The sequence below is a fragment of the Pimephales promelas genome, chromosome 15 (assembly GCF_988280905.1).
Source record: "Pimephales promelas chromosome 15, fPimPro1.hap1.1, whole genome shotgun sequence".
Classification (NCBI taxonomy): Eukaryota; Metazoa; Chordata; class Actinopteri; order Cypriniformes; family Leuciscidae; genus Pimephales; species Pimephales promelas.
The window spans coordinates 14,855,043-14,999,221 of NC_142783.1; the positions used below are offsets into that span (position 1 = coordinate 14,855,043).

The following is a 144,179-nucleotide window of genomic DNA, read 5'->3' on the forward strand; positions in this document are numbered from 1 at the left end:
CCCAAAACCGAAGTCAAATCCTGACAAGTGTCGTCTTTGGATTAAACTGTGTGGACGTCCTCAGTCAGTGCAAGCTAAACCCCTCAAACATCAAAAAGCACATCTTTTTTGCTTTTAACCTTACTGTGAAGGTATACTAGTTAGTTAGACCATTTATAATGTTTTAGGTTATGATTTCGGTTCTCATACCGGTTGTTGATATGCTAGCACACGCTGCTAATAAATACAACGTTATACTCGTGTAGTCCGTTTGCTTTGTAATAACGATTATAGAAGTGAATAAAGATCTACCCAGCTTTGCATGAACAGTGTTGCTCCCTGATATTGTTAGTCCCAGCCTCCGTCTCGATTAGGATCTGCAGTGGTTCATTTTTTGACTGTGACCATTAACGTTATGCTTTTGGATGTCTTGTTGTTTCTTGCGTTGCGTTTCACCTGTATGTCTTGAATATAGCCTCCGAACGCCTATTGCAGCCCCTTTTGCCCACTTCTATCGGACACTTTATTTGCTGCTTCATAAAATTTTGGTAACATTTCAGCAGGAAGAGCTGTCACAGCATAAGCTATGCAGAGCGCAGATGAAGTTTGACGGATGTAGCAACAGTAACTAAGGGGGGCGGGGCTTAGCCAAAGGTGAATTCCAAGGAATCCAAGGAATCGATTCACTGAGTACCGGTTCTCGGTTCTCATCCCTATTATAGTAATTAACACCCACAGCTTCACTATTAGTAGAGAGATGCTTGAAGGTAGAATTAATTCACATTCACTGTCTCACATTCAAACTAATTTAATTCGCTCCCTCAATTATGCATTAAATGCAATCTTTACCTTGCTAGTTTATTTTTTTATTTTTTTATCTATCTGATTTAAAACAAGCCGAAATCTGTAAGACATACATAATGGCCCAAAGACAAAAGAACTGTTAAAAATAAGCCATTGTGTAGGAGCAATAGCCTTGTGAGCACCGCTGTCTGAGTCATATATGCCATGTGCACAAGAAAACCCGCATCCTAGTCCCAGCTCGAGATAGTTGACGTCGATTTGATTTCCATCACATAAATGTCAAACCGGATGTCGTTCAACCCCTAATGGACATACTCTCTTGTAGTACTTCTTATCAAATACATTACATATAGGAGATTAGTATGTTTCTGCAGGCTCTAAAGAATATCTTTTGTTTATGCAATGGGTTTCAGTGTTGTTTCTTATATATATATATATATATATATATGCGTGTGTGTGTGTGTGTGCTCTGCAAAAGAAAGAAAGTCATTTTTGGAAAGTCAACATGAGGGTAGTAACGAGAATTATTTTTCTTTTTTCATTTTTTGGGGGGACTTTTCTCTTTAATCACACATTTTCTTTGAAAATCGTTGCTATATGAAAGAGTTTGGCCGATAAAGGGCACTGTATGATCATTTCAGATTAGAACTGCTGGACTCTCTGCAGAAGTCAGCATGAACATTCCTATGTCTCAAGCGATCTATGTGAGTCCGACTGATCGCTTTTGTGACTCACGTTTTTTTTTTCTGTCCTTTCCTCCGGCGTTGCTCCTTCTCTTTCCTGTCATTCTTGATTGGTGGTGCCCATGTAGCCAGTCTCCAAAATGCTTCTCTTAAGAACCTAACATTATCTGAGCAGAAAGGCTGCTAATAGAAAACCTCTCTCTCTATCACCCCTGTGATGTGCAGCACAATGAAGCAGTGGAGGAACATGAATATTTATGAATTTTCACTGCCATTTCTAAAAGTGTCAGGGGGAAGTAGAGCATTTCATGAGCTATATCAGCCACTGCTTTACCCCAAAACAGCCTGGAACAGAGTAAGCGTGAGAAAGAGAGAGAGAGTGAGGTAGAAAGAGAGCGAGGTGAAAAGTGAGGACGCAGTCATGTCACGGTTCCTAAGAGATCTCAAATTTAATCAGACACACTAAGAAAAGCTCCCAAGAATGAGAGTATCACACCACAATCACAGAATAATAACATTCTCCTTCTGGAAACTGCAACTCTCAGGACATGTTTGACATTTCTGAAGTTTTTTGATACGTTCAATAGGAGCACTGAAAATAAATTGGATTCTGGCTTGTCACTAGTGGGATTTATTTTGTACATTGTGTTGTTATGTACTGTAATCCATTAAATGCCGTTAACATAATACCAACACCTTCAAGTCCATTTGGTTTTGTTGGAATGGAAGTGTGCCCCTCAGACAAAGCTTTAAGACATCTTCTTTAAAGAAGTATCAATCAAGCATGAACTCCATCCCAGAGGAGCCGATATGGCCAGAGAGAGAGGTAAGATGAATGGAAGCTGACATTGAGCTCTAACTGAGCATTATGTGAACACCATGATACATTCCCATACAGCTTATGCTTGCTTGCAGCTTTCTTATGCCCTTCTAAATCCCTGTCAATATTTTTATTCTAGGTAATCTGAAGTGGGGGGGACACATTCTAACCCTTTTAAATCTGACTCATGAATATTATTAAGATGTATCTTGCACAGCAAAGTGATTTGCTGAAAGGCATGGGTGCTAGTCATATTGCGTATTCTTTCTTGCATTCAAAGACGGTTAGATGCAGTGCAGTCATGTTTTAAGCGGCTTTTAACCTGTTTTCTAAAACATTTGCATATATTCAATTAGCAGACATCTGTCATATGTGTGTCAAAATCTTTTGTTAGTGCTTGCTGTAAATCACAGTGCTGTATATTACTATATTTACTTCAGATTTGATATGGAATTTGCACAATAAAACAGTGAGGCACATCACAATGGTTAGGTGTGTCTATGTAGTGCAGTAATTCACAAGCTTGTATACTCCAAGGTTGTCTATTGCCCAAGACAATATGAGGTTTGAGTGCACATTTTAAAACCAGAAACATGATGTCAGTGTTTACATTTGTTCATTTAGCAGATGCCTTGTCCAAAGAAACAAATGTGGAACACAACAAGCAATTCAAATAACAATAATAAGAAAATAAGAGACAATAACATTAGAAGTGCTAGCAATACAAAGATTCAAACACTGTCCAGTTTAGCTAGAAGTTTATGTTATGTTCATAGTACAGTACATTTTAGTTATTACCTGGTTTTGTTTATCTTTAATTTCTTCAATAAATTGTACTTGGGTTCTCATCTCTTCTCACCATCAGTGGATATTGTTAAAGTTACAAAGCAAAAAGCCCACTCAAAAGGTATAAATCAATGAGCACTGTTTCTGAACCCCCCTGAAATAGTCTTGCATTTTCTTCTGGGAACCTACATTTCACAATATTCCTCATTAAATTATTTCCACTCAAAGCATACACAAAAAAAGGGAACGAGTTGTGGTCGAAGCATGTTGTCACTGTGTCTAAGAAATGCTGTTTTTTCCACCCCGGGTCTAGGTGTACCATTTCTGAAACACGTTCGCAATGGTTGTTGTTGCAAAGTGACGGACGAGCAAAAAATTAGAATATAATGGAGAAATGTTATGAAACCGGCAGAGTACCAGCCTCCTGCGGTCCTGCCGCTGCCTCCAGAAGATTCAGTTGACCAGCACAGAGGCAATACTGATTTATGAGATCGGGAGCTGATTGAGACGCACCCATAGAAACCAAACCAGATATTCCAGAACACTAAAGAATGCCGGACCCTTTTACAGTCCTGTTACCCATGTACATACTATGTCCTTATTACAATTACTGGGTAATAACAAGGTACTAACCTTGAACCTACCCCTAACCCATGTACTTCCCTTATATTAGCCAATACTTTCTAGGTAAGTACACGTAAGTACTGTACTGTAAAAGGAAGCGTTACCAGAACAGCATGGTCACACAAATCAGATCTGAACAGTTGCAATACACATTTTGGACATCAACCATTTTAGATCAGTATCCAATCAGATGCACAAATAATCATATTGGGAATGACAGTGTGAACGTAGCCATAGAGACAGAAAAACTAAACAGAGCATTACTGACAGACTGAGAAGAGAGGTGCCTAAATAATGTAAAATATTTGGTCTAGAAGACCCCCAAAAAAACAAAATCAAGAGGATATAATATGGCCCTTTATAAAACAGTGCAGATGGGCAAAATCTGCTCAAATTGCATTTGAAATCTGAATTAAATATAGTAGTATGTAATGTAACAATGTAATATAAACAAGTTTTTTCCATAAGGACCTTATTTGCGTAAAGTTGCGCATTTTGCTTTTTTTTTTTCGCAACCAAAGCATCAGTTTGATATTGAAGTTTATGCAGCCATCATTTTCTTTTCACATTGGTAAAGCAAAACAAAGCTCTTAAATTATAATGATTATATCCCCCAAATATTATGTCCCCAAGGTTAAAATGGTTGCTACTCCCCTCTTTTCATCCATTTGCAAGCAGTACCCTTTAGCACTGTACTGTCTATTATATCCTGGGTGATTATTTTGAGGTTTCTGTGAAGGGCAGGTGAATGATTACAATCAAAAGCGCTTGTCAAGGACTATGTGTGCCGATAAAGCCTGAAGTACAAATTATTTATTATTAATGCCTAACCTTTTTAAAGATGCACAGAGCACACAAACCCATGAATGTGATTGTTTGCGTGCCTTTAACCTGTTATGGAAGCCAGCTCAAAGCGGTGGAAGAAATGACCTTGTTTTTTTTGTTCACATTTGTGTTGGTCGGGTGATATTTGAGGACGGCATGTTGTAACTTATGTTTGAAATAAACACAAATATGTGGGTAAGCAAATGAAGACACTAGCTCTACAAGTGCAAGACACTGTCAGCACAAGATGTGATCAAAGATGTGTTACTAGCATATCGGAAGAGTTTCAACAGAATTATTGTGCATGTACCAGAGAAAATTTGTGAAATGTGCTCTTAACAAGCCTGCCTTGAAGGCCACATGTCTTTATTATTTCATTTCATGGCTTGCGGTTCACACGTATTGTTACCAGCAGATGCTGATGGGAGTTGAGAGGATGCAGTAAGGACCTTCAGGTTTAATTTTATGAATGTCTGCAGAATTGTTTTGAAGATGAAATTGGAAGGAGAAAAAAAAACAAAAAAACAACAACAACAACAAATGCAGCATTTCCATGAGGAAGCTGCATGTCTCTGCTCACTTTTCAAATTATGCATGGTTTATATAAAGACAATAAAAATAGGAAAATGAATTTCCATTATGGTCTAAGCTAGTTTATTCTGGTCTAGTTTATGTTGTACTGTTGATTACAAAAATGTCTTGCTGGCTAATCCACTGATGAAGCCTTATACTGTAGGTACACCAGTCATCTTCTAAAGACAAATGATGAAATTTAAAGTCTTTCAGAAGATAAATATTTTTTATGCTATTGTTATGCTGATTTTGTGCTGTTAGACAGGCCCACATCTCCTTTAATTTAATTATATTCTAAAATCAGTCATTAAGAAAAATAATGTTTTGTCTCATACATAAGGCAGAATGAAAGTCATAAGGGTTTAAAATGACATTAGGGTGAGTAAATAATTAGTTTTAAGTAATGCAATAATTTTTTTAGAAAGGCTTTTTAGTAATCTATTACTAAACTGTGGAAGAGATTGTAATTGATTAATTTTTAGAGTAACTTAACCAAGACTGCGTATACCAGTGATGTGTGGCTTGATCTGCGGTCACCCGTGGGTTACGTGTCATCCAAAAATAGTTTTAATGATATTCAAGTCGCGGTCAGTCGGGTTGTTTGAAATAAAGATGCCAATTAAACCTTTGTAAATTATATAGTACTAGACATCATTTTCTATGAAATACATAGGCCTACACTTTATTGTGTTAAAAATGCAAGAGGTCAGAGGAGAATGGGCCGACTGATTCAAGCTCATAGAAGAGCAACTTTGACTGAAATAACCACTCGTTACAACCGAGGTATGCAGCAAAGCATTTGTAAAGCCACAAAACACACAACCTTGAGGCGATTGGGCTACAACAGCAGAAGACCCCACCGGGCACCACTCATCTCCATTACAAATAGGAAATTTGACAAACAATTGACCAAAATTGGACAGTTGAAGACTGGGAAAATGTTGCCTGGTCTGATGAGTCTCGATTTCTGTTGAGACATTCAGATGGTAGAGTCAGAATTTGGCGTAAACAGAATGAGAACATGGATCTATGCATTGTTACCACTGTGCAGGCTGGTGGTGGTGGTGTAATGGTGTGGGGGATGTTTTCTTGGGACACTTTAAGCCCCTTAGTGCCAATTGGGCATCGTTTAAATGCCATAATAATAATCCTTAATAGTTCCTAATAATCCTTTAGGTGAGTCTTTAGGTTCCTGTGTTAGTTTTATGGATATATTTATGTAGGCTAAACAATGCAACCCTACTTTATTTATGTTTTTTCCCAACAAGTGGCACCCTTTAGCCTCCTTTTTAAGCCCAGGTTAAGTTTACTGTGTGTTTCAATTTTCAGTTTTACTGTTTTTTTTTTTTTGTTTGTTTTTTTTTTGTCATAAATTTGTTAATTAAGACTTTATTGACATTTTCTATGCCTGCATTTTGTGATTGAAAAAGGCTTCACTTGGGCATCCATATGGCAAAATAGCCTAAGCCTACTAATACAAGTGGGAAATCCTTATTTACCTGTTGAATGTTGAGCGTTATTAACTTTTGTATAAACGCTGACAAAATGCCCCATTTCCCAACAAGTTGAACTCAGCAATGCAATTGTACCATTTTAATAGACTCCTTTTAAACACATATAGTTCAGTAATGTCAGTTTTATGTATTTTCTGAGAGGGGGCAGGATTTTTGTTGGGAAAGTCGGGGGAGAGACGCACACTTCGATTAGACTGGATAAACACATGCATCATCTTAATTGTAAAGAAAATGAAATGAAATAAATTAATAAATCAAGCCTTTACTCCATAACTCTAGGCTATATCATACAGCATTCAGAAAAAGAACAGTTTTTCAGGCTCTCACACTTTTCCAAAAGTGGGCCTTCTCTCAGTTGACTTGCTGATTAATTCTTCAAGCAGGGTCGAAACATACAGTAAACATTGCATTCATCAATAATATGCATCTAGACAGCTGAAATGGAAAACGATGGGCCACCTCAAAATCTGCCTTCTCTCGCCGCTGCACCTCTGAGCGCAGCACGTCAGGGCCTGAAACATTTTTCTCCTTCACAGGCTGGATTAATGGATATTATAGACCAGGGATATTATGGGCCACAACACCCCCCGCACCCCTAGTTCCTACGTTTATGGCCCAATGACGCTACGGTGAGCATTTACTACTTTTAAAAAATGCGGGTCAGGAAGCAGGTCGGGTACAATCATTTTTATTTTATTTTTTTATTTTTGCGGTCCAAGTTGCAGGCGGATTAGTTGAAAATGTCGGTCAGGTGCAGGTTGTTAATAGATTGACCCACACATCACTGGTGTATACTACCGACATTGTAACAAAAAAACATGACAAAGCTGAAAATCAGCAAACTTATCATTTAAAATAACATTTCACCTGTCACCTATCATTTCAAATCTGTCATTTTGCATCTTCCAATGGATTTGTATTGACAAAAACACACATAACGCACTTAACATAGCACCAGAGACTACACTCTAAAAAATGCTGGGTTGTTTCAACCCAATTTTGGGTAAAATATGGACATACCCAGCCATTGGGTTAATTTTTTTAATTAAATTTTTAACCCAACATTTGGGTTTGTCCATATTTTACCCAAAATTGGGTTGAAACAACCCAGCATTTTTTAGAGTGTATAGATCGAACTTCCGCATTTTTATTCTCACTCACAGACAGCCAAAACCCTTTTTTACTCTATGTAACATGTAGCACAATTATATTTTAAACGTTCATCTTGTGAGCAGAAAATCAGAACCGTCTATTCTTATTTCAATGTAATATTGCAGTATGTATTATAAATGATTCATTATTTTTCTTAACTTATGTGCCCTTGTAATTTTTAATCTAAATAACTTTTCCCTCACATGAGATCCCAGCAATTGAAAATGGCAACAATCTAATCAAATTCCGATTAACAAAATAAAGTCCCGTCCTACATTTTTTAATGTTCGAGAAGCCATTATCCGTCAACCACCTTTAACAGAAAGACAAAGTTGGAGAACAGCTAGCATCACACAAGCACCAAAACATAGTCTTTTTAGTATAATGTAAACCCAGCTCTGCCAAAAAATGGCAAATTACTTTACCCAGTTATCAAAGTCAGATGTTTATTCCAGCATTTAACAAACCAACATAACTGACACAGATTGTGTAATTTCTGTCCTATTATATGTGCTAAAATGAGAGTCAGGCTGCACTAACTCTTCACCATGACCCCATTATTTGATATTTAGAGGTCTGCAAACCCCATATTCACATATGTATGCCTATCCACTCATGCATCCTCAGCCAGTTCCGTTCTCTCTATTCCAGACAGAGTGTGATACTCATATCAGCATCATTGCCATGCAGCTCGAGTTTGTCCTCATCCTTGCTGGTGTCAGACTTCTGCCTCTGACACCTGGAATGCACTGGAGGATTTTCCTCTCAACTGAGCCCATGCGAGTGAGTATTTCATGGAAGGGACATGGACTGTAGCTTCCTTTGTACCATCCTCTCTCTCTGTTTCTCTTTTTTTCTCACTCCCTCACATTCTCTGGCTGTGCAAACATGAGTCCAGGAGAGACAGGACATTAATCCTAAAAACAAACAGAGTATGTCTGCATTGCAGCTTCTCCTCTCTCTCACATGCCCAACACGTGGCCTCTGTGCATCCCTGGAGTGCCAACTAGCCCTGGCATTTCAATTTTCACATGCCCAATAGAGAGAGAGAGAGAGAGAGAGAGAGAGAGAGAGAGAGAGTCTGGTCTTGGCAGAGCTTCCACCACCCGCCTTGATGTCCATGGAAAGCTGGGTTAACTACTGTTCACATTAACTTTTTTTTTTTTTTTTTTTTTTTTTTGCTTAAAGGTATAGCGGAGGATTTTCTTTTTCCGGGTGGGTAGTCTATACTATTGGTCCACCTAAGTGTCAATCATTCTGGTGATATGTTTACGTAAGGCCGTCGTAGGCTACGTGCTCATCCCTATGTGGTTTTCACTTTCAGGTGTATTATGTCGGAGTTACGGTTTCAGCCATTCCTTTGAAAATGGCTGAGGGTCGAAAGAGAAAAAAATGTTTACGAAGTGTATGATAAGAAGAGAAAGGCCGCAGAATATAGAAACAAGACCAGAGTGATTTTGGGTGAATATCACACACTGGCGTGCACTAAAAGCACAGGTTGGGCTTCTCACTGATGCCGCAGTCGCGAAGATTCTACAAGACAGGTAAAGTTTGTCACGCTATTTGGAGAAATCCATTTAAAATCACTAGTAAAAGTTAATGCAAGCTACAATGCTAGCCCTGGCACGAGTCATGCACCGCATAGACACGGTAAACATCTCAATTTGTCTAAAGTAGCCTTTTGACCAAAATGGTAAATGGTATCACGCTGAAATATTCTAAAATCTTGTGTGTTCATATTCTAAAACCTTGTGTGTTTATTATTACACAAATGCAACAAGCTACTTCTCCATCTGCAACTATGTATAAAAATAACGTATTAACAATGAGAGATATTAGGTTAAGGACCAACGTAATAGCCCTGCTTATATGTTGCTATGTAACGTAATTGCTATTTGCAAAATAGTTTCCTCAGAACGTATTTCGTGTGATACAGGGTTGCACATATCATGTCTTGAGTCCTCGGTCACTCAATCGATCAGTATAATAAGTAAATAAAACACGGAAGGGCATTTGACATGTTGTCTTTTTTATGAATATTTTTGAGTTAGTTTAGAATTTGCAACATAATTGTGCAAGGCGTAATAGACGTTCCCTCTCGGGAGCAAGAGTGTTGTGTTTGTGCATGTGCATTTTTTTAAAAAATTGGAGAGGGCGGGTCTTCTCTAAAATTCGGAAAGATCCTCCGCTATACCTTTAATGTAAATTAATCGATCAAACCGATTTACAATTTCAAATCCCCATGCTCTACATTTTATGTCTGTTTTTAAAGCGAACATTTTGTTCTTTACTTTTTATAGAAATATTTTGTGTGCATTTATTTAAGTTTACTGCTGTGACTCTGATTCTGATTTGTTCATAAGCCTGTAACACCCCTCCAAATCATCATCATATTATAAGGCTGGAATAAATCTGATATTTTCTAAATGTTTCGAATCGATTTTAAGCTAATTTCTAACAGCAAATGGACACTGTGTGCTTTAGAAACACCGTACTCTGCTTGTTCCATGCCTTACACACCACTTCAACCTTCTATAAAATAATCATTCATAAAGTTCGAAAAGATTGAAGCGAATTACAAGGGTGTTTGCAATGGGCTGTTTACATTAATCTCGCGTCAAAACAGCATTCTGAGATGAAAGTACATTCTCAGACTCAGCTAAACACACGATCACAGTGCAGTTTAGAGACCTTAACCCGATAGAACACCTTTGGGATGAATTAAAGTGGAGACTATGAGCCGAGCCTTCTCGTCCAACATCATTGTCTGACCTGACAAATGCACTTCCCAGAAATTCCCAGAAACACACTCATAAACCTTGTGGAAATTTCATAGTAGAGTTGAAGCTGTTATAGCTTCATTTATAGATAGATCGATCTATCTATAAATCGATCGAGCGATCGATCACACCACTGTATACAAGAAGAATCATTTGAACCAGTAACCAGCAACCAATTTGAAATAACTTCCTTCTGTGGACTGATGTGGCTTCTTATCACAGAATGAGTTTAAAAAATTGTATTATTTTATAGTATTCTATAGTGATAAAGGCTATGTCGATTGGCATTGCATTATAAATATGCATAGGTTCTGTTGCAGTGAAAATAAAATGTTTTGTCCCAACCAAAATGGCTGAGTGGTTAAGTTGTTGGACTTAAAATCCAGTGAACAAATATCCTTGTGGGTTCAAATCCCACTCTTGGTAACACAAATGAGGTTTTCACAAATGTAGATGTTTAAGCACAAACAAAAATGTGAGTGGCTGTTACTTAAGATAAGGGTATGAAACTGCAGAAACCACAGCTTTGAAATTTCACGAGGGCCCGTAAATAATAATGACAGAATTTTCCATTTCTTTTACCAGTGAGACAATTTCCTTTTAATCTGAGCTTGTCGTTATCTTTAGTATAAAAGTATAAAATAATCTATGTCATATACGATACTGTATGGAGAGGACTATTTACACTATATAGAGTGCAAAATATAAAAGAAGGATCAAAGCAAAACAACAACTTAAGACTGACTTTTCCATGTAACCTAGACTGCTAGTTGTAGACAAAAAAAGGCTGTGTTGCTGTCAGAAGTCATTACAGATAGCTTTCTTCTGAAACATATGAGCACACTGTTTGACATGAGCAACAGACATTTCAATCTCTGTTTTTTCTCACTCTCTCATAATTTTATGTGGATTTGATCATTTTGAGGCTCTTGGAGGATAGGATTGAAGGTAGCATGCTTGTTATACAAAGCCTCATGCTGACTTTGTTCTAGGTTTTTGTTGTTGTTGTTGCTGTTGTTGTTATTTAACCATACGTTGTAAGCATCTATAGTTTTACATGTTTTCATGGAAATAAAATACGTACCACTACATTCACAATCTTGACCAAACATTGTGATTTTCATCTATCATCTTGAAAACTAGTGTTATTTTTTTTCAAGGACTTTGTAACAGTTGATTTATGCATTCCAATATGTGGTGTACCCGCAGAAAACCTCTGGAACTACAGAATAGTCTTTCATTTTTGAAATACTTCAATAATATCCAGTATACACAATAACCTTTGTGAGTATTAAGGGGTGACATGAAAATGCTGTTTTTTTTTTTTAACTCACCTTCATGTCAATCTGAACCCATATGCAATTACTTTTGTTTTTCATGGATCACAAAAAGAGATTTTACTGTTTTAGAACTGTCCATTTTATAATTATTTAATTGTTAAGTGTTTTGTTTTCATCTTCAATGATATCTAATGTGAAGCAGCAGTTTTTTGCCAGACTAATTTGTTATGGATATTTTTAGCTTTTTGATGGGCTTTTTATGTCCATTAAGTTCCAAACAAAATTCTCAAATGAAGTAAAGTAAATTATTTAATGGCTGAAATTTGCATGTGCCTAGTCTTTATATGTGCTTCATATCAGTATATTTCAAAAGTTTGGTGTTTGGTAAGGTTCTCTTACGAGAGGTTCTCTCGTATTGCGTAAGCTAGCTTACGCTACGGGAAAGATTCATCTTTGCTGAGAAGTTGAAGCCAAAAAATTATTCCATAATTTTGTAATCATTGTCAACGCAGTCTCTTCTGAGGCAGACCATGAGCGGGCTAGCTAGCGGCTCATTGGTTCGCTCAGAGAGAATGCACGAACCTATGGGAGAGCGGCGCTGAGTCCGCGGCCAATGAGCGGACGGCGCTCGCTTACTGCGTCACAGCCCGCCAAAAGGGGCGTGGCTACAGTGTATAAAGGTCGCTCTCCCAGCTCGTTCGTCGATTCTTTTTCATTCAGCGAGCTACACGCTTCCGCTGTCCTGGGAAGAAGCCGCCGTCGTTGAGAAGGCACCGTCTAGCGAGCTCCGGAGTCTGAGGAAGCCGGCCGTCTGCCACCTTCAGCCGCCCAGCAAGCTAGCGCCATCCGACGCGTATCCTTTTACTATTCCATTCTAAAAGAGCACGAGCGTCTTTTTAAAGATGCCTCGTAATTCCTGCGGCTCATGCCGCTCTCCGCTCGAGGATGGAGACCGCCACCCCATCTGCGCTCTCTGTCTCGGAGTGGAGCACGCAGAACTCGCCCTCGCCAACGGAGGATGCGACCACTGCGAGGACCTGCCGCTGTCAACCCTGCGGGCTCGACTACAGGCGGTCAAAACCGCTCCAGCGCCGCCTCTCACTTCGCCGCGGAAGAAAAAACGCCGCTCCCAGAGGCCGCCGGAGCCCCCTGCGGATCCATGTGGGCCGCCGCCGCCGCCCACCGACCGCTCTCCCTCTCCGCCCCTGCCGGACTTACAGTTGCCGCCGAGTGGCCGCTCTGTCGCCTCCGATGACACCGCGGATGAGAAGGACTCTTGTTCGCTGCACGCTTCGGACAGCGAGGATTGGTCGTCGATCGGCTCATCGACGAGAGAGTCTGCGGGGACCCGCGCCGGCATCGAAGAGGAACTAACGCGCCTCCTTTCACAGGCCGTTAGCCGCCTGGGTCTCGAGTGGTCTCCTCCCCCTGAGCAACCACCGAACCGCATGGATGGGAAGTTCCTGCACCGGCGTCCGGCCCCCGCCTGCAGCCGGGCTGCACCTTTCCTGCCTGAGCTTCACAGCGAGCTCACGAAATCCTGGAATGCTCCTCTCTCGGCTCGTAATCGCTCTGATGTGTCCGCTTCGCTGCGCTCAGTGGACGGAGCCGCCGAGAAGGGTTATACTGCCATGCCGCCCGTCGAGGACTCGGTCGCCGCTCATCTCTGCCCGCCCTCTGCTAGATGGCGGTCTTCTCATACGCTTCCCTCTAAAGCGTGCAGAGCGACCTCTAACTTCCATGCCCGCGCCTATTCCGCCGCCGGTCAGGCCGCTTCAGCGCTGCATTCGATGTCTGTCCTCCAGGTGCTCCAGAGCGACATCTTGTGCGAAATGGCGAGCAGCGGGAGGCAACCGCCCGTCCTTTCGGATCTGAGAAGCGCTACGGATCTTTCCCTTCGCGCCACTAAAGCCGCCGCACAAGCTCTAGGGAGATGCATGGCCGCCCTCTGTGTCGCCGAGAGACACTTATGGCTCACGCTTACCGACATGGGAGAGTCAGAACGTGCCGCGTTCCTCAACGCGCCTATTTCTCCTACCGGGCTCTTCGGATCTGCCGTCACGGGCATCGTTGACCGCTTCTCCGAGGTACAAAAAGCGACTCAGGCCATGAACTTGTTCCTGCCCCGCCGCTCGAGCTCTTCGACGGGCCGCTCTCACGAGCCGCCTGCCAGAACCCCACAGCAGCGCCCGCCTCAGCAAGCTCAGCAGCCCCAGCGTAGACAGGGCGGCCGCCCTCGCTCTCGCTCAGACAGCCGCCGCAGACAGCCTCCTCCCCGGGGGCCTCGACCCAAGATCGCGCTGAAGCCCGATCAACAGAAGTCTGCCTAGCACAGCTGAGAAAAAGACGGTTTTCTCCCGCTGCGGCCGGACCACCGTCAAAGCTTCGCCCACTGTTAGTCCCCGTCTCACCGCTGACTACAGTAGTGTTTACCGCCACAAACAAGCCGGTTTCCCTGCCCGCTTGCGAGCGACTAAAAGCCGTTTTCACGGCTACCCAGAGAGTTCACAAAAAGAGCATAAAAGCCTCAAGTGTAAAAAATGTGCCCACAACCATGTGCTCACGTACACACACAAGCACTTTATGCCCAGGGTCTCTCGCAGAGCCCATTCTCACGGAGCGTGCACTATCCGCTCCAGTAGCAGAGAACATAAGCACGCCCACGAGCCCGTGCGCGTGTCCCCCCTCTGCCCGCTCTGTCTCACGGCCCATAAACTCCTCTCTGAGTGTAAGTCCCGTTGCCTTCCACATTATAAGCGTGCCCACACCCAGTGTCCAGCCCGCGATGTGCAGCAATCAGGGCGAAATCGCCATTCAACCACTAGCCGCATGCTACGAAGCGTGGGAAGCCATCCCCGGCATCTCCCCGTGGGTTTTAAGCATAATAAAGAATGGGTATCGATTACAGTTTCGTCGCCGCCCGCCACGCTCGCGCGTGCGGCTCGAATCCACTGTCAGCCCGGCTGCTATGAACACGCTTCGCTTAGAAATAGCCAAGCTACTGCAGAAGGGCGCTATAGAGAGAGTCCCGCCTTCTATGACCGAGTCAGGGTTTTACGGCCGTTATTTTCTGGTTCCCAAGAAAGACGGCGGCCTCAGGCCGATCTTAGATCTCAGGGCTTTGAACAAAGCGCTCATGAAGAGACCGTTCAAAATGCTCACAGTCAGGAAACTCCTCGCGCACGTCCGCCAGGGGGACTGGTTCATCTCTCTAGACCTGAAAGACGCCTATTTTCAGATCCAGATAAGCCCTCATCACAGGCCATTCCTACGTTTCGCCTTCGAGGGACAAGTTTACCAGTATGCCGTTCTCCCGTTCGGCCTATCCTTAGCACCCCGTACGTTCACGAAGTGCATGGATACAGCGCTCGCCCCCCTGCGAAGTCAGGGGCTGCGCATACTGAATTATCTGGACGACTGGCTGATTCTAGCAGATTCCCAGACGGAGCTGCTGTCGCACCGCACAGTTCTCCTCAACCATCTGGAAGCGCTGGGACTCTCTGTCAACTGGACAAAGAGCTCTCTCCAGCCCAGTCAAACTATTTCGTTCCTTGGAATAGATTTGAACTCTATCACGATGACGGCTCGCTTATCCACACAGCGCGCGCGCCGTGTTCAGCGCCTAGCCGCCTCGTTTCAGATGGGTACCCATACATCCCTGAAATCGCTTCAGAGGATGCTGGGTCATATGGCTTCAGCCTCCGCTGTGCTACAGCTGGGTCTTCTGCACATGCGCCCCCTTCAACTCTGGTTAAAGAGCCGCGTATCCCACCACGAGTGGACGACGGGCCGCCAGATGATCAGGATTACTCAGACATGTATCACTGCACTGCAGCCATGGGCAGTAAGCGAGTGGTTTCAGAGGGGCGTTACCATGGGAACCTTCTCTCGCCGGAAAGTTATCTCGACAGACGCATCCAACTCGGGTTGGGGAGCGGTTTGCGAGGGCTCACCGGCCGCCGGCCAGTGGTCGAGCCACGAGAGTTCCTTACACATAAACTGTCTGGAAATGATCGCGGTTGAGAACGCGCTGCTGTGCTTCCTCCCGCGCATAAACGGTCACCACGTCCTGATTCGCTCCGACAATATGGCCGTGGTATCATACATCAACCGTCAGGGCGGCGTCAGATCCAAGAATCTCTTTCATCTGACACGCCGCATCCTATTGTGGTCCCAGAGTCACCTGCTATCGCTCAGAGCGACGCACGTGCCGGGCCATCTGAACGACGGTCCAGACAGGCTGTCCAGGAACCTGGTCTCCCCCGGAGAATGGTCCCTGCACACTCAAACAGTCCAAACACTGTGGCGCCTATTCGGCAGAGCGGAGATAGATCTTTTCGCGTCAGAAGAGAACGCTCACTGCCCAATATTCTTTTCAAAGAGCGAGGACGCGCTAGCCCAGGATTGGCCCCGCCGCCCGCTCTATGCTTTTCCCCCGATTTCTCTGCTACCGCAGGTCATTCAGAGAATCAGGGACTCACGCCACTCGGTGCTCCTCATAGCCCCGCGCTGGGAGAATCAGATTTGGTTCCCGGAGCTAACGCGGCTGTCACAGACAGCCCCGTGGCCCATTCCAATCAGAGCAGATCTCCTCACTCAAGCCCGCGGCTCGATCTGGCATCCCCATCCACAGCGCTGGGCGCTTCATGCATGGGTGACCAACGACTACGCGTCGAATTGCCAGAAGGGGTTTTGAACACGATCAAACACGCCAGAGCGGATTCTACCAGAAAGCTCTATGCTGCAAAATGGTCTGTGTTCTCCAAATGGTGCACCGACAAGAATTTGGACCCACGGACGTGCGAGGTTTCGTCTTTGCTAGTGTTCCTTCAGGAGATGCTGGATAAGGGCAGGTCCCCATCCACTCTTAAGGTTTACGTGGCAGCCGTCGTGGCGTTCGTTGAACCCCGGCGCGCCCAGTCTCTGGGCAAAGACGAGCTAATCATCCGCTTCCTCAGGGGAGCCAGAAGGATGAACCCCCCTCGCCCCCCTACGGTGCCGGTCTGGGATCTTTCTATAGTTCTAGAAGCTCTGAAAGCTCCACCGTTTGAACCACTTGAGTCCGTGGAGCTAAAATACCTCTCGTTAAAAACCGTTCTTCTGACGGCTCTCGCCTCAGTAAAACGTGTGGGGGACATTCACGCGCTGTCTTCGAGCGCCGCGTGCCTAGAGTTTGGACCGAGTGACTCCATAGTCATTCTAAAGCCTAGACACGGTTATGTTCCAAAAGCGATTGGTACCCCTTTCAGGGCGCAAGTGATCTCTCTATCGGCGCTGCCTGCATCCGATAGCGAACGTGACGCTGACCGCCTCTGCCCGGTTCGGGCTCTCAGAGTGTATACTACACGCGTTGCCGCGTTCAGACGCTCAGAGCAGCTGTTTGTGTCGTTCGGTGGCCGCACCAAGGGATTAGCCGCCTCGAAACAGACTCTATCCAGGTGGATAGTAGACGCGATTGCCTCTGCTTATGCCGCTAAAGACCTGCCTTGCCCTCTGGGCATCAGGGCTCATTCCACCAGAGGCATGGCCTCATCGTGGGCATGGTCCTGCGGGATTTCCATCCACGACATTTGTGTGGCTGCGGGATGGGCCTCCCCCTCCACTTTTGTCAGATTTTATAACTTGGAAGTTCCAGCCTTACAGGCTAAAATTCTGGCGGTCTAGTACTCACAGCCCTCCTATAGAAGCCGCACTATCGGGAGTTCCATCACAACCGGCTCACCCCTTGTGTCCCCCTTTGTGCTTATGCATTAGCCTACACATCACGGCCCGCCTTCGCCGGCCGCCCTGGGCGTTTTTGCACTAGATAGTAACGGCCGCTATGCTGGCCGCCGTATTATCTTCATCCACTTATAGATTCCCCCGGTGTTTCCCCTGGGATGCTTAGTGGTTACTTAGCGCGCACGGTGTTGACCAGGTGTTCCCGTAGCGTAAGCTAGCTTACGCAATACGAGAGAACCTCTCGTAAGAGAACGAATCGGTTACCTAACGTAACCTCGGTTCTCTCTAGATGAGGGAACGAGTATTGCGTTCACGGCCGTGCTTGCGCCACTAGCGTTTCGCTTCATGCTACAGAATCAACGAACGAGCTGGGAGAGCGACCTTTATACACTGTAGCCACGCCCCTTTTGGCGGGCTGTGACGCAGTAAGCGAGCGCCGTCCGCTCATTGGCCGCGGACTCAGCGCCGCTCTCCCATAGGTTCGTGCATTCTCTCTGAGCGAACCAATGAGCCGCTAGCTAGCCCGCTCATGGTCTGCCTCAGAAGAGACTGCGTTGACAATGATTACAAAATTATGGAATAATTTTTTGGCTTCAACTTCTCAGCAAAGATGAATCTTTCCCGTAGCGTAAGCTAGCTTACGCAATACTCGTTCCCTCATCTAGAGAGAACCGAGGTTACGTTAGGTAACCGATTCGTTTTTTAAACATGCATGGAAAAAAAAGTCTTTATTTAATAAATGTAATTTATTCCTGTTATGGCAAAGCTGAATTACATGAGTCTTCAGTGTCACATGTTCCTTCAGAAATCATTCTAATGTTGCTCAAGAAACATTATTATCAATGTTGAAAACAGTTGAGCAGCGTAATATTTTTTGTGGAAACTGTGATACACTTCTGTTGCCATGTTTTCCAGGAGGCCTCAGGGGAAGGAGAGCTATGGATCAGACTATGGTGGGCATCCACTGTCCATGCGCTGGCCACGAGATTCCCTCTGGACAGTAGATTATCTTTGGGCAGTGTTTGGTGTGGATGGGGTAAGGTCAGCGTTGCATGGAAGATTACAGTATGTGACAGGAACAGATGCTGCAGAGAAGAGCAGCCTGTGGCCACAGCTGAACACAGAGCAAGCAGATTTACTGGAAACCCTCAAACAACCAATGAGTTGTGTCCTTTCAGACAAAACACACACACACACACACACTGTTTAGCTATCTTTGTAGGGACTCTCCATCGACATAATGATTATCATACTGTACAACTGTTTATTATGTCCCCTTACACTAACACTAAACCTATACCCACACTTTCCGCATTTTTACATTTTCAAATAACAGCCATTAATATGAATGTAGTATGATCTTTTTTTTTTTTTTTTATTATTATATATTTTTTTCTCATGGGGACAAGAAAATCCCCACAAGTACAGGTAAGCATTTTTGTGGTGATTTTGTCCCAATAATATAGGGTTTACCAAGACCATTACCCAAAAGGGTATTCAAGAGACAGAAAATAGTAAGTTTTGTGATGTTTCATCAAAGGTTTCATCAATTTCATGATGACCTAAAGACAAGTAAAAAAAAATAAAATGTTCTACCTAAATTCTGGGTTGAGCCTTTGGGTTTTTTTTTTTTTTTTTTTTTTTTTTAGTATTTGGCTAGTTTTTGTGTTATCCAGCTCCTTGCTCAGACGTAACAACCCAGTGTATGGATTGTGTTTTTGTGTTTCCCAGATTTTGGGTCAGATATACTGTAAAAACCCAGGGATTGATGTTATTTATTGTGAGCTTTTTTGTTACCTTTTCAGGACAGTACAGTGAAGCTCCGTCAAATTGGTGCATGTTCTCGGTAAAATAGAGATTTGTATTCTAATTTTATTTTTTTTCTACAGTATAAATTCATAACTGTGCTGTACATCGTTTAATTAAGTCACCAATTGTTTAATTGAGTCACCAATTGAGTCACCCTAATGTTGCCTGACTCGCATCAGTCTTTTCACGTGATAGAAATGCCTGATGCCTTGCATAAAATTGTATGATTTTATTAAAACAAGATACAGAATATGTGTGGTGTTAAAATATGTTCTCAGAACTGTGCACTGATTGTTTATTGACATGTTATGGAGTCAGTCACCGCATAATTCGCAGCGCTCTGACACGAGATCCAATTACACTTTAATAACTTTTCATTTTTTTCAACGTTTCATTTTTACATCTAATTTGTATTAAAAGAACTTAAATGTTGGCATTAGAAATGATAGAAAATATACTACTGTAAAATATGATTGAAAATAAAGGAATGGTCATGCAAGGTTGTATCAAGTATTTTTAAAAAGTTTAGAAGATTTAAGTTAAATGTCTGTAGACATTAATTCATGTATGCCAGTATTACAATAAAAAAAATTATCAACTATGTTGGGTTAAATCAACGCATTATGCTGGTTTAAATAAAGAATCCAATTTGCTAGGTAAAATTAACCCAATATGTGTTCTGTCCTATATTTACCAAGCCCTTAGGTTGAAAACAACACAAATATGGTTGTTTTTAACCCAGTGTGCGTATTTCCATTTATTAAGTTTTATTTGTGAACATTCATGTGAGTCAAATCATGTTGATTTGTGCCATTCTGGATTCTGTAAGCAATAAGCCATCTGCTGCAATGTTTTTCCATGGTTAAGGGGGAGGAAATCCGCATCATACAGTCCCTAACAACAGCTTAACAGAGGTAAATCACTGTCTCTCATGCTTTATTGCTTTTATAGCATCCAGAAAGTCACAAATCAACAACTCTTGTCTAACAAAGTCTTGGAAGTCATATGTGAGGGTGCAGAGAGTTGCTAAGGTCAAAGGATAGGATGTGAAAATAAACCAAGCTGCAGTATATAAAGAACACTTGTTTGTATCATGAGCCTTAAAATCCTTTTGTGATTGGCAGATTCTCTTCAAGTCTAAGAAAGCTTTTTATCACAGCTATCCCTGAAAAACCTGCCACCTCAACCCTGTCACCTTTAAATACATGTTTTCAGTCTCCTGGAAGACAAATTGTTAAAGCTAAAATAGAGTGTTGATTTGTTCTGTTATTAGCACTAATCCAAATCTAGAGATCTGCCTTCTAAGGTAGCGTCACAAAGTCATTAGTGACCAACTTGGAATGTTTTACAAATCTACAACATAATTGTAGAATGTCCACGAAATTTGGGATTATAATGGAAATGGAATAATAATGGAAATTATAATGGATGTTTCTTTCACTTCAACTGCAAATCTGGATTTTTTTCCCCCCTTTGTTTTATTGTGAGAGAGTTCTTAGCAATGCATTATGAGATTGCCTTTGCCCTATCATTTAATGTATAATGTTTCCAGACCACAAATAAGTCTGTATACATACAGTACATACACTCACGTAAAGTATAAGGATCGCCTTCAGAACTGCCTTAATTCTAAGTGGCATTGATTTAACAAGGGGCTGAAAGCATTATTTAGAAATGTTGGCCCATATTGATAGGATAGCATCTTGCAGTTGATGGAGATTTGTGGGATGCACTTCCAGGGCACGAAGCTCCTGTTCCACCACATCCCAAAGATGCTCAATTGGGTTGAGATCTGGTGACTGTGGGGGCCATTTTAGTACAGTGAACTTATTGTCATGTTCAAGAAACCAATTTGAAATGATTCAAACTTCATGAAATGGTGCATTATCCTGCTGGAAGTAGCCATCAAAGGATGGGAACATGGTGGCCATAAAGGGATGGACATGGTCAGAAACAATGCTCAGGTAGGCTGTGGCATTGAAATGACCCAATTGGCACTAAGGGGCCTAAAGTGTGGCAAGAAAACATCCCCACCATTACACCACCACCACCAGCCTGCACAGGGGTAGCAAGGCATGATGGATCCATGTTCTCATTCTGTTTACGCCAAATTCCAACTCTATATCTGAATCTCAACAAAAATCGAGACTCGTCAGATCAGGCAACATTTTTCCAGTCTTCAACTGTCCAATTTCCGTGAGCTCTTGGAAATTGTAGCCTCTTTTTTTTGCCTCTCTTCATTTGTAGTGGAGATGAGTGGTATCCGGTGGGGTCTTCTGCTGTTGTAACAAGTGGTTATTTCAGTCAAAGTTGCTCTTCTATCAGCTTGAATTCTCCTCTGACCTCTAGCATCAACAAGGCATTTTCGCCCACAGGACTGCCGCATACTGGATGCTTTTTTGTGTGTAAAAATCCCAGTAACTGAGCAGATTGTGAAATACTCAGACAGGCCCGTCTGGCACCAACCACCATGTCACACTCAAAATTTGTCAAATCACCTTTCTTTCCCATTCTGACATTCAGTTTGGAGTCCAGGAGACCAGGACCACACCCCTAAATCCATTGAAGCAACTGCCATGTGATTGGTTGATTAGATAATTAATGAGAAATTGAACAGGTGTTCCTAATAATCCTTTTAATTTTTATTAAATTATTATTTAATATCATTATTATTTGTATTCTTATTTTCTACCATTTAAAAGTTTAGGCTCAGTACGATCTTCTTTCACAAAATATAAAGCAGCACAACTGTCTTATTATGCATTGATAAATAATATTATAATAATAGCAAAGGTCTGATGAAAATTCAGCTTTGCCATCACAGGAATTTTTATTGTATTTTAATCAATATTTTATATTGAAATATTCATAAACATTTCTTTTTAAATAAATGCAGCCTTGGTGATCAATATAATGTAATCATGTTATGTAACCATTCAAGTTCACCGTTGTGAGATTTACAGTAATGTGACTGTTAAATCAGACTGTTTTTTTCATATGATTATTATTTTTATTGTTTAAATTTGAGTCAGAAATTTGAGTGAGAACAATTTGTGGTTTTTTTTTATTATTTTTTTCCTGACATAAACTGGGCCTTGCATGTGTGGAAAAACAATATTAAGCAATCCCGTTCTAGCCTACTTTTCACGATCCAATCCAATCAAAAAAACAAAAAACAAAAAAACAAATACGAAGCATATAATTTTCTCTTTCACTCATCACATTATACGTAAAGGTTAAAGCAATGTGAATGCTCTTCATGTTGTCTTTGAAGATTAAATATCTTTATCTGCTCTCAGTAAATCCTGTTTTGCATTATAGGCCAATTTCAAACTGTTTACAAATACTAAAGGTCATAAGTTTATGGTAATATGTAGAGGCAGTTTTCACATGCGCTTAATTGTCAGTAATAATGCATTAGGAGGTGAGCAGACATGGCATTATGCATTGCTGATTCATATCTCTGATTGATTGAACACCAATAATGACTGAATCTCTAATTGCAGACATTGAATTGCACATGTATATTTTTTCTGACTCATGCTTGTTCACTCACTGAAACCTGGCCATAAACCTTAAGATGTCCTGATGTCTAGAATGCACCTGCACATTAACTTAAACGGCCGAGAGAGCCAATCCGTGTTTTGGCAGCTAAATGGCCTGGTCGCAGCACCCAGTTTTAGTTATCCGGTGAACAGGAAAACAAGGCACTCTCTACCTCTGCACTTGCCAGGGTCATTCGTCAGCACCCGGAATGGAGAACGAGCGAGATTATACCTTGTAAATGGTAGGAAACATGAAACGGTGAACACTGCTTCCCTGCTCTCCCGTTTTGGGATTTACAATCTTCCAAAGTGGGCTGTAAAATTCCCCTCTCTGTCTGACACGAGCACTCAGGCTTCCTCTGCTCTCTGGTTGTTCATCTTAAATTTCCTTTAATCCCCATAGGATGCCATATTACACAATCCCATAATTGCACAGTCGACGGGCAGTGTTTAGGGCATGCCGTCTCAAGCATGATAGGCTTGGACAGAAAAAACAAAAAAAAAAAGCTCCAAAAGCAATCATTGAGATGAATCTTAAATACGATTTAAGATGGTACCATTCATATTATACAACCTGAGCATTGCATGTCATTCTTAAGTACATTGTAATCAGCCAAATGCAAGAACAATATACACAGTATAAAGACACATAAAGGACATATGTCATGCAAAACACGATTTCACTTGTTATTTTGAAATGAAAGAGTTCAATCAAGAATTTAGATTTAGATATTTACAACGAAAAGTCCTGGATGTAATCCATCAAGATTGGATATGGGAACCTAAGCAACAAAAAAGGGGTCATTTATAATGTTATGTCATGACTGTCATATTATACATGACTGTATAATATGACAATATTTAATATTGCTATATTATTTTATGATATTACATAATATATGTAATATATTTAAGTATATTAATTATTTTTAGTTATATGTTTGTTTATCTATTTTTTTTTTTTTTTTTGAGATTTGTATTATGTCCCAAAAAATTAAAACCTTGGAAAACAATATTACTGTAATATATGATATCCCACATTGACATAAACACCTGTTTAGTATTTAGAAATTTGACAGATGCCTCATTCTACAGGCATATATGCAAGTCAGTCATAAGGTAAGAATATATATATATATATATATATATATATATATATATATATATATATATATATATGATGAAAATATATATATGATGACGACAAAGCTGAACTTTCTCTGTTTTGGTACTCAAGAACTACAGTATTTCTTCTTCTTATTATGTTGAAAACAGTGTTGTGTGCTACCTAATATTTTTGTGGAAACCGTGATATTTTTTTCAGAATTATTTGATGAATATATATATATATATATATATATATATATATATATATATATATATATATATATAACAGCATTTATTTGAATAGTATTTTGGTTTTGTACCAATGCAAATGTCTTTGCTGTCGCATTCCCTCAATTTAATGAATCCTAAATAAAAGTATTAATTTATTTAAATGAAGAGAGGGGGGCGGGTGAAATAATAGTTGTGTAGAACTCAATAATTACTTGCAAATGCAAGAAACATTGCCTAATATTATAAAAGGGCCTATAGTTATGTATATTTCTATAATAATTGTTGTTGAATGCTGGTGGAAATCATATCCGTGACTCCCTGAAGTGCTTGCAGGGACGGGTCACAGGGACGGTTATTTATGGGACGGTTATTCTGTAGGATAAAGAAAAACTGCTGGTATCTCTGTGCTCCCCTGTTGTGCGTTTTACCGTCACACAAGGGCATGTATTAGTTTTTTTTTTTCTTCTTATCTGCTAGGTTTCACAAGTATATGAGTGCCAGAGTCTCTCAGCAGGTGAGAAGACAGCTGTTTCTCACCTCAATCTGCCAAAAACACATTGTGTTGGAGCAATACTCACATCATCATAACCTTCTGAGACTCAAAAAGCACAGCTGTAAGCATAGCTGGCCTTCCTGCTGGAGTCAATACGGTTATCTAACATACCATTTCTAATTGATACTATACAGCTGGTAAGATGAGAGAAAAATGAGTATAATTATAATAATAATCAGTATAATAATCATTTAACTGTAAGGCTCTCAAAATGAATGATTTTATTGAATGCCACTATATGTTCATGAGCTGCATTAGGATTCTTCAAAAGTAGCCAACTCATTTTGTTCTCTGTAGACAAGATAACAGCAGACAGGTTCCAAACATCATTAGGGTGAATAAATAATGGCAACATTTTCTTTTTTGGATGAACTGTCCTCGCAAACAATCACTGCGGTGTCGTGGCTGCGAATGTCCCAGGGTGAGAGGGATCACAGGGGGGTTGGGACTGTCACTGCTGTTCAGTCAGTGTGTTTATCAGGCTACAAGAGCATGACAGCTTGTATGCTTCATTACGGCTTCAACCGCAGCATCGAGTGGCAGGTGGCTGTGTGTGTGCGTGTGTGTGCTTCCTGCCCGCTCTCTCATTCACACATACGTGACAGTACTCATACACAGTCCGTCTCTATTTCTGACTCGCTTTCCATCTCTCCTGTCACCTGTGCTGCTCATTAGCAGGAGGTCTTTTGTTTTCCCCCAGAGGTGAGCGAGTGAGCACTGGTGGCAAGAGCTCTGCCATTCAATGAGTGCCAGACTGTGTCATCCCGAGATAACCTGCTACACGCTCTGATTCCTGCTCATTTTGTACAGTGGTCATGTTCCTTCACCTTTGAATGAAATTTCACATACATTCGGAATGGTTGGAACTAAGAGGTCATCTACATTGTTCTTGTGCTACTTTTACACCTTGAAACAAAATATGGATTAAGAACTTGTTCATTGTAAAAATTAGATAGATGAACTAAAGGCAAAGTTGAATGGATGTGTTACGTGCGAGTGTATTTACTTTGTGTTGTTGGGGAATATATATATATATATATATATATATATATATATATATATATATATATTCAGGCTTCTCAAGTGTCACACATTGAATGCATTCGGTCTTTTGTATTTCTCACGTGGAAAAACAAAACTGTTCATAATACATTTAATATATACCGCAGCACTCAAAATGTCTCTGGCCGCGCCGCTCTCACTGTGGAACCAGCAGGAATCAAGCGTGCCTCCCCTGGAGTTCTTAGTCGAGCCACTTATCAGCTAATCAAAAAAAAAAAAAAAAGAACGGGACTACACAATAGCCAATCAGAAAATGGCACTATTGTAAATTTAACGCAACAACAAATGAAAAAAAAAAAAAAAAAGCATATCCTGGAATCGTTCAAGTGATCCTATCACTCTTGCCTGTTTTCGAAACTTGAGAGCCCTAATATATATATATATATATATATATATTCGTGGTCCAGTTTTCCTGGGGTGCGTTTCCCGAAAGCATCGTTAGCCAACTATGGTCGCAAGTTCTGTCATTATCAGCATAGTTCAATGAGTCTGTGTTTCCCGAAACCATCGTTCCAACGGACATTCGCAAACAGCATCTTAAAGTTGGGTTTTGAAGTACCGATTTTGAAGAGTACGCATGTGCTCTACTATGTAAGAACGAGCCAAATATTGAGTCTGGTAATAAAGCAGAACAACTGAGAACAATTAGAAATAGTCCTCAGATGACATGTCTGTAATTTATATAAAACAAATCTAGCGTTAATTGGATCTCAAACAGTTTCATTAAAAGTAGTTAGTACTCCACCACGTGCGAAACCAACGTGGTTGAATGATACTTTGCGACAGTGGGTTTCGGGAAACAGTCGTGACTACCTAGTTGATTTTTCTAACGATGCATTGTAGGCTACTATGGTAGTGAAACAGTGAAGTATGTCGTTTTACGGGAAATCTCTCTTTCTTGCTCACTTGTTTACTCTCTAACTGTAATGAGTCACAGGTGGAGCTGCTAACGAGTGACCTGATTGCTAACAGGAGTGATTGTGATTGAAGTCTTCAGAACAATTGATCTACAGCTCACCGCTCTCATGGTTTCCTTGATGGACAGAAGCGTTCATTCTTTATGCTGTACTGTGTACATAGTGATTGTTAAAGAACTGGTACATGAGACATTTGATGTAAACACCAGCTTTTGGGAAGTTGTGAATCATTGTTATGTTAAACCTATCCTTCTTCCTAATCCCTCCTAAAGCATGTTAGGTGCTCCATGGGCGCCTCTTGAATTTTTTATTCGTTTTCTTTTGTTTATGATATAGGGAGGGAAGCTTTTGTACTTTATAGTTTCTTATCTGATTTCTATGTTAGTATCCTCAAATATTTTAGGTTTGTTTTATTATTTGTATTGGCTTTGCCCTCCTGAAGTTTGTGTTGCTCCTTATTTCCTTACGTTTAATACATTCATTTTTTGCACTTTAAAGAGTGTTTTTGAAGTGTTTTGGAGGGAGTCCAGGGATCTTGTTCATCGGATCCCTGTTAATTGTTATGGATGGTTTAATTGTCTTTGAGTAGAGTTTTTTTTTCTTTTACTTAATTTGTAATGGATGGGTGGATAATGGATATATTGACGGATTATTGAATGGATGAATAGATAGATAGATGGATAATGGTTAGATCGATGGATATAGATGAACGAATGGATATCTAGATTGATTTGTTGATTGACGAAAGAATGGATGGATGGATTGCTTGACAAATAGATGGATGGATTGATGGACAGATAGACTGATGGATGATGGATTGATAGATACACAGATAGATATGAATAGGCTTAGGTTGTTCTTTTTTCTCTCTCTCTTTTCAATAGTGTCGTTCACATTTAAAACTGTGTGCTCGTAGATGGTCCGGTTTTGATCCAGATAAATCCTTCTGTGAAACTGCCACACACTGGCTTAGCATAAGGAGCATTATGTGCATAAATATCCTTATTTTCACATGGAGATGAAACCGGTAAAAGTGTCTGGTTTATGAACCATGGGGAGGATGTTTGCAAAAACAAGAAAAAAGAAAATCAACAGGGGAAAAAAGAAAGCTGTTGACTGAACTCATTAGGAGATATGCTTAGGTGAAAGCTAATAGTTGGCGGTTCGGTCCTATTTGCGTTTGAGGATAAGTTTGTGTGTGTCTGTTTACTGGCGTTGTGCTGGAATCCAATGTGCTGAAATGATCACTGGATTAATCAGGCACTTATTCCAAGGAAAATAGTAAACGGATATGTTCTGTAAACACTTTAGGCAAGTGTCAAAGAGGCAGGTTAAGCCATGCCTGACAGATTGGGCATGTCAAGGCCCCATCACACACAGTCTTTACTAGCCTTGGCCTAATAATGAATGTGCCCATCACATGAATCCCCTTTCCACCGTGCTGCATTATCAGATGGTCTCCATCTGCTATATGTTGGCTCAGCCATTTAAATAATCAACATGATCTCATTAATATTTATAGATATAAAGTGTAGCTCTAGCGCACATACATTATTTTTCACAACTGGATAGACACCAATTGCACTGATTTATTAGATGGATGGATGGATGGATAGATAGATTTTATTGTATTTTTAATAAATTAATTTTCAGAGCTTTGATAACTAAATTCAAAAACAAAGAGTGAAAATGTCTTTATGTTTAATAATCTCATTCGTATCAAATACATCTGCCATTTTCTTGGACAATGTATCCATTTTATTGACATGAGAGTCCTGTATTTTTTCATGTAATTTTCAATGGTGAAGGTTCCAGAATCCAGATATGACAAGATTCAGATTAATAAAAATTTGTACATCTCAACAGTTGCACCTAGAGTTAACTTTTAATGTGCCCATATTGTACATTTTAGTGTGTGTGCGTGTGCCTGCGTTGTGTACATTATGTACAAATCAGGATGACACCACCCTGGAATAATGCTGCTACCTTTGACTGAGTCATTGCCAGTGTGCTCTAATGCTCATATATATATATATATATATATATATATATATATATATTTGGTATCTAAACTCTGCTACAAAGCTGAACTGACCTGCTGTGCCCGCTTATCCATGATATCGTTGCATCACAAAACCTCTTTACTATTACGCCCCCTACTAATGCTTTATTCCCCACTCCAGACCTCATACGGCACCAAGCCAAAATCCCTCATCAGATCCGTCTCATGGAGATTCAGGAAGGTTACCTTCACAATTTAATCCTTGACTCCATTCTTCACAAAGGGGGTTAGATGTTTAGAGAGTGGGAAAAAGGCCACACTTTGAGCTACTCTTCTCAGACCCCCTCCGATTCAATGCCATAATGTTATTTTTCACTGAGAAACTGAATGTTCTCTTTTTCTCTTCCTATTTCCAGAGTGTAGCTGCGAGATCTGCTCCATAAGCTCTTAGAAACATTATCTTCCATTATCCATCGCAGAACGATTACTAACCACTGAGGTCTATATAATACCTGGAGAAAGCTATTCGCTATAATCTTAGCTGGCATGGAAGGTATGCTGTTTGACATTTTTCATTTTTTGTTCCAGTTAATTCGTCTACTTAAATAATCACTGGAATGGCGGACATCCAACTTGACTGACATCAAATGACACTTCTCACTGAAGTTGGTGTTCTCCCCCCACCCCCCTCTTGAGTCTACAGCATGCAGCATGACTGGCATTTTTTGATGTCAGAAATGTGCAATTTCAACTAGTTGAAATGATCTTGGCCTTTGCCGTTTACCAGCTGAGTGAATCACTTCAGCTGTACATTAGACATAGTAGAATCCAATCCAAACCTACTAACCATCAGCACTGTGTTTGAAACATGTATGGTGCGCTAGTCAAAGTAATTATTCTTTTTCGTTGGATGAACTGGGGCATTGGCTGGGGCTCTTGAAACCACAAAAAAAAAACAAACAAAAAAAAAAACTGTTGTGGCTTTTTATAGTGAATGTGACAGCTTGATATATTGTTTTTGTTTATTCATATAAACAGAACAGCAGAAAGATGCAGTCGTGACCTTAAAAACCACCACAGATGCATTCTCCTGCAATGCCGTGCATCAATAGATTGCTGCCTGACTTATCTAAGAGGGCTCAGTAGGCACGCTCATTGCCTTTGTTAGATGGATGGTTTTAGAACAGAGGCTTACGTTTCTTAACCAAATACCTATACATATATTCTGTGGTTCGAATCCAATATAAGGTTTAGTTTAAGCTTTTTCAAGATTGTGACGCTAAAGGGAATTGGAAGTTTCCACAAAAACTGTGCCAGCATCAGCTATTGTAAATCAGACACGCACTATGGGGCTGTGAAATTTTGTGCAGCTGTACTCTCTTTAGAATTAAATCTGGGACTTTTGAAAATGTCATTATGTATTGAAACTCATGTTCATCTAGAACTAGGTCTAGTCTGCAATGCAGCGTATATAAAATACACTGTACATTATGCTGTACATAAAATACACACGAAGATACCGTGTGACTGACTATGGGTATGTTTACACAACCCCATTTTCAACTAAATATGGAAAATTTTTTATGTGTTTTGGCTTTTCATTTTCACAACAATGGTTTGGGTGCCTGAAAACAAACTTTTGATAAACAGGTTTCAAAGTACAAGGTTTTGAAAATTACACCTTTAACGTCTACATGTAAACAATAAAAACCTGAATTTGTGAAAATGGTGACATCATGCACTGCATTCTCACAGCCTCGTTCTGCTTGCCACGCATACCCTCAGTTTGTTCTGTTTGTAAGTGGTGTTTAGGGTGCGATTATCTGAAATGGATTCAGAATTGAATTGAAAATGCACTTTAAATTCCAATTCGGTTCCTGAATTTGAATTAGATTCTAATTCTAAAATGGGAATTCCCATTGCAGTTTGAATATAAAGATTTAATTGAAGTTCACATAAATTCGACTGTAATTGTTTAAAAATAAAGTTTGACAAAATGTAAATGCTGGCGTGATATGACTTTGTTTAAAAGTTAAACATGCTTGTTTGAAATATCATAGAAATGTGTATTTAGTTAATTTATTTTACCATAATTAAAAAGAAACAAACAAACAAACAAAAAAACACCTCCTTTCCCAGAATTCATTATATGTTTTACATTTCTTTGAATTACAGTTCAGTATTGTAGATAAATAAATACTGAAAAATACTGTTTCCCCCTATTATTGTTGAACCACGGAAACTACACCAGTTACTTTTGCCAAGTGATTTATATTTATTATGTATCATGTGTCGTGTCAAACAGAGAGAAACACAGGCATATAAGAATAAGGCTACATGAGAGGAGGTCATCTTCTCATCCCATCATGCTAGCTGTAAATGGTTTCTCCTTCCTCTCACCCCATCATGCCTCTATGTTTCTCTAATGTACTACAGTAAGATTGAGCTTATATACACCACAGAGAGACTTTCAACTTCCTTGTAAGGTAGAAAAACATGTTGCTTATGTTTAAAAATAGAAGTTATGTAGTTATATATCACATTTAAGAAACTATTTCTCAATGTATACATTAGAGGTATACACTACAAATGGGAAATTTGCATAAGTTGAAACATTCATTTTCTTGCAAAGTGCATATCAACTGTACACATTTGAAGTATAATCATCATTGGAACATCTCTTCTAAGTGAACATTGCACTTTACTTATCCCTTTAAGCAAAATATAACTCTACTAGCTCTCTGCTCAACACACATACAAACATAGTCTGACTTCACAAAATCCATTATGAAATTATTATGTAAACAGTAAATGTAAGTCTTCAAGTACATTTAAAGTAATTAGAACTTCCTGACAATCCACTTCATATTATACTTCATTCCAATTCTATATTTTTTAACTAGAAAATGTTATTTTACCATTTTTAATAAAATAACTTTTGCAGATTAGGATCAGGAAACACTAAATTTCAATTCAGCAAAGCATCATGGTATCAATCGGAGGGCTTTTGAATGTGTTTTGTTTCCAAACAGACAAAAGCACTGTGCCATTCCCTCAAGTTTTGTAAAGCCAACCAATCAGATTAGAGCTTACTAAATTGAGAAAGCGATTGCCAGTTTTGTTAGCAGCATGCATCATGGTTGTCTGTCTGAGGCTGAGACTAACGTCCACCTATACCTCAACATAAACAATCCCAGAAGAACCTGTCCAGACAGTAGAGACACTATGTAAGTACATGATCCTTCAAACCCCACGGGAATCATTCTACCACAACCAGATGTATGTCTCTTTATTTCTGAAGAACTACTGAGCTTGCTCTCTTTCTACAAATCCCTCCAGTATACCCCACAAGGGAAGACACGAGAAATACGAGTGAGAAAGAACATCTCATTTTTCTCTTGTACTTTTCAAGCAGTAAATTCTTTTACATTTTTTCACAAAGCTCATACAAAATAATGGTTGCAGGGGGAGAAAGTTACAGAGCAAGATCCAATTATAAAGGGGCGGTGAACAACCCTAGACATGACACGCGGTGAACAGAAAATAGGGAGGAGAAGCAGGAATCTCAAGCAGGTGTTGGGACTGCGCTTTGACTGAGGGCGAACAGATTGCCTCCATCCTGCCAGCACTCATCTGCATGGTAATATAAGCTGCCCCCAACTAACCAGACAAAATGATAAGACCTTCTGCCACAAGCAGTCCTGGGAATTGTGCGAAGAAATGCAACACATAGTTCTGATGGTTGATCATGGAAATACAGCGCTTATCGCTTGACAGGCATCTTAGTAACAACCCTGGGCAGCTTCTGATCTCCCAAATTGTTTGAAAAGATTGTGCTGTTCCTGTTAATGTGCACGTGAGTTCTACCAGCAAGACTCGGGAGATAGAATGATGTAACAAAGCATTCATTTATTGACAGCCCAGCAAGCAATTATTTATAAAGTTCTTTGGCGTAGGCCTCGTCCATAGTGCATAAGGGTTGTGGATCTGCACTTCCTGCCTGAAGACGAAGCCAGGGGCGCAGCCGACCTGTTCAATTTGCAGAGGTCAGTACACTAGTGAAGTCTGAGGTACTAGGGGTGTAACGATACCCTCATGTCACGATTCAATGCATATCACGACACTGAACTCACGATACGATATTATTGCGATACTCTAAGACATATGATAAAAGGTAAAACAAAAAATACTGTTGTATAAAAATGCTACTAGGGGTGTAACGATACCCTCATGTCAAGATTCAATGCATATCACAATACGATATTATTGCGATACTCTAAGACATATGATAAAAGGTAAAAAAAAAAATACTGTTGTATAAAAATGCTACTAGGGGTGTAACGATACCCTCATGTCACGATTCAATGCATATCACGACACTGAACTCACGATACGATATTATTGCGATACTCTAAGACATATGATAAAAGGTAAAAAAAATACTGTTGTATAAAAATGCTACTAGGCGTGTAACGATACCCTCATGTCACGATTCAATGCATATCACGATACTGAACTCACGATATGATATTATTGCGATACTCTAAGACATATGATAAAAGGTAAAAAAAAAATACTGTTGTATAAAAATGCTACTAGGGGTGTAACGATACCCTCATGTCAAGATTCAATGCATATCACGATACTGAACTCACAATACGATATTATCGCGATACTCTAAGACATATGATAAAAGGTTAAAAAAAAATACTGTCGTATAAAAATGCTACTAGGGGTGTAACGATACCCTCATGTCACGATTCAATGCATATCACGATACCGAACTCACGATATGATATTATTGGGATACTCTAAGACATATGATAAAAGGTAAAAAAAAATAAAAATACCGTTGTATAAAAATGCTACTAGGGGTGTAACGATACCCTCATGTCAAGATTCAATGCATATCACGACACTGAACTCACGATACGATATTATTGCGATACTCTAAGACATATGATAAAAGGTAAAACAAAAAATACTGTTGTATAAAAATGCTACTAGGGGTGTAACGATACCCTCATGTCAAGATTCAATGCATATCACGATACTGAACTCACAATACGATATTATCGCGATACTCTAAGACATATGATAAAAGGTTAAAAAAAATACTGTCGTATAAAAAATGCTACTAGGGGTGTAACGATACCCTCATGTCACGATTCAATGCATATCACGATACCGAACTCACGATATGATATTATTGCGATACTCTAAGACATGATAAAAGGTAAAAAAAATAAATAAATACTGTTGTATAAAAATGCTACTAGGGGTGTAACGATACCCTCATGTCACGATTCAATGCATATCACGACACTGAACTCACGATACGATATTATTGCGATACTCTAAGACATATGATACAAGGTAAAAAAAATACTGTTGTATAAAATGCTAACACACAATGTATTTGATAATACATTGTGTGTGTAAATGAATAGGCTTGGACTTGGTGCTTGTAACCCAAGGACAATGTTGCAACCAGAATGACAATATCGATGATTCTGAAGCTGAAAATACAGAATTATTTTAGACAAATATGCTTGTACTTTTTACTGATAGCAGGCATATTCACAAATATTCACCCATTGCATTATTATACATTATATTCAACATTATATAGTAGTTTAATGTAGTAATGACACTAAAACTCTGAAAACATTTCTCACACAGTCATTTTTTTATTTTGGGGGAACTATCCATGATACGTAGTGTTGCATTTTTGTATTACGATATATTGTGGTGTGGTATATTGTAACACCCATATGAAGTATTATATAAATAAACGTTACATTGTTTAATACGTTGAACATACACATATTCAAAAATCCAACTTTTTTACCCATAAGTGAAGAGTGAAAATAACTTTGTTGAGAATATTTTGGAAATATTTTCCATTCTTAAAGCTATATTGAGTGATATGATTTGCGTGAGCCATTCCCCTTACATCTTTCATGTATCATGTTAATTTGTTACATTTTAAAATTTGTTTGTCTCATTTTAAAAAAGTGCTTTACATATGGAAGGGGGAATCTCCTCAACTACCAACAATGTGCAGCATCCATCTGGATGATGCGACAACAGCCATATTGTGCCAGAATGCCCTCCACACACCAGCTTACTAGTGAAGAGGAGACCGTGATGAAGCCAATCAGTATATGGGGATGATTAGGCCAAGAGGCAAATTTGGCCAGGGTTGCCAGGGTTACACCCCTACTCTTTTTTCAAAGGACATCCTTGGATCTTTTTTTTAATGACCACAGAGAGTCAGGACCTCAGTTTAATGTCTCATCCGAAAGACAGAAGAATTACATTTTGTTCATCAAGTTATATTATTGTGGATTAGGTTGTCGATAAATAAGCTATTTTTAGGTACATCTTGCTTTTATCAGGTAGGACACCCATTTGCCTTCAGAAAAGCTATAATTATTCATGGCTTAGATTCAGCAAGGTGCTGGAAACATTACTCAGAGATGTTAGTCCATTTTGACATCACGCAGTTACTGCATATTTTTCAGCTACATATCCATTATTTGAATATCCCGTTCCAACACAACTAAAAAGGTGTTCTATTGGATTGAGATCTGGAGACTGGAGGTCATTTGAGGAAAGAGAACTCATTGTCATGTTCAAGAAAGCAGTTTGAGATGATTTTTGCCTTGTGATATGGTGCATTATCCTGCTGGAAGTAGCTATTAGAAGATGGGTACACTGTGGTTATCAAGGGGTAGACATAGTCAGCAACATTTCTCAGGTATACTGTGACGTTTAAATGATTCTCAGTTGGAACTAAGGGGCACAAAATGTTCGAAGAAAATGTCACTGTCCCTATTACACCACTCGCAGAAGCCTGATCCTTTGATACAAGACATGATGGATCTATGCTTTCATGTTGTTTACGCCAAGTTATGACCCAACCATCTGAATATTGCAGCACAAATTAAGACTCATCAGACCAGGCAACATTTTTACAATCTTCTAATGTCCGATTTTAGTGAGCCTGTGCCAACTGTAGCCTCAGTTTCTTGTTCTTAGCTGACAGGATGGACACGCAGTGTGGTCTTATGCTGCTGTAGCCCATATGAATCAAGTTTTGATGTGTTTAGCATTCAGATATTCTCTCGGTTGTACCAAGTTTTTTTTTTTTTTTTTTTACTGTTGTCTTTCTATCAGCTCTAACCAGTCTGGTCATTTTCCTCTGACCCCTGGTATCAACAAGACTGCACTTCACCCACAGGACTGCCGCTCACTGGATATTTTCTCTTTTTAAGACCATTCTTTGTAAACCCTAGAGATGGCTGTGCATGAAAATCCCAGTAGATCAGCCATTTCTGAAATACTCAGACCAGCACGTCTGGCACCAACAACCCAGGTACACAGTACGAATTTGGCGACAATTTGGCCATCTAAGACATATCTTGCTAATCCTAAAAAAATCATCTGAACCTAGGCTACAATCTGAATTCTTTGATCATTAGTTTGACATGCTCAACGAAAGCCAATTAATGACCGTTGCGATCAAATTTGACCTAAGATGAAATTCAAATTGTCTTTGTATTTCAAGAAAAGCCATGACCAAAATTAACAATAGCGATTTCTTTATAGCCAACATTTTAATCCTGTGTGTAATTCAGCTCACTGTCACCTAACACGTCACTGACTGATGATATACAACTCCAAGTCAAGTTTTCTCGTGTGACCTGTGTCATCACACATCAAGGATTTATAAGATAATCATGTAAGGAACAAAATCATTATATATCTTCATATTTTCTCAATTCACCCCTCCGTGATAGGAGCAGCACAAAGTAAATTGTGGACACTATATACAGTTAAAGATTGTTATTGCAGGACAATTTAAACATAGATAAAAACATTGATAAAAATTGCAGTGGCTCTTTAGTTTGCTCGGCTAATGTTGTTTATCCCTTTTTCCAGTTTACAGCAATTTAATGATGAGTGTAGAATGATGAGTATTTTATTTTCCAGAATTTTTTTTATTTGCTGTTCATTCTTGAAGTGAAAGAATGTGTAGTAGACTACTTTAACTAAATCACTTCATGGTCTGCTCCTTTTCAAATTAGTAACATTGCACAAATGTGCAGTTGTGTCATATTTGCTTACTCATCAGTATGCAAATACCTGCCATGCTTTACCATTTGTGGCCAATATTAGGCTGTACTGAAGATGTTTTGGTCTACAGTATTCAATCAACAAGATAAAGCGCTGAGTATAGATGAGACCACTGCCAAAAATCAATTCTCAGGTTCTTACTCGTTTTACCTGTAATGTTTTTTTTTTTTTTTTTTTTTTTTCTCTGCTTGTCTTGGACAGTGGCTGTGCCGGAGGGTTGAGGGGGAGATGATGTGACTCAGGGAGATTTCTGCCTAGTTGCTCTCTGCAGGGTGCGTGAAGGGGAAGGTAACCTGCAGGTGGGCTGAGGCTTGGAGGAATTCTCCTGCACATGGAGGAAATAGAACAAAATGGTTTCTGTGTCACGGTGCACAAATAGCACCTTCAATCAGAAAGCACATGACCTGTCACACGTACTGAACTTGAACACACACATACACACACCCAATGCGTCTGTACTTATAACATAAAACCCTTCTTAGCCCTACGGCTGAAGTTTCAATGATACCCTTGACATTTCATGCCCAGCAATGCCCTCGCCCTCTATAGACCCCTTTCGCTCCAACGTCACAGTTACGTCACGGCGCTAGCTGGAGGCAATACAAAGTGAAAACTGGAGGCGACCAATACAAACCAGCACAGATCCGGCAAAACATAATAGGGAGCTTAAATTATTCTTACTATTATTAAATGTCACCTTGTTGTGTTGTTTGGTGCAAGAATTGATGAAAAATGAATATGCTGTATCTGGAATTTTTATTTCTAGAAAATATTCACATGATTAAAATCGCACCGTAATGTCACTCTTTACACAGTCGTCGTCTCGGCGCTGGCTCGGCAGAACTGCGGATCGTACACACAAGTCTTGTACAGGACCATTCAGCACATAGTTATAGGCAATCTAAAGATTTATATGCCCTCAGTTTCTCTTTACGATCGGTTTCTCTATAAGGTAGGTGTAGAAGTCAGGCCACTCAGCCGAGGTAACGTAACTTAATCCTATCAGATCGTCCATGCATTGAGTGAGCGTGTATGCGAATACGGGTCGGCCAATCTGGTTCTATCCGTTAAAAATAACTGTTGGAAATAACAATCGCGGTCCTGGACACTGAGTGACCTAATACATTAAGATAAAATCGGATTTTCTCCAGTAATTGTTAAAAACAAGCTAACAATAGTTGCTAACTAGCCTAGCGTTAGTGAAGCGGCCAGAGGCATTGTTCTGCCTCCACCTAAGCTCCGCCCACATAAAAACGTCACCATGTTTACCAACTGAAAAGGGGTTTATAGCTTCCATAATTGCCCCCCTCTCTCTCTGTGATGGATGGATGGATGGATGGATGGATGGATGGATGGATGGATGGATGGATGGATGGATGGATGGATGGATGGATGGATAGATAGATAGATAGATAGATAGATAGATAGATAGATAGATAGATAGATAGATAGATAGATAGATAGATAGATAGATAGATAGATAGATAGATAGATAGATAGATAGATAGATAGATCCATAAATGTAAGAACCCGTTATTACTTAAAGAAAAATCCTCAATTTGTAGTTTCCCTTCTTCAATGTGATTGGATTGTGCAGGTGCCACTGATTGGGACAGCCAATCAGCAATCACCTTCAGCTTTCCGCCAAAGTCAGATTTAGATAAGAGATGAAACAATGGATGAGGACGCAGCAGGTCAATCCCGGGAATGTGCCAACCTGTGGCCCCATCTCACCAGACTATTTCAATTTTCTGAAATTTTCTTAAATGTTAAGTAAAACAACATGGCAAAAAGATGACAAAGACTTTGTTTTACTATCAATTCATTTTACATTCTCCAAGGTATTAACATTTACATTTTTCATAACTCCATGTAGGACGTTTCTGTACATAAATGTAAGCACTCTGGCAGTGATAATTCAATATTTAGAAAATGTACTCTTGGAAACTTGATATTCAAGTACTTTTTGTACACTTGATACTCAAGTACTTTTAAAATAAGTACTTTAGTATTTTTACTTAAGTACATCTGACTGTAGTACTTTTAAATTTAGCAAGGGACTATCTGTACTTTTACTCAAGTAATGAAGCTGTGCACTCTGTCCGCATCATATGTATTATTGTTCACAATCATTTTCTTTTGTGTTCCACTGAAAAAAATAAATAAAAATACTGCCTATTGGTTTGAAATAACATGAGGTTGAAAAAGAAAATGACACAGAAAAGCTTTAAATCATGGAGAAGAATATCTACAGGACAAGCATCCGTAAAACATAAAGAAAACCTCATCTCAGACTGTGTACTTTTCTGTTCTATTCATATCTGCATACAATTACAGCTAGTTACACTCCATCAGAGTCATTAGCATCCTCTCTCCGTCTTTCTAAAAACAGAAGATTGTACTGTGCAGACTCATAGCATAGCATGATTACAAGTGAGGCAGTCTCGGGAGAACAGAAACTCAAATCAGCAGCGTGACAATGTCCCTTAGGGCTACACTAAAGGTTTTTCATTCCCTCTGATGATGTGACAAGGTATGGCACAATAGAGTGCAGGCCACGCCTGTGTGAGCACAAGCACATGGGTATTGCGTATGGGATATCTCACATCTGTTTCTGTTTGAAGGGAGTAGAAAAAAAAGTTTTTTCATTAACATATTAATCATTAAAAAGAGACATGATCTCAAGGGGAATCAAAACAGTTACAAATTATCTCCCTTCTAGTAAAGGCAGCGTTCCACAACCTTTTTCTGCCCACAAGGACTGTCTGCTGTCTAATTTGTCTGTTGCGTCAATTACTGTTGCTTGGGTCCTGACAACTGACAGATTTCCATCTCCATATTTGTCCTCTCTAGAGCGAATAATTAAATGAGAATATTTTCTTTCACCATTCATTGTAAAGGTGTTAGTAATTGAAGAATAGTAACCTTCTACTACCATTTTAATCAGTCAGTAGCCTTTATGAATCTTATTAAAGCTAAAATTCAGTATTATATAAGTCCATATCAGTATAGAAATTCATATAGTTAATGCCATGTTTAAAATGATTTGAATTTAAGTTTAGCTAACACTTTTCTAATAAATTCAGGATAAATTCTGTAAACATGCTTGCATTGAAAAACCAAAATCCCCATTATGGCTTTTCAGAGTGAATTAAAGTAAGTGCTAATTCAGCTAAACAAGAACTTGATTATGCGATGATCAGCAAGAGGGGCTTTTTATTTTGCAGGGCAGCTGCTGATGGGCTGTTTAATGCTGAGTGGAAGTGTTTACTTTGGAAGGAGAACACCCACAATGAGTGTTAATAAAATAGTACATTAGGAGATTGCATGGCCATTTTTACACCCTTTAGAGAAAGCATATACTGTAACATGTTTTGCCTTGCTTCAAATGACTCTGCAGGAAGTCCTGGACTGAATAATCCATAGCAATGTAGTGTTCAGTGCAACAGCTCCCCCATCTTAACAGACCTATTGCATGCATGCTGTGCTTCGAAATAAATTGACCCAGCACATAAAATCATTGTAATGCTATGTTCTACGTGTATGTAGTTAAACTGAGTGCAGGAAAACAACCGGCCATGACTTTATGGAGCGTGCTGATCACACAAAGAATAGTAAATTGCCCATACAATCAACCGAGTGAAAAAGTCAAATACCTGTCAAACACATTTCAAGCATGTACAATTGGTTTTAATGAACACACCATTTACTGTGAATCATTTACGATTCATAGTCTGTTCCACAAGGACCTCAGTGTGAGATTCATTTGAACTGTGGCGTCAAAGGACACGTTCAAACACAACTGCAGAGAACTCTTTGAGGGGAAAAGGGGGCAAAACTGAATTACAGTTACATCAGTGTCTAACACTTGGTATACGAGGACTCAAAAACGGATTGAAAATAACATTGGTCTAGAAAGGTATGTGTGTGTGTTATTGTTTAACCAACATTGAGAGGACCAAATGTCACCACAAATATAGTAAAATGTCAGACTTTTTACTTGATTATGATTATAATTATGGCTTACAGCTTATGAAAACCCCCAATTCTAAATTATAATATTGTGAAAAGGTTTTCATAGCTCTAAGCCATAATCATATAAAGGCTTGAGTCTAAGTCTATATAATAGATTTGTTTCACCTTTTAAGTGGAATTACTGAAATAAATGAACTTTTGCACAATATTCCAATTTTTCGAGTTTCACCTGTACCCTATGTCCCCACTAAGATGACAATATCAAAAATCATTGTCCTTGTGAGGAAATTTTTGTGGGCCCCCATGATGTTCAATGTTCAACTTTGGATAAAACGCAGCGCTCATCACTGTCACATTTTACCCAGCCGTCCAATCACAGTGGAGGAGGGGCGGGACCAAACCACACCAACCAACTGTCACAACATTCAAACTGCTGCATATATTCCGTATCATAGCAACGAAACGTCTCAACAGAAAAACCGCTGCGCTCCCAAAGCGCTCTCAAGCGCCCAAAGCACGGCTTCTTCAGCAGAGCGTCTAGCGTTTTCAGCTGGATAAAAACGCTTTGGTGGACACACGGCCAAAGTAATGTGTTGTTTTTCCTTTGATGGGTATGTTTAGGTTTAGTTAGGGAGTATACTTTTAACAGTTTGGACATTATAAAAATAATTACGTGGAATGACCCCACAAAACATGAAAACCCAACAGCAGAACTACAGAAATTGCTGTCCATGGTGCTGAATCGCCGTTCAACAACCTTAAAGCAGCACTTTGCAAAATTTTCGTTGTTGTCAAATTGTGACCCCTAGTGTCGTGTACTGTCGTAAATAGCATTCACGCAGAGATGTCTCTGCACTTATGGCCTGATCCCCTCCCCCTGTATACCAATACCTGTTCAGTAGGATGGAAGCTGCAACGAGTGGAAATAAGGTGTGGCCCCTTTAAGAGCTGCGCCCTGTTGAACAGTCGGCAGTCTATATTGTATGCGCCTCGAATGCCGGGTTATTTCTCTTTGATGTTTATTTTAGCAGATCTTTCTTGCCGTAAAGCAATTTGTTACATCGCGAGACCTGATATCACGCGACACTTCCTGATGCTCATTCAACCCGAAAATAGTAATATAACCATTGCAATAACTCTGAAGCTATTCAGTTAAGGTAATAATAAAAATAAAAAAAATAAAACTGCATAGAGCTGCTTTAAGTGGTTTGTGGAGTGTATTTATGTCTGTAGCAGCAGTTAGGCCTGTATACACAATTGTGCCCTTATGGAAACTGTCAATATACATCTTTCTGAGTGTTTTAAATTGCAGCATATGAACAAGAGTTGCATCGATACTGACATCTGAAATGTCAAGCTATATAGCAGAGGTAAATGCAGCGTTGACGCTTTTATTGGTATGATAGTTCAAATTTGGCAAGCTGTATTAGCATTTGTTACTTTTTTAATACCATTTAATTAGAAACAAAGAAGGTAACTTTCTCATTCGTTTAGGCTACTTGTTCATTTGCTACTGGTCTATCCTACTAATTACAATACCGTAATTTCATATTTTCTTCAAAATGCTGTCAGTATGTGATATCTAGTTTTTTATAAGTATGCATTCCAGTTTTACTAGTAGTTTTTATGTAGGCACTTTAAGTAACTGCCCCAACGCATGCTAGAATGTATTCTAGCTTTACTACTGTAGTCACTTTCCCAATAACTTAATATTTTTGGTTGCACTTTATTCTACAGTACTTGCACTTACCTATATTAGTGTAAATACTTGGTAGTGGTAACTACATGAGTTAAGGTTAGTTTTAGGGGTAAGTTCAGGGTTTGTACCTAGTTATTATCCAGTTATTACAAGTATTATGATATGTATGGTACGTACATGGGGAAAAGTAGAAGCCAAATACAAATGTCAAGTAAAAAAGCAATTTTAACTAGTGAGATTACATTTAGAGTTGGAAAACACACTAATGGCCCATTTTTTTCACTGTTAGATTTCTTAATCACTTTTTTAATATATCAAATAAGAGCTCACTGTTTACCTGCTACTGAGATGCATGTGCAATTTGTGTTTATTACTTTAGCAACAGTGAGCTCCCTGCACGTTATTTTTTTCAGAATAATGATCTTGGTCCAATTCATCTTTAATTGCTTAATTAAACAAACAAACAGTGTGCTTATTTATTTATTTTATATATATAATTCCTACATCATATTTAGGCATTTTTTCAGGGGATCCAACTCGCACCCTGCCTAATAGTTTCTAAAGACAAGTTGCTTTTGAAGTTGAATTGAATACGCCCAAGTCATAACTTCTGAATTATTGTTAATATTTTCTTATTTCTTGGGCTTCACTTTTGACATCTCTACAGATGGAACTCGCAATAAGCAATAAGTTCCTTTATTTCAGTAATTCAACTAAGGTGAAACTAATATATTCATTACATGCTATTTCAAGCCTTTATTTGTTATAATTTTGATGATTATGGCTTACAGCTTATGAACCCATGTAATGAGTCTATAATACATTAGTTTCACCTTTTAAGTTAAATTACTGAAATAAATTAACTTTTGCACGATATTCGAATTTTTCGAGTTTCACCTATATATGACTTCTTTCAGTCAAACACAATCAGAGTTCTATTAAAACAAATATCCTTGCTCTTCGAAGTTTAATAATGAGATTGAATAGTAACTTCATCCACCCATCAGAAAAGTGATCCATACGGCTCCAGCCTTCTGAAGTGAAGCCCTATTTGTTTGAACTGCAAGACGAGTCTACTCTCACCTTAGATTATATTTACTCCTAGTCCTTTATAGGAGTAGTAATATAGTAATATTTACACTACTCCTACATGCCGGAACTTGACTCTTGCACTGTGCGGACGGATGTTACCGGAAGCTAGTGAATACAGTTCATGATGTTAAAAATATTCTTTATAATATAATATATAGTCATGTATATTTTTCTTACAAACATGCATTACTTTGCTTCAAAAGACCTTTATTAACCCCACCGCATATGGATTACTTTTATGATGGATTGATGCACTTGTTTTGGCCTTCAAAATCTCAGTTACTATATTCATATATACTATATTCATTATATACTGCTACCACTCAGGGGTTTAGGCTTTAGGCTCCTGTTTCCAACTGATGACTGCTGCTAGCTTTGAGACTGCAGTCAGTCAACCTTGACTTACAGTAGGTAAAACAAAACTTAAAGTAAGAACAAAATCGATACTACTTTGTTCTAATGAATTAACGATAAAACAGCTTGCCATAGTCCGTGGTCTCCTTTACCTTTTCTGCCGTCTTCGAACCCTAAATCCACAGCACTTCTCACTGAGGGGCGCAGAGTGACACACGTATCAAGTATTGCGAGCGTCACTCTGAGCCAATCCGCGATGACGTCCTGCGTTCTCTCTCCCAATCCAAACAGCAGGGTAGAGAGAACAGTCGTTTACTGATGATCCCAGGCAGTGGCTGGTGCAAAACTACTAGTTTGTTTAAACAGCTCGACCGTTATTATGAGGAATTTGCTCCGTCTTCCCGCTTCTTGTGCAATTAATTAGACCTATCTTTACATTTTTTTTAATCATCCTATGTGTGTCATATCGACTTAACGAGTTATTAATCCATCTTCAATCGCTTGTGGAGAGCGTACGCAGCCTGAGGAGAACCACTTTTGATACCTTTTGGATGGAGGGTTGCCGCGGAAGGCAGTTGGTCAGTGACTGTGTGGATTAAGCTGGAGGGAAGTACTGTAAAGGTGCGGTGGTGTGAAGGTCTCCCTGCTGAGATTTGAGTTTACTTCCCGGGTTTAATGCGGACGAGAGCTCGCGCTCGAGCGAGGTGCGTCGACGGGCGGGAGGAGAATGGCACGAGCTTCCGCGCTTCTGAGGGGAAAACAAGTACTTAGCTTCCTTGAGGGGCGTTGGGCACGTTGCGCAGGAATTTGACTGTCCCTCAGTACGTTATTTGGGGATATCAATCCATTACTTCGAAAGGAAAAAAAAATATCCCATTGGATTTTAGTGGTTTTGGATATGGGTTTTTGGGTGTTGGATGCCTTCATATCACGCGCACCTTTGAATTTAGTGTGAATCCAGTGGAGCACAAAATGGGAAAATATGACAAGTGAGAAGATTCGGTTCCTCTGACCCTCGGTGCTTCAAGCAGGACTGGTGTTCCTTCTGCTAGGTAAACTTTTCTTTCTGAATATTGTATGGTTTGTCACATTGAACTGTCCCTTCTCGACCTTAACGAATTGGTGCCGAGAGTCCGAATCTCTTTGCAGAGTGCCTAGATGGGTTTGGCAGATCGGGCTTTGATTTTTAGGCAAGGTCAATTTATATATCTTCAGGTATACTATTTTATCTTGCTCTCAAAAATGAGAAACAGCTATATTGAGATAGTTTATTATAGCATATTGTATCTGATTCATGCATTAATAATACAGCTATGATTTGGTCTGAGTGCTTGTATAGTTTAGATAATGGGATGGATGGGTTTGTGTGTGTGTGTGTGTGTGTGTGTGTGTGTGTGTGTGTATTGGGCGGTGAATGGGGGTTATGTTGAAAGACTAGATCAAAATCATTATATATATATATATATATATATATATATATAATGAATATATATATATATATATATATATATATATATATATATATATATATATAATGGTTGCATATATATATATATATATGCACCCACATCCGTAATCTGCTCTATTCTGAGTAGTGAGTGATCATATTATAAGTGACATTCTCTGTCATTTTTATTTTATTTTGTTATCATTTATTTATTCATTCATGTATTTATTTTGTGAAATTTTGACTATCAGAAGCAATGAAGTCATATTCTTCAACATTGGCAAAGACTCTGTCGATGATACAGGAGGCGTATCCAAGTCATGTGCACTTGGCTTTCATTTCATTTCATTTTTTTGTTTTTCGGTTAAAAGATGAGAAAAGACTGTGAAAAAAGTGTTATTTTTTATTTTATTTTTTTATTTTTTGTAGAAAAAAAATAATAATAAAAAAGTGTGTGTAATTGTGTATAAAATAGTGTAATTTTCCATAAAATGTACTGTCAGTAATCGTTTGTACATGAAATAATAGATTGGAGTTGATGTGATGTGATCCTAGTTCCATCTTTTAGCACATATACTGTTCACATGCAAATATATAGATGTTTGAGTAGTATGCAGCTTTTTGATTGTCCTAAACAAAAAAATGTTCTCACAAGAAAAAAACAAAAACATCCTCACATTTGTGAAAGCATTTAGAATGTAAATTTTTGTTACTATTACTTAAATACTTTATATAAACCATATATATATATATATATATATATATATATATATATATATATAATTTTAAATTAAATCAAATCCCATCAGTTACTAATATATATTGTTCACAAAATGACAATATAAGAAAAACATTGTTTGATATGAGGCTGCTGTATATTGTTGGCCACAATGTTTGAGTTTTCACAGAGAGTAGATGGGTAACTGAACTGCAGCACCTCTTCCACTGGCTGGTGGTGCTATAATTCAATTTATGTCTCACACAGCAGCTCTGAGGGCCGAGCACATTGTCTTCCAGGATAGGGGTGTGGGAAACCATGGTTATATCATGCTGACAAGACTATAAAGAAAGAGGGTTGTTTACTTTATATTACCATATTCATATTACAGTACAGTAACAAACCGCATATTTAATGTGTTATTGTTTTATGGAGCTGCTTGCGTGTTGGCCTTGTGGTTGACAGTAACCAGTCATTTTAACATTTAATATGTAGCATTGATTTCCATTCATTGCATAACATTGAAATTAGCATGTTTTTCAGCACCACGGACAGCTCCTAAATCTCCTGTGTTGTGTTGTTGAATGTGGTGCCAGAATGCCAGAAAGTCCTTCAGACTTGTTTAATTACTCTTGCTGAGATTAGACCCATGATATGATGAGATGGAGCCAAGAAGCCAGCAAGAGCGCAATGATTCCCACAGCTTGCGTGATTGTTTGAGTAAGGAATTGGAAAAGGGGAAAAAAATAGAAGATTATCACACTCATTGAGTTATTTTGCAGTGCAGAATAAAACTGAGCTTTCCTTGAAATGATGCAACTAGCAGGTCGCAATCACAGCAGACCTGGCAAGTTTTACTTGATTTTATAGCCATATGCTGTAAGCTGCTTGTTCGAGATAGGCGTTACATGTGTGACTTTGCGCATGAGACATTAGGAGACATGTTAGCTGTGCTGAGATGATGAAACCTAATATGCCTCTGTTTACAGCTGTCTGGAGAAGCAGCCATGTCTCTGGTTTGTTCCTGTGCAGTTTTTATTTTATTTTATTTTGCTTCAAATATAGAGATGAGATGGACCTGAAAGCTATGCATGTGTATGGTTGAGTAAAGGGTAATCCTATGTTTATTCTTTTTGTTTTTATGGATTTGTTTGATGTCATGAACTAAAAGGTTAAATCAAATCTCTCAGTCATTTATCCATGTTGCTTTCTGTGGGAGATTTGTATAGTATTTCTCCTCTGACTGGTATAGAGTATTTTCAGGCCTGGGTGGCCAGCTGTTGCCTGACCTGTCTTTGAATTCAATCAGCTAAAACAGATGAATTAATCACAATAGATCTGTGACTCAACTAGATGAATGTAAACATGTCAATAAAGATTAGATTCCGGATATGAGGTGAAATCCCAACCTTTAATGCACGTTCTGACCTTATATCGAACTTTTGAGACATATAGCAAACGATGTGTGCTACTATTTTCCCTAGAAACGTACTCCTCAGGGTTTTTTTTTTCTTTTTTTCCCCCCATTTGTTATTGCAGGTCTGCACAGGTTAAAACACCCCTGCAGTGTTTCTGCAGATGCTGTGAGGCACCACCTGAATCTTCTGGAAGCTATTTTTGAGTCGCAGAGGACAGAGTCACTGGGATGTAAAAAGCTTTTGGGCAGGCGTTCAGGAAATGTTTGGCGAGAGAAGTAAACTGAAACAATTGCCAGTCAAAACAGCCAGATTTTGAAGCAGCATAAAATCACAACAGCCACAGTGAGGTCACGATCAGCACTAAGCGTTCTTAATGTCGGATTCGGGAGTGCTGGCGTTCGGAGATGGGGAGAGTGTGCTTGTTGTCAGAGTGACGGGAGAGGCGGTGAGGTAAAATGGCAGAGGTTCGAGTGGGAGTCACTTTAGGGGGTGTTTGTCTGTGATAATGAGCTGTCACTGAGGCACCGGTGCCTTGTTTTGATCTTGCCACCCTGCTGCTTTAAGCAAGAGAAAAGTGACAGCTGTGAATAGAAATAGAGTCTGTATACAAAGGCCAATGAGGCTATAATGCCATTAGTTTTGTATATGTGTTGGAGAGTGGTGACTGTCTTCTGTGTTCAGAGGAAATGTGTGTGTGTGTGTGTGTGTCTTACTGGACAATGGTAGATGTGGTCTACAGAAGACTTGAACAGAGAAAAATGATCATGAATTATAAGCCGTCATGTGTTAAAAAGAGAAATAAATCACCAAAAGGAAGAGGAAGTGAGTGACTAAAAAAAATGAGTTATCTAATATAATAATAGCATATACATTTGTAAGTGCTGCAGATCAAATGAGACATTTGGACTTTTTCAAATAATAATTTTAATGATGTTTAAGATGTCCCAATGTTTTTTTTTCTTTCTTTTTGTAACTGGTTGTATATTTAATATTGATTAATTTACCATCTGCCACATCTACATGTGTGAGGAAACTAGGTCATAGATAGATAGACATTTTTATTGGAAGTTAACCCATTTTTCTTAAAATTTCTTAACTGTAGAAAAAATCCAAAGCATCATTTTATGTGTGTGTGTGTGTGTGACAACCACAACGAATTAAATAATTTTATTTAAACCACAATGAATTAAATTCATTACAAAAATACTATAACTTTTTTTTTCACATTGCAACTTCGATGTGATATCTTGGAAAAAAAAAACAAAAAAAAAAAACAAAACTCAAAAACAACTCAATTTGATACTCACCACTCTCAAGCTGTTTGAGAGAGCTTCATGTGCAAGCATTCTGGGTGTGAGCACGAAACTTGCGAGAATTAGTAAAATTATGCAGAGTGAGTGAGAGGAGCCGGGTGTGTGTCAACTCACTGTTGGGGAGAAAAGTGTGAGAAAGTGCTGCAGGTATTGGTCTATTAATTCGATGCTGTGGAAAATGAGTATGGGAATTGTTTCCAATATTTCAGTATCTATACATATCGGAAAATCTATATTTTTGATAACATTACATTACATTGATAGTAAGTATGGTGTGGGTTTAGTTGATGTATCATATCATGTCAATCCAAATGGTCATAAAAAAAAATCTTTAATGCAAAATAAAGAGAGCATTTCACCCCTATATATTTTTGTTTTATATAAGGGTGAAATATGATCTTTGTGCATATTCTTGACAGATTGATTTTCACCTGCATGTGCACTGAATCAACACTGAGTTCCAATAAATGTAGTGGAGTAAACCATAAAATGAGCTGTGTGATCCAAAGCACTAATGGAGTTAAAAGATTATAGAAGTGTTGTTATGCAGTGTTTGTTATGCAGTGTTTGTGCAGTTGTTTGTTGTTAGAGCCACTGAAAGTCTTTGGTGACTGAAGATTCATCAGGCCTCTCTGATCTAGAAATAAATCATCAGCGTGCATTAGTTGTCAACCGCATTAGCATATCGCCGCTACCTTCTGCTTTCCCTTGTATGGAGCAAAGCCTGTGTCATCCATAACATGATGAATAGTTTTTAGCTAACCAAAGCTATCTCTTTAAAGTAGCCCTTGCATCCACACTGCACTTATTTAAGCCTCATCATCTGAACAGAACTGGCTTGGAATATTTGTTTTCTCTGATTTAGGGATTTTCTGCAATGCCAATCTCATATCTAATCTAATCAAATATATTTTTTTTGTATTCACAAGCCAAGGAGTTGATTGAGATACACCCCTGGTCTTTTCTGATGTGATCAGATTACAGACAGAGGAAGAGCCATTAACAGCATGGATGACCTTAATCTGATCCAAGTGCCACAATCTATCACATATGTTCACATGACAAGCAGCATAAGCTCTACTGTCACATCCAAGATGTTTACATTCTATGTTCTCCATACACTAAAATAAATATATAAAGGTTATACTAAGAACCTTTAACATCCATGGAAACTTTTCATTGCACAACAAGGTTTTTTTTATAGTGGAAAAGGGTTCTTAGATTATTAAATGTTCTACCACCAGTAGGAACTCTGAAGTGACATAAGATTTGTTGATTGTGTGAATATGATGCATTTAATACAAGATCTGGCAACTGGTCAACATTAGACAAAGATATTGGTCCGATTATTCATAAAGGAGTTTGGGCCATGCAAATTACGGGAGTTTCCCGGGAGAAATATCAAACCGGGAGGGGTCTGGGAGATAGGGCTAAAAACGTGAGAAAAATGGGAAAAACAGAAGTGTCGACAGGTAGAATACAGGGTTCTTAGACGTTTTCGCGGATCCGTGTGAATAGGGATCGTTTTGACAATGGTTTCGCTTGTACACTGAAAACTCAAAGGAAAAAAAATGTCTCCGTTTTAAGCATATCATTGTTGTGTAAATAGATCCTTAGATTATTATAATGTTCTTCACATTAAAAAAAAAAAAAAAAAATATATATATATATATATATATATATATATATTAGTACTGATGATCACTGAAGTAAACTTTTGAAACCTTTATTTTTAAGAGTTTAAGGTAAAGTACCGAGCAGTGTTGAGCTGAACTGAGTGAGTAAAGCACTGTAACACTGTCTGATACAGGGGGAGGCATCTGATACAGCTCCCCTGCTGCAAACATTGCTGGCCAGGTTTGGCTTGAAGTAAGCAGATCTTACTAAAGGAAGCAGATATTGAGTCATAAAAGTGGTATGCTGCAACTTTAAAACGAGACGGTACCACCCGGCATGCCTGATATATTCACTTAAGTGGTAAAGGGTGCATTAAAGCTCTTTCTGTATTCTTGCACCATTTTCTGGTAATGGAAATGGCTGCTTATCTACAGGCGTACACAAGCACAAACTATAAAGTGTGGCTAGGTGATGTGTCCTACGTCAAGAGACCCTAATTGCACTTCACTTGGCCCAGCTGATGAAGATAAAGATTCGGTAGGTGTGTTTATTGCATATATGATTACTTCCTCTGCCCTCTGTCTCTTGCGTATATTGACACTAAATGATGGACTGAAATGGATGTATGCACATCTGTATTCAGGGTGAATGTTAGACTATAATGGCTTAATGCAGTCTCTCTCCCTCTCACTATGGCCATGAGAGGCTCAAAGCAGATATAAGTCTGCCAACAGCTGGGCGGAATACAAATGCACCACCACACCGTTATCTCATTAGCCTGTTATTTATTACACACCACAAACTATTACTGGCCTATGTTTATAGGGGCTTGTTGTGACCTATGGGGATCGGTTGTTTTTCATTTACTTATCTAAAAGAATACAAAAGGTACTTGCTGGAAAGCGCAAGTAACCCAGGGATGACATGAGATAACTACATAAATGTATGATATATGTTGGCTAAATGTCTGGGGATAACCCATTAAAAAAACCTATACCAAAATCTATTTAAAAATCATTTAATTCATACTTCAAATCCATTAACATATTTATTGACATATCACTTAAGGCTTGCTTATATAAAATGATAATTAAACTTTTTTTGGAGTATTTCTTTATTGCACAATGCACATTTCTTAAAGGTACAATATGCAGGATTTTTCGCCACCAGGGGTCGCTAACCTTTTACAATAACAAAGGTTTATATTGAAGACGTATAATCCGCATTAAGCATAGTTAAGGATCTTGTCGTCAAGCTGATGGATCTTTTATGGATGAGTGAATACATAGATGTTTTTAACATAACTGTGGTATGAAGCAGGGCGCAATTGCTAGACGTATACCAGCGCCACACGCAACGCGAGTTCCGCGGATATAAAGGAATAAGCATTTAATTCTACCAAACTACATGCAAGTGCAGAATTACTCACACAGGTCACAGTTTTTAAGACGAATTAAACTTGAGGTAACACAGTGTTGTTTCCTTTCAATCGATGCTGCGCTGCTTAGCGCATTTGGGAATGTCTTTAATCGTGACCAGTTGTGAATATAGTGTCTAAACACATCGATGGAATTGACCCGGAGGTAATATAGCCTCGGCACGTACCCGCGACGCAAGGCTATAAATAGATGAGCCACAGGTGCATCATCAAGATCTTTTTTCTTCCGATCACTCTGTGCATGTGTGTGTCAAACTCTCTCTCATTATCTTGATCTTTGTTAGGAGTTAGTTTTCAACAGGCAGTGTGCAGAAAATTCTCATTCTCTACCTTTTCTCTGAAAGTCTGTTAAAAGAGTTTAAAAGCAAAAAAAGAGAAGAAATGAGTCAACAAAGTAAGCGTTGTGTTCCTCCATGCTCCCGTCCCATGTCTGAGCTGGATACACATGAATAATGCTTTGTGTGTTTGGGGGAAGAGCACTCGGTTCTGGCTTTACAGAAAGGCGAGTGCGAGCATTGTGAAATGTTCACGGTAAAAATGCTGCGCTCTTGTCTGAATTATTCCCAGACTGCACCCACATTACCATCGTGGGGCTCTTGCATGGATCTGTGTGATTAACAAGAGAAGGGTCCGTCCCTTTCGCTTGTTGCATCACCAGATCCACACGCTCCCTCGTGTTATCCCGAAGCGCATTTCGGTGCTTCTTCGGCTCGCGCGGGGGGCAATGATTTATCTCTCGGATCTGAGGACTATAGGTTACCGTCTTCTGAGCATTCCTCTCGCGAAAGTAAATCTGTCGAGGAACTGCTTGAAGTGGTCACTCGTGCAGTGGCCAAGTTGCTGCTTGACTGGCCACGCGTCTAAGAGACCCCCAAACAGTCTAAGCTAGGGGATAGGTTTCTGTCCGGTGGCAGGGACCAAAACATCAGTCTCTCCCCTTTTTTGGGGATCTCCATGACGAGCAATCTAAATTATGGAGTAAACCATATCCTTCCTGTATCTTTCTGCCCTTCGAAATAGACCTTTTTGACTATCGTGGGTGCAAAGGCACGGGGGTATGGGGAGATGCCACGGGTAGAAGAGACGTTCGCGAGCTGTTCCTCATCTCTCACCTGCTTCGGCATCTTCCATTAAGAAACCTACCCTCCCCACGAAACCTTGTAAGATTACATCAGCTTTAGTGAGTAAAGCTTAACAAACTGCAGGTCAGGCTGGTGCGGCACTGCACACTATGGCATTGCTTCAGGCGTACCAGGCTGACCTATTGAAGGATTTGAGTCTGGGCAGCACTATAGATGAGGAGTCTTTCTCGGAGCTGCGGATCTGTCTCTCCGTGCGACTAAGCAAACGGCCTATGCCATCGGTCGTTCAATGTCTGCTTTGGTCAGCACAGAGAGGCACCTGTGGCTTAATCTAACAGGAATTAAAGACAAAGACCCGGTGTTTCTGTTAGATTCCCCAGTCTCACAGTCTGGTCTGTTTGGCGACTCTGTTAATACAGTCGTCAGCAGATTCAGAGAGGTAAAAAAAAAAACACGAGGAAGCTTTCGTTCAATTTCTTCTTCGCCACACTCATGGGGAGGGGCCATCGTCCAATCTTGCATCTTCGAGGCTTAAACCATTCAGTCAAAGCACTCAAGTTTAAGATGTTAACCGTAAAGACGGTCGTGTTGCAAATTCAACATCACGATTGGTTCATCACGATTGATCTGAAGCACACATATTTTCACATACAAATATTGCCACAACACAGGCAGTTCCTGAGGTTCACTTTCGAGGGCGAAGCTTATCAATTTCGGGTTCTTCCATTCGGCCTAGGCTTACACAAAATCACCCCGCACGTACACAAAATGTATGGATGCAGTACTGGCTCCATTACGACTCCAGGGCATTCACATTTTGAATTACATCGACGACTGGCTAATACTAGTTCAAAAGCGCGAGAGAGAGCGCTTCAACACAGAGACATCATGTTAGCTCATCTAATTTCTCTAGGGTTGAGACTCAACACCAAGAAAAGTTTTCTTTCTCCTGCGCAGAGAATGACTTATCTCGGGGTCATTTGGGACTCTATCACAATGCGGGCACAACTGTCTCCCGCTCAAATCGGAGCCATTCGACACATTATGAGCAAAGTCATGCGAGGCTTTGATTCCTTTGGGGCTGTTGCACATGAGACCATTTCAGTTGTGGCTAAAAGCCAGAGGATTTCATCCAAGGGCCAATCCTCAAATGCAAATAAAAGTGACATGTCTGGGCTTCGTATACTGTCTCTGTGGCTCAGACCCCGGATCCTCACTTTGGGTCCCACTCTAGGGGCACCGTGTCGTCGCAGATTGTCAATGACAGACGCCTCCCTGACGGGCTAGGGAGCAGTCTTAAGTGTTTGTCCAGTTCAAGGGGAATGGGAGGGTCATCAGCTCAAGTGGTCAGCTCAACTGCCTGAAGTTGATGGCTGTATTTCTGGCCCTGAAATACTTTCTCCCTCAGTTGAGAGGCTGTCATGTCCTAGTGCGGGTGGACAACACAGTGGCAGTCTCTTATATAAATCCCCAGGGAGGTCTGCGCTCACACAGTTTGAACAGAATAGCGAGGCAGATTTTTCTCTGGGCCCAGGAGAAGTTCCTGTCAATCAGGGAAGTATACATCCCTGGTCACTTGAATGTGGGAGCAGATTTATTGTCCAGAGAGAAACTACAGACGGGGGAATAGAAACTCCACCCAGAAGTAGTCAATCAGATTTGGGTGGCCAAGTTTCGCCAATGGCTCACTCCACCAGAGGGGTTGCCTTCTCTGCTGCTTTGGCAAGGTGTGCCCCCTTACAACATGTTTGTGATGCGGCAGGCTGGTCCTCTCCGCACAGATTTTATAGTTTGGATGTTCATGCCACTACGGGCTCTCGTGTCCTTGAGTCGACTTCACAAGCATGTCTAGGGCCTCCTTAAGTTCTTGTGAGCACACCTGCACAACTGTTGAGGTCCAGACACCTTCAAGCACGGCGGCGTGGGTATTCTCGTTCCCAATGCGCTAAGCAGCGCAGCATCGATTGTAGCTTTTGAAATGGAATGTTCCGGGTTACTTGACTGTAACCCTGTTCCCTGAAAAGTGGAATGAAATGCTGCACTACCTTGTGTGCTGATGATGTCACAGGACGGATCTTCAGAAAAAATAATCCTGATGATGCACCTGTGGCTCATCTATTTATGGCCTCGCGTCGTTGGTGCGCACCGATGACGTCATTGACCAAGGCTATATTACCTCCAGGTCGATTCTATCAACATGTTTACACACTATATTCAGAGCTGGTCACGATTAAAGACATTCCCCAATGCGCTAAGCAGCGCAGTATCGATTTTTTTCCGCTTTTTCAGGGAACAGGGTTACAGTCAAGTAACCCGGAACGTTTCACTTGATCTAAGTCGCACTATTACACTAAATGGCTTTTGAGTGTGTTGAATGTTGTTAGTTAGGCAATTTGTCTGCTGTATGAGACTAGCAGTGAGCTAGATCAACATTAGAATAATATATACATCATATTCAAACATTTTATATGAACTAAATAGCATTGATTAGTTTTATTTACATTTGCTCACCTGTCTAATAAATTACATGCAACACTCGCGTCTCTGTCAAGTCAAAGTTAGTCGCGGACGTGGAGCTCTTGGCATCTCTAAAGATGTTGATCTTTGTTTTAGTCCTCTTTTTGTCTCAAAGTCTGCTTGCCATGGTCCATAATGTTTAAACAAAATAACAATAGCATGAGCGTCCTGCATGGCAAAACCGGCATAACCCAGTTATCAACATCTTTCGCCATGGTTACTGTTGCAGAATGAGCGGAAACCGAATGTAACGCGGATATGACATCATTGACTGCCCACTCATCACCCCTGCTCACACCTCCCGTTTCCTTGGTTAAAAGTACAATTGCAGGGTATTTCAGCCTCTGTGATTTTAAAGGATCCTTTAAAAGAACAAAAATCCTCTCAGAAGAGTGTAATAAAATGTGTTGTTGGTTATTTTCTGTCAAACTAACAGAATGTTACTGCAATATAAAAGCTTTTCATTGATAACTGGATGTAATTAAAGTCAGGCCATGTACTATCTCTTGAGGGGAAAATGCATTTTCAAAAAGTTTTTTTTTTTTGGTGATGTAATTTGTGATAAAATCATCTTTTTTAACTAGGAATGAAATGATACAATTTTTAGTAGTTGGCGATGTCACTACGCGACGATAGACTGAATGGGTAATGTGGATGTGCAAGATGTTACCGTTTTCACACATTCACGCTTTTGTACTGAGACTGTGTGGTTTGCAAAAACTTCCACTTTGAAACCTTTTTTCAAAGGTTTGTGTATTCAGGCCTCCAAAACGCAGTAGTCATTAAATGAAAGGCCAAATGCACAAAAAGTTTTCTGTGGTAGGAAAACAGGGTCATGTAAACGGCCCTTAAGTGTCATAATTAATAAATACAAATATATTTTTGGTACAAGAAACTTAAACCAACATGATAAATGATTAAGTTTTGGCATTTACAATTAAGCTTCTTTTTGTTATAGTGTAGGCTAAACTAAAATACCTCACAGCGCCACCTAGCTTCCAACCAGTGTATAACACAGAGGTGTGAAAAATTTTACAATTGTGTCTAATAATGCGTTGTTTGAAAAGGTTTTTTGGTAAAGTTTTGCATGACATACTGCGGGACACTTGCAATACCATGTCAACTACAAATACAATACAATAAGTGTATAGTTTCCATTGTTCAACATTCTTGCCTTTGCTGCAAAAAGAGAGATCCATTTAGTGAAAGACAGGAAGCAGGAGTTTAGAAAGGCTTTGATGCTTTGTTGATTCTCATTAAGGAGCTGAAAGGTTGAATAGCTGTTTTAGAGGAGACACCTGGGAAGCCTGAATGGAGGCTGTCACCGCGAGTTTATGTCCCAGCGCGCGCAGACTCGTGAGCTGAGCAAAGGCCGTCTGTCACTCCAGAGGTGCCGCTCAACATCTCAAGAGATGCCACCGAGAACAGTGAGCACCTGGGAGGATTTAGAGATCCTGAAATGTGTCAAAGCACTATGAAAGGTTAGACAAGCTCTGTTCAAGGGTACAATAACTATCACATGCTAAGTAGTGCTTAATTTCTAAACTAGGAGGTTGTGGAACAAAGACTGGTGATATATCTGCCATTAAATCTAATTGACCTAGCAAGCGAGTGGCATGAGACAAAACTACATCTGTTCTATTAAAATCAACAACGCTTTCTACACTGCCACTATACGTATTCACTAATGCAAAAATAACAATATTTTTGGTTGTTTATTATCATGAACTATTATTATTTATTTAACATACATTAGTTTAAGTCATAGCATGCCTTTCTTTCAGTGAAATATTGTGGGAAAGGTGCCAGATCCAGACTCGGTTTGTTCCAGAACAAATTAATGGGCTAACAAGTCTCAGTGTTAGGGCTCTGGGAACATGAGCATGGGTGAATTTCCCATCAGCCAGCAGGTGTGAATTAAAAGACCCTACAGTACTTATAGATTGCAGGCCTGATTTTTCCCATCAGCACCTTGATCGCTAATTACAATTGATTAGACAGTAACTGAGTAATGCTTGATCTTACAGAGACAGACAGAGACCTTCTGGCATAAGGTCTGGTCCAGTTTGCAGCTTATTCTGGATAATAACCTTTCATTTAGATTGGTAGATGCTGTCTGAATGTCATGTTGAAGGTGTGTAAAAATTTTCATGTATTATCATTTTTTGTATTGCCTGTGTTTTTACGTGTTTTTAAGCTTTAAAATCTTTATAACCTTAAATAAAGATTTTTAAACTTAAAAAATAAAATACCACCTTGACATCCTAGGTTGTCGACGAAACCCTAGGCTGATTCATATGTGAAAGACGCTTATATGTAAAACAGTGGTCGGGGTCATATTTGGCATTTAAAAAAAAAAAATATCTGCATTGTCCGATAAGTTTTTCTGATTGGCCGATGTGTTAGAAGCGGGACCTTTATCTTGATGGCACACACCAGACTTTTATTTTGGTGGGCTGAGGAACAACTGTGCTCAAATTCTCTGTTTCACAGTTTAGTGTCTCTTTTAACAGACATATCTAATACTAGAGATAACTGTTAAACAAAGAAAGAAACGTATAGAGCTTGCTTTTATATGTTTACGCAAGCTTCTGAGAGCCTCTCTTCTGTGAAATATGAAATTAATGCTTATACAATGTTCAGGATAATTCCGAAAGAGACATTCTGCACTGTAATATACATGTTTCATGCAAAGAACTAATTCAAACAATAGTCTCACATAGTCTCAAATACACTTCATAATCAAACCATCATAACAGTGTAATTTTAATTACCTCATCAGTCAACATGATGCCAATTAATTTCTGAGCTAGTGCAAACATATCCACATTGCTAATTGCATATCCACATTGATCAGGGGCCGTATTCACAAAGAATTTTATCACGGGCCGTATTCACAAAGAATTTTATCTTACCACTAGGAGTACTCCTAAATTACACTAAAATATTTTAGCTAGGAGTTTTTTCTTAAAAGTTATTCACAACGCCTTTCCTACTCTTAGTAAGGAAAAATGACGACTCCTTAACTAACCCATTTAAGCCCACCGGCAACTATAGTTGCCGCAGTGTATAGTTGTCATTTTCCTTGTGTAAGTATTTTTCTAGATGTTATCCATGTTGTATGTCGCAATGTCATGCAAGGAAACAACCAAATAAAGGATTTCAAGAAAAAAAAAAAAGGTATTCACTTCCTTCCTGTCACATGAGGCTGTCAACTTCCTAACCCTACTTCCAGGAAGCATGGCGAAGACAAACCCTCCCAAAGAAAGCTAATTTTCATATTACTAATACGTATTTTTTGTTGACATATATATATCAAGATAATCATGAAGGTCTCTAGAATCCTCTAAACAAAACAAATCTTACAATAGATCTATAGTTTTTTGTATACTTAGTCAAAAGTCCAAGCGGCAACTATAGTTGCCGTTGGGCAAATGCCTTGTAAGTACATATATCATGGGGAAATGGGGTATACTCTGTTAATAGGTTAATAATTCAAGGTTACCCAGGTGAAAAAGACATACAATTAAGTGTATTAAAAATGTACTTAAATATGTTTTTAGTACAATACAAATATAATGTAATGCATTTTTAATACACTTAATTGTACGTCTTTTTCACCTGGGTATTGGACTTGTTCAATAAGTTTACCCTTTTATGCACTGTTATTTTAGTTTTTTGCCATTTTGCCATTTGTTTTTTTTTGTTATATATATATATATATATATATATATATATATATATATATATATATATATATATATATATATATATATATATATATATATATATATACATACATTATACACACATTATGCATATATATATATATATATATATATATATATATACATTTTGCAACAAATTACATTTTTGATATATGCATATCTACATATTATGAAATCATAATTATAACAATAAAAGTTACTTTTTGTCAAAGTTTAGCAGTTTTTGTACTGAAAAAAAAAAAAAAAATCAGTTTTTCAATAATGTTACATTATGATTAGAACCAAACCTGATCAGGATGTTACAAAGAGAAAAGTTGGAGTCTTCAGAGTTTATAATTTATTTCAAACATCTGTTTTTCATATAATTCAAAAAATTGTGTGAAGTGTGCCACCAAATTTCTGTGTTCTTTCTGATTTTGAGGATGAATTTTGTCCATTGACAAAAATCATTTGATTCGATAACATTATTGAAAAACAGATTTTTTCCAGTACAAAAAATGCCTAAACTTCGACAAAAAGTTACTTTTATTGTTATAATTGTGATTTCATAATATCTAGATATGAATACAACTGGAAAAACTTGTGAAAATATGTCTTTCATTTAGTCAAATAGCAAATCGCGAATAGTGGAGCTCTGCAGCCATCTACTGGTTAAAGTGATAATTTGTTACTTTTAAAACGGCATTTTCCAAAAGATTGGCAAAAATCTTACACTAAACCATGTCAAATTGTCCATGTTATCCCCATGAATGAAAGTTAGAAATGTGGGTCAAAAAGACCCCAAACAGCACACAAGGTTTAAGACAAATGCATTTGTTGTTTGTTGTGTTTTTATATTCAAGACATTATAAGCTATAGATTCCGCTTTTTTTAGGTTCGCATCAAACATTCTTCGACTTTTATACACAATAAATTTGTTTATGAGTAAAGATTGATCTGTTGAAAGCGGTTATTTTGAGATAGATGCCAAATGTTCTCCTCCTATTCATATTTAACATTGATGGGGTTCATACAACATATTTGCCCACCGGCAACTATAGTTGCCGCACATTCAAATACGATTTTCAAGAAGAAGAAAAAAAAACCTGAGGAAATAAATGCAGAACATGTTCACATAGGACATTATTAACACGACTATATGCATGAAACCATTCAGAAAAATTTGGGCACAAATGGGCTAAGAGTGAGTCTTCGTTGCAATGGATGACGTAAATTTTCATGCACGAGCTTCCTCGCAATGATCATGGTGATTGGTTGTTAGATGATAGGGCCATCATGCGGAACATAACACAGCAACACATTATGGAATTACGACATCTAAATATGTCTGTGTCCTACACAAAATAATAATATTAAAAAAAATAATAATGTAATGTCATAGAAATGCATAGGCTATATAATGACATGTTTGTGCAGGCCACAGTGAAGTGTAATTCTAAAAAGGCAGAGAGAAAAGTCATGAATGAAATTATTCAAGGTAGCCTAAGGGCCTGCAGTGTTCACTTATCATGTCTTTTGCACGCTCAAGTACGTTATTTAAATTTTTTAATGTAGGCGCGCGATATGTGCGCTCGTTTTTTCCAAGCGCGTCTGTATGGAGCGCACCGTAGGTCACGTGCCAAGAACCAACCAGAGCGCAACCGCCGGGAGAATTTGGCGTGCCTTGCGTTTTTAGGTGCTATATGTGAATGGTGCCTAATACCCTAATGAAAACCTTAACTTGCCTAATAATGAAAAAAACGACACCTGCATTAACGCTTGCTTGGTTAATTGACTTTCTTTTAGCCTAACTAGACTATTTAAAGCAAGGAAATGTTGCTCCTATTGAAGTAATGTAATAGTTGAATGATGATGGATTATGAACTCGCCAAAATGGAAAAGAAAGCCCAACTGGACGCAGGATCAGTTATTGCTGCTGGCCCAGTTGGTGCTAGAAAAAATTCAAATAACATAATAAAAGTGAAATTCGGCACTGGGATTTCAAGCAAAACTAAGCGTGAGACATGGAAGATGATTTGTTTGCATATGAATGCAGCATTCCCGCTTGTTTCGCGGACCCCGGACAACTGCGAGAGGCGGTGGTATGTGCTACAATACTTTGTGAATAGTTCTTTGTGAGTTAGGAGTCCTCTCGACTTCTTTTAAGCTGTCCCAGACTTAGGTGCTACTTTTAGGGCTAAAATGCTTTGCGAATTACTCTTAGTGAAAAAAAAAATTAGGAGTCCTAAAGTTAGGAGTGACACGCCCATTATTTTTAGGAGTTGCTCCTAAATTCACCAGTTAGGAGCTACTTTTAGTCTTAAAATTATTTGTGAACACGGCCCCAGATCTCTACAATCTCACTGCTGTCATTGTTGTGTGTTTATTTTGTTATTGAGAAAAAACATGTAGCCCATATTTACGTATTCATCTAAACGCAGCTCTCAGCAGGCTGGATGGCGTCTGGATGTTCGCTAACAGTATATTTCTGAAAAGCTATTTCCAAATTATTTTTATTTAAGCAAAGAATGAACAAGAACTTCACCATTAGTATATCAGGGCCTTGAATCACGTTTTAGTCTCTTGTAAATTACATGATCACAAGCATGAGCAGAAGCAACAAGTTTCTGGCTGCAGTTCACTCAACGGCCACCGGATTCGCTAATAACAAAGTCTTCTGAATTCTACATATAGCCCCTTTAAGTCACTGTTGAAAACCACAGAAAAGTGGCCTGTTCAAATAATGACTCCACAAATGGTTGTACAATTGTCGAAAAAGTTTAACTTTAAGATCTCAGAAGTAATAAGTATCGCTTTTTAAAAATGTCTTTTATCGACCTAGTACCATTTTAAAGACTGTGATTTGCATCCCTGATTAGCTAAATTGCATTAAGTCTGCAAATTAGATCAGATATTGCTATGGTTTACACATCTTACCGTGTGTGTGTGTGTGTGTGTGTGTGTGTGTGTGCGTGCCATATGCAGTAGACGCAATGTAGGCAGTCCTGAAGCTGAGATTGTGATTAATCTTGGTCCAGTAACTGTGAAATAACAATTAAAAAGAAGTGAAAGGAATTCAAATCATCGTAATTACTTTCACGCATGAAGATCTGCAGTTTATTATGCACAAATCATACTAGAAACCATTGAGGTGTAGAGTTGTGAGTGGCAAATGTGTGTTGAGGTTTACTTCTCCCCCCAGAGCAGAAAACAATTCACTTGCTTGGTTTCTGCATGAGGAAAAAAAAGTATTTAGATGTCAAGACGTTTCCAAATGTTTAGCTAAAATGTTGTCTGCTGGTATGTGACAGAGATCACATGTGGCGGTTGCATCACTCGGAGCTGTTTATGAGCATTAGCATAGCTTTGATGTCACGCTTCCCGTCGGAGGTGTGCCATAATGTATGCATTGTTTTAAGGCTCCAGGTTATTTTCTCATCTTCTCTCTGGCTTTCCCTCTCTTTTATAATTGTACTCCCTCTGCATTTTCATTGTCTCTCTTTGATCCACTTTATCTGTAATGAATTCCACATTTCTCAGCTGATGAACTTATATCTTGATTGCTTTATTACAGTGCTTGTTTTGCTTCGTAACCTAATACTAAAACGTTTTATTTGTCTTCAGCTCCGGACAATTTTACATCCAGAGTCTCCACTTGGTTTTATAAATAATTTAGATAAAATAGAGATCAAGACAGTAGACTGCAGTGTGACTTCACCTTTTGAGAATAAAATCAAGGTGAGAAGGATGCTGTCAAGCAGGGGGGAAAACATCTGTGCATTAGCAGTGTTAAGTTTTATTGAAATCCGCTCAAGGCTTTGCTCTTCACTGCCTTGGTTACTGTGGTAACTGTCTTGAAAAACATGGAATGTCTGCCCACTTCAGATATTTCAGTAATACACATGTACAATCGCACAAGCCTGTTTAGTGTATATATACACTCACCTAAAAGATTTTTAGGAACACCTGTTCAATGAGAAATTAATGCAATCAACCAATCACATGGCAGTTCAATGCATTTAGGGGTAGAGTCAGAATTTGGTGTAAACAGAATGAGAACATGGATCCATCATGGTTAGTTACCACTGTGCAGGCTGGTGGTGGTGGTGTAATGGTGGGGGGGATGTTTTCTTGGCACACTTTATGCCCCTTCGTGCCAATTGGGAATCATTTAAATGCCCATCTAAGCATTGTTTCTGACCTTGTCCATCCCTTTATGGCCACCATGTACCCATCCTCTGATGGCTATTTCCAGCAGGATAACGCACAATGTCACAAAGCTCGAATCATTCCAAATTGGTTTCTTGAACATGAAAATGAGTTCACTGGACTAAAATGGCCCCCACAGTCACCAGATATCAACCCAATAGAGCATATTTGGGATGTGGTGGAATGAGACAATGGATTTGGACACCTACATGTCACCCTTAAATATGCCTGAAACTCATTCCGTTACATGGATTAAATGCTTTTGAACACTATCCTCAACTATATATTTTTAATTCAGATTGAACAGTATACCACTTTTCTTTAAACAAATACTACTTTTTATTTATTTATTTATTTATTTTTAAATAAAAGTACTTTCTCTTTAAAATAAATGCCACATTTATCATATTTAGATCTGTCACAATAACATATTTTTGTTCCAGTAATAATAAAAAAAAACATATATTTTCCCAGTAATAATTGTGATAAATGATATTATTGTTATTTCACTTATTATATAATGGTAATGTAACAGCATAATACATGCTTTCAAATAATAAAAAAATGTTTAAAGCTTAAAGGTATTTATACTTGAATTGAAATGTCTATATCCTAATTAAAATACAACTTGAATAAAAATATTTTTTTTAACAAAAAGTACAAAGTAACAAAAAGCATAACAAACAAATATGTTGGCATAAAGTCAGTTTTAAAGTGGTTTTGTATGATTAAAAAAAGCACTTTTAAAAAGGGGACATTTTTCCTCCTGATCTTTTTTTTTTTTTTTTAGTAAGGTGGGATGCACACTATTTGTATAACACAAACTTAACCATCAAAGATCACTGATGCCTCAACAGTCCATATCTGCTGTCCAAATCTATTATTCTAGAGAAGTGTTTTTTTAATGTAGAGATATTGATATATTCCATACTTTTTAGTGTAGCATAAGTGCTGAGATCTCTGTACAATAGAACCTTTTTTGTATAGCAATCTTGTCCCCAAAATTGTTCGTAGGTTAGAGATACACCAGTGTCATCCCTCCTTGCCCCAGGTCTTTTGTGCCGCACGAGTCCGGACGAAATCATCAGCATCATTAAATCCTAATGACCCCATAATTATCCTCTGCATTTATTGGATAAACCTAGAGTGCATTAATCTCCATTCACTCTCCATATTGTGCTTTGTTGGCTCGATCACCCCTAATTTGCTGCATGTTGCCTTGACCTTCAGAGAAAGCAAATCATTCGGATGCTACAGCATATTGATGATTAAGGGTTTTCTCTCTGCTGTGCCCTCTGAAACCCTCCTTGTCCTGCATGTGTCTGCATACATGTATGCGTGATGATTCGAAACTAGATCGCTTGTGGCAAATTCTGATGGAAAACATCACAGTAGGAGCCGATGATTTTAGACTCTGACTGTTATACACGACTTACCCGAGTGACAGAGCTTTTTTTCATATGGGACACCCACACAGCACACATACACACACCTACGCAAATGCATACAATTACTGAGATGTGTCTGTGAGCCATCGGCTATTACACAGAAAACACAAAGACTATGATAATCAGGAGCCACAATGCACACAATGAAAGAGGAAGCCCCTCAAGGGGTGGTTATTTTGTCTTCTTGATAACACACCTCTGTGATTTGTTCCCTGTCTAATGGTTTCCACGTTGTCAGCATTTACAGACAGAGTGGCTGAAACCCACGTGAGCCAATTCTGCATGAAATACAGCACCCATACTGTTCAATACTGTAAGCGTGCATAGCTTAATCCATGTTTTATAGGATTTACAGAGGGCAGATTGTTGTATTTCCTCGGACAGACATCCCAGTGTGTACTGCGTTTGAGAAAAGGTAAAGCGTCATTAAATTTTATGGCTTTTCATACATATTCAGGGATCGTAAGTGAACTGAATGTGGATCGTAAATCATCTAAGACCAGGGGCTATTTAATACAATAAAAGTTGCAATATTTATCACAGGCAGAACTTCATAGCAGAGTGGCCTATTCAGAGTCAAGAATATTACCATAGAAAGGTTGAGAACAGTGATTGGATGAATGCTCTACGTAAGATCAATACTGTGTTGTTGTTTTTCCCCTGTGGTCACCTATTGAGATGGGTTTTGAGATGCTAGGATTAGTATTCAATGAAGCAACACATGAATGACACAAATCTTCATTCTCATATCAATTGAATCATATACTTTATCACTACAGTTATAACTCTTCACTTGATGCATCCAGACCAGGGGTTTGCAAGGAGGTGGTAGAGTGTTTGTGGAAAATTTTAGAAAAGAAAAATGGACATTTTTGCATTATTACCATTTCATTCATTTTTTTTCACAAACTAGTTGGAGGTTAATAGATGGTTTATGTACTTCATACACACCAGGCGTGTAAAAGAGACAGGCGTCTATTTGGGACTTGGTTATTTCCCGGGTCAGAACGTCTGCATTTGGTAGTTTCAGCAGTGTACAGTGTAAATGCAAAAATCGGATATGGGTCACTTTTAAAAGATGATGTAAGCAGGTCGTCAGAAAATCGGATTTGGGCATCAAGACCTGCAGTGTAAATGCAGCCAAAGTGACCATAAATTTGCAAGAAAAAACTAAACAGAGTCAATATTTAGTGAACCACTGAGACAAAATGCACAAGTAATTAGATCCGTGAAGTCGGTCTCAAAGTGAAAGCATCCACATTTAGGCTACCTGCTGGCACTATAAATGCTAATCAAAAAAGAATAAAAAGAGATAAAATCTTTTACTGCTTTTGACTGAACAACTATGCATTGTTTTTAATACATTGTTTTACAGTATATACGTTATATTAATACATTGTTGATTAAAGTTTTGATGTAATATTTCTAGTTATTTTATCTAGTGAAAGTTTTTCCAGTAGGTCTATTTCATTTGAGCCTTTGTTCTATTGTAGTTTGTTTTCTTTGCTCTTTCATTATCAGTTTACTTGTCTTCAGTAACCCTGATAGTTTTTTGGGCTAGTATTAGTTTTTTACTCATATTAGAAATGGTGATAAGAATTATAAAATTTCAGTGGTGTCAAAAATGTTGATATCATAAAAAACTTATTTATATAATATAGTGAAGAGCAGAATGGAGAATCAGCACAAATTCTCGTTGTTGTTGTGGACTGACGCTGTTGTAGAAAGCTTGTCGGTTGTACAGTATTTATAAGCAGAGATTCTCTCTGAATCTATTAGAGCTTTCAGACCGAACAAAACATTCAGTCACCGAATTTGCTTTTGGCAAGTGGCTCTAATGGGCCTTACAAGTGATCTGAATGCCTCCTGAATGTCAGTGTGTGTTGCAACAGGACCACTGAGAAAGACTTTGTGACATAATTAAGAGTGACATCACAGAAACCTGTCCTGGCTAGACCTTTCAATCTTCTGAGAGAACAAACGTAAGTGGCGTAAGCTTGAAATCTTAAACATACTGGTTGTTGTCTCTCTCCATGTCCCAGATATGGGCAACTTGTTCTTTTCTGTTTGAGCCAGTGGTATATAAACTGTGACCTACTTCGCTGAATAATGGGATATGCATCATTTGGTTTGGATCGCGGGAGGGAGCATGACCTGAGCTGCACCACCGGCACAGTTGGCGGTGTATGTGTGTGTGTGAGTTAGTACATGTATGTGTGAATGCCACAGGCAGGTTGAAAGTGAAATAGCGCACTCAATCCATGCAGCATTGATCAGAAAGGCCTTGACCACGTGTCTCGCAGCTAAACTTTGCTGATTAGGAACTAGAGGGGAATCTGTGGGGAATGTTTGAGACGCAGAAGCCAGACATAGCCACGGGCAGTGCGATTTAGATTCAAGTTGGAGAGTGGCAAGGATGAGGCCCCACCGGAGAGAGGGGGAAGAAAGTCCATCTGCAGAGACCCCAGGTGCAGCCGACACAGGTGCTGGAGAACCCAGAGGCGCTGAGGCAGCCGGCTCAACCAGACCTGAGTGTGTTTGTGTGTGTGTGAGAGAGAGAGAGAGATCAAAAAACCCACAATGCACAAATGACAAGTGTAAAGCTGCATCAACAAAATCATCAGCTTTAAAGTGCAGAGTGGATCATTTTTATGCTGCTCCTCAGTTCCTTTTATAACACTTTCTTTTTAGTGAGCTAAACATTTACGATCTCACCTAGAAGTTCACCCAGGAATTCATCAACAAAAATTAGCATTTTGTCATTATTTTCTTACCCTGATGTCTTTCCAACTCCATTGCATTTTCATTACTTCATGATAGAAACATTAAGGCTATATTCAGACTACCACCAAAAAATCCAATATTTTGCATATCCAGATGGGTTTTTGAAAGCGTGGACAGCAAAAAAAAAAAAACACAAGGGAACTGATTTTTTCTAATCTAATTCAAACCACATTTGGAGGTGGTTTGAAATGCGATTCCAGTCAGATTTTTACAGATTAGTCTCAGTCTGGAGACTCTGGCTGTTCAATCAGATTTAGTTCAGTCACTCTTAACATTAACATCACAACAGGTGATGGAAATATTCACGCTGTATTCAAACGGTATGTTCATAATTTTCAGCCATTAATATAGCGTGGAACATCCCAATATATATGAGTCTTAGTTTTTCTTGCGCGATAGAGGAGTTCTGAACCGTGACTTGACAGGGCATTTATTAATAGAGTGAAGTTATGCACAGTCCTGCATCTGTTTTGAAAGCCTTGTCACATACAGGGTACGTCTACATCGTTACCAAAGCAGCCCATGCAGATACTGTAGGTTGGTTATGTCTAGACACGCAAATCTTATTTGATCACTTGCAATTAATAGTGTGGACAGTCTGTCTGAAAAGATCTGATTTGTGAAAAAAAATCCAATTTGGCTGCAGTCTGAACAAAGCCTAAGAGAGATCCAAGGCAGAATAACCGCAAGCTTCTATTTTTGTACAAGGAAAGTGGATGGTGGTTTACATTTGTCAAGCTAAAAGGACAAAAAGTTTTGTGAAGGTAGTCTCAACTTTTTTTGCTAAATTCCTGGAAGAACTACAAGTAAGCATAGCCTCAGTTCTGGCAGGTCACGTTTGTCGACTTGCATCGGCTGATCCACGTCTACCTATAGGAATACGACGTCTATTACTGTATACATATATAAACTCCTCAGTATTATCAACAGCTAACGTGTTTCTCATGAGCAAATTCCCAGTTTCTCTCGTCAGTCAGGATTTGGCATTCAGATTCCACCTGAATCAGACTAAAATTCTCTAATTATGTTGTACATTGAAATGAATTAATGATATCTGCAATACATTCATGTTGGTTCTGTTCTGTTTACCCTAAGGGGGGTTATTGTTACTTTCCCTGCTCTTATCTGTGCAAGGCTGCATGGATGCGTAGGAAGTTCTTGCCCAGAAAAGAACCAATCCACTGTATGCTAATTCTCAATCATATTTGACGAAAGTGGTCCTGACAGAAGAACAATAACTTTGTATAAGTAACTGACAAAATATGTGCAAGTGGAGAACTTTCCCTTTTTAATAAATGGAAAAAATCCAACAAACAAAAGACTAAACAACAGCAGATGGGACGGGAACAGTCTCTGGCTGGGCAGGACAGGACCAGCGATGAGGGCTCTGGGCTGGACGGGACCAGCGGTGAGGGCTATGGGCTGGACGGGACCAGCGGTGAGGGCTATGGGCTGGACGGGACCAGTGGTGAGGGCTCTGGGCAGGACAGGACCAGCGATGAGGGCTCTGGGCTGGACGGGACCAGCGGTGAGGGCTCTGGGCTGGACGGGACCAGTGGTGAGGGCTATGGGCTGGACGGGACCAGTGGTGAGGGCTCTGTGCTGGATGGGACCAGCGGAGATGGCTCGAGACTGGAATGGACCAGAGGTGAAAGCTCAGAGGGACAAGACTTCAGACACAGGACGAACACAGGAGAGGTGACGAAGGAAGCTCTCCAAAAAACTGCAGAGCGCCTCTGTCCAGAGATCTAGGAGCTCACTTGGATCGACTGCCTTAGCCCCCAGCCGGTAACACGCCTTGATCGTCTCATTGCCCAGGCAGCGAGAGGAACAAACCCCCAGGTGAAGTGGAACAGCGGCTATCCAGAGCCAAAGCCGCGATCTGCCCAGCAAGCTCCCAGCTCGTGATGTGGTCGGTTGTTCTGTCACGGTGTGGTGTGGGTTAAAGAAGACTCAAATTTCAAAGGCTTCAATACAAACGATTAACTTAAATTTTACTCACAGGTACATACAGGCAGGCAGGATGACAGGCAGGATAACAAACACAAATATAGCTGCGAGCAGCGATTGCGGGCCCAAGCCGGTGGCACCGCAACCCCGATGCCTTTAGTTACCTAAAGGCACCGGGATGGTGGTACCGCCGGCTTTGGCCCTTTATCGCTGCTCACAGCTATATTTATATTTAATATAAAGCCGGTGGCACCGCCACCTTGGTGCCTTTAGGGTTATTCTGTATGACGTGCAAAAACGTAACCCCCACTTTGACTGTCGAAAAGAAGTGTATTGTAGAGCTTGCATCAATGTGGACTCGATGCGCTGTGCGCTGTAACTCCATGTGGCTTTAAGCGCATCATTCTCCACTCGGGATGCGCATAAGCGTTTTGTGCCACACTGTACTGAGCCTTTCATATCATAATGCAATGACAGATTATTAATTGCCTTTCTTGTTTTGTTCTATCTATTATATGTAGATAATAGATAGGACAGAGCACTAAAAACCTCAAACAAAGCACTAAAAACTTAAGCTGTTTGCTGTATAGTCTGAGAATGAGCTGTTTGATTTGCACCCTCTTCCTATTCACTGTCCTCCATAAAAACCAGCTATTCAGGTCCATGTTGTTCTAGAAAGTTTGTATGTTGCTGCCTCATTTAACATCTCTGCTATACATTTAAAATAATTCTCTAAAATAATTTATCTTTTTGATTTTTGTTATCTTGTTTTTCATGAATGTATTTTACAACAATAATACAAAGAGCAATGTGTATTTACCACTAATATAGTTTGTAATGGCTTTTTTGTCATAGATTATAATCATATATTTTTTTTTGGATTTGTTATTTATCTTTATAATGAAGTTGTCTGTATTAAGTAGATTGTGTTTAACACACAGTGATTTATCAGTTCAACACATAGTTATAGAAATTCTACTTTATCTAAAAAAAACCTGCACTTTATACACACACACACACACACACACACATACATAAATACATGTAAATAAAAATACAAAAAGAAACATCAAATGTGTTTTTAGTCAGAGTATTATTTTATACAGAAACAAATATTTGTAATTCAGAAAAGAATGAAGTTAGTGTTTTAAAATCTTAAGGAAAACAAATATATTGAAATATAACACAAGAATTTTAAATTCATTCAGCTTCAATTACAAATACAATCTTACTTTTATTTAAAGCAAACTATACATTTAAAAGATGGGGGTTATATGCCTATTTTGTCATTTAAAAAAAATACAAAATTGTTATGCAAAAAGACAAGGACTTAGAGACAAGGACTTATAGGAAAAATCGCAGCCAGCCACACTGTGTGGTTCAAACATACATAAACACAGACAACAGCCCTCCCCTCCCCCCACACACACACACACACATGCACACACACACACACACACACACAAACACAGACAACAGCCCTCCCCTCCCCACACAGACACACACACCCACACACAGAGAGAGAGAGAGAGAGAGAGAGAGTGAATCGCAGGGGAAATAAATCCATTCAAACTACAATATCTGACTTTCTGTTGCTCAGAGCGAATGACTTTAAATTGGAAAGTTGATCGGCTTGACGAGAACAATATACGTGGAAAGTTTTGTAACTGTAGGTAAAATGAGCAAAGTTATAACACACTTTATGTGTCCTTTTTTAGTCATAAAATTCATTTCCTCGTCACGGCCAGACCGTTCGAGATATCAAAAATCCGTCCGGAATTGAGCATCCTCAATGTCTTGACTTCATGCACACGGTGTTTGGTTGTGATTGGTAAACACATGCGTTGTAATTTGATGTATTTCTCCTAGGAGAATTATTCAAACAACCCATAATTCCCAACTTCCTTCTTAAAACTTAGAGCACGAAAGTTGTTTGGCCTGATGTGATCTTTAATTGTACCGAGTTTCATATTAATTCATGCAAGTGTGTTTGATTTATGGACAAATTTTCGAATACCAGTCCAGGGGGCGCTGTCGAGCCGCCCTGCCACGCCCGGTTACCAGCTTCTGCCCGGCCCTGATGGCCATGGGTTCTGACCCGTGTGCAAAGTTTTAAGAGTTTTAGAGGATGTTAAGGCCCCCGAAAATGCCAGAGAAGTCGCACACAGCAAATAAAGGGTTAAAATTAACCTGACAGGCGCCCCTCCTCTCACTCACACAGAGAGACACTGAGAGACTGGCAAAATTCTGAGATTTTCTCTACATTCAAACAAACATATCTGACTTTCTGTGGGTCCTAGCTAATGAGTGTCAATTAGAAAGTTGTCCGGCTCGAGGAGTACAATATACATACTGATTTTTGTAACTGTAGATAAAACTAACAACCCCACTTTTGTCAAAAGGTGGCGCTACTGAGCCCTCACCACACCCGTTTCTGAAACGTTGCACATGTCTACTGGCTAATAAATGTGATGTGTCTGTCGAGTTTCATGCAATTTGAAGCATGCTAAGAGTCTCAAAAGCATCCTAAAAGCATCCTAAAAGAAGGGTAAAGTTTGATGCGTCGCCACGGCAACAGTTTCAAAGATATCAAGAATCCATTCACAGGTCTACATCTGCCGTATGTTTACATTATACATATGAAGTTTGAAGCAAATCGGGTAAAAATAAAAGGGTGATATCAAAGCATTTTGAAAGTGACACACTTCCTGCTGCCAGTTGGTGGCGCTATAACTTTGACTCACAATAGTCACATCCATGTGATCAGTCTCTTACAGCGAACACACTGCTGAAGTTTCATCAAGATCAGTTAATGTATGCTGAAGTTATAACAAACTTCCTGTTTCACGTTTCTCGCCATGATTTCGTTTCCTCGCCACGGCCAAACCGTTCGAGATATCAAAAATCCCCACACAAGCTTTCATCCTCAATGTCTTGACTTCACGCTGACCGAGTATCGTCGAATTTGGATCAAAGCTCTAGGAGGAGTATTTCAAATAACATTGCGAGCGTTTTACAAACAAACCTCAATAGCCGACTTCCTGTTGGGCTGGGGTAAAAAGTAAAAGCGCGAGGTATAGATGAAACGATGAGATCAACATGCGTACCGAGTTTCATATTATTACATGCAAGCGTGTTTGAGTTATGGACCAAGTGTTCGGACCCCATTCCAGGGGGCGCTGACGAGCCCCCCTGCCACGCCCGGGTACCATCTTCAGCCCGGCTCTGATGGCCGCGGGTTCTGACCCGTGTGCAAAGTTTCAAGAGTTTTCGAGCATGTTAAGGGCCCCAAAACTGCCCGAATAGTCGTAAGAAAAATAATAATAATAATAATAATAATAATAATAATAGAAAAGAATAATCCTAAGGAAAACAATAGGGCCTTCGCCCTTTCAGGGCTTGGGCCCTAATTAACAACCGACAAGGACTGACTGAACTGTTCAGTTCACTGATGAATTAATCCGAACTGATGAACCGAAGACAGGTGACAAAGATGAGCTCCACTGTTCAGTGTTTGGCAATTGAAATAAAATATTAGTCTTTAAAAAAAAAAAAAAAAAAAAACTAGAAAAGTTGAAGGTAAGTTGAAGGACTAAAATATAAAATTATAAAAACTGATACAAAACAAAACTAATAAAACGGAGCATCTTGAAACTTCAGCTCTTAAGCGATAAAGACAAGCCAATGATTTGCCAAAAACAACAGCAAGCACTGCTGCAAAACAAATTGATTATAGATCTCGATGGTCCCTTCCTCCTGATGCCGAGAAGACTGAGAGGGAGGTGGGGTGCTATTCCGACTGATTGTCCATTAGACTCGGCATTAATCCTTAAATGCAAAATCAATAGTGAGAGGCAAATGAGATCAGAGCCCTGCTGGAGAGAAGGACAGGATGGAACCGGCCCTGAAAAAAAAAAAAAGCCTGATGAGATATTTGTTCATTTTCTTCCCCACGTTCTGTTCTAGCCTCTTCAGAGAAAACAAGGAGACATCTAAAGATGTCTTCTGAGACGTTCATAGAGCCTGCTTGAGAGCCTTTTTATACCGTCATAAATACAAATGAGCATTGCTCAGAGTATGGCACAATAGAATGCTTTGTAGTGTTCTGTGATTTCCAATTGCAGGACAAGTCACCCAGGCGTATCAAAAAGTAATGAGCTCGCAGAAAGATGTTGGTGTTGTCATACATTGCGTGCCGCATTATGTGCTTATTTACGCTTATTTCTCCGAAACCGGGAGTTTGTGTGTGTACTTGTCCTCCGTTTGATATAGCTGTTGCGTGTCCATCTGTTGCAGGTTTTAATGTCTGTCTGGATAGCCGAAGGGTGTGCATCAAACCACACCAGCTCTCACACAGATGGCAATGATCAACTCTACGGAGACATTTAGGGTTAAGCTGTCCTCATACCTTTGAGGAACCATGTGACCCCTGCACTGCAAACGCTTATTCCTGAGACAAGAGGATTTAGAGATCAAACTAACAAAAAAAGAAAAAAAAAAAATACAAACAAACGAATGCACCATGGAAAAATGCTGGTCTAATAATGTTTAGTCGTCCCCATCTGTGCCTTACTGTGAAACCAGATCATTTCTGTGTGACATGGCTGTAAATTATTGCGTGTACGTGCACCTGCTTGTGTATATTGATGCATCGTTGCATGCACAGCAGTGTAATGTGTTTATACTCAAAGAAACGTGGTTGCTGTTTGGATTTGAATAATTCATTTATTTTAATGTTGTTCCGCATTGAGTGTATGGTTGAGCTCATTACCATGTGGTGTGTCTATATAAGGCTATTTGTTCTCTCTGAGGTCTGGCACACCTTGACAGAGTTCTATTAGGTCCAGATTTGGGTTTGGATTATGATTAGGTACTTATTCACATTTCCAGGGGTGAAGGGCAGGAGAATCAGCTAGAGTCCAGAGCTGCTTAATACAGCACAGATTCCCGGATAACATCTCAACTGCCTGTAGCTTTGTAGTTCCTAAAGACCTTGGTTATCTTGTTCATGTGTGTTTGATTAGGGTTTGGAGATCAGCTCTGCAAAACATAGTTTGGTCTAGCCAAAAAAAAAAAGATTTCTGCCATGAAGTCTGTTCCACAATGTAGTTTATTTGGGTCAAAATCCACCCATGTACACACAGCTGATTGCTGTAAAATGATCAACCACTGTTTGCTTTGACCTTTGGGGACAAGTAAATCTAAAATCAATGATACTGTAATAATAGATACCTTCAAATAAAGGTACATCAGTCTAGTGGAAAATGTGTGTAGACTTTGTGGTCAGATTGAAACAAAACTCTTAATAAAAGTTATTCCTCTGAATCACTTATTATACAATGCAAAATACATACTGCACCATATATGCATTTTTAACTTGTTAATTAAAGCAACACCATGGAACTTTTCCTCTTCAGTCGCCCTGATTGGAAACCAACACAGTCTCATGAAGATAAGTATCTATACCACGAGTGTCATTTCTCGTGGCATTTATACGCCAAAAGTGTTTTTTTCGTGTATATGGTACGCACTAAAAAACCCTGGGTTAGGTTTAGGGGGGAGGGGGGTGGGGAGTTCGTGCGTATTATACGCAAAAAAAGTGCGTATCATATGTACGCGAAAATCGCGTGCCATATACACGCAAAAACTGTTTTTGGCGTATAAATGCCACGAGAAATGACATTCGTGCCATAGATACGAACGTTCATGAGATCGGGCTGTTGGAAACGTTATTTTTCCAGCACCGGCTTTGCAATGAACAATGTCCACAGACAAGGTAGGCTATGCTACATGATTTCGTGAAAGGATGATGTATTGCGACATCAGAAACGAAGAAAAACAAAATATTGTAGCGCTTGACGTAAAGCAGTCGAATTTTGTAGTACTTTTTGTAGTTCCCGGAGTTCCGTAGTGCCAGTAAAAGCGATACAGACCCCGTCAGGCTATGGCAGAAGTGCCTTTCACCCTGTTACGACTTGATGATACTATCAAGTCGTGATGACATACCACTGTATTTGGAAACATTATTTTAAGGTAAAAAAAAATGTTACATAGTGTTGCTAGATATTAAGAAATCTGAAAACAAGTCGATTGTTATGCAAAACGGTCATAGGATACAGCATGCAGTGAGAATATATCTGTGAGATATCTGTGCTTAGCTTCTAACTCAATCATTGGCTTGTGAAATTAACAATTTAATAGTGGCTAATATTAGCGACTAACAATTTATACCAGCGGCTAACGATAGACATTTTGATATTTAATCACGTGCAAGTGATTTACTATCAATGTAGAGCGTTGATGTAAATCTAGTTTATTTATTTATTTTACTCGAATACCAGACAAAAAGTGTAGCAGCCAAGTACATTTATGCATACACTTCTATCATACAGTTTAGTACATGTATTGGTTTGAATGTTGTGTAGCAGCAAGCCAATTGTTTTTTTCGTTACCATTTGCTATTTTTGTGTGAACATTGCCTCTTACAGCATCTGTGGGAAGTCTTTAGTCATGTCATATCTGAGCTACTAGAGCATATTGGTGCTTTTTTTTTTAATATCACATAGCCAGAGCTACCTTTTTACCGGTTCACCATTACTCCAATGGAACAGTGACTTTGATATCCCTCTTCAAACAAACCGCTTTAAGCGTTTATATCCTGGATCTTAAGCTTTTGCGAAGGGTTACTAGATTTTACATATTTTATAATGGATTGGACCAAGTTATAATATTTACAAATATTTGCAGGGACACTCATAATGGCATAAAATCAAATGTCAACAATGCTGACATAAGACGATTGCTTCATCTTTAACCTCTCCTTTGAGGTGCACAGACAGTTATCCTGTACTCATCCTCCTGTTTTCCATGGCTTTTTTCTTGTAATCCCATAAAGCTTTGCTTGGCTGAAAGGGTGATGTGAACTTCATGCATGAGGTAATCACCTCACTGGATGTGTTTTCTTTTCCTTCACTTTGAGACAGAGAAAAGCCAAAGAGAGAGACTGAGAAAGGGAGAGGACTATTGATCTTCATAAAGCCTAGCTTTCCCAGCTGTGAACGCCAGCTCTCAGCTCCGAGATAAGATGCTTGCTCCACTTTACATACTTAGAGGCACTTTAGTGGCAAGTACATCCAAGCGAAACACCAAACAAGCATACGCAGCACAGAGTTTGTGTGGATGTAGAAAGACCTAGAAGTGTGATGCGTTATGTATCGTTGTGACATTTCATTATTTTTGATGAATAAATCATATGGGGTCTATAAATTCTAAGACAAATTAGTTTTGATAAAGACCTTCAATTTATCCCTGACAATTATGACTTTTAACATTAAAAGCCTCTCGGTTCATTGGCAGCGAGCCTCGTTTGGTTCTTACTTGCGGGCAGATTATTGTATCTATAATGGATTTGAAATACATCTGCTTGACAGATTTAGCAGAGGTTATGATGACACAACGCATTTTCAATAGCAATTTCTGCAAACGCTCTTGGTGTATTAGTCATTTATATAACATTATCAGAAACGCTTACATAAAATCACTGATGTGACACACTCAGTACTGATATGAAAATGTTAGCTATTGTGTATTATACCATTAAACAGACTTGGTCTAGAGTAGAGTCTGCAAAACTGGGTGGCTTAAAGCTCCCCAAACAGTCTTGTCTATAAAACTAATAATAATAATAATAATAATAATAATATATAAAACCTAAATATGGATCAACTATGTTGAGTTCTAGGAAAGAGATATCCACACTGTTAAGCCCTGGTTCCATGGATCTAACGGACTGATCGGATGGAAAGAATGAAGGCCTCACCCTTTAATCGCACTGAATGGCAGAGAAAAATATTCAGCCCTGAGCGTATGTTCGAAAGCACACATCACAAATGCTTTCCATCTCATCTACCATTGCTGTTTTCCCTTTGATGATGGCGAGGGCTGCCATAAATTTTGATTGTACTGCATATGAGTGCTGGAGATCCAGTTCATTTATGGCCGTTTTGTCTGTAAATGTATTATAATGACACTAAATGATTATCATTAATGGAGTGAAGTGTTTATGTCATTTCACTCGATGTTGTTCAGTGTTGGTTGAATGTTATCGTCTGTGCAACTTTTTCTTTTTAATGGATGGTGTGCAGTGTTGTGCAAGTTACTTCCAAACTGTAATACATTAGGTATTACTTGTTACTGTTATTTAAAAGTAATTCATTACCTTACAATATTACTGTCTCAGAATTGTAATGCGTTACATTACTCATGTATTACTTTTGAGTTACTTTCACCAAAATAACTAAGTAGTACTTAACTTTGGGGCTGTAACGATATGCAATATGAAACCGAAATCGCGATTCGCCACACGACTCAGATCCACGAACCTACAGAATCGCGACACACCTCTTCCAACTCCAGCGTTATTCTCCTTACCGTCCAGATCCAATGCTGCCTTATCTTAAAATTAGGCTATTAGTATTATTTGAAGTTAACATTATAAAATACGTAGACCTACACCACAAAACTAGTTGAGGATAAATTATTTAAAATTGGGGAAGTCCAGCATTATGGACATGACATTTGCAGTCAAAACTTGAAATAAAAATTCTCAGAAAATACATGTATTGAAACGTATATAGGCTATTTCCTTAAAGGACAGACATTAGACATTAGACAAATATCAGTCTATGTTTTATTTTTAATATTAGGGAAAAGACACATGTTCATGCGTGACAAAAAAAAATAGGAGGCAAAATATATTTTTTGTAATTCTGTTAATTACACTGCGCAAATCGGATGAGGAGGGGTTGGCATTTTAGTTTTCGTGTACGCATTTATGAGGAAAAAACAATGTTACAGACGCGACCGCTCTGAACTGGCACAAAAAGACTGCTTTAAAACTTTCACATAGTCTGTTGCCTTTAAGAAGGAAAAGCAGACAATACACTGTAATACAACTGTAATACAAGCCTGACTGAACATGTAACGAGTAAAATATTACAGTAGGCTACGTGTACATATTGAAGAGAAGAAATACGATCGACTGGTTGAGACTATTTTTCAAAGATGGCTTCTTCCTGTATTCGCGACGTTGAGTGTGTGTATAAAATATCTTCTTATTAAACTGTTTGGACACTGACAAAGTTCTCAATGCTTCGGTTTGAATAGGGACCCTTATTATGCTATCGTGTTAGTGTGGGGATATTTTGAGCCTTGTTAGTGGTAATAACAAGCGATTTTTATTTGTCATTACTCTATGCCCTATATACTAGCATTATACTAGCGTTATAGGCTAAACTGTTTTTAAAGATAAAACTTTTTACATTCAGCAATCATGAAAACAAATCTCAGATAACGGTTGAATATGTAACAATGTGTAATTAGACCAAAGGTTCATTTTGCGCCGGAATTGTCCTTTAAAAATAGGGTTGAATTCATTAAACAGTGCCTCTTAAGGACATGTTATTTAAGTGCAAAAACATATTTTATTAATATAAATGCTCTCAAATAGCCTGGTGACAAAAAACATGCTCTTACTGTGTACATTAGGCACATGATAGATAGATAGATAGATAGATAGATAGATAGATAGATAGATAGATAGATAGATAGATAGATAGATAGATAGATAGATAGATAGATAGATAGATAGATAGATAGATAGATAGATAGATAGATTTGTTCATATTCACAGATGTTATAAGCCAGCCAATCAGAAACGAGCTTGATATTTTGCCACTTTTTATTTTTTCAATATGCACTAGGCGGTCAGTGAACAGACTGTGGGCGGTCAGTGTGGCTGAGACTAGTGTCACTGTAATAAGGTGAAGAGGGATTTCAACCTATAACCTTCTGGTTACCAATCTTTTCTGTACTCATTTCCCAGCAGATGTGCTACAGATACTCTGTTACAGATCAAAGAGTTCTGGGTCCTCTGCTTCAAAAGCGGCGGGGTCGTGGTGGCAGTCCAGCATAAGTATCTGGAGGCCTTTCTCTCCGTCCACACACCCGCCTGGCTTTTCTCCCCTCTCCCAGCTTAAGCCGATGGCTTTCTCCTATGGTTGTGATCAGCGGCCAAGGTGGGCGGAAGACCAGCGGGAGGTGAAGGATCTTCTAATGAGCTGTGAGAGGCAGGCTATGGGGGGGCTGTGAGAGTCACCAGAAAAGGGCTCGGGTTGTGTGTGTGTGTGTGTGTGTGTTTGTGTGTGTGCTGGGTCAAACACTGACAGCCAGACAGAACAGAACGAGTCCTGCTGAGCTTCAGTCATCAGACACATGATCCCACACTGAGACCTTATTAACATATGCCAGCGTGCACACGCTTGTCGTCATGATGAGTCTCAGGTTGCTTGTTGGCATACAGCATTGGCTCAATTCTTGTATGCTTCTAAGTGGTTAGGTGCACTTTCCAGTTGATATCACCTGAGAATGGAATGCAATTGCACAGAGGTCACTCTGTCAAGTCATAGGAGATTTTGAGGAACCTTGTTATGCTTAATTTAGATGTCAACTTTGCCTAAAAATCCCTTGGAAACAGATTATAATCGGCAAACAGTAATAGTGCATAACTATAAAACTAATAGGAAAATCTAATGAGAATCTTTTCTTATTTCTGACTTTGTTTTAATTATTCATATTGACTTCAGATTGTAAACTTTGAGATATTGGCAGATCTGAGCACAATACTTTCTTTGTTATTTTTGTTTTTGAAAACCTAGAGGAGACATGGGATTATACTGGGGTCTTTTTCTCAGAATTAATATTATATACTCTAAATATTATACTTCAATATAATGTGAAAAGACATCACCTAAGTAAAAGTAAATCCAGTCTTTCTTATTGGTTGGTCCTCACAGTTTCATTTTGAAGCCACATATTCCTATAATAGAAAACCACTTTATTATTGATCTGGTTGTAAAACTGCATCGTATAAGCCATTTTAATATATATATATTTTTTTTTTCATTAGCTGAAATGTGTATGCACACCCGTGACTGCACATTAGTTAAATTATAAATTAATGAGCGTTAAAGTGGTTACTGTGTGCTGCTTAGCAACTAAAGTTTGGTTAATTAACTAGATTATTATTTCACAGTAATGTAAAATTAGGAACAGAATTTCTCATGTGTGAGTCACTGTTTTTCTAGCATTTTTTCATTGGTGTTATCATGTTGCTGTTTTGTTTTTATTGCAGTTAAATGTTTTTTGGGGTTTTTTTGGTAACACTTTAAGTATGGTAAAAATGAGATTCCCCTGATAGGATCTGTCCTGTGTCACAAGCTTCATGTGCTTTATTAATATTCATCCCATCGTATGCAACGCCAAATTCATTTTCTCATCCAATTAAGTGACCCGCATGCCAGCTCTCTTTCTGTCGAGCTGTTGTTCCTGTCTCCGACACGCACACACAGTCACGTTTCTTCCCTACTCAGGTTTGATCAGGGCTGAACAATTGGTTATCTTTCCAGAGCACAGATTTAGAATGATTGCTGCACTCTGGTCTTCTAAAGCAGAACTCCAGAAAATTAGGTATAGTTGGCAGAGCAGGAAGAGGTGTAATATATTGCTTTATTTTGACATCTATTCGTACAATGGCAGGGAATAGAAGAGATACAAATGAAAAAGGAAAAAAAAAAAGTAAAATTACTCAAAGGAAAATTGTTTTACTTTGAGGATATTCTTTTGTAACTCAGACATAATCAAGTTACCCGTTGTAGAGTTCATTTCAACTTTTTTCTCAGATGTTTCTTATATAATTCTTTGAAGGAATAAAAACTAGAAGACAAATATAATATATGTGGATATTGTAACTCAAATTATTTAATTAGATATGTTTATGTTTTGAGTAGCACAATTTCTGAAATTAGAAATATCATTTTTTCCATGTTGGATTACTGGGATCTTTAAATATATGAGAAGCAGAATACTAAATTGTTGTTAAATATTACGTTTTATTAATACCTATAGTCTATTCCAGATTACAACGATTATAACAAACAGATTATAAGTTAAATTTACAATTTAGATATTTAAAAAGTTTGTGATTTGAGTGGGATTGTAGATATCTTTTCCAAAACTTTTGTGGAGTCTTGACAAGGAGACAAGAGTCCTGTTGTCATCTAAGAAACAATGCAGGTTTTAAAAGGATAATTCACACAAAAATGAAAATTCTGTCATCATTTGCTCACCCTCAAGTTGTTCCAAACCTCTATGAGTTTATTTTGTCTGCTGAACACAAAAGAAAATATTTTGAAGAATATGGGGAACCAAACAGATGGCCCCATTGACTTCCATAGTATGGGAAAAAAAAAAAATATATATATATATATATATATATATATGGAATTGAATGGGGCCCATCAACTGTTTGGTTAACCATATTCTTCAAATATCTCATATAGAAATTCATACTGGTTTGCAACAATAAAATGATTTTCGAGAAAAAGTATATTAAAATATAATATTTAACTACTCCTTAAAAAAATCATTTCTCTTTCCTATTGAATTATCGATATTCTAGACTCTAGTAATCTATCCAAACTATAGAGTCTTTATGTGAAAGAAAAGTTCTGTCAGCAAAAGTTTTTATTTTGTCTAGAAGAAATAGCTGAGATATTCAAAAGATCTCATTTGTGTGTTTTTTTTTTTTTTTTTTTTTTTTGGTTTTTTGTTTTTGCTGGGAGTTGTTTTGGGGGAGGAAGCAGAAAATTGGGGCAAGGGGAAAAGGCTAGACAGAAGGAAATGATAGAAAAGGATGGAGAGAATGCAGTAAGGAGAGATGTTTAAAATGGATTCTGTCTTATTGTGTTCCTTTGCGTGTGTGTCAGTGGGAGTGATGCTGAGGCTGGTCATTGCTCCAGGCAGCTACTGTGGATGTGTTGATGTTTCTTTTTTTTTTTTCTTTTGCTGTATTTCAATCCATCTCTCTCAGTCTGTACCCCTCTCTCTTTTATGGAGATTTTAGCACTCTGTTTTTGCCATTAGGTACTGATTAATCTTGAATAAGCAGCCTGAAAAATGCTGCTGCCATCACTTAGCGTGAGGAAAAAAAGCAGCTCCATTTCTCTTCCTGTTGAAGTGTGGATCTACATCCTCCAGAACAAGTCAGCCTCCCTCCCAGCTGTTAGAGCAAAAGTCTCCGCATTTTTCTTCGAAAACATCTTTAGTCTGATATGTGCAGTGCATTACTGTTTGCAGTGCAAATGGGCCAGAAATGGGATTTCACATTGTGCCACTTTTTGCGTGGTTTTGGAAATACAGTAAATGTCCAAATTAATCTTTTTAACTTTAATTATTTTAGGTGCAAACTCAAAATTTATGATAAGATCAGAAATGAGTGGTTACATCATTTAATTCATACACAAGTGAAAGCGGCAGAGTGTTCAGAATATGTTTGACCAGTAAAATATCTGTGCGCCACAGATTGACCTTTTTGGCTCAAAATCAATCAGATAAAACCTTTATTTTGGCATTTTACATTTTCTTATTTTATAAAAACAATTAGATTAAGAAAAGACACTTTTACTGTATTTTGGGGAAAAAAAAGTTTAAGTCATTGCAAATATATTCTATATTGTCATTTATTAGCCCATCTGTACTTTGGATTTAACAAAGGAGGTCTAATGTACTTTGTACTAATGCAGAAATTTTAGAACTCCTTAACTTGAGAAAATGCTTTGTATGTCATACGTATATCAATTTTGGTTAACTGTCAAAGATAACTGGCCAAAACGTGACCACATTCATAACAACAAATCTAAATCTCGTGAGATTCACAGAATGAGTTTTAAATCTTTCTCTTTTTTCTCTCTTCATGTCCATATCCTGCTTTGCATCTGTGCTGTGTTGACACATTTTAAATATTTACGATAATATTTTCAGTGAGGCAAACATGCTTAAAAATTCATGTGTGTGTTGTGTGTAAAATATGGCCAGTGTGAATTATAGAGAAGGTTTTTATGTTTTTACCATTTGAATGATGCATGAAAATCATGTCTTTCTCATTCTCTCTGTCACTCTCAGGTCAACAATCAGTTGCTACACACACAAATACACATGCACATGTAAACAAAAAAAGGGCCAACAATTAAAATTTTTTTTTTATTATTCCAAAGATCCCAAATTTCTGTAAGATTTTGTTTTCGGTCTGGTAATAAATCCGAAATGGCTGCATACAAGAATAACGATCCACATCTGTCGCTGAATGAAAATATGCTGTTCTTGCTTAATTGTGCAACTGCAACACTTGTGAAGATAAACTTATATCAGAATAATATCAGATTTCATATGCATAATGTGCAATAAACTGTACTGTGTAATAGTATACAGTTCTCCCCCACAGAAAAGAAAAAAAAAGAAAAAAGCTATTTAACATGCAGCAATTATCTTTTTTTTCCCCTGAAACATTGTTTGTAAAGTTTCCCATCTCGGGACTGAGCTATTGTTTAACCGAACGCCTCACTTCATTAAGGACTGTGGTGGGTGAAACATCCATACTCGCTCAGACATGCTTGATTAGCGAGTGTTTGTCTTGGGGCTGCTCTTCACGGTGAAGTACACGGCAATTGCTTCCTGTCAAAGTGACTGACAGCACTCTAAAGCTTCCTCATTACACTATAGCTATCATTATGCTTTTCATGAGAGTCTTCTGCGCATGCATCATCTACTTGATATTCAGTGGGGTCATTTGCCATTTAGAAAACTGCAATGTAAAGAGGTATTTTGTTTGGTAGGGTTTTAATAGAATCAGTGATTTTTTTTTAAATATTTTGTTTTTTACTTTCCGGCACTTGGACAGACCAAAGCGTCCACGCCCTCAGATCACTTGGATGTGGCTGTGGTTACATGAGGTAAAAATAATATAAATACTGTTCATTTTCTCACTCAAACCGCTCGTTTCGTGTCTTAGGCCATCAATGTGTACTTACATTTACGAGTCATGTCTTATTTGGACTTTTCTGTGCATGCTCTTTGAGGTGAACCCCATATACCGGCATTATATGTCTGACAGACAAGAACGGTTTGACCTAAACATATCAAAATTGAAAAAACTGTGGAAACAAAGACATCTAGATCTTGGATGCCCTAGAGGTAAGCTAAAACATATAAAAATTAATTTCAAACGGAACTATCCCTTTAATGTACAATGACTACTATTTGCTATAGGAAGTGAAATATTAGATATTATTCCACATTGTTAGCTCTATCTTTTATGTGAAATTATTTTTTATAAATAATAAAGTGAATTTGTATTTTGATTTTGGTGTAAAGAAGTCCTAGAATTTGATAGTCTGATCCATCATCCACTTAGTCATCCATTACACTGGTGCATTGTGGGATACAGTATTCCACACAGCCCGTTGCAAATATAATGGGTCATCTGGGTATTCTATGCATACAGAACATTTGCACACTGTGCAGTATGCGCACTATACTGTATATGCTGCTGCAGTAGTATGGTAGCACTCCTATTATATCCAAATGCTAAGCCTGATAACAGTTTCAAAATAGTAATCATACAAAATGTAGGATTTTAAATTTAGTTTTGTGATTTTCATTTTTTATAGGACTAGTAGTGTGTTCTGTCAAATATATTTATTTATTTTTATCACTTAGAGGCCCTTAATGAAGCATGAATTGCAGAATAATTAGGCCTATTGTTCATTAGTTTGGTCCTTTCTTAGTTTGTAACAGAATTGGGAAATGTGAATGTGCTAATTCTAGGATCTGCAGTCATACATGATAAAGAAGGGTGATGAAAGAAAAGATTTGAGGACGTTGGAAGCTTGAAACCTTAGAAACATAAATCAACTTGGGCTGCCAACATTAATGCGTTAACGCATGCGATTAATTCAAAATCCTTAATTGGTTAAAATAATTTAATGCAAATAAAAATCATTAAGGTAATTTACGTCACACAGCGAAGTCGAGAGCATCTATAATGGCACAAGCACCTATATCCCTGGTAGGTGGAAATTTCTATTCTAACCCAATTCCTCTTCTTTGTTTGCGATCAGATCATTTTACATTTGACAGTTTTGTGAGAACCTTCAATCCGATGGTTTACTTTCCTCCATATAGCAAATGATGACAAAATTAACGTTAAACAAGATTAATAGTGTATGCTGAATTTTAAGATAAGTGTGCAATTAATCGTGATTTAAAAAAGAAAAAAAGAACACATTTAGCTTGTCTGTAGTGTATTTAGGGATAAAGCACTGCTATTAGTTACAACTCAACAGGTTTAATCAGCATCCGTGCTAAGATTTTCACTTTTACTAGTAATGCAGGAAAAGCTGTCAGATTTGTCACCTATAGCAAAGTTAGCAGCTGCTTTGATAGTTACTGGAAATCGTCTGTCCAAGCCCCTCCCAATTTATACCCTACTTTCACTTTTTAAGCAGTATAGCTGACCAGAATTGGATTGTGTCCTATTCATACAGTAGTCAAAATATATACAATTAGTTTTTGTACACTGATAGATTTCTATAAGCTGTGTCAAAAATGGGGTGGAGCCTAGTGTGAGTTAGAAAGAATCAGAACCCCCTGGATTATTCGCACCACCCTAATAACCTCCCTGCCAATAGACCCTTGTCTATCCGTGTGGCTTTCACACATTTTTCAGTTCATCTTGAGGCAAAACATAATGCACATCTGCCTGTTTTGCTTTACTGCACTGGTGAAGAGCCAATGCTCGTGAATCAGATCCACTGGCATGAATCATACCCTCCACATACTATTCCCTATTGTGCATATGCACAACACATCAGTCTCCATTACAGCATCACATTACTCTCTATCTCTCTTGCTCTTTCCTTCTTCCTTCCCTTCATCTCTCGTTCACTCAAATCGTGCTGCTCCGCCCTGTCCACAGTTTGGAATGAAAAGCAATAGTGAAGATCTGCAGTGTTGGAAAAAAAAAAAAAAAACAACATAATCTTTGCATTTGCTACTGTATGTGACTGGGTGACAACCAGATGAGTCATTCACGCAAGAGGGAGTATATTATCTTGTCCAGAAGTCATCTATCTGTCATCATTTTCCCTCAAAGAAATACCCATAAATGAATTGTACTCACCCTCATGTTGTTTCATATCTGTATGATTGTCTTTCTTACGCGAAAAACAAAAGAAGATGCAGGTTATTGACACCAGAGTTGTTATTGTTGACTAAAATTAAAACTATTACAAATCATTTTAATTAATTGAAATACAGCTGAAATTATTATGGGTGATAATGTTTATGACAGTTTTAATTATGTTTCCTGAGTTTGTTTGTTTACGTTTTTTTTTTTTTTTCATTGATGTGATTATGATTTGCACCTGTTGTTTATTTTGTCGATTAGTTTGCGTTGGTATGTAAGCCCTGTGTTCCGGGAGTCAGTGTTGAAGTACTCGAGACTCGGACTCGTCTCGGACTCGGTCTCGAGACCATATTTTAATGGTCTTGGTCTTGTCATGGACTCGTGTCCATTTGGACTCGGAATTGACTCGTACTCGAACATTTTTTTTTTTAGGACTCGGAATTATTCCCGAGTCCACTCGAGTTCAATTAAAAATATTTTTCATGATTATTAATGTATGTTAATAAAATATTTCTTTAAATTGATTGACACGCCCAGTGATTGGTGATTTTCTAGTGCGCAACTGCGCATGACAAATTGTAATAAAATTACTTTTAACACCACCTACTATGTGGCCTTTTTACCCTAAACTGATCATATTTTTTAAACTCTTAAGTAAATTCAGTAAAAAAAAAAAAAAAAAAAAAGGATTTCTCTAAGTAAATAAAAGTAAATTAGGTAATCAACCCTCACTGGTCTCGGTCTCGACTCGGACTCGACCGGCTCTGGTCTCGGACTCGACTCGGACTCGACTCTCTATGGACTCGGTCTTGACTCGGACTCGACTCTCTCTGCTCTCGGTGTCGACTCGGACTCGAGTGAGGTGGTCTCGACTACAACACTGCCGGGAGTCTCTCGCATATTGATAGCGGCTCCCTGATGCCCACAAATTAGTTAAAATCTCCTGAAATCTAGAGCGAACAAGAGCGAGCAAATTAGAGACCTTGTGTGTGTGCGCGTGTGCCTCACGAAGCGCATATAAGGACCCAACCAAGCAATTGTCAGTGCAGGCGGGCTTTTATCTCTGCTATTCCCGAACCAAATAATCACAAATTTATGTTACTTTATTGAAATGATGTTAGGAAGTGATATTCAGCTTGCTACATTTTTAATGATTACAGTAGTTAAAACAGCTAAACTTCAACATTTTAGCTATAAAATTCCACATGCAGTAGCTAATAGTGTGCTATGACTTTGAAATAGCGTATGTATGACATGCGAACAGTTATGTTCATATGTTCATTGTCTCCAAATTATCACCAGAAATGTATTAATATTAAGTCTGCTGTTTAAAACGAAGAACCAATGTAGGAGAATAATTATTATGTGCAAACAGTGGGAAACTATGTGAGCACATGTGAGCACTTTTTTCAATCTATTAGAATAACATAATTAACCTATGTTTGTCACAGTTACCAGCTGGTGTGCCCAGGTTGACCACCAGAGGGCACTCCTTCTCTAACTTTAGCCACTCAGTCATTAACTTCAGTTCCCATAATCCTTTGCCCGGACTCATCACTTATTATTACATTCACCTGTGTGTCATTACATTGTTTGTCTCACCCTATTTATACCATGTTCTCTCTGCCATCTCTCGTTTTGTTTTTGTCACACGGCATTCCTGAGCGCTCTCCCTCTCTTTTGTAGTGATGGTGAAATTAAGCTTTGTGAAGCACTGAGGCGTAAATTGGTTCATTACTTGAAGCTTTTCAACACGGTGCACACTAATGACATATTGTGGTCAAAAGGTGGAAAAGCTACCTTTCACAATTGTTTGTATTGTTTTATGTGATAAATCACTTTGTGCTATGAAAACCACAAAGCAATAAAAATCATCAGTGTTACTGTTGATTTTTGCACAATGTATGAACAAAATGAGTCTATGAATTAATTTATGAAATAATTTATACATAGTACAAATTAACTCGTAATGCAGCCTGAAAACTTCAGCCGTAGTCCTAAACCTATGAGTTTATAGGCAAGGCTCATATAGGCATATATAATCAAAATAAAATAAAAACTATTGTGGAATAGTGAAGTGCTGGGTAGTGAAAGTGCTTGTGAACTGGGGAGTTGGGTACTTGAAGAAATTAAAGATTTTTATTAAGGAACAGGACTTGTTCAACGGTGTGGGGGCTAAGTCTATTTCTTTTTTTATTTACTACTTCCCCTGACTTCCGAACGGCCTCTTTTCTTGGCTGGTTCCATGCCGAAAAGAGCTCACTCTCAGTTTCAATCTCAGTCGGTCTCAATTCACTACCGAAGTGCATGACACTTGAAACCTGCGGGATCGTGCTAGTTTTAAATCAGAATATGAAGCAGTCACATGGTTGTGTGTCGAAACGAAGCTTTGGACGTCACCGATCACATGGTTATGGCAAGACAAATCAAGCTACGGTACAGTGCTTCATGTTAGATGCTTCTTTTTTTTGGTACAAGCTTCGAAGCCTCGGTGCCGAACGTCAAAGTGTTTTTGAACCTTGATGATTCTGGATTTTCCAATAAAGGTGCGCTTGGATCTCACCTAGTCTCAGAGCTATTCGTGACAAAAACCTTGATCACATCAAATCCAGCAGCATGGTAATCCAGGCGCGGAGGGAACGATGTCAGGCATTGACTGCCCGTCTGTCACATCAGAAAATGTTTTTGATTATTCCCTGCTGGTCCTCCGCTTAAGAGTGTCGAGAACGAAACTAAGAGCCTGCCCTTTGGGGAGCCCTGTGGAAATTGATGTCTGCATCCCATTGTCAAGTGTGCTTCGGGACTCATCGGTTTACAGCGAACGCACGCTGCCCTCTCTGACCCACAAGCTTGTGGCTAGGCAGCTCTTGTGTCCGCACATCAAGAATCGTTTCGACCAAATTATGCCGGAGAGCCACTACAGGGGATCGAGAACGAATCTCAAATCATCTTCCCGATATCAGTCTCGAGATGCTGGTTCCCTTTGTAGAATATTTCAAAGCATAGCAAGACCTGCCAAATATTTCTCCTTTGGTCCTGCACACAGTAGAGAAGGGTTACAGGCTGCAGTTTGATTCCGCCCTCCGAAATTCAGCGAGGTGGTGTTGACTGCAGTCAACCCAGTGCAGGGTCGAGTATTGGAACAGGAAGTAAAAACTCCCTGCTGGTAAAGGAGGCCATAGAGCATGTTCCTCCGCTGGACAGGGAGTACGGGTTCTACAGCCTCTACTTCATAGTTTCCAAGAAGGATGGGGGGTTGCGCCAATTTTAGATCTATGTCATTTGAATTGGTCTCTGTGGAGATTCAGGTTCAAGATTTCGTGAGTCATCGTGAGTCAAATCAAATCTGAGGATTAGTTTGTCACCATAGATCTAAGGGACGTATACTTCCACAAATCCATCCTTCTATCTCACAGGAAGTTCCTGAGTTTCGCTTTTGGGGGCAAAGCAATTCAATATCGGGTTCTGCCGTTCGGTCTAGCTCTCTCCCCTCGCACATTTACCAAATGTATGGATGCAGCTCTAGCTCTGCTGAGACTTCAGGTTATCAGGATGCTGAATTATATTGACGACTGGCTCATTATGGCCCAGTCACAAGAGCTGGCATTTCGGCATCGAGATGTCGTTCTTGCCCACATCCAGAGCCTGGGGTTGAGACTCAACACGAAAAAAAGCATGTTGGCACCAGCACAGAGAACCACATTCTGAACCACGAGGGACCTGCTTCCACAGGCCGAGGGCTCAATATTCACCTTCAACCAGACCTGTGGAAAATTTGGGCCTGGCCCCTGAGGGAGCTCAATTCCTAGAGGCTGGCCTGTCGGCTGGAGTGGTTGAGACCATATTCAGTTCCAGAGCTCCTTCCATGAGGAGATTGTACAGCCTAAGGGGTAAATTTGTTTCTACTTGGTGTAGAGAGTGTGAGGTCAACCCAGTTAACTGCCTGGTTGGATTCAGTGCTGGAGCTCCACCAAGATCGCTTCTCACCTGGTCTTACCCCATCCACACTCAAGGTATACGTGGCTACCATTGCGGCTTTCTGCGCTCCTCTGTATTCCCTTTTCCACCAAAGCATTTTGAGAGCCTGTTCAGAACCAGTGCCTGCTCGCGAACCAGTTCTTTATGTTTCGACAGCCAAATAACCGGTTCTCGGCCAGGGGAACTGGTTCCAAAGCGGCACCAATTATTTGCTGGACTAGAACCGTTCTTTTACCACGTCATGCTTACCTCAGGGGCTGTGGGCGGGTTTAGATGTGTTCTAAACATCTTTTCTGACCATAATAAAGGATCACACATCCAGGAGAAACATTTGCAGAAACACGATGGAGTCCGCCTTTGTAATTGTTATGCTTGAAGTTGGCGCAAGCGTTTCTATTATTGTAATTTTTTTATTGAAGACATTATAAGCAAAAAAGAAAAGTGACAATATAGAACAAATAAATGGAAAGAAAAAAAAAGACACAAGACAGGGGTACATAACTTATCAGAAAAGATTACATATCAAACGAAAAGACTCATATTTCAATTGTTTTTAAACCCTTCTTGGTACACGAGTTAGAGATAATCCCAAAGTAATGTTACTTGCAAGCGTTTCTAGCTAAAACGTATGGCGACGTACACAGTGATGTACCAACATCGTTCCCTGGGCACTCTAGTCAGTGGAAAAACAAACAGGTTCTGAAGCGGTTCGCAAGTTGAACTAATTCCGAACCAGTACCAGTTCTGAACCAGTTCTTTTTTTGGTGGAAAAGGGGTATGTGTGATGGGCCTCTGGGGGGTCAAACTTTTCCTTCGTGGAGCTTGGAGGATGAGACCTGTGGCTCATACCAGAGTTCCCACATGGGAACTAGAAGTGGTTCTGGAGTTGGCTGATGGCAATAATTTGTCTCTCAAGGTAGCTTTTTTTAATAAACATTACCTTCATAGAGACCTTCAGGCATCTCTATATCTCATGGGTGCCTGGAATTTATACTCAGTGATCTCATCCTAAGTGTGCCTGTTCACTGAGAACTTTATTTTGTTATTTTTGGAGTTTACAAATCCCTCATTACTATTGACATTCATTGTATGGAAAACAGCAGAGTGAATATTCTATTAACCTCCTTAAGTTGAGTTCTGCAGAGGATAATATCAGGTTTGAAATGACATAGGGGTAAATAAATGATAACAACTTGTCCTATTTGAGAGAGCTGTCTCTATTAGACCATTAACATCAACAAGATGACATCATCACTCAGTAATCATACGTCTTTGGGTAATTTCAGGTTTAATTCTCAGACAGTGTCCTCATAATTTCATAGTCTCTATGTAAGCTGCTGTTGCGGTTTGAGGATGGCTGTTTTTAATTCAGTACTCTCTACGAGTTCATCGTTTTTAGACCCCGTATTGTGTCATTACATACTCAACTTAGCGTAATTATATAATTAAATATAATACAGTTGCCCCCACTGGGTCAGGGTCTTGCAAAAGCGTTCCCTGATCACACACACGGTCATTATGAAACAGCTCTTCTGCACACCCACACAATTCTAATGGTGAGTGAAGAACTCTAAAGTTGGAAAGAATGAGTCACACCTTCGAGAAGTGTGAAAAAGTAAGACAGGAAGATATTGTTAAAACACTTGAAATCAAAGATGAAAATGACGTATTGGGTTAGAATGAATTAATGTAGCTAATAAACTGAAGTGTTGAAATTTCCTGTAATGTGCATGGCATATATCAGCCATGTGTTTTGCCTGAAATAAACCCACACTCCTTTAGAGACTGCTTCGATCTATTTTCAGCAGTGTTGCCATGAGCCATTATTATTAGCATTTTTCATAAAATCACTCACAAATATGGGCAGTTGGCTGTGTTTTAGTGTTTTTGGTCTTATTTACAGTAATGTAGTGAAGTTATTAATGATAAAAATAAGTTGTTTCATTCATAATCAGTTATTGAAATGAGTTAATTAGATATGTTTTATTGAACAAATGATTCATTTATTTAACTGTCATTATAACTGATGATAATAATAACCATAATGTAATAATACAGTTTATATAAACAATGACATTTTCTTAGACGGTTATACTGTGAAACTCTCATAGTCCTCCACCACACCCCTGCTGTTAAACAAGTTACTCAGCAACTTTTACTCTCAGTAAATTTTAAATGAGCTACTTTTTATTTTTACTCGAGTAGATTTTTAGACTGGTACTTTTTACTTGAACTTAAGAAAAATTGTACTGAAGTAAAAGTACTTTTACTTGAGTAGAATATTTCAGTGCTGTTTCCACCTCTGGATAAATGGTTCTGTCATACTTGAAAATGTATTGGCCTAGTTGCTTAAATTAAGCTAAAAAATACTATACACTTTCTGAAAATCTAAGACTTGGGGGACTTTTTCCCTTAGGCCGTGTGTCCACCAAAGCGTTTTTTCACGCGCCTGGCATATGTTTTCAATTGTTTTCAAATGGGAGCACGACGTTTTTTAAACGCCATGAGCGTAACGAGGCGCTGAGCGTTTTTTTTCACGCTGGTGGTTTTACTGGTCGCCGAGAGTTTAAAAGTGTTCAACTTTGGATAAAACGCAGTGCTCATCACTGTCACTTCTTACCCAGCCATCCAATCATAGTAAAGGAGGGGCGGGACTAATACTGTCACAACATTCTTTCTGTACAACGACATCAACCAGCAGAGCTAACCAAACGAAATGGATGAAAAATTATTTTTTTAGTATGAAACAAATTATATGCGAAATCAGTTACAAGTAAACTGTACTGCGGATATTCATATATTCATAGCATCTGTATCATAGCAACGAAACATCTCAACGGAAAAAAACGCTGCGCTGCCAAAACGCTCTCAAGCGCCCAAAGGCCTTATTTTGGATTTTTTTTAATCAGACCAGGTTACTTTTTTTTCTTCTTCTTTTTTCAGATCTGGCAACACTGATTTTGAGCTTGGGAATGTTAATGTTACAAAACTGCTGGTTTCTTTCATCAAACATGGGGTTCTGTTTGTGCAAGATGAACTGTTTATCACACTTCCTGAACTAACTGCAGGATAACCAATGGCCTGCTGTTATCTCATGCACTAAGACTGCGCTAAGCACTGGTGTTTGATAAACATCTACAAATGCAATTATGCTCCAACTGAATAAAGACCTGCTTTGCTTGAAATTGTAGTTCAAAGGCACAGTAGCATATTAATCACGCCCTTTGTCTTTTTTTTTCTCTCTTTTTCCCCTAGGTGTAAAAACCTGATTTACAATGGAAAAACTGCTTGTCTGCTTGTTGGTTATCGGAATGGCAGTGAAGGCCCAGATCTGTCCGAAGCGCTGCGTCTGTCAAGTTCTATCCCCCAACCTCGCAACACTCTGTGCCAAAAAAGGGCTACTCTTTGTTCCGCCCAACATCGACAGGCACACCGTGGAGCTCCGGCTTGCTGATAACTTTGTCACAACCGTAAAACGGAAAGACTTGGCCAACATGACTAAGCTGGTGGATCTTACTTTGTCGAGGAATACAATAAGCTACATCACTCCACATGCGTTCGCAGACCTGGAGAACCTACGAGCCTTGCATTTAGACCACAACCGCTTGACGCGGATATCCAACGAGACCTTCAGTGGCATGTCTAAGCTGCATCACCTGATTCTGAACAACAACCAACTTACCCTCATCCACATGGGAGCCTTTAATGACCTACTAGCCCTCGAAGAACTGGACTTATCCTACAACAACCTGGAGACAATTCCCTGGGAGGCCATTCAAAAGATGATCAGCCTACACACACTTAGTCTGGACCACAACATGATCGAATACATTCCCGAGGGGACTTTCTCCCTCCTACAGAAGCTCAATCGCTTGGACGTGACCTCCAACAAGCTCCAGAAGCTTCCACCAGACCCGCTTTTCCAGCGGGCGCAGGTTCTGGCCACATCCGGCATTCTCAATTCCTTCTCCTTTGCTTTGAGCTTTGGAGGAAATCCTTTACACTGCAACTGTGAGCTGCTGTGGCTTAGGCGGCTCAACCGCGAGGACGACTTGGAGACCTGTGCCACACCCCTGCATCTCTCTGGACGTTATTTCTGGTCCATCCCGGAGGAGGAGTTCCTCTGCGAGCCGCCACTCATCACCCGCCACTCTCACGAGATGAGGGTGCTGGAGGGCCAGCGGGTAGCGTTAAAGTGCAAAGCCAGGGGAGATCCCGAACCTGCCATTCACTGGATATCTCCCGATGGGAAGTTAGTCTCAAACACGTCACGCACGCTTGTTTACAACAACGGCACGCTGGACATCCTGATAAGCACAGTAAAGGACACGGGCTCTTTCACGTGCATTTCCTCGAATCCTGCCGGGGAGGCCCACCAGACCGTGGAGCTGGTTATCATCAAGCTTCCGCATATTAGCAACAGCACCAATAACATCCAGGAGCCTGACCCGGGCTCTTCTGACATCTCCACTTCAACAAGGGCGGGGGCGAACGGCGGCAACCACACCGGCGACGCCAAGACCAGTCCAGATAAGAGGGTGGTGATTGCAGAAGCCACCTCATCTACTGCACTCATCAAATTTAACTTCCAGAGGAATATACCTGGAATACGCATGTTTCAGATTCAGTATAATGGAACCTATGATGACTCTCTTGTTTACAGGTGAGAAATACTTTTCATTCTGTCATTTCTGCTTGTTGGGTGAACCCACATTAAACGTTTATCCATTTCTCGAAGTGGATTTCAAACGGTTATTGTTAGTCGTTGTTTTTATTTATTTGTTCATTTTGCTTCACAGTTTTCACAGACTGAAAATCTTCTACCATCATTTAGAAAAAAAGCCAATAAGGACAATTAGATTAACTAAGACAACACATTTCCATTGTGAAACAACCAAGAAGTTGAAGTAGAATTGTGCGTACTATACAGTGAATTTAATTTTGCACTGTTTTAGGTCTATACATAAAATGGCCTCAACTATTGAAACTTATGGACCACCTTTTTGAATGAAGTCATTTCAGATTTGCACTTTAGTAGATAGAATAGAATAGCAATGAGAAGTAAACATGACATTCGGTATTTCTCTAAATGCGTACAATTTTGGACATCATAATTTTTATCAACTAATTATTAAAGCACAAATATTAGGAAATTAGCCAGATACATTAGTATGTGATTTGAAATAATGAGTTTGTAGATTGAAATTTAGGAAGCCAATTTAATATACACTAGACATTAGATACAACAATAGGTCAGCAAGGAAAGAACAAACTGATTTTGGCCCTTTGAGACAGCAGCAAGGTGTTAAAGAGGCCAGTTGTGAAAAGGGCTCAAATATTATAGCTCAAAAATCCATCACCAGTTTGTGTTGTTCTAATGGATGGATCGATGCTTTTTGTTAATGTGAAATGCTAGAATAGAAATCCATTTCTAATTTTCTCTTAAATGAATAATACTGTGTGTGATTTTTGTTTTTGTATGCTGGTTTAGACTGCCGTGTTTTTGTCTTTTGTGGTTGTGATCTGTCATAGTGTACCATAGCCTTTAGATTGTATTACTTTATTTTAAACTTTGTCCCTTAAATAGTTTACATATCTTTAAATGCCCCTATTATGTTTTTTTTTTTTTTTTTTTTTTTTTTGATGGTCTCCTACAACAGGTTTACATGCATCAAAGGTTAAAAAAACCAAAAAATACACAATTTTTCAATTATTCTCAAATGACCGTCCTATGATTCAATCTCTAAATCTTTCCAGAAGCCTACTCTGCTCTGATTGGTCAGACAGCCCAGTCTGTTGTGATTGGTTGTTACAGCACATGTCAGAAACAAAATGGCCATTACAATAACTGAATTTCAACTCTGGAGGCTTCTTACAACTGTTATTGTAAACACTGTAAAGACCGTAACGGTGGCATCGATTTTACCATATCAATCTAAGTGCAAGTCCGATGAACATTTGAAGAACTAGTTTGAAGAACTAGTTATTCAACCCAAACTCCCATTGCAAGGATGACTTGAGTAAGACATTTCTCAGTAGCTTGGTTTACATGAACACCTTTTGATTCAATCGGAAGAAATTAATCCGATTGATGAATCCGAACACGGTCTTTACATGATACGTCATAATGCTATTTAAACGTCATTGCACATCCGCAGTCCTTTCAGTTTTGGTTTTCAATTCGATCAAGTGTTTACATGTTCTCTCGATCAGATTACAAAAGGAATAAACCACCCCTTTCAATCCGATCGAAATTTCAATTAGATCGAGCTCAATCAGATCGATTAAGGTGTTTACAGGACCTTTATCGATTAAGGTTTTTTAGTCCGATTGTGCGGTCAAACCAATTATAAGGGTCCATGTAATGGCAGCTAGTGATACACAACTCAGTTTGAGGTAAATAATGAGATTTTGCAAATGTAATTCCTCATAACAAGACTATGTCCATCAACATGTGTATATTTATAATTTGTAGTGTGCATGTTAACTTTACCATTAACGGTATCAATAACAGCGCACATGTTAGCCGAGCACTAACTTAAATGACTGATCTAATTTTAAAGTTTGTAAATCCTTGGTAGTATTCATAGTAGTAACAACAATAGACAAGCTGCATTGACTGACAGTTAGATAATAGTGACTATTTCAGTTAGACAGTAATAACGAGAGGTAGCCTGAGACCTACACAATTTAAAACACAAAACAACGTATTTTGAACCATCGATAGAAAAAAATATACATCATTAATCAATCATACTTGCAGGTTGCGATTCTGTGGAGCAAGTCATAAGTGTCCTATCTTTAGTGGATAAGCGTTTTGTAAATCACATTTAGACAGGGTTTTAAGAAACAATCGTCATAAGGTTATACTGCTGTTGTATTTTGTCATCCGCATTCAACCCGTCCAAGTAAGTGCTCAGTCCATTCCTGCTGGTAATGAGAATCAAACCCACAACCTTTGGATTACCAGCCTGAATCTCTAATCATTAGACCATGACTTCCCCCAGCTTTTCTTGTTATGGTTTAAAGAGGTTGTGGGCACTTGGTAGACTGAACACAGAATAAAATCTTTGGACCTCTTTGATTTTGATTAGCAAGCGTGTCTACCAAGAGCATATTAAAGTGTAAAACTGAATAATCATTATAATGTATGACTGATAATATTCAGAAACCATTGTGTGTGTTAGCCAATCTGTTTTAGTGCTATCTCGAACAGTATTTCCTTTCACGTATGCTGTACTCATTAATACGTTCTCATAATTACGTTCTTTGCAGACTCGCTTGGGGGAATCAAAAAGAGATTCATTTTTGGCTTACTTTATCTCAATGGGCTGCTGTAAATGAGCCACAGTCGGCTAATTACAATAACACACACTGGCCATGAGCGTTCCCTGTTCAATGAGACACACTGCAAAAGCAAAGCCATTACCTCGTCATTTGTGTACAGAGCATTGTGTGGGAAGCTCTTTTCACAAACGATGAGAATGAAGCAGAAAGACTACAGACACATCTCAACCTATGTTTTTACTAGAGATCTGGCATCTGGCTGATACCCCATGTTGTTATAAAGTGCTCCCTTCTCAGTTAACACATTAGCAACAGACAGGCCGCAGTGAAACAGACTATAATCGAATTTTCGCCACATATAGGGCAAGTGGAATTTGTTCCTGTGACAAAGCTGAAGAAAAGTGCCATGAACTTATAACAGAGACAATCCTCTTGTCAGACCTGGGGTTAAGTGTCTTGCTCACAATGATGATGTCTGCCATTCTGGAACATTCCGACTTTCACTCCTACGCTTCAAGTCACTATGAAATGTCATTCATAATTCAATCTATTATACAATGTATTTCTGAATTATACAGAATATTCAATATGAAATTGATTGGATCTTTCAATGCAAGCATTAAGTAGTCTGCTGGTTTGTGATGTCTGTCAAAAAGGAAGGTAATTTCGCAGGGGAAACATTTAGATAAAAGTTTATGAAGATTATACGATTTTTTTTTTTTTTTTGGAATAAGGTGCAATGACAATGAATCATGCACACTAACACCAATGTGTGTGTAATTTTCACCTCCCATTTTTGTAAGAATAGGAAAAAGAGGTTACAATTTGCAAGAGCTCACCAAAATTGGACAGTTGAAGACTGGAAAAATGTTGCCTGGTCTGATGAGTCTCGATTTCTGTTGAGGCATTCAGATGGTAGAGTCAGATTTTGGCGTAAACATAATGAGAACATGGATCCATCATGCCTTGTTACCACTGTGCAGGCTGGTGGTGGTGGTGAAATGGTGTAGGGGATGTTTTCTTGGCACACTTTAGGCCCCTTAGTGCCAATTGGGCATCGTTTAAATGCCACGGCCTTCCTGAGCATTGTTTCCGACCATGTCCGTCCCTTTATGGCCACCATGTACCCATCCTCTGATGGCTACTTCCAGCAGGATAATGCACCATGTCACAAAGCTCGAATCTTTTCAAATTGGTTTCTTGAACATGACAATGAATTCACTGTGCTAAAATGGCCCCCACAGACACCAGATCTCAAGCCAATAGAGCATCTTTGGGATGTGGTGGAATGGCAGCTTCTTGCCCTGCATGTGCATGTGCGAAAGGGGGTCAAACACAGTATTATTTTTAGATTATTTTGTAATTTAATCAAAAAATCGTTTTTTTTTTTTACAAAAAAATTGTAATTTAATCTACAAATTACGAATCGATTCCAAAAAATCCGGAATGGAACAGCCCTATATAGTATATATGAAGAGTTTGGTTCCAAAACGCTATAAATCCATTTTGATGAATTTGAGTAAAACTGTGTTTTCTTTAGCAAGAAAATGGGAAGATGAAAACCACTATTTTCGGTTTCAAATTTTCACATAGCATTTGTAGGTTATAATAACAATAAAAAATGAAATCCAGGTTTTGATTTCCAAAGATTTATTATAAAAACAGATCGTTTTTCCCCCAAAATGCAATAAATCCAATAATTTATTTTTTTTTAAATGCAATTAATCAAAATAAAATTTTATACACATTGAATTTCTTGTGCATACTATAAATCCATTGCTTTAATATAACAATATTCGGTAACACTTTAAGGGTTCATGTCATGAATTATCATGAATTCATGAATAAATGAATTATGCATTAATTCATATTAATATCATCAGGAACTATCAACGTTTTTTTTTTTCAACAGTTCAATGTTTTTCATTCATGACTTCATGGATGAACAAAACCTTAATTAAAACATTAACTAAGACGAGCACATCATCATGAATTATGATTTATTAAGCATGATCTAACGTTATGCATATCGCTGTTGTCAACCTTGGGATGTCGCCGCTGAACTTTTTTGACGGCGATCAGCTGTAAACTGGCTTGGTCCTGCTCGGTTTTCATTGACTTTGAATAAAACAACTGAAAGTTTTCCAAAAGATCCTCTGGGGGTCAGTGTGTCAGCGTGACAGAAGTTTGATGCTGTCGTGTGAGAACAAGCAACAGCCGGCATTTCCTCCTCTCGTGTCCATCTTCTTCCTCACGTAAATGATTCGATTTCGATGTCACGTTTACCCATGCAGGATGCCTTACCCTCCGCAGGTTCACCAATGCTGTCAAAATTATTCATTTTTTTGTTTGTTTGTTGATCGAAAGGACAAAATAGAGAAAACCTAGGAAGCCGGGTTAGTTAAAGCGCTGCCGTTACTGTTTACATTGCGTGGAATGGTGCGTTGCGATTGGTTTAGCGGATATGTGGCATTTTGCAGAAAAGGGAGACTGGCGTTTGTCGCGGTTTGGAAAGAAAGGGAGAAAACATTACATAATAACACGCCGGATATCCCATTTTACGTAAAATTAAACATTGTTTTGTATCTGGTCGGTATTGAAAAGTCCGATTTTTGCAGTAACTCATTTTTTTTTAAAATGGCGTTTATCGCGTTTTGGAACCAAACTCTTCATATATATATATATATATATATATATATTCCCAGTATTTTTTGTCATTGTCGAGGATTGCAAATATATTCACATTAACAGTGCCAACTGCCTGCTAGTATCAAGAAACTCCTCCACAAAGAAGAAACGTATGCTACCCAGATATACTGACACTAATGCAGTCTAGGCAGTGTGCTAATTAGATGTTACATTTAACAATAAAGAATCTAGAAATGGGAGGATATATTCCAGTGTCACTGCATACAATTACTTACTCAATACTACTGTTGAACGATGCAAATATTTTTAGTCATTTTGTGAAACATGACCCTAGCAGCTAGTTTCTTGACACCATTAAACACACACTGAGTTACTTAGAACAACCCTGCAATTAAAATGCTCAACTCATTCATTTGTATGTATGATGGGGGACACTCTCACCCAGTATACTGAAACGCTCTGACCGGCTGTGGCGCGAGGCCGCTTCTACTGAGAACCTTTGTGCTCCAAATCCAGTCGGTTTGCATGGGAAATCACAGAGCGCTTCTTTCAGCTGGCTGAATGAGCTGAATGTTTGCCAGGCTGCAGAGGAGACAGGTGGGGCGTGTGGGGAAGGATGATAAGAGATGCCATTGTTCACGTTTGAAGTGAACGGTTCAGAGAGTGATAGCAGACCCCAGGCCTCTGCAAGTACAACAGAACTTCCTCTAGATACAGCACCGAAACAGATTTACTGTTGCTCCAGACTTACGCTCTCTAGATTATGTGATTAAACATGCCTGCAGCAGAGTAAACACGGGACAAATAAGAGATCAAGTCTTGATATCACAGTTTGCTTTACGCTTTTATTGTAACATGCTCAGAATGGTATAATAGGTTCTCCACATGTGTCATGCTTAAATCTGCTGCACAAATGAAAATGCAACTTGAGCATTACCATATTTATCAATAGCTTAGGACTAGTGTGTTCCTGTACTAGAGTGTGTGTGTGTCATATTTTTTATCCAAATTATGCATTGCTTTATTTGTAATATTTTTATGATTCATTATTTTATTTTATTTATTATTTAACCCATTTCGATGATTTTGCTTCGCATCAGGATCCTGATCAGACTTTAGGGGTTTTATTTGTTTTATTTTAAGAAATGAATACTATAGATAATTCAGCAAGCATGCAGGGGTCGTGAACTGCATTATTTTATTATTTTATAATGTTTCCTGGGTGCATCTATAATGTTGGCATGATTTTCACATCAAAAAAATCGTCATAATTTAGAAATAAAAGGCACATTTCCTAACCGGATTTTATCCCTCTGATTTGAACGCTCTGTTTAAAGAGTTTGCTGTGAGACTTCAGAGTAAACACTCACTGCTGTGTTTGGCTAACATCTTTGCAAATGAAATATTGCAAGTATTACATGTGGAACTCTCTTGAAAACTTCTTTTACCATGTTTTTATGGTTAACTAATTGTGAAAAATGTTTATTATTATTATTTTTAGATCTATAGCATTATATATTTAGATCGTGACATGAAGGTTGCAGTCATGAGCATTGTAGCCAGGGGTAAACATGATCCAAAATACATATTTGATAAAATACATAACCAGCCAGTGAACAAAACTATATGCTTTCCTTAGCTCGATTCAAAGCGGTAAGCGTGTAACAATGTTCGTGGATTTCTGCGGGACATTCGAGCATGTCTTTGCATCATTGCGTCACATCTGTACACAGAAAGGAGGAGTCTCAGCTAGTAGGCTACATTGCATGTGAGGATGGCAGATCCAGAAAGGTTCAAACAACAATCACTAGTGGCAACTAGAGATTCACCCGCTGTAAAATGCAAAAGACTCCGTTCGGACTTTGGAGTGGCTACAGAAAAAAGAGACTGTAACCGGACCCATGCGAAAACAATAGGGGTGTAACGGTACACAAAAATCACGGTTCAGTACGTACCTCGGTTTTAAAGTCACGGTTCGGTACGTTTTCGATACAGCAGAAATAAAGAAATGCCAGAGAAGTTTCCTATTTGTTAAAAGAAAAAATTTTGAAACTTTCAGGTTTATAAATGGGAGTCATCTTTGAAGGATGAACAAATAATATTTTGGTTATCACATTAAAAGAAATAATTTAAATATATTTATTTATTTATATAATATTTGAGTGTTGAAGACAGTGCTGGGAAATGATGTGTGAATTTACTTGAAAGCATTTCACTATTCCAACCAAACTGGTTACAATTAGTGTTACTATATTAAATCCATGGTGAATGTTGCTAGTCTGTGGATGTACTAGTTCAATTACAATGTCATAACCAGAACAAAAGTGAATGTTTCTTACTTGTTCATTTCCCAGTGAAAATTATTATGTTGGTCATACTTCCAAAAAGAATAATCTGTGATTCTAAATGCCAGTATCCACATCGGCGCAGTGACTGACAGCCTCACTGTCTCCTCAAACATTTTGTTCATCCGCGCTGTGCCGTGTCGAGGGTGTTGAAGTACAACTCACGTAAATTTGTATTAATTCCGCGAATGACTGCAATTGCAGATTTCGAACAGAGATGGCGACTACAGACTGCAGCTTTAAGTCTTTCTGCAGATCCAGCGTCAGAAGCAATGTTATGCATCCAGTGTTAGCACCACGCATGTTATTTAACTATTACTTAATTTGCAAATCAGTTGGCGGGGCTACAGTGGTAGTAATGTAGAAGTAGGCGGTGACCTACTCTTTCACCTATAGGTTTCACGATAGGTTCTTTCACCTATCTTGGACTAATATGTTTTCAGTTCTGAAGCTTACAGGATATTGTTATAGTATAGTATGAAGGAAAATTCGATTTCTCAATTCACAACCCCTTTTAAATTAATCAAAAGTGACAGTAAATGCTAAAATGTTTTTTTTTTTTAAAAAAAGGATTTCTATTTCAGATGTTATAATAATGTTTCACGATATTACTGTTGTTTTTTACCGTTTAAGGTCAGAATTTTTCCACAGAAGTCCAAAGACTAAAAAAAAGTATATTCTGACCTCACACTTTGAATGATGGTGAATGCGTGAAGTATTACAACAAAAGGGACTCAACAAATTATAGGTAATGGACAAGCAATAACATGCCATGACATCATGTATATGTATGGCATCATATATTTTTATAACTAAGTATAAATATATGATGTTTTTATGAAATGTTTTTATCAGTTGAATAAGCATTTATCTCTGCAGGTCTGCAAAAAAAATGTTCTCAAAAAAAGCCAAATGGTGTAAACATTTTGAAAAAGTCACAGCACATAAAACTTTATTTTTTTTCCTTATCCATATATGTAGGATATTACTCTCTCAGGGCTACTGACAAATTTTGTAAATTAACCCTTTAAGACCGACGGGAGCGTCGGCGCTCCGGTTTGCGTGTGTCTGTTTAACAGCCTATAGAAACTGAAACCAAGTGGCTAGCTCAATCATTCTTTTTGCATACAAAACCAGAGATGTAAAATTGTCAGATCAAGCCTCCAACATGCGCATGTTGCGTTGTTTTCACCCTCTAATGAGTCTGTACAAAATGCGCAAAATGCGTTTCTCAAAAAAATCACAAAAATGCATTGCACGTCTTTGCACACATGATCTGTAGATCTGCGATTGATAGTAACGCCTTCCGATGGCGCATTGAGGTATCACGTTCGGTGCACATGGCAGATCAAGCCTCAACATGCTCATGTTGCGCGGTTTCCACCCTCTAATGAGTCTGTAATAATGCGCGTTTCCAAAAAAACACACAAAAATGCATTGCACGTCTTTGCACACATGTGCTATAGAACCGCAATTGGTAGTTGCGTCTTCCGATGACGGATCCATGGACTGATCACGACATCACTTCCTGTGCACTTTGACCCCAGCTTGTGTCGCATGTAGTGACGTCAGAAGCAGCGTCTTTTGGCCATGCGTTTGACTGAATATATAATAGGTTTGACTCGCACTTGACTCCCATATGTTCCTTCTTATCATTATTGTCTTTTTACCATTGCTCCATTCTATCATTTCTTTCTCGTTTATACACTCGCAAATACAAGCACATTCACACACACACACACACACGCACCCCCCCCCCCACACACACACACACACGTGTGCGCATGCGCGCAACGTTATGTCAAAATGAAAGCACACGGACGCACCGAATTCCTTCTGCTCATCGCCTTTATTTGTTTATTTTATATTTATTTTATTATTAATTGTTCTGACAGGGTCTATTTAATTTATATTCTAACCAATTCAATGTTCAATCAATGTTCAAAAGCAAAATGTTATCTGTTTGACCACAAATGTAATTGAATATTTTACATATGGCATTTTACTCCCCTTTTTTAAATGAGTGTATCTTAAAAACTAATTGATGTTAACAGTTCAAATCAATTCTGTATAGTTTTAAACTGTTTTATGCACATTTTTCTCATTGACAAGTTTGAGGTTTACATTTATCATTTTTTTGTATTGAATAAAATATGGAGATTTTTTTTCAAAAAAATTGTTTTTCTTTTTGTTTATTGCATTTTTGAGATATTTATCTAGGTACTATTGATTTATTACAAACATAGCCTTCAAGTAGAGAAAGTAAGGATTATTTGGATGTATGGCATGTGAAAATGCTCAAAAGAATGACAGCACAGCATGTAAAAATAGAAAGATATACTCTGGTGGAACTGTTCTATGGCAGGTCATAAAGGGTTAAAATTTTGCATGAACTGATACCACTCTTGAGGTTGTTCAGAAGGTGTAAAGCAGTTTAATAAATGAAAGATGAATGAACCATATCATGTTTTATTCCAACACTCTTATTTTCTTCACCCAACAGAATGATTCCCCCAACGAGCAAAAACTTCCTGGTGAACAACCTGGCTGCCGGGACGCAGTATGACCTGTGCGTCCTTGCAATTTATGACGACGGCATGACCTCTCTGACGGCCACGCGGGTTGTAGGCTGCGTGCAGTTCACCACCGAGTCTGAGTATCTACGCTGCCACTTCATGCAATCCCAGTTCTTGGGTGGAACTATGATCATCATCATCGGGGGCATAATCGTGGCCTCCGTCCTCGTCTTCATCATCATCCTCATGATCCGCTACAAAGTGTGCAACAGCGGCAACTCCGCCAAGGGGACCTCGGTCACCGACGTGCACTCTCAAACCAACGGGGCGCAGTCCCAGGGCTGTACCATCACGCCGTCTGCGTCCAAACAAGGTGCTTTGAGCTTGGAGGCAGGCGAGGGATGCCAAAAGAGCTCCGCCGCACCTCTTCCTCCCCCTCCAGATTCCCAAACCCAAACCTCAGAGACCTCCATTCCAGACTGCTCCACCTCCACTTCCCTGGCATGCCAAAGCTGGACGACACCCGGCTCTTCAGGGTCACTAAAGCCAAAGCGCAAACCAGCGCCAAAGCCCGTCCCCGTGGCCGGTGCCACCGAGCCCAAAGTGGAGGCGCTACCCAACGCAGAGACGCAAAACACCAACCGAAACAACTCCACTGCCCTTCAGCAGACTGTCCCAACCCCTCCGCCCCCATCCCGCTTTAATGACACTCCGATTTTAAGGAGGGCGCGTCCTACTTCGTCCAAGTATATGACACTGCCCGCCGAAGGAGTGCGGGCTAAACGCAGGTACTCTTTGAACGAGAACCTGTCGAAACACCACTGCTACATTGGCCCGCAGAAGCTGGGGAACGTGTTTTGCAAGCGGAGTATGTCTGTAAATGGGATGCTAGTCCAAATGGCAAACTCGAATCTAGACAGCGAGAAAACGGCGTTTTCCAGTTCAGAGTGGATTTTAGAGAGCACCGTGTGAATGTACGACTGCTGCGGACTAGATGGAGTGCCTGTATCTCATTGTGTATGTGTGGGTGCGTGTGTATAGGCTCTCAAAGTATATAAATGTGTGTGTGTGATCGTATGAATGTGCACGTTTTGCACCATTTCTTTAGTTTCCATCCGCAAATCATATTTTCTGCTGTCTTTTTATTCATGTTTTCTGGGAACCCATGGATTACTGTGGATATTTTCACCCAAGAGAGACACACCTCCATCTTCACTGAACACGGTGAGCTTCACGATTAGAGGAAAGCATCGGTGCCTTCCTGTGTCCTCTTACCAGAGGGCTCCTACTGGATACAAGCTTTGTGTCAGTTACACAGATAGAAGGAAACACACGAGATTTCACAAAAAAGCCTTTCTATTCAAGGAAATGACATTTCCTGCATATTATAGAGAAACTCTTATAAGAAAAAAAAGGAAAAAAAAACTATATAAGGACTTGATATTGGGACCTGTTATTAAATTGATATTTTTTAAAAAAATCAAAGCTTTTTCTTTTCAGTGACATTTTGCCTTTGTTTGAAGGCACAAAAAAAAAAAATCCATGTACAGAAAGACAACATCTGCTGTGTTCTTATGTTGTGTAAAATTAAATAAAAAAATGAAACCATTCCGTCTGTGTTGTTATGAACGCAAAACAAATGTTTATGAATCATGATACTGCTTCAATTTGTGTAATAGAGTGATGTTTCAGGTATATTTTTATATTTTTACATTTCATAGCCATACTACAAAAATATTTCAAATGGTAAAACGGGTCATAAACTTGGCCTTTCCATGAACCACATCAACAAAGTAAAATAATTCAATAAACATTAACTAAACAAATATGCAAACGTTTTTTTTTTTTTTTTTTTAATAAAACCAATGTGATTTTACAATGAGACATCTGTGAATGTCATATTCTGGTACAATCATAATCATTTTACATATTTTACTGAGAAAAGTACACTTACCATCTAGAATATTGTTATTCAGATTTTTTTATTTAGAAAAAGAATTGTATTAAACTGTGCATGTTAAATGTTAAAAAACAAGGTATTTTCTGTTCCTTTTTTCTTTTTCTTTTTTAGATAATGCAGTGTACATTTGTATAGGGAGTTAACACTTTTTCACAGGCCATCTTCTTTCTGAGGATTCCCAGAGTGGAATGACAGCTGAATCAAGACTTCCTGAGCTGTAGAAAAATATGATTGGTATAGATGTTCTGGGTGGGTTTGTTTTCAGTAAGTCCCTTTAAAAATGTCCCGATCAATGTTGAAACGAAACATACACCTACATGTGAATGGTTACAATTCCTTACAAAGGGTCAGGTGACTCAGGGTTGCAGGAGCTCGCATACAAATGACCCCTTTAAGCCATCTTAATAGTAAGTAGCTTTGGGAAGATCTCTTTGATCACATATGGTTTCCGGTTGAAGGGCTTCAGAGGCCTTACGTCCCTCTTCAGCTTTACTGTCTCATAGAGAGACTCACAAGTCAAAGTACCCATGTGAATCTACCATAAAGATTTAGCCGAAGGCACTGACATTTTAACAACCCTCACTCCGCTTTTTCTGTCACCAGTCTTTAATCGGAATGTGTCGGCTCATTAGAGGGGAGAAGGGCAAACTCTTTAGGGGGAAATTAAAGCTTAATCATTATTTACAGAGATGTCTACTATACTTAGGTATGAATGGGATAAAATGTAAATACATGACCTTTTTCTACTACTCATAATAATGATAAACTTTATGGATATGAAACACAATTTACATAATCTTATACTTTGCCAGTTGTTTACAAATCGCTATATTCTGTATGCACATAAATGCAAGTGAAAAAAAAAAAAAAAGTTAGCACATCATCTGCATTCCAATGACAAATGGGATGTCAGTTAATTACACTGGCAAGTGCAAGCCTTCTTTCTTCAGCTCCGTCTGTCAAAGACGACAATGGATGTGACCGGGGATAGTCATCATTTACAGCAGCGACCACTAATTTAAAAAAAAAAATTCACTCAAATTAGATAGTCACTGGACCAAAACCTAATGAAATCAGCCCTTTCCATCTCCCTCTGTCTGTAAGACAGCCTTTTAAAATGCCTAAGACAAGAATATATATGACACATATATCCCATGCCAAGCTGAAATAATTGTTTAATTACAAGTCCAGGAAGTTGATAGTTTTCTTTGTTTCTTAAATAAAGTTGCATCCATTCATTAACTTTTAATGTATGCAGGGAGGGATATGGCTATATTTGGCTTATGATAAATGATTGACAACTGCGTGCGATTGAAATCCCTTTAAATATAAATCCTATATTGCTGGACAGAAGATGGCAACCGCTTCCCTGCCATCTGGAACCTCTTCTAAAAAGAAATATGTGAAATATGCACCCAGGTGCCTGTTGGCTTAAAACTCACATATATATTATCTCTGAGCTTTGTACAACTGTGCACAGCAGAATAATGAAACGTATGCATGTACGTAAGTGTACATGCATGCACACACTAATGGGTATTGTGAGGTGCACATTTGCCCTTATTACATTTGTCTTTCATGTTTTAGCAATATTACAAGTTGCATTGACATCCTTTTTCGTGATTACGAACACACAAAAAGATTATCTTTGATTGATTTTAGGGTGAAATTTGACCTGTTTTCATGAGATTGATACAGAATAAAGATGTGTGAAGGTCAGCCAAATTGCAAAATAAATATTGATTTCAATAGTTCAATATTGATCTTTTAATTGTAATATCAAGCAAAATAAATATGAATTGGGTAAATTATCCTTAAAAATTACTTCTACCTGAGCCGAATAAGTGTTCTTAATGACATTTCTATTAGATTTGAACAAATTAATGCTAACCTTAAAAAGAACAAAAACACTTGTTTTCACTTATGCACAAGCACCGGAAACAAACACCATAAAATTTGTGGTAAAAATACATTTTACTAACCTAAATTATTGGGTAAAAAATGTATTCATGAATTTTTTGAAAGCCCAAACCAAACTCCCTGTGCAACTTATCAAATCTTTCGAGGATTTACATGTCTGAACAATGGATCTCAATGTCTGATTAAATAAAAACTTTTTTATTTTTTTATTTTTTAAATCAAAGGGGAAAATCAAAAATTGTGACAAAGTACAAATATTTTCCATTTAGCCAACATTCAATTAAATGGACTGCATTTATATGGCGCTTTCACAGACCCAATGGCCACCAAAGCTCTTTACATGTTGCCTCACATTCACCCATTCAGTCCCTCATACATACATAGACGGCTGTGTCAGCCATGCAAGGCACCATCCAGCTCATCAGGAACAGCTGGGGTTAGGGGTCTCTCACACACACACACTGTCACCTTGACACTTGTCAAGTGGAACCATAGATTAAACCACCAACCTTCCTGTTTGTAGACAACCTACATGAACCACTGAGCCACTGCCACCCCATTAGTGTAACTGAACCCCATAAGCTGCTATTCAATGATTTCCCTCAGAGCCTTGGTTGAGAGTTCTAAAAGCCCCCACTTGCACACTTCAGGAAAGTAGTTTAGTTTCTGCCTGGTGTGTCTTGTCCAGAGAACTGGGGAGACTAATGAGAATAGACGCAAGTAGGCGGTATGATTCCTCTCAATTAGCTTTGATTTGCACTTTAAGGAGAGTGTAATTTAACCACATTCTTCTCCACAACAGTTATTGCGTGGAAGGAATGGGGGATGCAAATATAAGGGAAGGATCAAAGCCGTGAGAGCTCTGTGCTTCAAAGAGGCCTTCAGCATGAACACACAGGATCCACGTTAAGTCTGCGAGACATCTAAGGTGTTGCGCTGTCAGAAACTCAACATGGGAATGTAGTCGTGGCCAAAAAGTTTGTGAGTTCAAAAAGTAAAGGGAAATATTAGAATTGTCAAATCAAGTCAGAGGCAAAGTTTCTGTTCTCTTTTATTTATTTATTTAAGTCGAAACATTATAGTTTATACAAGATAAAAGATCAGTGAATTACTGTATATACACATACAAGAACAGAAAGAAAGAAAGACGTACATGGACCACACACAAAATAAACAAAACAACAACAACAACAACAACAAAATAAATGCTAATCAATCTAGTGATGTAGGGTAGTGCGGGGCACAACCTAACGCGGGGCTAAATGTTACACGGATCTTTTACGTAGTTACTCAGGGTCACGCAGGTTGTGTTTATGCTATTTTTCTCTCGCTGCCAGAAGATGGCCTCCCGTGGATATGTGGAAAGTTTTGGTAATATTTTGGGAAGATACTGGACAAAGAGTGTTTTGACACCATGCAAGTACATTTTTCATCATATATATATATATATATATGCTTCACTTCTACACTTTACGTCACTTCTGCCGAGCCAGAGACGCTTCACGTCACTTCTGCCGAGCCAGTGTCTACAGACAAGATGGCCGCCTCCGAGCCAGTGTCTACGGACAAGATGGCCGCCTCCGAGCCAGTGTCTACGCACAAGATGGCCGCCTCTGAGCCAGTGTCTACGGACAAGATGGCCGCCTCCGAGCCAGTGTCTACGGACAAGATGGCCGATTCAGAGACTGTTCATGTTACTTCTGCCAATTCAGAGAATGTTCATGTCACCGTCTCCAAGCCAGTGTCTAAGGACAAGATGGCCGCCTCCGACCCAGTGTCTCCGGACAAGATGGCCGACCCAGTGTCTCCGGACAAGATGGCCGACCCAGTGTCTCCGGACAAGATGGCCTATCCAATGTCTCCGGACAAGATGGCCGATCCAATGTCTGCTCCTGAGCCAGTGTTTGTTTCTGTGTTTGTGTCTGTCCTTGTGACCATTTCTGTTTTAGTGTCTGTTCCTGAGCCGGTGTCTGTTCCTGAGCCGGTGTCTGTTCCTGAGCCGGTGTCTGGGCCCAAGTTGGTGTCTGGTCCTGAGAGGGCATCACCGCCGTGGCCTCCCGAGGGGTCTTCACCGCCGTGGCCGCCCGAAGTAGAGAGAGTATTCATACTACTAATACTAATACTAGTTCTGCTGAAGCTCGTCAGGCAAAACATTAATCTGTTTGACTCCAGACGCAAACGCGGATCAACATCGGCAATATGTTAGTACAAAATATTAGTAAACGCGAGTGAAATAGCAAGGAAAACTTAATGAAACATTAAATGAATACAAAAGAATGTTGTCGGTATTTTAGGATGTAACTTATTTTATTTACTAGATCTACTGACTAACGTCACTCATCCACTACTACCATATTGTTTATAACTTACACATTTCCAGACACGTTCACTACAGTAATGTTACTTCCTATGATCTTACTGTTACACTGAAACTGTTCAGTTTATTTCAGTAACCGTTTTCATTATCATATTATACATTCACCTATGTTGACATTGCTGATTGTGAAAGATACACGAATAGTTAGTGAAATGGCTTATGTTATAACATGACATGTTAGCTAAATGCAGTTTATTGTAATATTATCATGGTATGAGCACAGAGCATTAGATCAACGTCAGGCTGATAAAAGTAGGCTATTTTTGTAACTGCATTGGGAGTTTACATTAGTTTCTAGCATGTTGAGTGATGCTTTCGCCGTTGTGTTGATATTGTCCTTGTGGCCGGTAGTAAATGCTCACTCTTGAGATCTAGCACGCACACGAGCATGAGCGCTCTTGTTGCATTCTGAAACATCACCGCTAGAGGCCGCTAAAAACTCCATAGAGCACCTTTAAGCCTCTATGTTTTGCTTAGTCTTCCTCCACAGAGTAAAATGGGCCACCATAACAGGCAACTCCCAAAAAGAGTGGAGCAAGCTTCAAATGCCCACACTTTAAAGAAAACTGTTCCTGGGCTCCAAGTGGGGAAATATGGTGGTGTGCGATCCTGTAAAGCCTTGTACCCCTCAACCCCCTCTTTTTCGCCAGCACGGCAGCTGGGTGCAGTTCGAGGACCCGGTCATCTGCCTTCTCTCGCATTCCTGGCCGTCTCGTGGAGACAGGTTAGTGTCATGCATCACACTCAGACCCTTCTTCGGGCCGCCTCCGGGCCTTCCGAGTTGGGTCCCTGTCCTCCACCTTGCTGCCCCACCACGGGTACGTCTGCCATCAGCCTTGGTTGCATTTCAGTTCACTGGCTGTAGCCCTGGCTCAGTGATATTAATCATACCTAGGTGTTGAGCTAAGATGCTCCTCAATTTAGTGAAATTCATCAAATCTAAGTGTTGAGCATTGCTCCTGACCTGTGTGCGCACATCGCAGTCCTACTGGCAAAGGATACGATGTAGCCTTTCATCCAGCCGATATGAAAACCGGTTTCTATAAACCTGTATTTCATTGTACCTTAGAGTGGTGGGTTATGGCCGTCTTAGACCTGTATCAACTGAAACGGGCCCAATTTGGAAAGCCTCTGTTCAGTTGCAAACACAGACACATTTCCAAATGTTCCGTCCCTTAGATGGCCTGCAGCGTTCGACCTGAAGGACAGTACTTCAGATCTTGATCCCTACGCTCCACAGATCATTCTGTTTTCTTGTGTTCGATGGAGTTGTTGCAGTTCCCCTCGCTTTGAGCCATCGTTGCTCAGCAAGCTGGTACCGGTCATCCGCCCAGTTCATATGTGTATTCTCCAAGTTACCTCCCTCCGAGTTGGATTTGGCTTCTGCAGCGTCCCTATCGATGAAGCGATAGGGAGCTGAGGTCATTCACTTTCACAAGTGCCAATTCCAAGATGCCAAGAGCCATAGATTCCTGCTTGAAATAATTTTTAGGTGCAGCAAACTATTTTCCTGCACGTGACATTATCACATGTGGATCATCTCAATGGTTAGCGGACTATATCAGCATGCCGTTGCCCTTCATACACAATACATGTGCATGTCTTACTGAATGGAAGCGTTTCAGCGCATCTGGATTACTGTCAATCTTGATTGACATCGTCAATAATCCTGACATAAGCCTGACGCTCAGTGATTGGCATTAGCACTAGTGGTGAGGAATCTTTATGAGAAATCTTCTGACACACATACAGCTGAGGACATGAAGGCTGTATAGTGCTGCAGCTGGTCTGTTCTTGTTCTTATTAATTTATGACTTCTATAGGAGTCCCTTATCTATATGGGAACTAAATTTGAGATTAATAGTTTACAGATTTGAATAAACCACTGAGAACTCGTTTGCTTAATATGACTTTAAGATGCCTTTCCACAAAGTGATAAATCAAGTTACAACGATATTTCCAGTCAAGATAATGAAGAGACAGATTTAGCCTTAAGCAATGCTGATTGTTCTGTCAATGACAGTGTAGAAATATATATATATATATATATATATATATATATATATATATATATATATATATATATATATATATATTGGGCACATATATGTTCCCAAGCATTAAAAGGTACATCCACAGACTCCATTATGGTGACCAGTGTTTGCTTTAGTTGACCTCTTGATCATCATTAATCATTATCATTAATTTTAGATTTTGTTTGGCTGTTTTATCTGAGTTATAACTCTCAGTTGAACAAAGAGAAAAATTGAACAGGTGGTGTTGTTTATGTTTAACATAACACCTGAATCCCAAATCTCATTTAGAGAGTTATGTCTACCTTGTTGTTTGCAGCAAAACTGTGATTCAAAAACAAATGATTGTCAGCATGTTCAATATAATCCAAAATATTTGTTAAAAGTTGTTCTGATCAAATGACTTTTTAAATTATTTTATTTAGACCCTGACATCAATAATCAGCATTTGAATCTCAAAAATGGTGACAATAATAAAGCATGTTGCAGTGCATTCTGGGTTCCATCAATCAAAAATCATTTATGGCTCCCATCATGCATTGCGGTATGAATAAATTATGATCTGAAATGTTTTAGTAATTTTCATTCCCTAGTCAAATATTCAGTTTGTCACCATTGTTGAGATTCATACACTGATTCTTGATGTCTGTATGTGCCTAACAGATACATTTTGTTTTATCAGAATAACTTTTAAGAAATCCTTTAGATTATTTAGAAAATAAATCTTATGCAGTAGAATCCCAGTGACTTTGTTACCAGTGATATACATTTAAGTCAGAGTTCAGACTTGAAATGAGTTCAGTAATTTAGGTCAAATGATGATAATGTCAAAACATAACCAAAACCTCCTCATCAACTTTTCTCTTTATTCATCTGGTAGTTACAACTCAGATACAACAGCTAACCAAAATCTAATGTTAAGGCTTTGTTGTGTCCACCAAAGCATTTTTCCACACAACTAACGTATGTTTTCAATTGTTTTCAAAGGGAGCGCCGCATTTTTAGAATGCCATGAATGTAACGAGGCATTTTTTGAACGCTAAAGCGCCGAACGCTTGGTGTTTTTCCTGGTCGCCGAGAGTTGAAGAAATGTTAAATTTTGAGTAAAAAGCAGCTCTCATCACTGTCACTTTTTACTCAGCCATCCACAGTGGAGGAGGGAGGGGACTAATACCACACCGACCAACTGTCACAACAGTCTTTCTATACAACAGCATAAAAATGTAAAAATACATTTTTAATATGAAATAAATTATCTGCAAAATCAGTTTCAAGTAAACTGTGCTGCGGATATTCTTTATCGTAGCAATGAAACGTCTCAACGGAAAAAAAAACAAAAAAAACACTGCACTGCCAAAATGCTCTCAAGCACCCAAAACTAGGCGTCTTCGGCAGATCGTCTAGCGTTTTCAGCTCCCTAAAGACGCTTTGGTGGACACACGTCCTAACAATTTAAAAAGAGCCATAAGTTACGGTGGCCGAGAGAGCTCAGGTAATGTATGGCACTGACATACAGATATATAAAACAGATATTTTAACAGATTTTTATAAAGTAAAAATTAAAAATAAATAATTTAGTTGCAACCGTTATGTCAATCATTATATTTCTGTCGTCAGAACAGCTATACACCAGATCTATAAAGTGCTGCGTTGTCACATCCTTGGTAAAAATAATTACATTACGTTGTCTGTTGTTGCTCCCTTCATCAAGTTCCAAACGGCTACATAAATGACACACTAGTGTCATGCTCACGCCAAATTCCCACTTGAAGAGCTTTGCCGTCTGCCCTTTGAAGGGAGTAGGGCATAAGGAAGCTCACAAGCAATAAGCAAGTCCCAGTTGGGTCCATCACTTATTTGGTTCCCCGGAAACATTTCCATTGTGCTCTGTGTTACTTGCAGCGTTTCTGTATTTGGTTGTGTTGTGAGGTTTTGCAGCGCGTTTTGTGTATTTGGTTGTGTTGTGAGTACTTGGAGCACATGTGTGTTGTGGAACTGATGAAGATGTTTTTCTTAATTTGCAGATGTTTTTTTGTATTTGCATGCGTTTTTATATTTGCACACGTTTTTCTGTATTTGCATGCGTCAATCTTTCGGCCACCGTATAAACTAAAGCAAACACTGATCTCCATAATGGTGACTAAATTATATTTTGCTTTTTAACATCATGTGTTTTCAATGGTCAATCATCACTCAATGAATCACTTAACGAGCTAATTAACTTAACTTAAACTAATTTAACACTCATGTTTTACACACTTAGTCTGGAGCCATATAAACTCCTCATAATTCAATTAATTAATTTAAGTTAAATCTAATTAATGAATTTAATAAATTGAATTCATTTAATTTAAGAATTTATTCAAAACTGGAGTTGCTGGAGTGCACAATATCAAGAGACAGCCTCTGCTAAGGCATTTTTTTTTTGTAAAAGTTTTTGTTTAAAGGTTTAACTTGGCACTATATTTAAGTAGCCTTGAAATAAAGGAAATACACGTTTTGTCAATAGGGTACAAAAGCTGTACAATAATGCACTTTATTTTCTGAAAGTGTAAATAATGTAACAAAAAAACAATAAAAAATAAAAAAATAAATTAAAAAATAAAATAAAAGTTTTAGTCATAGGTCAGAATTCTTTGTTTATTTCACAGCAGTTTGCTCACCCAGTATAAAATATTGTATTGACATGAATGTTCTGAACTGCTGTAGAAAGACAAAGAGGCCATGACTGAAAGTGATTCATCCCTGCCCTTTAAAGACAACATGAATGAATGTCAAACTCTCTTTCAAACCTCACAGTGGATCAAAGCTCGCTTTCAGAAGATTTCTCCACATTACCTCAGCGCCGGATATAAACCACCAGCTAGAGCTGAAGAGAAGCAATGCAAGTCATTAGAGTGGCTAAAAAAGCAGATGCTCTCCATCAATGTCACTGCAACTTCCCCAGATTTGCCACTTCTGCTATCGATCACAAACCACCTGCATTTTTCTAGTCAGACAATTGACACTCAAAAGGGGAGAGATGCATTTATTGAGGGTCAGGGTTATCTGTGAACTATGATGAATAGGAATGGGCCATTGTGGACATGCTATGTCTTTTAGGAACATGACATCTCAAGAGAAAAACAAAAGTTGATAAATCTATTAAAATGCTGAGACCGTTCAAGAACATTACTCTTAAGTAAGCTGTTATTTAGTTCTCTTACATATTATGTTAGTCAAGTCAGCCAAATGAAACCCCAGGCCCTCTGCAGAAAATCAATAAAAGCATAATGTAGTATTTTCTGAGATTATGCAGCCAGCAGCATTTGCACATTTGGCAGATGCTTTGTTACTTTCCTTTTTTTATTAAGGGTGCTAAAAATCAAATGCATTAACAAAAAAAAAAGTTTGAAACATTCACTAATGCTCCAGAATGAAACACGATGCATCACAACGCATTCTCACCCCAAGGCGTCACCTTTGACCATGCTTCAATATTTGACGTTTTAGGCGCCCTTTAGCGTCACTTACATGACGCGATCCTACGGCGTCATCTAACTGACGCTAAAGGAAAGCGTCTGTTAGAGGACGCGGAACGGTTTAGGTGTGGGGTGGGGGTAGGGTACACGCGATCCTAGGGCGTCATCTTACTGACGCTAAAGGACGCCTAAAGCGTCAGATATTGAAGCATGTCCAAATGCTTCCCAAGGCGTCAGTTAAGTGACGCCTTGGGTGTGAGAATGGGCTGTGCATCAAGAGCCAGGGGGTGAAAACATTTTGAATTTGAATATCAAGGTAAATTGTATTTAATTTGTCTTCCTGTATCTTCTGTTGCTTCCGAAGGGCAGTATTAAAAAATATTTAAAAAAGATATAAAATATATATAAGAAAAATAAGAGAAAGAAAGAAAGAATCAAGGGTACATAATCTTTTGAAGAGGGTGATTTGTATAAATTCAGCTTTTTTGTCTTGTAGACTATTTGTAAACTTATTTTATGTAAAATATTCAGGACAGTGCTAAATAAAAAAACAAAAAACAAATAAACAACATGCATTTTGAATGATCCCTATTATTTTGTTCAAAATGTAAAGGTAAAGTTTTGAGCACAACTCTCTACTATATATATATATATATATATTAGGGGTGGCACGGTACATGAAAAAACACCCGAACCGTTCGGTTCGCTTGTCTCGGTTCGGAGCGCGTGTGCGTCTCACGGTTCGACGCATGCGCAATGTAACCTCGTGCCCGTATGTGACGTGTGTTTTCTTTTCGCGCGACATAAACTTGTTCGACTTGGACCGGCGCTGCACAGAGCGATCGGTGAATAACATCAATCTAGCGCGAGTCGGCTCCGTATGCATTCATCACTTTCGCGGTATTTGATGTCATTACGGATCGCTCTGTGCAACGCCGGTTCAAGTTAATAATCAAGCCAGTAAAAGTGGAGTATGGAGCGCTGCAGGTCACGGCACGCGGAGAAATGGCAAGTGGGAGAGATGAGGGAGTTGGAGGATGCGCCAGCGTCGTATAAGTCTATGGTATAAGTCCGGTGTGTGGGAACATTTTGGATTTCATGTTATGAAATTTTAATATAACGCTACAGTGGCACTTTATGTATAGATAAGAGCTTCAGTAATACGTTTCCAAACCCTGCACTTTAATTTTAAGTGGAAAAAAGTACCCTCACATTTTGGGAATAGAAGCATTGTTGATACTGTTTTTGTGTTGAGGTTGAACTTAAATTTCACTTTATGTTTATGGCCTTTGCTATTGCTATAGCTTAATTATCTATAGGCAATGAGGTTTCATGTATATTGACATTTAAAAGACAGTGTTTTAAGAGTTCCTCTATTTTTCTTTTAAGAGATAGAATTTTGGTAAGAGCTACAAAAGTTAGCAGTTGATACATGAAAGTTAATTTCTTTGTGTAAATAAGATTTATGTGATAAAAATGCACAAGTTCTTGTAGAGATAGTGATACACATTCTCCTTTTTTTTGCCAAATAAACAAAAAGCATGTCAATTTCTTCTCTCTTGCTGTATCTAAATCTCACCTAGCTTTCCTCTGAGATAGTCCAAAAATGTGCTTAAAGTCAAAGAGTCAAATTCAGTTTGTGCATGATTGCATGAATATAATATATATTTTTTTAATACTGCATCCTAAAGTGTGGATAATTAAGCTATATATCACATGCTGAAGTACATTTCTGGAGTGTTAAAGATTAAAAGAAAAAAATAACAAGAACCGCACAGAACCGAAAACCGTGACCCTAAAACCGTGATACAAACCGAACCGTGGGTTTTCTGAACCGTGCCACCCCTAATATATATATATATATATATATATATATATGTTTTTCTGTTTTGTATTAAGGGCTCAATTGTGGGTTGAGATCAAGCCATCCCATTATGTGCTTGGCCGGATGAGGACCTGAACACTGCCAGCTGTGTTTCCAATTGTGGAGATTAAGTGCTGTGGCTTGAGGTTTGGGTAGGACTGGGTTAGTCTCAGCACAATCCGTCCCAAGCTCAAGCAGCTCAGAGAGGACAGACGACTCTCTGGCAGGCCGTTACGCCTCTTTAATCTGCTCAAGGGTTCAACCTCGCTTTGATATTTTGAATTAAAACCCACCACTGCAAAAACAAAGTTTAGTTGACTTGTGTGAAAAGAACAAAGCAGTGCAATGTTACAAAAAAAAAAAAAAAAAAATGTATGCCCTTTCCATAGCACTTTGACAGTCTATAACTGTGACAGTCTCAGATAACTGTGACAGTCTCATTTTATAAAGGATGACTTAGATAGACATTTACTGATGACTATTCTCTTTATAGTGCCTCCAACTGTGTCATGATACCATGATGCTGGTTTTTTGGAATGATTATTTTGGAAGTCCTGCCAAAACACAAAAATGCATGTAAAAGCATAAAGTCACTCCAGCAAACTCCAAACCGTCGAAAAACCTGTTGAAAAATATTTTTGGAAACTCTGATAATAATAAAATAATACTCTACGGTAAAATCCCAAACTGTAAAATGACTATTAAAAGTTTTGACAAAAAAAAAAAAATAATAATAATAACATTCAGCCAATTGATTATGTATATTATATATAATTTGTCTGACAAAAAAAATCGGACTTTACGAAAAGTTGTAGTTTCGAATGCAGAGTCTTTGATTGTTGTTACGGTTAGGATTAGGAAAAAAAACAAATGGGGGACGACCGATGGAGGGGAAGCCGATGGATCCCAGGGCGCAGGTGGCCTAGGCCATGCCATGGCTACGAGCGTCTGAGGTGTAGCCAGACTGCCCAAGGACTGAGGCGATGCCGGTGTGATGGAGGAACCAAAGGGAAGGAGGAGCCAGCTGCAGCCGTAGGGGTGGATGACCTGAGGCCGGAGGCGAAGCCACTGCACTATCCACTAAGGCGCCATACCATATGTTGGTGTAATATAGCGATGACAAAATAATTAATTGTTAACTTGATCCAGTACTTTGAAAGAAATTAACATTTCACTTAATTAATTGGACTTAATCACTAATCAAAAAGCATGACAAGAAGCAAGATTACACTGGACAAATAACTATTAACTCGTTGAGCAAAAACAGGATTCAGTGACGTAAAAATAAATTGAATTGCATTTTATTTCTTATTTCACTAGCAAGTATCCATCATATTTCTGAAAGAGCTTTTAAAAGAATACAATTTTATAATCGACTGTATGGAGTTACATCTCATTATGGTAGATCTGTCTCTTTCTCTCACAGTCTTTGAGATACAATCCTTTCGAGTGGCCTGAAATCATTTATTCTGTGTTTCTCAGAGCTTCAAGGACAGTGGAGTGTCTGTGTTGTGAACACCATCATCATGAGATGTGACAGGAACCCAAAACTCCCATTCACAGTTAGAGCGTTGCTGTGAAAGAGCATTAATAATAAATAATTGGGTGCAATCACGTAGCTTTGAGAAAAAACTTTCATGTAAAGTTATTTGGAAAGCTCCTTTTCATTTAAAAGTTGAGTTTTTCGGGTCGTAAGCACTTTGAAACACATTAAAACAGATCTGCAGGTGTGCATTATGCAAATTCCTTCTCTTAAGCTTTCGAAGCTCTATGCTGTTTCAGCCAGTGAAAACGGCTTTCAAAGGAAGCCCAGAGGTCCATTATACAGAATATAATAGTCCATTCTTCCTGCTTTAAAACCAACCTAAATGTGACTTTTTGCCATCAAATGGTCTTCTTGTTATCAATTGCTTTAATAGTATGAATAAGTCTAAAGGTGGAAATTATGAAATAAAAGCACAAAGGTTTTAATTCACAAACATAAGCTTTTTATTTTATTCTGTAGTTGGGCATTTGCCTATTTCATGAGCACCCAATTGAATGAGAAAATCACATGAACATGCACTCAGCACATGCACATATCTCTCCCAAATGTGCTCATAATGGCATTTTTCACGGCACAGAAGAAAGTAGACAGTGAAATTTGCCCATCAGTTGAACAACAATTCAGTAAAATACAAAGTTTGACTAAAATAAACATGTAGTCTGCACATGACAGTTAAAAAGAGATGCTCTACCTTTCAATAGTTTAGGGTCAATAATTATTTTTAAAACAATTTAATATAAATTAATTTTTGTTCTGCAAGGATGCATTAAATTGATCAAAAGGGACAATAAACTGGTTAATGTTACAAAAGGTTTTTTTTTTTTTTTTTCAAATAAATCCTGTTCTTTTGAAAATTCTATTCATCAAAGAATAACCTGATAAGAAAACATATTGTTAGATAAAATCAAGCAATATGACAAAGCGATAAAATCAAGCAGAGTAGAACACCAGATCTGAGGACCAAGAAAGACACAAACGCAGAAGTGCAGTTTACTCAAAGTCAGCTTTAGTGCATGTGCCGTTGTTTATATAGCAGGCTACAACCAACACATAGAATAAAAAGTTCATGTAGAAAAAAAAGGAGTCAGCTTTGATGAAAGTGTCCATAGAGAGACAAAATATGCAACGTTTCTTCTTATGGATAACTAACGAGCATGTGACTAAACAGGGTGTATCCTAACATGTATGTTTCCACAAAAATATTAATCAGCACGACTGCTTTTAACTCATGATAAGAAATGTTTCTGCAGCAAATCAGCATTTTAGAATAATCCCAGAAGGATCTTGTGACTCTTACGCGCTAGACACGGAATGTGAAATTCCCAGCTGTCTAAAATCAGTATCAACATCTACAGTCCTCAGAAGCTCTACAATCTTCCCAATGAATCCAGTGCCCATATTGGGGTGTGCTGGACACGGATCTCCACAACAAAATCTTCTTGGGGGTTTGAAATATTTCCTGTGCAGTCTGTAGGTCACTCGCCCATTCCTCCACGTCTTGCCCTCAGGTAAATTCATCAATTCCTCCAATTCCAGGTCCCAACCAAGAAAGATCAACTAGTAACGTTCCACAGCCAAAAACTTCGACTCCCCCGGAAGAGCCTCTGCCTTTTCTGGGAGCGGATTTAGACTGTTGACTGTTCCTTAAAAGGAACTGCTGAGTGGAGATCTCGTAGCACTACCTGTCTGATTTGTTCCCGTTGTCTACTCCGAGGAAGACCTTCTGAGGGACCTCTTTACCGTTGCCTAAAAGGCTACTTACCAATTCTATCCAAAGAGGAACGATCGAGTCGACTTCCCCGTTTTGTTATTCGCTGGGTTGCGACTGTTGCACCAAGGCCTCACACTGCTGCTGGACAGTTGGGAACAGAGTTGGAACTATTCTGCTACATGTTTTAGTAATTAAGATTTTAATTTAATAAAACTGAACTTTTATTACTTACCTTGTTGTCCACCTCTGGGTAAACTCCTTGAGGTGGTACACATCAAAAAAGGGGCTCGTTCCAGCATGTGATGCTTACCTGTCTGATCGCAGTATTAAATTCCAGTCGGACACAGCAAACATACTTTTTTGGGGGGTACACTTCATGGCTGCTGTCCGAATAAACTAATTTAGGATTTTTTGGCAGATACTCTGCATTCAGGCCAATCACCAAGATCAGAGCCCTCTCCCCGGACAGCACACCAAATACGTTTACTAATTTAATCTATCCGATTTATTCGTAAGTGTGAACTATTGCATTTGGATTACAGCAGTATCCCAGCTGTGTAGATCTGAAATCAAATCACTCATGTTTGCCACATCATTGAAACTAATTTTCCTCTCTCATTAAATGCTACTGCTTGTGATGAAAGCACCTGAAGAGCAAGATAATATTTGATGGTTTCTGTTTCTGACACCAAACAAAACTCAACAATGAGAGCCCATTCACTTTTCGAGAGGAACGAAAATGAAGAATCCGACAGTTCATTTAATAACTATCCTAGAATACAGAATAAACGTGCAGTGAATTATAATGCTCTGCTCTAACCACCCTTTCAATTTAAATGATAGATTCTCTTCAGGATACAAATTCAATCTAGAATTGTGACTTTTTTTAATAACCAGTGTCATAAAAAAGGTGAAATGTTAGACAACCTTCAATCTTCCCTATGGAACACGTCCATTATGCAGCCTATTAATTAATTGATAGACATGGAAATGGTGAGATACTGTAGATTAAAAACAATAGCCAGCCTATAGTATATGTTGACCTTATGATTTGAGGTGTAATAAAAACACCTATTGCTGGATAAGTCATATTGGGGCTGGCCTCATATTTTTGGAGCTTCACAAATGTGATTTGTAAACTGTTGTACTATAGAAAAAGAGCATAAATATTCTTCAAAATTCCACACACACAATAAAAAATAACACTACATGGTATTGGTGGGTAAAAAAAAAAAATTTCAGTAGGCCTCATCTAAATGGAATGTGTGTCAGGGTTAACTGGTTATGTTCATTGTAAGTTCTCACCACATAACACTGTTTGTGTTTTCATGTGTTTCTTAGGGTACGTTTACACGACAACGATATGCTTGAAACGGAAAAGTTTTTTCTTTCAGTTTTCTGCATATAAAAGACACCACTGTCAAAATTATCCCCATTCACACCGATCCGCAAAAACGACTAAAATGCTGTATTCTGGTGCCAGGCTATTAGATTTTGATGCAACACTATAGTTTGAACGTGTAATATGCATGTGTGCGACCTCATCGTCTTCAGAGATTCAAGTTTGTTTGTTTTTTTTACTTGAAACCCCTTTTCAAAAGTTTGCGTTTTCAGGCACGCAAAATGCTGTTGTAAATGAATGGCCAAAACGCATAAAAAGTTTTACGTTCAGTTGTTGTGTAAACAGCCCCTTAGTTAGTTTTGCTGCGTTCAAGTCCTCCTGGGAAGTTCGTACGTACGAGGTGGGAAGTCGTGTTTACGACGTGGGGTGCGTTCAAGTCAGTTTCGTCGGAGCAAAACGGCGGCGTACCTTCTTTTAATGAATTACACAAAAATACAGCAAGGTTTATTAACTCTTCTAATAAAAAAATGAAGAACAAAGAATGCGCATCAGGTGTGTTTTTCTTTTTATGTTTTTTATTAGCTTATGAAGCCAATGTAAACTCTATCATTAGGTATAAATTTTATATTATAATGATATCATATTTTGTGTAGAGAGCTTGCTTAATAAATGAAAAAGCCTTACAATGTCAATGAGTAAACATTGAAATTCAATTAAAATTTACCAGTTAACAGACGTTGAATGAACGTTTCTCACTGACACGCCCCCAACTGGTACAGATCGGGGCTTAAAGAAAATCCCGAGCTCCCCACTGGTATTTACGACATTGTAGTGGCGTTCAAGTGCGTTCAACTCGTAATTACGATCTATACGAGATGACTTGAACGCAGCATTTGTTCTCATGGTTGTTAATTTGATTAATTACTCACCTCAGGTGTGTGTCATTGTGTTCAGGTGTTCGTGTCTCCTTATCCTCTCACTACTTAAGTTCAGTTCATTCTGTGTTCATGTTTGGGTCTCGTCTGTGTAGTTGTGTTTGAATGTACTTCATGGATGCACCTTCAGATCATAAGTCTGTTTACTTTATTTATTTATTTATTTATTTTTTTGTAGAAAAAGACAAAAGGGACAATACATATTAATGAACATTTTTCACAAATGTAAATATGCCAGATTATAGCCATAGGCTAATTTCCATCTGCAGACCCCCAAGCAGGTAGATGTTATACAAATACTTACAGACACACTATGCACAGGCTATATACAGAGAAGCAAGGACAATAACAGTGATCACAACATATTAGGACAAGCTATATTGCACAGACCCCTTTTACGCCACCCATGCTATCCTAACTCCTATTACACAACCCATTTCACACTAATAATTCTATCCTCTTTAGTTTTATAAAACACTAACTCTATTTTACATCAGATATGTAGACTACTAATTACTAAACATGCTCACATATTTGTGTGTCCCTCAACCATACTTTTAAACGACTCCTAAAAATAGGAAAACTTGTGCTTTCCCTCAATGACTGAGGAATACTATTCCAGGAGCTCACCCCCTGATATGATGGAGCGTTCTGTGAAAAGGCGGTTCGGTTCGCCTAAACGGCAAGTCTCATAGTGGCTCTAGTTACTCGAGACCCGACAGCACTGATAGACTTTTTTTTTTTTTGATAAAATCACTTAATGGTGGAGGCACCAGACCATGTATAACCTTATAGATTAGACAGGCTGATTTAAAAAAATTGAAATTCGCTAAATTTAAAAACTTATATTTATCTAGAATATTACAATGATGATATGATGAAGGTTTCTTATCTAATATTTTCAATGCTCTTACTTCAATTGGTCCAATAGCAGCATAACTCGTATAAGACCAACTTGTGATACAGTACTCAATATGAGCCAGAATCATAGAGTGCAAGAACGTGATCGCTGCTGCATCTGTTAATGATGTACGAATCTGTTTAAAGTTCCGTAAATTAACATTTACAGTTTTCACAACTTTTTTGATGTGTTTTTTAAAAGTTAATTTAGAGTCTATCAGAACTCCCAGATACCTAAATTCCTCAACATTAATTAATTCTTGTCCACCCAGGCAAACTTTTACTTTGGCCACAGTTGTTTTAGGTTTACTAAAAAACATTGATACAGTCTTTTTAACATTAAGACACAAGCATGAATCATTTAGCCATTTTTGCAAATCATTTAAAGCAAATGAAAGCTGATGGGCTGCATCATCAGCACTTTTGGCGTGTGTAAAAATTACCGTATCATCAGCATACATAATCGTGTCGACATTTTTGCACACATTAGGCAAACTATTCACATACAGTGAAAATAGTAGAGGTCCTAAGATCGATCCCTGTGGAACACCCTGTGTATATTGAAGGTAGGGTGACTTACAATACTTTATTTGCACACATTGTTTTCTGTCAGATAAATAAGACTATCCATTTAACTGTTTGATTACTAAAGCCAAATGTTAACAGTCTAGACAAGAGCTTAAAGTGATTCACAGTGTCAAACGCACGCTTAAAATCAACAAAAACAGCGGCAACATAACTGTTTTTATCTAAATAAAACTTCCTTCTTTGTGTGTTTAGCATCTGCATCAAAGCTTGTGACAACGTGATTAAAAGACATGGGTCTTGTCCTGGCAAAAACATAGTTTGATTCGGTGACATATGACTCAATTAAGCTGGTGTTCTGAAATATTCTGAAATAAAAATGAAAATTATCCCATAATTTACAAACCCTCAAACCGTCTTAGGTGACTTTCGTCTTTCAACTAACGAACAATCTGAAATATATTAAATATTATCTTGGCTCTTGCCAGACAGCTTTTGAAGCTCCAAAAGGCACATCCATAAATCATAAAATAAATCTATACGACTCCAGTGGGTTAATAAATGCCATCTGAAGCAAAGGGATGGGTTTTTCTAAGAAAAATATCCATATTTATCAACTTTTTCTTTAAAACTCTAGTTCATGACTGGCTTTATTTAATTTCTTGTGTTTTACTGTACATGTTTTTAAATATAGACATATAAAGTACATTGTAAGGTGAGCTCAACGCGCTGCAACTGAAGCAAACACATGCAAATAGAAAAAGAAAGAAACAAACAAACATGCAAATAAGAAAATAAACACCTGCAAATTAACACTAGAAGTGCCAGAATTCCAAAACTGCTAGAACGGCCACAAACGGTCATTTTGACCGTTAGATTCAAAACGGTGTTTATTTCATTGACGAATAATTTTCATAATTATTTTCGTCAACCACATTTTTTCAAAGACGAAAACGAGACGATAACTAAATAAAAACTAGGTTTGAATGACAAAAACTATGACGAAAATGTTAGATAGTGATGATATGCGAAGCGGTCGATAGGCTCATAATAATAATAGGGCTAGCAGAACTAGTGAACAGCCCATGCAGCAAAACAAACAGCGCAGGACGGGGCAGCAGAGCTCACCAGGATCATCCGACATGAATGGAAGATCTGGATCCGCCGTGTCTGATGATAGCTGACGTCTCTTTTTCCTTGATGTGGACTCTGAATCACTCCCTGATGATATATAGCCTATAGATAACGTATTATAGATAACTGTAGTCCGGTTTTATTTGCTTATTTCTGATCAACAACTAATATAGAAATTATTATATAGCAAACACCGCTACAGAGGTGACCGGACGGACCTTTCTGTTGACAGTTGAGAGAGACCAGATCAACCGCGGGATATTTAACAAAAAAATATCAGTACGGTAAAATATGACCGTCTATGGCCGAAATAGGTAAATATGTTCATTTATTTGATTTTGCCTTACGTTTACGTAACTTAATTTATATGAAAAGCATTTTAAATGAAAATACAGACAATTTTAGGAAAAGTCAGGTACCAACAGGATTTTATTAATTTTTTCAACAAAGTTATTGTAGATATAAAATTCAACCGTTCTAGTGTTAAAAAAAAAAAAAAAAACATCATCAGTTTTACAACACATGTGTGCTCCAAATTCAGAAACGTGGCGGCGGTGCAAAGGTTCACAACTCAACCAAATACAGAAACGTGCTACAAATAACACAGACGGAAATGTTTCCAGGGGTACCAAATAAGTGACGAAACTGGCGAGGACGTGCTTATTGCTTGTGAGCATCCCTATGCCCTACGTCCTTTCGAAAGGCAGACGGCAGAGCCCTTAAAATGGGACTTTAGAGTGAGCAGAGCTCTAGTGTGCTGTTATGTAGCCCTGTGGAATGCAACGAAGACAACTTCATTCCTCATTATTTTCACCTGGGATGTTCCCATGACAACGCAGCATGGTGTCCATCATCTGAATAGCTGTTCTTATGACATAAATATAATGCTGTTAACATGACAGTGGCAAATACATTTATATATATATTGGCATATTTTAATAGGGCATGATGATAACCAATAGAGGGTATGCGCATGACGTCACCGTCAGCCAGAGTGCCTGCAGTTACTCACAAGCGTGCCGCACAAGCCCTCAAAAGTGAAGCCAAAACATCTCGATCGACCCTCTGTGACCGGTCCTAGTATTATTCATAATCCCCTCCTCCCCATGTTATTCAACGGGACACGAGACCAACTAAACAATTCAATTACACTTCACATATCCTTTTTCCAAAGATAGTCTCTGTCATTTACTGTAGTTTCTATCACGTTGATGTAATTTCAAGTGTTTGTTTTTAAAATAAGTTTGTTTTTAGTTAGTTATGTGATGCTATAAAAACGGTGCTCTGACATCATGATTGACAGCAGTGATTGACAGGTTCTCTGTGCGAGGTAGTCACTGAAGCACCAGCCGACTTTTTTAATAATGTTGATTATGTGGTTAGTAGTTGTGTTTACCTTATTTTAATGCGGTTCTGCAATCAGCAGACATCATTGGAGAGGAACGAAGCAGACAGAGGCCACTTAAGAAAAGTGCGGGGCATGTGCTTGCGCTTGATTCAGCGAGAATGAGGGTGGGGCCTTGATTTCGCGGCTTTACTTCCTGCTCATGTCTGGTCCCGAAAACGCAAGTACGTTGACTCAAGTTCCCAGGTGTCAGCGCCATATCGACACACTGGCGGCTTCAGTTCTCTCTGATGGAAAAGAGCAAAGGGGCGTCGTCCATCTTTTTTTACAGTCTATGGTTACTCACAATGAGTGGCAAAAAGACTGAGCGGCTGTATATTTTCAGCGTGAATGCTGCGAAAAAACAAACACAACACATATAAACTGGGAAAGAGCTTTGCGATTGATTGTACAACTAGATTTGACAAAAAATCAGAGGCATCATTTTACAGACTACTATAGAAGGAGCAAATGGATCCAGAAACAACTGGACTGGCGAAAGGTGGATTTGCAGATGTCATTTTTTATCAACATGCTGAATTTAGGTGTAAAACCATACCCATATATTTTGTATTGTTTATATATATTAAAAACAGATCAATTAAATATGTATCATTGCATATTTTGCATTATTGGATGTTTTTTTTTAATAAACTCTGACCAAAAAAAACAAAAAAACTATAAAGTTTTAGGGTTGAACGATATGATGATATATATATATATATATATATATATATATATATATATAGGCTATATATAACACTGATATGAGTGATCATCTGGATTTAGACCTACCTATATTGTATTTATATAAAGCGTTAACAGGCAAATTTGCTTTATATGTTTAGGTCTATATTGCTTTTATTTCCCCGGTGTCGAAATCAGCCAAACATTAATGTCAGGCAACACGATTCCTGGCTGCATGTCAATATCAATCGATCACAGGATCTTTAGTAAGTTGTAAGGAACACTATATTGAGTCCAACATTTAGTTTAAATTGATAAAATTGTTCGTTTTAGTCGCATTTTCGCAGTTTCCCCTATTAAATCCAGTCACGCAGCAGATCCTTTGCCACTCATTCAGGCTGAGGGGGGTTGTTCCGACGGGAAAGTGACGTCAATGCATTCCCTCTATATAATGAATGATATCAACTCGATCAAACTTCCAAACTAACATTTATTAAGTTATTAACTGATAATGGTCTGTACCACCTTCTTCTTCTTCTTCTTCTTCTTTTTTTTTTTGAGATGGAGGAAAAATTCATGGCAAAGAGCTAATGTATTGCAATTATCTTTATCCAAGCAGTTTTATAAATCTTAAATGAATGCATGAAAACGAGAGAAGCCTGTAAAACAGGATAATGATGCAATAGTTATCAAAATGATGTTATTAAGGCCAGTTTATGAATTGATGTGTATATCATTGTCCTACAGGAAAGGACAGGCAAGAAAGGAGCTCATCGCTCATTAAAATGGCACATCAGTGAAGGGTGAGAATATTTTACCTTTCTCCATTAATTATTGAAAGTCTTATTACGCCATGCATGCTGACAGGTGTCTTTCGCCACTGCAATAACCCAGATTTGAATTGCAGGGTCTTGCTCTAAAAATATCAACCTGAGTTTTGCATACATTAGTATTAATGGAGCTCATAAATATAAATGCTCTATATTACAGGAGATTGTATCTCCAGCTAGACTAAATGTGGTTATTGACCATCGAGTCAGTAAAGTCTCTTTGGTGCCTCAGTAGGCCTCTGCATCTTTTAAAGCCTCTCTAACAATAGAAAAGTTAAAAGAGCTTGTATACTGTAATGGTTGGTCTTTAGATGAAAGACCTCATTGATATCCAGTGTTGATTTCTCAGTACTGCAATGACATTTGACAGAGCACCTCTATGATTAATGCTTCCAAGAAGAGTCTCGAGAATATGTCAGTGTGCATATGAAAACTTTTAAAAACAAGCAGTATTGAGAAGCAAATGTTGTTCATTAAATTGCTAAGTTTATTTTCTTGTAAGTTGCACCTTGTTGGCTCTATGTACAGTACACATGCCTTAATGAATTGCATTTCAGATAATAACATTGATCTGTGATATGTAATCTTGTGTGTATCTTGGGGCATAATCCATCACATTCAGTCTGAAAATACAGTCAGTATGTAGATGATTTATTAACGACAATAATGTAGCAATGATCATCACTCAGAATGTGTCATTCTTCCTTATGCAGAAGTGTTTTATGATGAATGGAAACAGCAACTTTTGGTAGGGGTCATAACAGTTTTATTACTCTTGATTTTATTGCCAAGTAGATATTCTGAATGCCTATCATTGTCGGTAACTTAAGCACATGGTCAGAGAGTGTGAGTGTGTGTGTGTGGGAGGTCAATGGTCAGTGATTGGCAGTTTGACACATACAGCAGTCTAGTCAAGCCAACCAGCAGTTTACTCGAATCTACAATATAGGACCTGCTACTTCATTATACACTGAAATAGAATGAGATATAGACCCAATAGGATGAGACCCAAGCATGAATATAATAGTATGTGTGTGTATATATATATATATATATAGAGAGAGAGAGAGAGAGAGAGAGAGAGAGAGAGAGAGAGAGAGAGAGAGAGAGAGAGCAGTGACCTGACAACACTGAAATTCATGCAATGTGAACTCGGCTTTAATCACTCAGTGTGAAAGGTTCTTAAGGTTAATGTTGAGTTGGATAATAGTTCTGTCATATCTAAAATGGACTTGTGTGCCTCTATAGTGTTTTCAAAAAAAAAAAAAAAAGCTTGTTGTGATGGTTGCACACAGTGAAAACAGTTTACATTTCAATGAGCCCTGAAATTCTTTGTCACACAGCTCAGCTCATTTGAGTCCAGAATCAATTAAAATCTGAATATAATCTCCAGTCTTCATTCTAACGATGACATGTTGTTTTTATATGATAATCAAATTTTAACAGAGGAAGCTAAGAGCCCTGCACATCCACTCTCATACACCTACTAACAGAGTCACTTCACAACACACTCATTATACAATGCCCAATTATTATTTTATTCACTGTTTAATTAAAAAAAAGCAAAAAAATAAAAAATAAAAAAATGAAGCGACACAAAAAGGGAGCTGCCATTGCCTAATTATAGGTGACTGCAGTTTAGAGTGTTTAAGCAGCTTCTTGCTCCGCAGCACAGGTTGTTTATGCAAATTACTAGCAATTTGTCATTGACATGATAGACTGCAGTGTAGTATCAGTAACACTTCTGCTGCTGCTGCTTTCCTGCTTTTATCCCACGGTCAAGATATTATTTATAATATCACCCCTTCTTTTTTACCATGATGGCCTAAAATATGTAATGCCTTAAGCAGGACATAAGTGAAGGTCACCATACACTCGTATCTGCTCAGGTATGGCATATAACCAGCTTCTAGTAAATACACTAATATACATTTCATCTGCCAAGTAATATAGTTCTTTATCCTGACTGTAGGCTGTTTGTGGCAACCAAGCAACAACAACGTGAAAAAATGAACACCAATCATTCAGAATTTAACATTAAAAAGAAAAAAAAATGCATATTTCTTGATATACATATACAATCAACAAGACATCACATTTTACAATTGCATAAGTTTGAGCCACATGTTCTCTCAAATGTAAGTAAATAAACACCACCTGGCCATTCAAATATACACTCACCTAAAAGATTATTAGGAACACCATACTAATACTGTGTTTGCCCCCTTTTGCCTTCAGAACTGCCTTAATTCTAAGTGGCATTGATTCAACAAGGTGCTGAAAGCATTCTTTAGAAATGTATTGGAGATAATGGAGATTTGTGGGATGCACATCCAGGGCACGAAGCTCCCGTTCCACCACATCCCAATTGGGCTCCGATCTGGTGACTGTGGGGGCCATTTTACTACAGTAAACTCATTGTCACTCATGTTCAAGAAACCAATTTGAAATGATTCAAGCTTTGTGACATGGTGCATTATCCTGCTGGAAGTAGCCATCAGAGGATGTGTACATGGTGGCCATAAAGGGATGGACATGGTCAGAAACTCAGAAACAATGCTCAGGTAGGCCGTGGCATTAAAATTATGCCCAATTGGCACTAAGGGGCCTAAAATGTGCCAAGAAAACATCCCACACACCATTACACCACCACCACCAGCCTGCACAGTGTTAACAAGGCATGATGGATCCATGTTCTCATTCTGCTTACACCAAATTCTGACTCTATTTCTGAATGTCTCAACAGAAATCGAGACTCATCAGACCAGGCAACATTTTTACAGTCTTCAGCGGTCCAATTTTGGTGAGCTCTTGCAAATTGTAGCCTCTTTTTTCCTATTTGTAGTGGAGATGAGTGGTTCCCGGTTGGGTCTTCTGCCGTTGTAGCCCATCTGCCTCAAGGTAGTGTGTGTTGTGGCTTCACAAATGCTTTGCTGCATACCTCGGTTGTAACGAGTGGTTATTTCAGTCAAAGTTGCTCTATCATCTTGAATCAGTCGACCCATTCTCATCTGACCTCTTGCATCAAGAAGGCATTTTCGCCCACAGGACTGCCATATACTGGATGTTTTTTTTCCCTCCTTTTCACACCATTCTTTGTAAACCAAATGGTTGTGTGTGAAAATACACACACAACCATTGTAAGTGAGCATATTGTGAAATACTCAGACCGGCCTGCCCGGCACCAACAACCGTGACATGCTCAAAATTGCTTAAATCCCCTTTCTTTCCCATTCTGACATTCAGTTTGGAGTTCAGGAGATTGTCTTAACCAGGACCACACCCCTAAATGCATTGAAGCAACCGCCAAGTGATTGGTTGATTAGATAATTGCATTAATGATAAATTGAAAAGGTGTTCCTAATAATCATTTAGGTGAGTGTAATACAGCATTTTATAATTCTCTGTTACATGTGTGCCCAGTTATGAATAATGACCTTTATTTTCTCAAACATTAAATAGACAACTGCTGAGAAAAAAATCTCTGTGACTGTCTCACTAATTAAAGCATGAAAATATGTACAACTTTGTACAAATTTTGGTATTTATATTAATGACAGTAAGTAATTATGCCATAGCAATATAGTCCATTATCTTAACACTATGCTGTTTTTTTTTAATTATAGTTTACATATTTATTATATGTATAGGCCTACTATTTTCATTCATGTCATGTGATTCCCAGTTCCCCTCATGTGATCTGGTCACGTGTTTCTTGTGTCGTGTTCTTATTGGTTGTCATAGTCACGTGTTCCCCTGAATCATGTATTTAAGCCTTCATGTTTGCCCTTTTCCTGTATTGAAGTAAGCTGCTGGTCTATCTTCTGCTGTGCTATTCATTGTTTATTGTTTTTCACTGTAAATTAACTGCACTTAGGTTTGCAACACTATCATCTTTGTCTGCTTCCAAGGTCATTATTCATAACTGGGCATATATGTGAAATTATGGGCTACATTAAAATGAGTTCTGCATCTCCTTGCAGTATTCATATTGCAGTTTGTATATCAGTATGGTGTCTCTAATGGTTAGTGTTACGTAATTTCTCTTTACAAAGCATAATCTGGAAATGCTTAAAGCTTAAGAAATGCACTGTATGTTTAATGCATGGAGTTTACACATTTGCACTCAGTCTAATCATGCTTTCACCATGGCCCACATGTAAACCCCTCATCTTTGAATTCTTTGACTTCATTTTAATGTTTATGAATACATAATTTAAATTATTCTTTACTTTTTAAAAAAAAAAAGATATGATAAAAAAGTCTGAATACTCGATTCATTATAATAGTGGTATAGATTTCTTTTTTTTATGATCAATATTACAAAGTTGTTTCTTTGTTAAGGTTTGGGATGATACTGCTTGCACTTGAGTATTACATGATGCAACAAGCGCAGCTATGATTACATTTCAGCCGATGGAATAAACCCTCCCAAATTAAGTTGGCTCCATATTTTAAAGCCCCTAACTCCCATACGGAGCGTGACAAATAACTCTGGGCTGAGGATATCCCCCGAGGAGCGGGCTGTAAAATAGACCACTCTAAAATTCATTCCAGCTCATCTTCTCTTCCAACACAGACACTATTAAAACGCAAACAATTTAAACACTTGCCGCCTACCATTAAAACAAAATGATATGCACAGAATAAAGTGCCCACTGTCCTTGAGTGTGCCTTTGCAGGATCATATTCTCTGTGATGTATCCGCTAGTGCATTCCGCTCACAGCCCTTTAGCAGACGTGATTGAATCTCTAAAGATCCTGCAGTAATCTGGGCCATGTTAGACGCCGAGGTATTGTGTTCTGTTTGTTCATGTTGTGCCATTGAAGAGTCGTGTTTCCAACAGCATAGTATTCCTGCTCACTTAAAGCCATAGTACCACAAACCATGGTCAGATATTTGATCGCAAGGCCAGGAAAGGCTGGAATCAATCAATCAATGACATCCGTCAAAGGCCTCTTAGTCGCCAATTGAATCTTCTCATTTTCTTCCGTATTTTCTTTTCATATAGCCCTGTAAAAGCAGGGACAATGCTGAGGTCAACATACACTCATTGATTGAGGCTCTTTAACTCAAAATACGTTGGTGCACCATCATACAGTAAGTGGGAGATGGAAAGGAATCAGCAGAAAATGTAATCGTTGACCATTTTGAAGCTAAAGATATCAATGAATGACAAAGGAAAGATCAGTCTTTTATAGGAGTCTAGTGTGCATTACATACGTCTGCTGATAGCCACCTAATAGAATGCCAAACAGCATATAATTAACATATTGATCTGGAACACATTAAAGAATTTCCTTATTTCCCTAGATGTTCCTACTAACACTAAGAAATTAAAGATTATCAATAAAGCTGCTTTGGTTTACTTGCTTTCACTTAAATGCTTTATAAACAGATTGCTTTTTGTCTGTGTAGATGTACAAACTACATTTCCAAGTCATCAAAATCTTTAATTGCACACATGAAAACTAGCGTGTTAATGAAACAGTTGCACTCAGCATGAAAAACGTATTGTCTCGTTTACTAACCTCCTGTAATTTAATTTATCAGGTACTAAATGCCCTGAAATAGTACTGCTATTTAAGTCACTGTCCTTTTATTTTTGGTGTAAACGCCTCATATGTAAATTAGGCTCATCATAAAATGTGCCTTAGTCAGAAAGTTCATCGCTTTTGTCCTGGTGCAATTAATGTCATGCTGTTACAGCACATGGAAAGCAGGCCGTAAACATGATTTTATTTAAAATGAATGCATTTTCTAGTGATCATGGTGGGAGTCATTTATCAAGTGATGATCAAATGATGGAGAAGACAACGTGACCGGGCACATGTCCAGCTGTGCTCAAATACATCTTCTGCATTGCAGAGATTCTGGAGTCATTCTGGTATTCTAGTCAAAATGCAGAACTCCTGAAATTGAGAATTGCATCAAGCAATTTACATTCATATACAAATTTGGGAGTGTTTGTGCCTCCAGCTAACAAAAATATGTTTTAAAAATACTTTGCTAATGTTCCCATTAAAGGTGGGGTAGGTAGAAATTTTTTTATTTTTTATTTATATATATATATATATATATATATATACCAATACATAATTAAAATGTAAGTACACTGAAAAATAAAGTATACAAATCGAGTGTCTGTAGTCCCCTCAGTGCTGCAATAAACACAGCTCATTATTTCATTCACTCCCACCCACTCCCGTCTGGGATCCTCACAAAGCCACGGCCCCAAAACACATGAATGTGCGCTGGCGACCGCGCTCAGCTGGAGGACGCATTTACCAGCGCCGTGGAGAGGAGCAGTGCATGTAGCGACATCATGTCAGAATCACATTTAATAAAATGCCTAACTTTATCATTAATATAAACAACTAACATGGCTGGTAGTACTCACCAGTGATGCGCGGGTTGATCCGAAATGAGCGGGTGCCTGCGGTCACCCGCGGTTACCCGCAGTTACGGGTCATCCAAAAATGTTTTTAATGATATTCGGGTCGCGGTCGGTCGGGTCGTTTGAAAAAAGATGCCAATTAAACATTTGTAAATAGTACTAGACACAATTTTTGATGAAATATACAGCCCTACACATTATTGGCTGAATAACTGGCACGAAGATAACACACAAGCTCAGTCTAAACAGTTCTCGGTTCTTTACTAGTGATTGAAGAACCGCTGTCCCTGTGCGTTCAGTATACGCAGTATCAGCTGCTCGTGTTCATCACTTCTCTCAACAGTGGCACCAACATGTCTCGGTTCAGTGAACTGTTGGAGTTACTGGAGTAAAATATAATTCTGGATATTGATTTATTTCGATTCAGAGGCGACTGTCAGGCATGTCTGAAAGTGAGTAACTTTAGTAAGTTGTGGATCAGCACTGACGCAAGACGCGAACTGTTTCGAACGGTTCAGTTCGAGTGTACTGGTTCGACCCGTTCACTAAAAAGAACCGGTTCAAAAGAACGATTCGTTCACGAACCGGCCATGTCTATGATCACAGTCTGCAGAGAGATGGAGGCGACAAGAGAAAAGGTGAAGACTGGGGAGTGGAAGCTCCGCAAATACACAAATAGAAAGAGTAAAAGTGTGGGAGACATTTGCTGAAATAATGAAAGATGATGACCAAAGTGCTGGCTTTGCCTTTGTTATGTGTAGGCCTACGTCTTCTTGCGATGCTGTGTTGTTACACGTCTATGGCCCAATAACGCTCCGATGAGCATTTACTTCTTTTAAAAAATGCGGCCAGGAAGCGGGTCGGGTACAACGTTTTTTTTTACTTTTTTTTGCGGTCCGAGTTGCGGGCGGGTAGCTGAAAACGTCGGTCGGTTGCGGGTTGTTTATACATTGACCCGCGCATCACTGGTACTCACTATCAAGCTAGCATATCAATAATGGTAATAGTAAAGTTTAAAATATATTGAGTTTGATTCAGTAACAAGCTAGTAACATAAAAACTAAAAACAGTTTGCATTGATACACATTTTACGATTACCATCAGTTACACTGTTATGAAGGTGAAATTCGTGTCAAATTCATAACATACAGTGTTTTACATGTAAGAGCTTCCACGAAAGCACTGTTGGGTCACTTTTCAGCCCCTGGCTGTTGTCGCCATGGCTGGAAAGCTCCGCCGATATTGACTCTCGTCTGACTTCTTGCTTTATCCAAACACTTTTTGGTCACAGCCTTTTCAAATACTGGCTTCCTTTTTTTTTTTGCCTGGTTTTCCTTCGCTGACTGTACATGCAGGTAACTGGTAATTTTGACGGCTCTTTCTCTGCCATAATTGTGATTCTTCCTAGCTTCCGTGCCTCTTCCACTCCTCGAGCAAACGTGTGTGCGCATGTGGGCTACTCTTACGCAGCAGTGCTGGTAGCTCATGGTAGTGAGGGAGAGTGACAGTCGCCCAACCAATTATTTCTTTCGTCCCGGTTGGAAATAATGAGCTTTGTTTATTGCAGCACTGAGAGGACTACAGACTTATGTATTTGTCTTGTATCGATTTGTATACTTTCTTTTTCAGATTAATTACATTTTAATTATTTACGGGTATACATAGACAGTTTAAACAAATTTGGGAATTTTTTTTTTGTTTTTTTAAGAAAATTTCTACATACTCCCTAAGTTACAAAAACATTTTTTCTGAACATTCAAAACATACATTTCTTTTTGTAAAGATTATGGGAACGTTACTTTTGAACATTCTACTTTTGAGACAATAAGTCGCATTTAAAAAAAAAATATTGTGCAGTGTGACTAAGCAAAATTTATGTACGTTGCGATGACGCCCTTGAATCGAAACAATGGATCTGCATGGAGCTATTCACACCAAGACCGATCAATCGCAGCGCTACATAGCGAGATTTTTTATTTATTTTTTTTGATCAGTGAGTCCCCCTGCATGGGATGAAATAAGCATCCAATTCGATTTTAGCTTACCTGAGCTGCTGCTGTTGCATGAAACTGTGGCGCTGTTTTTAAAAACTTTAAACTTTCCATAAACAATGTATAAACAACAATTTTTTGCTAATATTTCCAGAACATTACAGACCAGATTGCTTTAAATGAACATTCTATGGACTACAGTACATTCACTGAGATTTATGACGCACTTCCGTTTCGAAATAGTTCAACTAATTTATTTCCGGTTAGGCACAAGGCAGCTTGTGGTATTGTGCTATAGTCCATTAATCTTACTGGAACAAAGATTGTTTATAACTGAGAGAACCTTGTCAGAACATTTTGAGAATGTTCCCTGACCTGGTTCCTTCAGTGAATCAAATTTGAGACGAGACATCTTTGAATGTTAACTTTACAACAAACATTCGCAAAATGTTGTGCTCCCACATCCAAGCTAATCTTCTATTCACATGAGTAGTGAACTAAAAGTCTAAAAAGTCAATTCTTATCTTCAGAAGGGCACAGACTTGTTTCAAATAAAAACATCTGATTCCAGAATTTTATTCAGCTGCACTGAAGCACAGAGACGAGAGCGTCGACTCTGTACATAATCACCAGCCTTCAGACTGAGTGTAGGCCTTCAAAGAAATCGCCTTTCATTCTCTCATCTTGGCCTGAGATTGCTTTTCTGAAAGGATGTGCATATGAAAGTAGGTTAATGAACTGTGAAAAAGGTCCTACTAGCAAGCTGCAAGTATGTTGGAAAGAGATACCTTTTTTTGTGGTTTAGATCTAAAATCACCCTTAAATATTTAACTTAATGAGTAACCTGTGTCCTGTCTCACAAAAAAAGGTCCTTGATAAACAGTGTGTACAATGCCGAGAATATAAGGGCAGCCATTTTCAAAATACTTGAAAACATTGCTAGCTATTGTAGTCATCAGGGACGGGACATTATAGACGTAAAGTTCCTCGGGATCCTACAGGAATGAAAACTATATTATACAGTGAAGACTATGCAGTATTTCACATTTAATGATGTACCTGAAAACTACTGTTAGAACTACCTAAAAAAAACCTGAATAGCACTGTTTACATCATCTGTATTGTTCTATTGCTTTTTATTTGTGCTGTTTGTAATTGGATCATTTCTTCTTATTTTATTACTGACTGTTTACTTGTCTTTAGTAATGTTTTAAATTAACAGTAACATTAGTAGTTTTTGCTACTTAGAATTGTGATATTTCACTGATACCTAACATAACACGATCCACTGACCCAAATTGACCAGTAGAAACAATCCTTATTGAGCCACAAATGTAAATATGCGCCGTGCCAACGCATTCTCACCCCAAGGCGTCACCTTTGACCATGCTTCAATATTTGACGCTTTAGATGCCCTTTAGCGTCAGTTACATTTTTTTACAAAACAATTTACTACATTTATGTGCCTTGAAAGTAATAACTTTGCAGTCTATGAACGGGTCAGAAAGCTCTCAGATTTCATCAAAAATATTGAAATGTTTCAAAGATGAACGAAGGTATTGTGGATTTGGAACGACAATGAGGGTAAGTAATTATTGACTATTGGGTGAACTAAACCTTTAACACATAAATCACTGGTCAGGAAATTAGCAAAAAATTGCTGTAGATAAATGAACGTAGCATGGAATAGCCAGCTTGCAGACAGATTTTCACAGGAAGAGGAGTCATGAGCAGATGAACAACGTCTCCCAGTTAGACTCTGGCCAGGCCAAAACATGAGCCTGATCGATGGACTGATGTCTCTGCAGTTTGGGCAGGTGCATTGGCTTGTTGAAAAATAACATCTGATCATTCCTCTTTAGATAACAACTTTACATTTGTGGGAAGCAAGCCGTTCTGAAATATTCTCCGGTCGTCCAAAGCATGAAATGACTTTTCACAGTGAAGTAGCTCACCGATAGCAGCATCCAAAAAGGCACCCCACAAAATAACACTCTTCCTTCATGCTTCAAGGTGGTAGAAATGCATTCATTAGTATATTTCTCACCAGATTTTCGAAGGCACCGCTCTGTGGCATCACCATGCAACTCGTGTTTCATTGTGATTTATCACGTCTCACACAACTTCCCATATTCTGCCAAAACCTTCATTTAGTCTTTGATGTTTTCCTGAGACAGCAATGGCTTTTCAAGTAGTGCATTTTGTTAGATGTTGCTAATTTCCTGACCAATAATTTATGGTCAAAATTAAATTCTTAGTGTTTAGCCATTATGCCCAAGGGTGTGTATTTATCCATACAGACTATATCTATTTGTGATAACTAGTCCAGTTCACCTCTGTTGGAGATGTTGGCTTTCACTAAATGTTTCACTCCACCGGAGCTATTTTTGCTGGATCACACAGTGTCACATTTGGCATTTATATTTCCCACATGCCAAAACTAAATGCTTTGAATGAGATTGTGATCTGATATATGCATTTGCCAATTTGTTCAGTAATGCAGATCTGCACCTATGATAACTATATTCTAGTACCTTGATTTTGTTCTAAAAATAGATTTCTCTGCAGCATATAATGTTAGCTGCTGTAATATGGCCCACTGCTGCATGTGGATGACGGGAAGATCTGCAGAGGTGTCAAGCTACAGGCCTGACCTTGACAGAAGACAGAGAATGAAACGGAAAGAGACAGCAATGGTCTGGTCAGCAAGCATCCATCTGTAATACTATCACATCAGGGTGCCATTGAATCCAGGCGGGTCTTTTACGTGAAGGGCCAGTGCTGGAGACATAATCGGCTTTGTATTAATATAAGACTCAGCTCCCTGGTGACTGAAGCTGGCTGGTTAAAACCCTCTGACATCTGATACCCCTTCCATTTGCATTACATTATATGTTTGTGTGCAAAAGGATGGATGGATGGATGGGTGAAAAAGTTCAGGAAATAATTAAAAAATAATATTTTAAGAACAATTATTTGTTTCTTTCATACACTATAAAAAAAATAAATATTTTTTTTTAAAAACCTACCGTATATATATATATATATATATATATATATATGGTAGCAACATTTGAGGTTTTACATAATTAACTTGAAATGTATTTCATTGTCTGCTAATTTACCAGTTTTTAAGTACTAATATCTGTTTTGTACCATTGTAATAGACTGAAACCCACCAATCATGGTGGTGAGAGACACATGAATCAAAGCTCATCACAAGCAGCTTTTCCACAATAAAATGTGATGTCATTTGTGGGATTTATACAATTTTTTTTTTCAATTCCAAAAACGGTAAATGTAACGGTATTTTACTGTAAAATTACAGTAAATGTATGTTTAGATCTATCGATGTTATTCACAGTACAGAAACATTCTGTTATCCAATTAACATTTTTTCACTGTAGCATTTTTACGGTCATTTTTTACGGTCAAATCACTTTTTTTTTTTTTTTACGGTGAAGATATATTCAGCTCAATGTGGATGACCGGTAGACAAAAACATTATTTCTAAATAACTAAAGCTAGCTAACTAAATAAAAACATGCATACATATACACATATACATAGAAACAATAATATAGCCTAAATTTAAAATAAGAAAGCTTACAAGTATTTTTTCATCGTAAATACCCATTAATAAAAAAAAAAATGCACCTTAGATCAGATACAGCTCAAAATGCACCACAGATGAACACAGAAACATAAATACAAAATAATTAGATGGAAATAAGGAGTCCCCTGCACAGATGCCTGCATGTTCCATGGGCCGAACAAGAGGAAAAGGAGCGTAGCCAGAGGAATAATCCTCGAACCAATGATCACTCATTCAGCAACTCTGCACAAACCCACAGACACACAGCTATATTTAGCTCGAGATCACTGCACCACCTGCTGAAGATTAATGGCCTGTAATGGCAGGAGAAACTGCAGGTAAAGACATGGTGGGGATGGATGATGAACAATTGGCACTCGACGGCACAAACAAACACTGTTCCTCATTAGAGGCTTGATCCAGTTCCTCGTTCACATCGCTAACTTTGATAAAGACCCACTCAAACAAGTAGGTCTTGTTCTATGTTCTGATTAAAGAGACTATTTGTCATAATGCCTGTACCTGCACGGGAAGTAATTAGAAAGTGCACAGGAGAATAAATATAATATGAACCACTTTTTTATTTGTATTTAGCAAACCCCTGTGCACCATTTAGCATTGCATTTGTCTAAGAAAGTAAGAAATGCAATAAAAACAGGAATGTAAAAACACTTGTAAAAATCTGTTTTGTATTTCAGTATTTTTATTTTTTTTAAGATGTCATTTATTCCTGATGCAATGCTGAATTTTCAGCATTATTACTCCAGTCGCAGTGTCACATGATCCTTTAGAAATTGTGGAAATATACTAATTTGGTGCTGAAGTTTAGTTCAAATGTTCAACACACTTTATTTAAAAATAATTATTTATTTTTCTTTTGATAAATGTAATGCATCCTTGCTAAATAAAGTATTTATCCCATTAAAAATGACCCCAAATAGGTAAATGGTTATATATGATAAATAAATACATAAATACCATAATTTCTTGGGATTTAAAGCAGATTTATTTCACCATGCAAGTACTCATCAATAGTTCCTGCCAGTTCTTTGAATGAGTGTCATTGCTAATCCATGGTAAATTAACCAGCTGCTTTAGCGGTCAATACAACTCCATCAAAGCAACACTTAAACCAACAAGCTGCATTCGCTACAAAATTAAGCATATATTGAAAAACTCTCTGATAAAAAGACAGTATATTTTCTGTGGATTTGTAACAGAAATCACCCACCTCCCAAAATGCATGCTGATAGTTGTCAGTGCATTTACTCTGCTCTCTGCCTCACTGCCAGAGAAAATCACAGTAATCAGTGATTCACAGAGCATAACATTAATTACAGTGTAGAAGAGAAAACAAACAAACTGTTTTAAATGCCCATCATAGATTTTATCTTTTAAGCAGCATGACTATTAAAATTGCATCTGTATTCTGTTTATTCTACGCATAACAGTATGGTTTTATAAATACATTACATGTAATTGTAGATAGATAGATAGATAGATAGATAGATAGATAGATAGATAGATAGATAGATAGATAGATAGATAGATAGATAGATAGATAGATAGATAGATAGATAGATAGATAGATAGATAGATAGATAGATAGATAGATAGATAGATACTTGAAATAACTTATTCATCAGTTTACATAATACAATTGGACTCAATGCAACAGGAAACGCATCAAACATGCTGGAGGAAATGTCATACTGTGTTCTATTACATTTAGTCACAGCAGATCAAAAAGAAGCAGCTAGGGGTTAATGCATTTTTAATCATATTACTCTGTGACAGTAGATTTACAATGACAAGGCCTCTTATACTTAAGAGCAGACATGCAAACCACATCATCTGTTGTTTTCTTGTACATTATCACATGGTTTCACAATCCAGAACGTCAAATTATCCTGAAAGGACCTAGAAGCAATGTAACATGCAAAGGCTTCTTCAGCCACTTTTTAATTCCATGTCTGTAGAAGACTTAAAGGAAGGACTCCTTGCATTATGACAAGGCCCCATGTAGAAAGGTTTATGCCTGCAGTTTAAATAAC

The 144,179-nt window shown here is 38.6% G+C and overlaps 1 protein-coding gene across 1 annotated transcript; it reads left to right on the plus strand.

The window, feature by feature from the left end:
- Positions 1 to 44,259: 44,259 nt before the first annotated feature.
- lrfn5a (leucine rich repeat and fibronectin type III domain containing 5a) lies at positions 44,260 to 107,296 on the plus strand. The gene is made up of 3 exons (XM_039672796.2): positions 44,260 to 45,081; positions 93,991 to 95,398; positions 105,520 to 107,296. Exons 2-3 carry the CDS (start codon positions 94,011 to 94,013, stop codon positions 106,502 to 106,504), a joined length of 2,373 nt encoding a protein of 790 aa, XP_039528730.2. The 5' UTR covers positions 44,260 to 45,081; positions 93,991 to 94,010; the 3' UTR covers positions 106,505 to 107,296.
- The last annotated feature ends 36,883 nt before the right edge of the window (positions 107,297 to 144,179 follow it).

What these genes read in the sequence shown, in the direction of transcription:
- lrfn5a (XM_039672796.2), top strand. Translation starts at nt 94,011, where the DNA reads ATGGAAAAACTGCTTGTCTGCTTGTTGGTTATCGGAATGGCAGTGAAG. An exon ending in GATGACTCTCTTGTTTACAG is followed by an intron (nt 95,399 to 105,519) that starts GTGAGAAATACT and finishes TTCACCCAACAG; the next exon opens with AATGATTCCCCCAACGAGCA.